Here is a 112,787-nt window from a genome sequence, read left to right as displayed (position 1 = left end):
AGGGGTTGCAGCGGCAGGACACAAGGAAGAGCCAGGAGGCCTTGATAGGGAAGATGTGTGATAATGTCTTTACAAACAAGTCGATGGGTGAGGGCACGGGTGCTAACGTCTTTGAAGGGGGTCTTAATGTCTCTACTGACTTCAAGCAGCAGGTTTGTTACAGAGCCCAGGGAGCTCGGCTCCTGAAACAGACGAGTGGGTCTGCACAGGCCTGAACTTCTGAACTTCGGGATAAAATGCCAGCTTCAAGGGGGACTGTGGTGGGCGGTTCGGGAAGGCTGCACCTTCCTGGTACCTCAGCCAACGGGGAAAGGAAGAGGGCAACCTGCGGCCGGGAGTGCAGGATAAAAGGAGGCTGCGCCCTCCGAGACCTGGAGAGAGAAAACCCCGCGGGCGTGTGCCCCAGTGCACTCTCTCCCTTTATTCGAATAAAGTTGCAGGACTCCTCTGTCTCTTTTATGGACACTGGCTTTTCAGTGCGTGATTTTCAGTACAGCCTGAAGTCAATCTTGCAATGCTGAGGGGGGCAGAGTCTGCCCTGGGGATAATGTGGACTACCGCTGATAATCTGCTGTTTCGTGAGAACAACGAACCGTTTTCAAACGAAAGGCTGTGTCCTCTGAAACCTCCAGAGAGACCTCATGGGGATGTGCCCCAGTGGATTCTCTCCCTTTATTCGAATAAAGTTGCAGGACTCCTCTGTCTCCTTTTTGGACACTGGCTTCTCTTAGCATGATTTTACACACAATTGCTTCTTTGCCAATTTGGAGGAACCAGTTTCCACAGACCTGATTGTAGGTGAAAGCCATTGAGGCAATCTGCCACATTACTCTGCACTTTTCATAGCCTGCCTTCGCTATTACAGACATATCGTTTGCAGCCTTCCTATCTCCATCAGGATCTCACTATTAGCAAGGAATGGATGGCTCAGTCATTTCAGCAGTTTTGTAATTCTGTTTTAGGCCAGTGAGGTACAAGGCAGTCAGCAATGCTGCTCTGCAGAGAAGAACAATACCTGAGGAAGGTCCACCACTGCCTTGCATCTTACACACCTAATTTTTACTTGAAATATTTCCTTTCTGGCTCTAGAGACAAACAAGTATCGGCAGCATGGGCCAGCTGTCATAAACATGCTTGTGGCTCTGATATGCTTGCAACCGCATCAGCAGAATGGCAACAATAATCTGAATAATCTTTGTAGAAGATGCTCACTTCTACTGCTTTAAAACAAGAAAAGTTTGACTACTGGAGACTGATACTGGATTTGTACAGTGTTGCTGTGAAAGTGTGTGTAAGGTTGTTTTGCAAAGCTGAGGAAGGAGACTGATAGTACATTTTGAGTGCGTTTACATCAAGCTTTAAAAGTCCTGAAAGCTTTTTTTATTAAAAAGAAGCAGCAAAATGTGTTCCCTTTGAGTTTTGTTTACATCAAAATTCATGTTTTCATATTTCAGCAAACTTTTCGTTGTACAGAGACAGTTGCCTCCTCTGCATAAATCTCACATCTAAAAACTTCTGTTGTCCACCCTAGCACTTTCTCATTTCTAGTTTGCACCTGAGCACTTAGCTTGGAAAAGGGTGACTCGTCTTCGTTTAATCTGAGACGGCACCCAGCAAACGAGATGCAGAAGGAAACAGACAATCATTCATGTCCAGCATGGGAAGTGACAGCCCCGTCCATGTGTGGCAGTGGGAGCAAGGAGTGCTGCTGCTACGGGCACTGATGTGCAAAGCATGCAACAATATGGGTATTTGTGATATCTACTGAACTGCCGAGATCAGGGTACTTTTGCTGGAGAATCAGTCTTTGTGGTTACAACCACTCCCCCCAGCTCTTAGTCCCAGACAGGAATGCAAAAAGCTATGCTGTCTAACCCTGCAGCTCCTCCCCTAGGGAAGCCTATTCCATCTTTTAGAGCCTTTTGGAAGCTTCAGTGGAGCTAAGGGGCTCTTTGGTGCTAAGGGGATTCTCTGCAATGACCCCTCTGCTTACAGAGGCAGACCCCTCTTCAAGGGTAAGTTGCAGGGAATTGTCCAGTTCAGCTCCCTGTAATGCGCCGGTTTCTGGCAGAGGTGGCAAATGCAGTGTTGCTGGTTTCTTAAGTTTTCACTGCCTGGTACAGGAGCACAGGGTATAAATTGGCCAGGAATATTTGGTGCCATCTGCCCTGGGTAGTGCAAGGTGCCTGCATTATTCCATGTGGCGTGTTGCTGCTATGCCTCTGCTTGGCCCCAGAGTAAAGTTTTAGGGGCAGGGAGCTGGAGCTGGTCCCAACTTGTCAGTGAGGCTGGTGTTGTTGCTTGTCTGTGTCAGTGCAGGAATTTCATTACTGACCATATTCCTTTGCTGTACAGCTCTGATAGGCTGATATTCCCCCATTGCATCTCCAGCATGACATCTCTTGGACAGTGCCTCCTATAATCTTCCTGAAGGTGAGATGTGCTGGTGTAAGTGGTGGCAGGAACAGTGTCAAGGTAGACTTCTGAAAAGTTATCTGGGCTCTCTGCACTTGCCTTCTCCAGTGGCCATAAAGAACACTGATTTGAGAAATGAGGGCAGGCATGCTGCCATCCTGGTACCTTGGGATCTTCCCCCACACCCTGACCTCAGCATTTTCAGCACTCTGACCCTTCATGCTCCCTGGTGTGAGAGCATGTGCCTAGCCTGTCCACTTTGGATGAGCAGAAAGTTGCTGCGTCCATGCCTAATGTCCCTCAGAGGCTAAGCTCACCATGGTGTTAACCAGGGAGGAGTGTGTTTGTATTCATACTGGAAAATTAGAAACATGTGGGAAGCCTGTGCTGAATTGCAGCTACTCAGGGACGGTCCTGAAAGGGGTCATGGTTGCTCAAGTTCATGGCTAACAGGTCTAGTGCCCTGGTTGACAAAGGTGTAGTGCCCTGCTTAGCATGGCCAGAGGACCAAACACTGTGCCTGAGATAGAGCCATAGCTGAATATGCAGATCCCCATCCTTAGCCAGATGCCTTCAGCTGTGTGCCTCATGCTCTGCTTGCTACAGATGTTTCTCTGACATCTCAAGTCTAGGAAGGTGCCATTTAGAATAAAAGATGGAATTCAATACCCAGTGATTTCCCAAGAAAATATTCTAACTGCCTAATCACAAACTTGTCGTGGCAAAAGTCATGCTGGATAACCCCAAGTAGTAACAGCCTTTGGGACAGACACTGATTATGAGGCACATGAGAACCAACACCTAAAACTTATTTCCTCCTTAATATGCACCACAGTTTTAAATGTCCACAGTCTGTAATTCCAGTTTTCCAAATTGTTGTTGATGGTATTTTTCAAGTACTAGATTGAAGCTAAGACAGGCTTCAACTGCTTTTGTTATGTTCCAGGCTGCTGAAGGATCTTTAAAAACGTAATTAAGGTAAAGATTGAAGATACCCAAGGTACTGATTGTTTGCAGGTGTATCAGCAAACCTGTCTGTTTAATCATTTTCCTGTGAGTCATTCTCCTGCTGTACAACCTGCGCAGACCTGAACCCCCATGCACGACCTTGCCTCAGACTCCACTGGCCATCAGACTTCCTGCCTCTCCCAAGCTGCTGAACCTCCAGGTGAAGGTTGGGGGACCGTGTTCCTCCCACCGTCAGCAAAGAACAGGTCCAAGACCACCTGATGGAACTGAATAGGCATAAATCTGTGGAGCCTGATTAGATGCATCCCAGGGTCCTGAGGGTTGATGTAGTTGCCAAGCCATTCTCCTTCCTATTTGAAAAGCCATGGTGGTCAGGTGAAGTCCCAGTGATTGGAAAAAGGAAAACATCAATCATACTTTTAAACAGGTGTCATGCTTTTAAGCCCAGCTTGAAATTCAGCCTTAGGCAGCTGCTACCCCTCCCATAAGAGAGAAACAAAAGTCAGAGATAAGAGCAATTTACTGGAAACAGTAATGCAGTAAGAAAACCAACAGTAACAATTTTAATAACAGAAGTATACAAAAAGAGGGTGATTTACATTCAAAAAAGTGCTCACTGACTGACCAACCAACCAACCAACCTGGCAGGTGCTGCATGGTTCTGAGACAATGAAGAAAATGGCCCTTGGGCCCCCCATGTGAACCTTTTTCCCCCTTGCTTCTCAGAAATGAGAATCCCTCATTTCCACCCCACCTCCCCTGATGTGATGTCGATGGTATAGAATAACAACCTGGGAACACCCACAGAGCTCCAGGTTCTGCCCCCTCATGGCTACTGCAAGAACATTAACTCTGTCTTGGCCCGTGGAGCTACATACCAGTGACTGTCACCTCTGCGCCTGGGAAGATGTTACAGGTTCAGGAGGATGCCCGTGCACAAAAAACTCAAGATGCGCTTAGAATTGCAAAGCAAATTAATTTTATTAGTCGCATTAGCCATTAATACATACTGACCCCTGGATTCTAGAGAAGCTGCCGATCCGGAGAAGGAGATGGAGCCTGGCTTCTGAGCTGGAGGCGTAGGAAGGCAGCACACCTTCAGGGTGTCCCCTGGATGAAAACAGCATGCATCCTTTCTTCCTCTCCCCTCCACCCCAGGGCCACACCTTACATCTCCTCCTCAGGAGTAGCCAGTTTCAACATCATCTCATGTGGAGCCAGTGTGTGAGATGAGGTCATAACAGCCCATGATAACAATGGCTTTATTGTGTATTATTTCCCTTTCACAGGTTGAATCCTACCAGGTGACCAATACATAGTTTCATTTCTGAAGGTTAAAGTCCTACCAACTAACAATAAGGTCTTCTTCTACATTATCTTGTTGATGTGCACAACAGCGGACCAAATATGGCCTTAGACATGTCTTTGGTCCCTGACACAGAAAGTGCTGGAGCAAATTTTCATGGAAGCAATGTTAAGGCACATACAAGACAAGGAGTTGACCCGAGACAGCCAGCACAGCTTCACCAAGGGCAAGTCGTGCCTGACCACTTTGGTGGCCTTCTGTGATGGAGTTACTGCAACGATTGACAAGGGAAGATGACCAATTTTATCTACCTAGACTTCTGTAAAGCCTGTGACATGGTCCCATGTGTCATCCTGTTGGGGTTTTAGGAGTTCTCCTTCCGCTTTCTTTTTCTCTTAAAGAATTTTCCCCATACATGTTGCCAGGGGGACAAATTACTGGGTACTTAAGAGAGACAAAAGACCTGGCCATAGGGGGAGGGGTCCATCTGGCTACTCTCTTTCACCTGGTGTTTTCTTGTGTAGGGCAGGGGATGCCTCCAGATTTGAACTGGGAAAAAGGGGTTGGGTACAGCCCCTAGCTTCTCTTGTTCTCCTGGCATTCAGAGGGAGAGGAGGGCTGCCATCGTTGTGGAGAGAGTTCATAGCTGCTGCAAGTTTCTGCTTTCTGTTGCCTTCCTTCTACCGTGAGTGGAGCTTGCTCACTGGAGCAGCCGTTGCACTGGGACCCTAACAGCCCACCTTACTAAAAGAGGGACCTTTTCACCATCTGCTCGGGTGCCTCAGGGAAAACCCTGGGATCCCAGGCCGTTCCCTGCCCTGCTGGGAGCCAGGCCGCAGCCCCCCTGTCCCCGCCATTCCTTTGCCGTTGCTTTGAGTCTTCGCTGCACTGTAGCCCCGCATGCCCTGTCTGCCGAGACCTCCTGGGGTTCCCGCTGCCACTCCGGAGTTTGATACATCTTGTCTGCCACCTGGGATTTGTGCTTGTCCCTGCTGTTCCAGCCTGCTGTTCCCGAGGGTCCAGCCAGGCACCAGGATTGGCTGCCTGATGCCATGATGATTTTTTGCCTTTTCTTTTATACCCCTGCTATACCTTTTTACAACTTATGGATTCTTTAGTGCTTTTGCCTACATTCTTGGACCCATTTGTTCAGCTAAGAGACTGAACATTTTAGAAGCTTCGTAGCTAGGGATCAGTGTGCCCCCGACCCCAAGGTCCTCTCCAGAGCACATTCTGCAAACTAAGATAGAACCATCCCTCTCCTTGGAGAGGGGGGCTCATTCAAGCCTCCCATTGGGAAACTTTTAATAGATATGCTAATTAGTAAAACCTATAATGTTACACCAGATCTTTTTGGGGGTGTGCATTTTGGTGTGCATTTCGGTGCATTCAACCTGGACGTAGTGCACCTAAGGATCCTTAAAATCCTAAAAAAATTTTACCAAGGTAAAATACGTTTTTCCCTTCTAGCCGTGTTTGACTCTTGAGTTTAAGACCAGGAAAAGGCATCATGCCCAGGGGTTTGTGGAGCCTTTGTTCCATCCCTTCCCGGGATCCCGGGGCACCGGTGCCGCGTGCTCCCCGAGCTCGCTCCGGAGCGCCCCCTGCAGCCGCGGGGGAACCATCGCACCTGCCCTGCTCACCGGGAGCCGCCAGCGCCCCTGCCGGCTGCGAGCGGAACTGCACCCGAGGGGAAAGGGCCCGGCAGCCGAGAAGGCTGGCACTGGGTTTGTGTTTGCTGTTACTGCCATAGTTATTGCTGTTTGTTTGACTGGTTATACACATATCGATATATGATAGTAAAGAACCGTTATTCCTGTTCCTCATATCTTTGCCTGAAAGCCCCTTAATTTCAAAATTATAATAATTCGGAGGGAAGTGGCTTACATTTTCCATTTCAAGGGAGACTTTTGTCTTCCTTGGCAGACACCTGTCTTTCAAACCAAGACACATCCTTATCTCCAAACTGGGGAGACATGGATTTGAAGAGTGGACTATTTGGTGGTGTTGTGATTTTAGAATGGTATTCTCCAGTTTAGTACTCCCACTAACACCATGAGCTGCTTCTCCTCCAACTGGAGGCTCAAAAGGCAAAGATCATGGGTTGACATAAGAACAATTTACTGGAAACAGCAATGAGATAAGAAAACTAACATTAACAGCAACAATATTAATAACAAAAGGTACAAGAAAAATAAATTATTTTCATGGAAAGCCCCCCAAAATAAAAAATACCAGACCATTCTGTCCATGTTTTCTCAACTAGACGGAACCACTTCTTCCTGGACAAGACAGAGAGGGAGTCCCTGTTATGTCAAATAACATCTGGGCCTTAGCCCACACCCCCTCTTGGCTAATGCAAAAAATTAACCCTGTGCTGCCTGAAACCAGGATAGGTGGCTAAGAAATTGGCTGGATGCCACAGCCAGAGATACATGGTCTGTTGAGGATTAAAATAAGTTTACTTATAGAATATTGGAAATTATTTGTGTAGGTTGAAGTTTAATTGTAACTTGCTTACAGTTTAACATGACTGGGCCCTGCTCAAAGCTTGGCTTTGAGGTGAGCTGTAAATGAATTCTGTGAACATGAACGGCTGAGCAGGGGAGGAGACAGCAATCTGGAGAATGGAGATCTTCAGATAAGCTGAAACCCTGGAGGGCCCCAAGGTTGCCCCAAGCTGGAAGAGAAGAGCAATTAATGATCTGCCCACATGGACATGGAGAAAGAATCCAATGAGGTTTTAGAAAACCCCAGATCATAAATTGCCATTGGACCAAGAGGCATCTGCAGAGCGTGTGAAGAGCATGTGAAGGTCAGGTGCACAGACTGTGAGCAGATAAAGGCCCAGGGGTTACGCTGTTCAGGGTTGTTCTTTGGAGGCACCAGCTCAAGCTCAAATAAACTGGCTGCCTCATAACCTTGTCAGAAGAGAAGGCTCTGGGGTGACCCCAACTGCAGCCTTTCAGTGCTTAAAGGGAGCTTATAAGAAGAGGGAGAGCGACTTTTTACACAGGCAGATAGTGATAGGACAAGGGGGAATGGTTTTAAACTAAAAGAGGAAAGATTTAGATAATGCTGAGTTATGAGGAGGAAATTCTTCCATGTGAGGGTGATGAGGCCCTGGCACAGGTTGCCCAGGGAATCTGTGGCTGCCCAACTCTGGAAGTGTTCAAGTCCAGGTGGCACATGGCTTGGAGCAACCTGGTCTGATGGAAGCTCTCCCTGCCTGTGGCATGGGATGGAATGAGATGGCCTTTAAAGTCCCTACTAACTCAAACCTGTCTGTGAATCTATAACTATACACCTCCAGATTTAGAGCCTTTCTTTTGTGGTCTTGTGCAGAGCCTTCTTTAAATTTGGATAGGCTGAAATCCTGAGGTTGGATGCTACAACACAAGGTACTAAAGCAGGTACACATTCAGAGATGGTAAACAGAGAGGCAAGAATTGTATAAACATAGCCAAAACCACGGAAGTACAATTTTCAGTAAGAAATTGTGAAAAATCAAGTGCTTGCTTCCCCATCTAGTGGTTATATTTAGAAGGAAGAATGTTCCAGTAAATATAAGCTGCTAGTCTCTGAAGGCTGGGGCTATGTGCATGCACTAAGGTCAAGCACCACAAATGTGGTCTTACATGTTTTTGCACATTGATCCTATTTAGATGGACAAAGAGTTGCAGCTATAACTGTTCACATCCTCTTCCCCTTCTACCTGCACAGCTCATTTCAGAGAGTCTTTTAAGAATGAAAGAAATCAAATATATCACAAAATCATAAAAAGGTATAGGTAGGGCAAGACATTTTGTACTTTAAGTTGCTGCTTGAAACAAAGCTGTCTTCAGAGTTAGATGAGGTTATTCAGTTGAATTTGATCCAGCTAAATTTGAAACTCTCCAAGGATGGTGATTCATCACCTCAGTGAATATACCATCTCAGTCCATATACCAGTACTGTTCCACCAGCTTGGGAAAGCACTTGAAGAAAACAAAGCCCTAGCAAAAAAAAGCTCCCAAGTCCTGCCAGAGAATGAGCATGCAGGTCCCCTTTTTCTTGCACACTGTGATGTCTGCAGAGGAAGATGCTGTTTGCATTACAGCTCTTAAGTTGTGCCAAGAACAGGCTCGAACTGCCAGGGTCTCCCAGCAATGCAGGGTGGTGAGTGAGATTTCTAAGCCTTTTAGTTTAGCCCCTGAATAGCCCTAATTACTGACAGCTTTGCTCATGCTTTCAGGGTCTAGAGTCCTGGGCCAGTGTGCCTGGAGAGTCACAGCTCAGGAGCAGCACTGACATTGCAAGTGAATTAGAGATGTGAACCTCAGACTATGAATGCTTCTAAGGCATTTCTTTGTATTTGTGAGTGGACTTAGTTGCCCTTGCACAGATGCACTTTGCTAGAAGCAAGTCACAACTTGTAACAACCCAGCTTGCTTCCTCTGAGAGAAAATATCAGGAAGGTAGCTTTAATGACCCTCCCATAGTGTTTTTAGCTCCTTGCCCCCAGGTCTAGTGTTTTGACAAATCCCTTCAGTCCCTCAAGGCAAACAATCCCTGCTCCTTTGCTCTCGGGGCCTCATAAGCCTCCTTCTTGTTATCCCAGACCACCATCTAGTGGGTGCTGGAGATCCCTCCACAGCCAGGGAGGAGGCTATGCCATGGCCTTAGGACACCAGGCTGCTCTTTTGAGCAGCCCTTAAGTGATGCCTGGATGAGCAAAGCTGTGTGCCAGCGGGACATCATTGGAATTTTGGAGTTTCACTCAGCTGTGCTGTTGGTTATCTGCAAAGCATTTAACAGAAAAAACCTTTCCCTTTGTGCCAGGAGTGCCTTGGCCCATGCTGTTATAAGATCTGCAGTTGAAATTGCATACAATTCCTGGAAACGCTGAGTAAGCCCCCAGATAGCCCCTTATTTTTATAAAGCCAGATTCAGTTCTGGAATGTGTTAAGCATGTGAGTAGCTTCACTCATGAATCAATTCACTGATAGGACATATTGGTCATTCCACTTTAGCAAGTATTTTACCCTGTAGATATTCCCACTGAAATAATTGTAAATCCTTGCAGACAAGGATACTAAAAGGAACTGAATTTAATAACAACCGGAAAACCTTCTGAAACTACACCAGATGCCAGAGAAAAGACAAGGTGTAGGCTGTGTAGCTGGTTGGTTCCTCAAAACTGACACGAGATGACCTCTTTCCTTACAGTTGGAGAAAGATTGATGGCTCTCTTTCCTTGGGGAAAAATTTATGATTCAGTCCTCACAAAGGGGGAAACAAATGCTTCATAAGAAATCCCCTGCTGAGTTAGAACCTCTGAAGACATTAATGGTGGTAACCAACGTCACTTTCATGTTACTAAAGACCCTCAGATGCAGGCGTGGCCAGCCCCACCCCGACACCCCCCATTACTTTAAGGTTAGGGTTACATGCAGTTTTCAGCGATGAACCACTACCTTCACATTGCATGTTGCCTGAAATCAGGTTAACAGATATATTTTCTTTATTGTTGTAATTTCCAGCAAACAAGTGCTTGAAAATACTTGGCTTCGCCACTGCTCAGTTACCCAGTGTTATTAATATAGCAGCTTCTGGCTCAGGGTCGTGATGCCACAGGAGGTGTGAGCTGCCACAGGAGGGATCAGGACTTTAACAAAATATTCTGAAGTGCATCTATAAGACCCACAGAAATGGTCTGGCAGCTGGGAAAGCATGTGACATTGGTCAGTTGAGTGTGGCATAAACCCATGATGCTGTTGAAAAAGGAAGCCCTTTTCCTCTTAAGGTTGCTTGTCTTTGCCAGCTCTCCCATGCCGTAAGGAATGAGTTATCTGAGAAGTTACTTCATTAGCTCAGAAACAAGTTAAAAAAATAGGTTTCAGCTGAATCAACACCAGCAGAACCTAACTTACACAGAGTCTTGGATATATTTCCCGATTAATAATAATTTCTGAAAATCATAGAGGTGTGGGCAGAATGGACCTCTGGAGGCCTCAGGTACAACTTTCTGCTCGATCCAGGTTTGCCAGCAGAAGCAGACAAGGTAGTGTATTGACTGACCCACATGGTGTGAGCATCTAGCGACTGCCTTCTTGTCCAGGCCACTGGCAGAGCGATAGAGCCAGAAATGAGATAGTGGTTCTGTCTTCACTCTAGAGCTGCTGGTTCTTTTCTTGCTGATGAATGCTTATGACTATGGATCAAAATGTCACTGTCATGCTATGGAACAACTTTGAGTGCTCCAGGGTCTGAGTCCATCCAAATGACAGTTTCAGAAGTAGAAAGTCTTCAAACAGGGTGGGTTGGTTTTGGCTGGGGTTTTCTTTGTGAGGTGGTGGCTTTTTGGCTTTTTGCCTTTGTGGGGTTTTTGTTTGTTTGTTTGTTTTTTGTTTGTTTTGTTTTTTGTGTGTGGTTTTTTGGTGGGTTTTTGGTTTTTTTGGTTTTTTTTGTTGGGTTGGTTTTTGATTTTTGGGGGTGGTTTTGGTGGTGTGGTTTTTTCTTTTTTGGTGTTTTTTGGGTTTTTTTTGAGAGCTCGGCTATGGAAAAATATTTAATTTGTCAAAGTCATAGTGACTTTTAGGCCATGTCCCTTTAGAAATACTGACCTAACAATAGTACTAATCAGAAAGTATGGCATTTATAGTATCTTAATGGCATGCACCCAAAATAGATTCTAGTTATATCAGCAAGTTGACAAGCTCATATGGTACAGATAACTCTTGTAATTAATTTCTAAAAGTCACAAGAACTGTAAAGTTGGTGTGGGTGGCGTTTACTTTTTATTGAAATAATAAATTGCTAGAATCACATTTATCTGGGTATTACTACAGATTTACTTGAAGGTAAATTAAATCACAATCAGAAACCTCCCAACACTGTTAGGATAAAACTGTTAATTTTCCTCGTTTATGTTAATGATTCTGAGAAGTATGGGCTCTAATTAGAACATGAATAGAGAACACACTGTGACCTGCTGGTTCTTAAGGTCTAGTAAGTGTAACTTTCTGAGGTACATTCTTTCCAAAGCACTCCCCTTAAATAGGTCACATCACTCACTATGCTGGTACCACACATTCATTAGAGAAGCACAGGACAGTAATTCCTATAATTAAAGTTGCCCAACATTTTCATGATAAAAGCATGTTCAGAGTTTCTTATAGGTTTAACAGGTTTTAATGCTCTAAAGTGAAATTTTCTGTAATGGATAGCTGTATCAGAATAAGTACTTAAACTAAAAATGTAATTATTGTTTTTTAGACACATAATAAGTAATTACTCTCCCTCTCACTTTTCAGTACTAGTGTTTGGCTCAGTTTGTAGGACATGTGTGCTTTGGGAAAGGAACTTAATTCCATAAAGACTGGAGCTAAATCAGCCATGTTGTATATCCCTGAAAATTACAGTTCTTGTATAAGTAGAAACAAGCTAATTCTTTTGGCTAAATTCTCTGCAAATTGTCTGCACCAAATGTTCTCCAGGAAAAAGGCACAGACAAGGTCTAGAACCACACACAGACTCAGGCTGCCATGTGGACATCATGCAGCTGCCTGCACTAATGTCCAGCCCTGTAAGCTCCCAGTGGACATGCACAAAATGAAAAAAAATCTTACAAAGCTATTCAAAGTGTCAGGTCATGATCAGAGGATATGCTAAAATCAGCTCTAAGTCAGTTGGGCTCAAATAAAAAATGTTGCAGCCCCAGGTATCTATGGGTACCATGGCTGGAGCTCTACCCTCAGGGAAGATGGGGATGACTTGTTCAGGACCATGTAGCTTATTGACTAGTGGCAAGTTCATTTGAGCCAGGGAAGCATGACAGGACCTGTCTCAGGTGAAAAGTAACACTTCTAATGGTATTTTTCTTCTGCCTTGGTAGATGGAGAGTGAGAGGTTAAACAGAGCCTCTTGCTGCTTAAAGTGCCCCCTGGAATGCAGACTCGGTCTTCACTGATCTCCAGGATCCTTTAAAGCTGGTGGAATGTGTCTGTTCAGTAACATCAGCCAGCTTTCAGCCCCCTCCCACATGCCCACTGGATCCCATGGACTCATGTGGGCTGAGAGTTCTCAAGAGATTTTTCACTTGATCTTGTTTCTGAATCCTGTCTCAAAGCTCAGAGACCTGGGGGACTTCCTTGGTGGAGAGTAAGACCAGGAAAGCATTTGATGTCGCTTGGCAGTTTCAGCTCTAGTTGACCTCTGGCTTTCCTAATACCATCTCTGCATGCTGAAGAAGTATTCCTATTCCACTTCAGTAGTCTGTCCTTGCTTCCATCTCGTGTATACTTTTTTTGTGTTCATTCACAAGTTCTATGTTTACCAAGTTTGTCTCCCAACACATTTACTTATTCCTCTGATTGCTGGGACAGACTGTTCTTGTGCTTGGAGGAAGTCCTTAAAAAGCTGCCAGCTCTTTTGTCCTTCAGAGCTAACTCTCAGAATCTCACTTCACTTGAATAACCCAAAGTCATTCTCTTGAAGGGGCTGCAGTCTGCCATTTGTCTTTGTCACTCCCCTCAGAACCTTGAACACCACAATTTCATGGTTGCTATACCCAATATGACCACTGATTACCATGTCCCCAAACATTCCTCTCTTGGTTATGAGTATCAGATACAGTTGGGTGTCCAGCTGAACTAGACGGCCTGTCTAGCAAGTGTGGTAAGAATTTGTCCCTAACACGCTTTAGAAAACACATGGATTTCTTGTGCCCATTGTCTTGCTAATTCAACTGATAATGCAGCTTGCACCAGCAATCATAAAACTCCAAATAGTATTGTCTGATCTACAGAAGTATTCCACTATGTGATGAAGACGAACATTTATTTAAAGATAGGTATTCTGTATGTAAAGGTAGGTATCCTGTGTAGTGTGGTCAACATGTTGGAGGGAAGGGAACTTGTTGACTTCGGCGGGGGAAGACATGCAGACAATCAATGTGATTGACAAAGCAAGCTTCGTTTATTGGCAATACAGAGGCACTTATATAGTGTAAGTATACATGCTTATCACTTCTTAATTGGTTTAAACTTACGAAAGCGCATTCTTGTTTCTACATAATTGGGTTAGATAAAAGACTACATTGGCAAGCTTCTACTATTTATGTTTTAATAGTTCTCAAATCAAAGTTCTTCCTCCCTTCTCATGGTCAGTACATCTTATCAGCACAGCACTGTACCTCCTTAAAACTCCCTTTTGGTTCTCAGGCCTGTTTCTCACGCAGGCATTTTCTCATGCAGGCCTTTGCTTGTACAGCTCTTTTATTGATCTGTACCCTTCAGCTTTATCAATGAATGATCCATGTCCCTGATCCTCTAACCATTCTTCAACAAAGGGATGCCATCCAGAAGGACCTGGACAGGGTGGAGAGGTGGGACTTGGAACTTCTGCAAAGCTCAGCATGCCCCAGCCACGGGCACTGGCACACAGAAACCCCCCCTGTGCTGGGCTGAGCCCCAGCGTGGGCAGCAGGGGAGGGGGGATTCTGCCCCTCTGCCCCGCTCAGCTGAGACCCCACCTGCAGAGCTGCCCCAGCCCTGGGGAACAACATCAGGAGCACGGGGAGCTGCTGGAGCCACTCCAGAGGAGGCCACGGAGATGCCCCAAGGGCTGGAGCCCCTCTGCTCTGGAGCCAGGCTGGGAGAGCTGGGGGTGCTCACCTGGAGAGGAGAAGGCTCTGGGGAGACCTTAGAGCCCCTTCCAGTGCCTAAAGGGGCTCCACAAGAGAGGAGTCTGGAATGACAGGACAAGGGGGAATGACTTCCCACTGCCAGAGGGTAGGGTTAGGTGGGATATTGGGAATAAATTCTTGGCTGTGAGAATGGTGAAGCCCTGGTACAGGCTGCCCAGAGATGTGGCTGCCCCATCCCTGGGTGTTCAAGGCCAGGTTGGATGAGGCTTGGAGCAACCTGGTCTAGAGGAAGGTGTCCCTGCCTATGGCAAGGGGTGGAATGAGATGGGCTTTAATGTTCCTTGGAACCCAACCCATTCTGTGATGTTTGTTTTTCCTAAATTAGTGCCATTCATTTATTTTTATCAAGTTTTGTCAGTTCTGCTGTTATATTCCTGATGGAAAATTCTCCCAGCAGGCAAACCAGATGGTTTCAATGTAATGTGTGGTACTTGCAAAAGGAATTAGGAGCCTGGCCCTTGGGTTCTGCCTTGTGCTAGTGTGATCGCTTGTGAGGGATGTAGTCAAAATGATGGGCTCCATGCATGCTCTTGTTAAATGAGCCTTGAAGCTACCATTAGGGGTAAGATGAGATTCATGGATTGCTTGGTTTCTACCCCCTATGCCAGCTGCTGTTGACTAATGCATAGAGACTGAGACCATGCAGTCAGGGGAGCTCTGGCGCATCAAACAAAGCAGCCAACAAAATATGGGGCACCATCAAGAGAACGAGAGCACTAGCATGGTTATATACTGTACTGTTTGGACTGACACTCTTCTGACCATATAACCCTGCTGCACCTACATTTTGAGCAGCGTGGACTGCTGTAGAGCTAGATGTCACACAGAACAGCAAACACATGTGTGGGATGGAGCAGAATCCTCCCAAAAACAGAGAGTTTCAGTCTTAAGTCTGGAGAAAAGGCTCAGAAAGGTACGACCCACGACCAAAGTGAATGATGTGAAGCTGTGTCATGGGAGGTTTGCGTTGGATAGTAGGCAAAGGTTCTCCCAGAGGGTGGTCAGGCACTGAACAGGCTCCCCAGGGCAGTGGGCACAGACCCAAGGCTGCCAGAGCTGAAGGAGTGTTTGGACAATGCTCTCAGGACCAGGGTGGGATTGTTGGGGTGTCCTCTGCAGGGCCAGGAGTCGGACTCGATGATTTCGCTCGGATATTCGACGAGTCAATGTTCAGGCTGGCAGCATCCCAGAGGAGTCCTGCCCCAGAGCAGGCGCTGCACGGGGATTGCTGCCCGCGACCGGCCCGGGCAGCGGCGCCGCGAGCACAGGATGTGGCACCAGGAGCAGCACATGGCCTGCCCGCCTGGGCTCCGCAGCCGCGGGAGGAGCTGCGGAGGGCAAGGCCGCGCACGGAACGGAGACTCGCAACTGGCCCCGCTCCGACGGCCGCGGCCGCCACGGTACACACGGTGCGGCGGGGCCGCAGGGAGCGATCGGGCCAACGGGGGCCCCGTAACGAGCCGGCCCACGGGGGCCCCGTAACGAGCCGCCCACAGAGACGCTGCCCAGACCGCCCGCCCGAGCGGCGGGAACCGATCGGGAACCGATCGAGCACCGATCGGGAACCGCGCGGGGCCCGCGAGCCCGCCAGGGACGGCCCCGGCCCCGCCCCGCCCCGCCGCGCACGCGCGGTGCCGCCCGGAGCGGCCGTAAATCGGGGCGTGCGCGGCGCGCGGGGCTCGCGCTGAGCGGTGTCGCCCGGCCGCGCGATGCATTGTGGGTGCGGCTGAGGAAGTAAAATGGCGGATCTGGCGAACGAAGGTAGGCGGGAGCTGCAGCCGTCGCTACCCTGGCCCACACCGGCCCTGCGCCGCCGCGGGCCCGGCCCGGCCCGGCCAGGCCAGGCCAGGCTAGTCTAGTATAGTCTAGTCTATCCTATGCTATCCTAGGCTATCCGTGTTTAGGGGCGCGTCCGGGAGCGCCACCTCCCCGCGGCCGTCCCGGCCACTGTGGGGCGAGCGGCCGGACAAAGGAAGCGCCTTGGCCGGGCCACCGCGCTGTCCGCGAGGCGGGGGCGGCCGGGGTTAGGCTGGGGTTGCGCCCTCAGGTGCCTCCCGCGGGTCGGTGTTCCCTGGACGCGGGCAGCGGGCTCGGTGCTGGGCACGGGCCCTGGAGCGCGGGAGCGAGCGCTGCGTCTCGGCCCCGGCTCTGAGCCGCTTTGTGCCCCGCCTTGTCCAGTTGCTCTTTGAAGTTACTGTCCACAACTTTCGCACCACTGTCAATCTTTTGCTTACACTCATGTTAATCCTTTCTTTAGTTAAAGGATTAATGGAAGGGCTATGTAAAACAAGATGGGGTATCATAGTAGATGTATTCTATTTTTTTGAGCTGAAAACATCACAGGTCCACTAGTAAAGTGGCTTCATTTTTTCTTCTGAAGAGCATTAGGAGAACCTGGGCAGCAATACTCCAGTATTTGGGTATTCTGCCCCAGTGGTGTTTTAAGTGGCAGTGGGTATTTATATTTTGCCTTTGGGAATGACAAATGTCTCTCAGTGTTTTGACAAAAGCCAGTTTGCCCTGCTGTCTCTGTTGTTTCTCATCATTCTTCTCAGGTAATGTCAGAGGGAAAGAAATGCCTAGAGGGAGGTGAATGGAAGTGTGTGTGAGGCCCCTTCTTTGAGGACTGTTTCTTACTTTTGAACTCTCTGTCAGTGGCAATTACTGTTCCGATATTAACGTTAAACAACAGGAAGCAAATAAATGTTGTAGGTGCAGCCTTTGAATATGAAGCCTACAAGCAGCTAACAATACAATTACACTTAACAAATCCTGTGATGCAGCATGTCTTGGGCTGTTGGCTTCCAGACTCAAGATGAGTTGTCAGTGCCTGAGGAGGCATGATAAGTGGTCTCAAGAATAGTAGTAGCCAAATCTGTAATGACTATTTGTGAGGAACTTAATGTCAGTATTTGCTTAGTATAACTGCCATTATAATGATCTTATAATAAGTTTTAATGGGTTCTTTTGTTCTTTTAGAACCAGAAGCTTGGCAGTAGTTGTCTTGTCATGCAATCCCCTCACTTTACCTCCCCTTTCTGCTGGAGAACATTAAGCTCAACAGTTTACCAATATTTATTATGTCTTTTGATGATGACTTGTTTTGTGATTCTATCTCTACTTCTGTTTTTCTGCAGGGTCTTATAGACTGTCTGGGATGGCAGGGGGAGTGTGATCCCATCCCTAAGACCCTTTTCTGCCTCCAGAGACTTGCCTCACCTGCAAACCTCTTTAGTTCATATTCGGGTGTCTTTCCAGAATTGTCACCTTCATCTGTTGCTGTTGTTTTTTCTTGCAGTAAGCATGTGATACAATCTTTCCTCAGATGAAGCAAGATTAGCTTGCTTTGGAACTGTTATCTCCTGCTCGTTCTAATACCATTGACTGTTGCTAGTTTTGTTCCCTTCTGTTGCTAGTTTTGTTCCCTTCAGTTCCATTTTTGAGGTCTATGTTCTTCGTGTAATAGTGGAAATACATGCACTTTCCAGAATTTGCATCTTTGTGCTGAAACTTGGAGAATTCCGTGGTCTTTCTACTTGCCTTATTTGCAGTCTATCATGGCTAGGAGGATCTTCTCAGGTGATTGTTTTCTCCTCATTCTTAAACACATCAATTAGTTTTATTTTTCCATTGTTTAGGTGAACGCTTTACTTCCTTGTGCTCAGGTATTTTCACTTGAATATTTGAAGTAACTATTTTGGTACTGATAATTCTTCGACCTTCTGCATCGTATTGGTCTTCTATTATTTATAGTATTTGATAGCTCAATGTTCATGTTCACAAAGAAGTGTGATTACAGCAAAGTTCTTAATGTTCCTTAATCCTGATTGATCTGTACGACAGTGCTGTCTCAATTATACCTCACTGTGAGGTGTGAAGCTAATTATTCTTTGACGCATAGTGGACACAAGTACCTAGAATGCGGTTTCAGTCATTCTTCCAGACTGTTTTTGTTTGGCGTGTTTAAACAGTAGCTTTTATTGTCTGTTCATGCAGGTGAAACTCAAGATTCTTACCTGTTTGATTACTGCAATAAACCTTTTTCTGGCCTTGAAAAGTGCTGAGTTTCATGCTGCCTGTGTCTTCTCATCTTACTAATGCAAAGCTCTTAACATTTACCATGACAGCCATCTTTCAATTCATTGATTGGTGTTTCTGTTTCCAACAGTATATTAGTTATCTTTACCTTCTAGGTTCTGATGTCCCTCTTAGACTACTGAATGTCTTAAATCACCACTGAGCTGTCAGTACTGCCTCCAAGTAACCATTCTACCAACATCCTTGGCAACTTCAAACTATTTTAATGGATGATCTTTCTGTGATGCATTTCTTCAAAGCTACAAGCATTTCCTCTAATAATTACTTAACTTTTTTCATTCTTATTGTTCCTCAAATCTTTTTCATTCACTTGTCTTTCCTTTGCTTCTATTGAGTAGGTGAAACGGTTGGCCATCATTCTTTATATTGGAGTGATGGCCAACTATATCTTGACGGAAGAAGGTTGTTGGTTTAAGGACGTCCTCTACTGCATAGAGGGGGGATGAATGATAAGGAAGTCCTAGTGCCACTTTCCAAAGAAGTTTGTACTATGAAGTTTCCTAGGAACAGATCCTGATCTTGGCATTGCCTGTCATGGTGAGAGATGAGCTGGTAAGTGTGGAGCTAATGAAGAGGAGGAGAGAGTGACTTCTCCCTAGCTGTATGAAGTTTGATTGACTTTGCTGCAAAGATTTAGTGACATTGTGGTAAAGGTTTTGGGGACTGTTATTGTGAGGGTGATTATTGAAAACCAGGGTTTTAGAATGGTAGGTGTAGTTGGTATTGGTACTAATGTATAAAGTAGTTACTAAATGTTCTTAGAAACTTTCTTTGGAGTCTTTGGTACTTCACTGCTGCATGTGTGAAGTGACAGTTTTAAGACAAGCCAGCTAGAGTACCAAAGAGAACTAGCAACTTCCCGTCAGTCCCATATATTCATGGGAACCTGAATGCTTCTCATTAACTTGCAGCTAATACACAGCTAGTAATTTGCTTGTCTATAAATTACTACTGAAGCTGCACTTTCAAGACAACAGGATCCCTTTGTGTGGGGAATGAATTACTTTATATTTTCAATGGCTGAAAGGTGATAAAAATTTTTCTAAGGGCTAAAATTTGATGGATGTATTCACATTTCCCTTCAGGAGGTATCTGCAACTTACTTGGCTTTATGAAATTGCTGAGCATACAGTTCACAATTATAACAAGTTTACTGTGTGTAACTGCCTTAAATTAATTAGAGGCTAGAGAGCAGTGCTGCAGGAAGGGACCTGGGGGTCTTGGTCAACGGCAACTTGGATCTGAGTCAGCAGTGCCCTGGAGCAGGAGGGCCAGCTGTGTCCTGGGGGACATCAGGCACAACCAGGCGAGGGAGGGGATTGTGTCTCTCTGCTCTGCGCTGGGGCAGCCTCACCCTGAGTTCTGGGGGCAGTTTTGAGCACCACAGTATAATCAAAGACATTAAGCTTCTAGAGAGTGTCCGAAGAAGGGCCAGAAGGAATGGGAAGGGTCTAGAGGGGGAAGCCGTATGAGGAGCTGCTGAGGGCACTTGGTTTGTTCTGCCTGGAGAAGGGGAGACTGAGGGGACACCTCAATGTGATCTTCAACCTCTTCATGAGGGGGGAAAAAAAGCTGAGGGGCAGGTACCAAACTCTACACTCTCATGACCAGTGACAGAGCTTGAGGAAACAGCATGAAGCTGAGTCAGGGGAGGTTTAGGTTGGATACCAGGAAAAGGTTTTCCACCGAGAGGGAGGTTGAGTACATAAGGCTTCTCAGGGCAGTGGTCACAGCACCAAGCCTGAGTTCAAGGAGCATTTGGACAGTGCTCTGTCACATGGTGGCCTTTCTGGGGTGTCCTGTGCAGAGCCAGGAGCTGGACTCGATGTTCCTGATGGGTCCGTTCCAACTCAGCATATTTTATGAAATGCACAGAAGGTGAGCAAACTGAAGTAGTTCCTTTCAAACTAATCAATATCATTTCCTTGCCAGACTTGTAGGATGCTGACATTGCTTCTGTGCTGTTTTGGGGCGGGGTTTGCCCTGTTTATTCTACTTGTCTCATGGTAGCTTTTGGACAGAGGAAGGTCTGCTGTTACTTTGAGGGGAAAATGTGGCACTCACCACTGACTCTGTTTGCAGACTCTAGCAACAAGATCTTTTTTTTTTCCCCCCCACGGTGACTTCAGATGTATTAGTGGGTGCAAAGTTGGACTGAGTGACAAGTCCTAGTAATTCACACCCAGACACCTTAAAGATCTAGGTAGTTGACAAGATAGAGCTATCTAAATGCTTTAATATTTAAAGACTTTTTGGAATTCTTTATAAATATTTTATCTACATTGCGAAGTAGTTGGCCTGCCTCATGGCTTTCTTTTTCCTCTTATATGAAAATAAGCTACTCTATTCTTTTCTGACTTGTAACATTTGCAGGAGTATCTCTTTTTCCCCATGTCAGTTCTATTCATCGTGACATCATTTGTGAAGTTTGGCCATAAATGATCCATTAGTGTTTCTCGTTCTTTCTGACATGAAGTATGTCTCTAGATTTTGCTTGTGGAGGTCTTTCTGCAGATCAGCTCTTGGTGTGGCAGCTTGCTCTTTGCTTTGAGTCTATTTTTAGCTATTGAAAGAGAATCTTGTGTTGTTAGCAACACCTTTAGAATTTCATAGTGCTGCAAATTGTCTGGATCTCTTAATACACGTTACATTTAGCGCGATTATTCTGCTCTTCGTAAAGTAAATGGTGAAAAAATCCCCAAGAACTTTTTTTGTGGCCTGCAATGTTCCAATAAGCATAATTAAACCTAACTTTGAACTTTTATTTTCTTGGCTCTCAGATAAGTGTTTCACAAGTGATAAATTACTGCTCTGAGTATTTTCAGTCAGCTAACAGCCTAATTGCTGTTCTTTTTAACACTCATTCATTGTTCACAGGTCTGGTACACCTTTTCTCTCAGGTGATATATTACATGAGTTACAGTTGGAGTTGCTATTTTCAACTTCTATGCTTCTGGTGTCGAAGAGTGCTTCTTGAAATCCAAGCAAGGACTCACTTGCCAAGAAGTTGCAGTGCAGTTTTGGTTTTTTCTCCCCTGCCTCATGTAGTTTTCCATGTAATCAGGAGCTGTTGCATTTCTAAATGTAATTTGGATCAAATTTAAAAAGAAAAAGTGTTTGAAACATTGTAGTTCTTAGCTTTAAAAATAAATTCTCCTCTTAACAACATGGCTACAGCAGATCTGGTGAGGTCTTGAAAGTTGTTTTCATGACATGGTTCCTTCTAAAATTTAAAGATTAGTGTGAATCACCAAGGTATTTGGTGATCTGGGTTGCATGTCCTGTGAGGAGACTGGATGTGTTCAGCCTAGAGGAAAGAAGTCTTCAGAGAGGCACATTTGGAGCTTATCAGGGTGTGTGAGGAGGTTATTAGATAGACAGACCCAGGCCCATCAGAGTGGTGTATGTTGGAAGGACAAAAGACAAAAGGTGGAAGGTGGAATGAGATGTTCAGGCTGGAAATAGAGGAAAGGTTGGGTTTTTGAGGTGGTAGTGGTTTTTTTTCAGCATAAGGACAGTCAAGCAGTAGAAGAGATTACCCTGGGAGGCTGCTTAGCTTCCATCCTTGGATGTTAAGACCAGGCTGAATAACCTGATTAGCCTGGCCTAACAACATAACTGACCTTACTTGAAGCAGGAGATTGGACTAGAGACCTCGAACCTGAATTATGCTGTGCCCTTATGGTAGAGGCACAATGGGCTCAGCAGTGAAGAAGGTGACTGCTTTTTTGGTACTTGTCACTGCTGTGCCATGAGATATACTCTGTGAGCCTGAGAACTCTACAGAGATACACACTCGTGCAGGTGTTTCTATTTTCATAAGAACCGTAGAATGGTTTGGGTTAGAAGAGACCTTTGAAGACATCTACCACCTGCACACCACCCCCCCATCCCCCCAGTGTTCGGGGACACCATCCACTAGACCAGGTTGCTCCAAGCCCTGTCCAGTTTGGCCTTGAATGTTCGCAGGGATGGAGCACCCACAGGTCCATGAAGCAACCTGTGCCAGGGCCTCAGCGCCCTTGCAGGGAAGATTTTCTTCCTAATATCTAATCTAAATTTACCCTCTGTCAGTTTGAAGTCATTCCTCCTTGTCCAAAGTCCCTCTTCAGCTTTTTTGGAGCCCCTTTAGGCACTGGAAGGGGCTCTAAGGTCTCCCCAGAGCCTCCTCTTCTCAGGTGAACACCCCCAGCTCTCCCAGCCTGGCTCCAGAGCAGAGGGGCTCCAGCCCTGCAGCAGCTCCGTGGCCTCCTCTGGAGTGGCTCCAGCAGCTCCCCGTGCTCCTGATGTTGTTCCCCAGGGCTGGGGCAGCTCTGCAGGTGGGGTCTCAGCTGAGCGGGGCAGAGGGGCAGAATCCCCCCTCCCCTGCTGCCCACGCTGGGGCTCAGCCCAGCACAGGGGGGGTTTCTGTGTGCCAGTGCCCGTGGCTGGGGCATGCTGAGCTTCTTACCCACCTGTACCCACAAGTCCTTCTCCCCAGGCCTTTTCTCAATCCATTCTATCCTCAGCCTGTGTTTGGGATTGCCCTGACACATTTGCAGGAGTTGCACTTGGCCTTGTAGAAATTCATAAGGTTTGCACAGTCCCACCTCTCCAGCCTGTCCGGATGGCATCCATTCTCTCCAGCACATCAGCCACACCACACAGCTTAGTGTCATTGGCAGACTTGCTGTGGGTGCCCTCAATCCCACTGTTCATGTCACCAACAAAAGTATTAAACATTGCTGGTCTCAAACTTCATCTCCACTTGGACACTGAGCTATTGACTGCAACTCTGAGTGCAGCCACCAGCCAATTCCTTATCCAGAGAGTGGCCCATCTGTCCAATTTAGAGACAAGGATCACTGTGGGACAGTGTCAAATGTTTTGCACAAGTCCAGGTAGACTGTCAGTTGCTCTTCCCTTGTCCACCAACCCTGTAACACAATCATAGAACTCCACCAAATTTGTCAGGCATGGTTTGCTGTAAGTGAAGCTGTGTTTCCTCTCACCAGTCACTACCTTATTTTCCATGTGCCTTAGCACAGTTTCCAGGAGGTCTGCTCCACGATCTTGCCAGGTGCAGAGGTGAGGCTGGCCAGCTTGTAATGCCCCAAGTCTGCGTTTTCTCCCTTTATGTAAATGGGGGCTATGTTTCCCATTTTCCAGTCACTGGGAACTTCTCAGATGGCCACGACTTCTCAATGAATGGAGAGTGGCTTAGCCGCTTCCTCTGACAGTTCCCTTAGGACTCATGAATGCATTTCATCAGTTCCCATGGACTTGTGCACCTTCAGCTTCCTTAGATGGTCTCAAGCCTGTTGTCCTATAGCAGGTGGTCCTTCATTGTGCTAGTCCCTGCTGCTTTTGCCTTTTATAACTTGGGTGGAGTGTTTGGAGCACTTCCTGGTGAAGACAGTGTCAAAAATTGAGTACCTCAGCCTTCTCCATATCCACGGTAACCAGGTCTCCTATTTCCTGCTGGAGAAGGGTCATGTTTTCCCCAGCCTTTCTCTTATCACTAATGTACCTGCAGAAGCTTTTCTTATTGCCCTTAACCCCTTGGATTTTTTTCAGTAATGAGTCATTTCATGCTGCAATAAAGGTCTGACACCTTGTGGCTGCTGGAGGTGCACCAGCTGCCGTGGTTGTGTTAGTGTGAACACATGTTTTGTCTAGCTGTGAGAAAGGTGGTTGACATGGGAGAGTTTGCTACAGCTACTAGTGGTCACGTATCTAGGTTAAAAATCTCATATTAAATGGTATATACGACTTGAAGATTATATCTCTGCATGAGCTATTGAGGTAGTATTTTCTGTTTCTGCATTCTGATTTCCAGCTTGTGAAGGAAGCTCAGCAGATTTATTAGTACATGTTTTTCTGACAGCACATAGGGATTTATCGATAGCTAATGACTTGATGGCAAAATATGTTAAAGAAATTTAGCCTGTGAAAGCCAGCTCTTGAGGTTTTTGTAGTTATTCATGCAGGTTGAAATACCTGTAATGTGAATAAACTGCAGGAAGGAGTTCTGTGGATTCAGTTGGTTTTCAGTTGTGGATTCAATTTGATTTGATAGCCTTAAACCATTCAGGTTTGTATGAGTTCCAGATCTTGAGACTGGAGAGGTACTGTCTCTGATGCTAATTACTGAAGTTTTGCTTTCCTTCTTACATGCTTGGGCTTTATCTGAGCACCTTCATCAAGACTGACTTGGTTAGAAAATTGACATTTGTTTTCTCCAGCTCTTTGTTTTGCCATGTTTCTGTCTGCTTCTCTTGTTACAGTGGTGGCACTTTAACACGATGTATCAAACAAGGAGGCCTGTGGAAAAGAAATGTATATGGACTGATTCCTGATAGATGTTTCAGAGATGTTTAATTTCCCAGCCGCATGGCCGGGGCTCTGCCGAGGAACTGCAGCAATCACGGGACCCGAGGGTCCCTGCCCATGCAGGGAAACACAAACCAACCAACGGGGAACGAGGCTGAGCAGGGCCAGGGACCCCGACATTTCACCCGTTTATTTTTAACAAAAAGAGATTTAAAACTTAACATTGAAAACAACAAGGACAAGTTCAAAACGAAACAAACCACCCTCCTGAGTCTTTGAATGTCCAAACAGATTCTCTGGAACATCTTAAGGCTGACAGAAGGGAGACGTGACTATCTGGGCATGCTTTGTGGGGAAACTGAGGTAGGAGAGAGTTTAATTTCTTCCCTCCCCCTTTTCATCCCCCACTCGGCACTGGAAAGGGATTTTTGGGGAAACAATTGGCAAAGGCATGGTTTTGTGAGGGAAACCATGGGTGGAAAAAAGGATTGGGAATACACTGGGGGTAATAGGACACAGGGTAAAAGGGAAAGGTGGGATTAGGAAAGGGAGACTGTAGGGGGGGCTTACAATGGAGATATTGTCTGACATGACTACGATTTTTAGCATATATACTGCCTTTTGCAGAAACACTATCAGGCCCAGTGACCTCTGATGCTTGTAACCCTCTTCTACCTTGCATTTTGAATTCCACCACCTCTCCATCTCCCAAGCTTGGGATGCGTTTTTCAGGGTTATTCTTTTTAATAGCAGTTCTATGAACGAATATGTCTTGCTGGTTGTCACATCTTGTTATAAAACCATAATTTTGTTTAACGTTATACCATTTTATTATGCCTAAAATCGTAGCTACGGTGATCTTTCCCTTTTTCCAAGTGGCTGCTGTTTTCTGTCTCACTGCGTTTTTGCTCTCTCTTTCGCTTTCGGTCGCTCCTGTGTTGGAATTGTCGGGGCTGCTCGTGCTGCCAGGGCCGCCAGAGCCGCTCGTGCCCGCGCGCTCTTCCCGGGGTCGCATTCTGGCTGTGCGGGCCGGGCCCCGCCGCTCAGTTCTCCGTGCGTCGCCGCTTCTGCTCTCAGCTGAACTGCCGCTGCCGGGCGCTGCACCCACGTCTCGGCCGGGCCCCTGAGCGATGACCCCCCCGCGCTCCGCTCCAGCGCACGTTTCGGCTGGGCGCAGCTCCGCTCTAACCGCCATCGCCGCCCGCCGCCGCCCGCGCGCCGCCCCTCTCGGCCGGGCGTTCACGGGGCTCGCTCCACCACGCGCTGCGCAGGGCCGGGCGGGCACCGCCGGGTCCCGCCGCTCCCCGCTCCGCCACCGACACTGCGGCTCGGGTGGCTCCGCCCGCGCGCGGGAACTGCCTCGCTGCTGCTCGCAGAGCGCTCGGTGCACGTGGCCTGGGCCGCACGGTCCCTGCGCCAGGCTTCCCTTCGCCAGGACACAGCTGACATTGCTCAACAGTCTCGGTAATTAAATAATATTCACGAAAATACTCTTCCATCGGCATGTATTTTGACTCAAAAATTAACTGTGTCCAAACGGTATTCCAAAAGGCTTTGGTAAGAATTAAATCCCAAGAAACATAGAAAAAGTTCTTAAACAACCATGCCAGGAAATGTTTCAGTTCTTTTTGAGCTTGAATTAAGCTAAAATTTACAAATCGTTGTTCAAGAATCTTTTCAAGTTTAAGATAAATGTCCATATGTGCCTCTGAGAGCCAAGAGTCTTTCCACGGTTCCTCCATAGTTTAGATATGGAATAGCAAAACAAAACCAAGAAGAGGAATCCACAGTTTCTAGAATTTAATTACAAATCAGTCGCTGTCCTTAGGGATCGGGGATCGTTCTGCTCGCAATTCTCCACCATTTGTTACAGTGGGGATTCTGCAACACGATGTATCAAACAAGGAGGCCTGTAGAAAGAAATATATATGGACAGATTCTTGATAGCTGTTTCAGAGATGTTTATTTCCCCAGCCGCATGGCCGGGATCTGCCGAGGAACTCCCACAATCTGGGACCCGAGGGTCCCTGCCCGTGCAGGGAAACACAGAACAACCAATGGGAACGGGGCTGAGCAGGGCCAGGGAAGCCCTGTGTTTGTCCCCTCAGGGCCCCTCTCCCAGGGCTACACGGCGGGGGAAGGGACCCTGACATTCCCTGAACAAAAAAACAAGTTGTCTATTCCTCAGTTTTTAAGAACTATGTGCTCTGACTGCTCCTCTCTTGGTGAAGGAGATCTCATGTTCTCTTACATGCATTCTCCCTGAAGTTTGAAGGTTGTGGGGTTTTCCTTCATCTATCATGCTTTATTTTCTTTTTAAGTTGCTGACAGTTTTGTGGACCTGGCAGATCCATTTTATCGTAGGTCATCCTTCAGACAGCCTGGTGGAACAAAAGCATGCTTGAGAACGTGACCGTGTGGCCCAGAGTTTGGCTAGTACAAATAACAGTGTAATTCTTGTTTTGGAGCAGCACTTGACTGGAAAAACTGAAGAACTACCTAACATCTACATTTTTGATCTTCAAAAATAAAACCTGGTATGAGGGTTCTTCATTTGATAAGGAAATATGGTATGTGCAAGTGTACGAAAAACATTAAGTGCTAGTGAGCTCTACATAAATGCATTTAAAAACATCACTAGAAATGGGAACCAAAAGCTGGACATTTGAATGGGAAACTTGACACTAGAATTTTTTACCAAGTGTGGAAATGGATGATTGAAGGCAGTAATACTTTGCTTTTGATGTCTTCAATGAAAACATTTACCCAAAATTTAAATAAGGCTTAGAAAAATATGCAGTATTTAATGAAGGTGGTCAGATTAGGCAGTCCAGTGATCCCTTCTTGCCTCGGGCTAGAATTAGGGAGGTGTTTCCAGCATTGTGGTCTTGTTGCAGACTTCAGAAAGGACACAGTGAACAAGTGTTCCCTGGGTCTGTTCCTGAGTAAGCTCTGGCACAGTTGTAGCTGTGAGTGCCTGTTGTCTCATTGTCATTCCTGGCCCTGTCAGTTGGTCTTACAGTCAACAAGAGCAGTAGTGAGATTCTTGGACCTTGAATACTGGAGGACTGTGTTCCTTCGGTGGACAAAGGCTATCAAATGTTGCGCAAGTGTTCCCTTTTTCAGGTTGACTAACAGGCCTGGCCATAATTTGCTTTATTAGATCCTTTTGCCATTTTCATTTGTCATATCTGGACACAATCTCAAATAGTTGGGGTTTTTTCACTTTCTTTTGTTCCTTGTTCTTTCATCTAATTTATTTTTTTCCTGGGGGCTTTCTGCTGTTCCCGGCAGCTGTCCTCTTTTTTCCTGAGTGCTTAGTTTTCAATCACTGGACTCCATCTCCTATTTTGTTGTGTTACTTTGCATCACCTTCTCTGGCTACCCATTCCATCTTTCCTTCAGCTGTCCCATGCTTTCTCTGCACTCTGCATTGTTGTTGGATCTGTTTTTCTTTGCTTTCTTCTCTCTCAGTACTTCAGTCCTTTATTATGGAGTAGACAGACAAGTAGGTTTTTTTTGTTCAGTTCTCCTTGGTGTTTGTGGAATTTGGTGCAGGAGTCTTGTAAGGTGTGTGTGACACAATCAAGTCCCACATTCTGGTAGATCTCCATATTGACTGGTTTGGCAGAGAGCATGCTACTTGCTGCTGTAGCTGTAGCACTAATGAGCATTAAAGTATACATGGTATTAAGAAATAACTGTCACCTTGAAGTCAAGGGTTAAAAGCTCTGCCATTGCTTAAGTGAAGCCTCCCACAGGCAGGTTGTACTGAGGCCAAGGGAATGAAAAGGGATCCCTGGCTTGTTTCAACACACTCTGTTTTTTGGGACAGGTATCACATTTAAGGGTCTGTATTGTTTTCACTTTTGAAATGGATTGTCTGCATTGCTCTTATTAATAAGCATTTTTAAGATTCAGATTTGATGGATAGATAAACTTAAAAAATAAAGGGGGAAAAAAGAGCAGGCAAAATGATGTCATAAGTAGCTTAATTTCTTGATTAATTTTACCTTTCGTAGAACAAATTATGCCGGTCTTGCAAGATCAGTCTTGCAGTGTTTTTTGGTTTTGCTGGGTTATCCCTTTGAGTTAAATCCTCAGAAAAGTAGAAGAAGGCTCTTCCACCCTCACAATTAATTGCACAGTTCTTGTAATAATTTTCATAATTTTGTGTATGTCAACTAAAGTTTCACTTTTTCAGCCAAACTGATCTAACACTAGCAGGTCCCAAATGGACAGTTAATCCCTTTTTCCTTATATGGTGATCCAAGTACTTTACTGATGCTGCAACTGATTTATGGAGGATTTTGTGATACTATTCTTTTTTTAGGTGCAAGGTAATTCTTCCTGATGGCTTTATTTTTTTTTTTTAATGGTAGCCTCTCAAGTTGTGAAAGCTTTAAATTTTTTAATTTTCTTAAATGTCTAGACTTGTTTATAAGACTGGATAATTGCAAAGGTGGAACTTTTTGGCTAATTTCTTTGCAAATCTAGCTCTCCCTAAATCCCATTTTCCAGACTGAAAGACAGACTGAAATACCGTACTCATCTTTAGCCCTACAAAGATACAGGAGGGCTTCCGACTGCATAGTGTGCATGCAGCTTCTCTTCAAATATAACTCACAGACAAGGTGCGTCAGTTTGTTGAACTCTCAGGAATTCTCACCTCTGCTTTATCACACACACTCCCCCTGTGTGTGTATACTTTTGTTATTCAGGACACTGAGGTAGTTGTGAAATCTCGAAGGACAATGGAAACATACATTAATTCTAGACATTAACTCTGTTCTTGTAGACTAGATGCTGATGTGCTTATTTAGAAAATAGCATCCTGCTAATAGTTGATTCAGAGCTTTAAGATGAAAGCACATGTGCTCTTAAATTATGCAGAGAAGACTGGTTCTTCTGTAATATGTGTGAAATATGCGGTTTGAATTTTAGACCTGCAAATAATGATTTAGGACCTTCCTAAAATTTTCAATGATAATGAAATACAAGCGTAATCAAATGTCAGTATTAGGTGACCTTTAAGTAAGGGGTATGTGGGAGTGTAGAGCAAACTCCCTTTTTATTAATGCATGACAATGGGGAAGGAAAAGCATCTGTTCAGCTAGTGAACTGCTGCAGCAAAGGGTCTTTTCTGTCTGATGTACCAAAGTATGGTACTAGCTTGAAAGTGATCTGGAGGAGAAACACAAATAGCTTTCAGATACTAGTTGTGTTATTCACCTTAAAACACTCGTTTTTACTTTTGGAGATCAAGTCCTTAGAAACATGTGTTACCAGGAACTGGTAGAAACAATATGCGTAACTGAGATTTAACCAGCTTAGGGATTCATTGTTGGTAAAAGCATCATAGAAGATAACATTTTCATAATAGTCAGTATGAATGTGGTTGGAAAAAACCCCAATGATTTCTCTTTTTACAGAAAAACCTGCCATTGCTCCACCTGTCTTTGTATTTCAGAAGGATAAAGCACAGAAGGTAAGGAGATATTGATACTTTTTGTTTTGTTTTGTTCTTAGCCATGACTCCTTCCTTCCATGGTGATCAGCCCTTTGTCTGTATTGTCTTGAAGATGGCTAATAGAGCATTAACATCATTAATGGGCATAAAGCAACCAGGTACTGAAGGGCTAAAAGTGGGAAGATGTATGATAGTTTCACAATACAGGTAGCTCTTCAGACAGAAGATGGACCAATATGGGAGAAAAAGTGTTGTGAAGGTGTACCTTGAACGTGTGGCAGAGGAGTGCTGGCACTTGAGTTGCATGACAAAGCTACAAAATTTCTTTTTCTGATAATAGGGTTAAGATAAAGCAAAGAAAACTGGTCTAGATTATTGCTTTTCACCTCAGTGTATTTAAATGTCTCTCATATCTTTGGTTAGTAAGTGTCTAGTTTCCTTGGGAAATAGTAATTCTGTTCCCTCATCTCAATATACTATGGTATTTAATTCTGTCTGGTTAATAGTAAAAGCTGTTAAGATTTATGGGGAAATAGAATCAAGGGTATTCTTGTTTCTGTTGAAGATGGTGGGAACTAAGAAGTGTATGATAACACTTTCTGTTGGATCACTGGATTGTTTTGTTACCTGTGGGGTCAGAAATGTTTGAATTGAAATACTGAACCACTTTTCAGTTGATAGCTTTTCTCTGGTTTGGAACAAGTTCCAGATTCAAGTTTTCTCACAGGTTCAGTAGGCATATTTCTCAGCAGGAGCTTAAAATCTTTTCTCAGCTTGGAAAGGCTTTAAGTCTGCTGTCCTCCTAATATTAGCTAATCAAATTAAATCTGCTGGAGAGTAAGTACTTTCAAGACATTCTTTAAATTACATTTTTTGCAGTGGCTGTTTACATATACCTTGGAATGAAGGGAGTGGTAGTGCTTGCACTACCAATTACGATCACGTTGCCTTTTAGGAAACAGCTCCCAGTCACCCACTGTTGCTTAGACTGTTCTGAAGTCCTTTCTGAATTGCATCATGGTGAGTGTTCTCCACAGGTGTCCTTTAGCCTGGCTGTGGTGATCATAGCAGTGTGCAATCCCGGCAGAGTGACATGGTCCCGTGTCCTTTTTTGGTGGCCTGATCCTTACATGCCAAGATAGCAGTTCTTGTGCTCTCAAGTTCCTTCATGTTGTACCTTTGCTTCTGCACCCCTCCAGCAGCCTGCACACTCCATGTCTTCAGCATTAGGCTGTGCAAGCTCCTGCATAGGGCTGTGAGACAGATCTGTTGCGCTGATAGGTCTCAACAAAATATTTTTTAAAATATGTTAATTAAAGGCATAATGTATTTTGGGGCTGGTAGAGAGGATCCAGGGAGGGAGATCTGTGATTTAGTCTTCCCAGCTGCCTCTGAGGATGCTGAGGTGGTGCTGAACAGGGAGCTGTATTCCAGACAGCCTCTGCCTGGGCACAGACAGAAAGTCTGGCTTTGTTGGGTGGAGGGTCAGTGGGTTCCCGAGCATCTTGAAGGCCACAGGAGTTAGAGATAAGTTATAAATTGATCTAAATGCCAAGTGGTGGTGGTGCTGTCGAGGGGGCTAGCCACTGTTGCTTTGGGCTTGAAATAAGTCTGGCTTGGCTGGGGAATAGGGCTTGTTCCTTGAAACAGATCAGAGAGCCTGATAGTAGCATCTGTCAGTTAGTTGCCAATTTTCAAAGTAGTAACAGACATAAATGCTTATGCTAAACTATGTATTACGTGTATTAGGATTTTTTTAAAGGGGAAGGGGGAGTGATTAGTAATTTTAGTAGCTTTTATTGTGCTGTATTTGACACTGCAGAGAAGGACTTGTAGAAGCATCAGTGCTGTGCTTCTTGCAGTTTGATTAAATAAGGAGCTCGTTGCTCATGCCAGTAGGTGTTTTTTGTAGTATAGATACAATAGTAGTATAGTCAGAACATGGTGCTGTGAGCCAAAAGTAACAGCCACTTAATCTACACTGTATATATCAGAACCTAGCATTCAGGCCAGCTTTAATAAACTTAATTAAGGAAAAGTGCCTCAGATCTTCTACTGTATTTTCCGAAAGACTTAATAGCTAAATATTCCCGATAAGGGTTAACCCTGTTACTGTTTCTGTAAAAGGTGCCTGGTTAAGTGCATTGCCAACCACAAAAGGCTATCCTTATTAAAGTTAGCAAGGAAATCCTGTAAACAGAGGAGTTTTTCCTAGAGCAGTGTTTTGAAGAAAATGCAAAAGTAACTTCAAAATAGTTGTTAAACAACACACTACTTGAATACGTAATTTCTCTATGTCAATTACAATTTTAATTTAGCAAAATGTCTAGTCAAGTCACTTTTTTCTGCAAGCAAAAGTGTTAGTGGAGGCTTTTAAGTGCTGACACAGCAGTCTGACAGTAAGCTGAGGGGGAGAAAATGCATTGCATTGTGTATTCAGTTAACTGTCTGTGATGGTTGTTTATATGTGTGCCTAGTGTTTTTCCACATGAACCTGGACATCCTGACCAGAATTATTTCACTGCAGCATCTACAGATCATCTCAGTATTACAACTGGGTTGATTACAATTCAGCGGTCTTACTGACTTCTCTGCAGCTACCAGTGTCTACTATTAAGTTAAACAATATTCTTTTTCCAGAAATCTTGACTTAAGTTTGTGCTTGGAAGGTGTCAGACGTGGGTCATACCAACACCATGAAACACTTGAGGCTTGGGGCAGAGTGGCTGGAAAGCTGCCTGGTGGAGGAGGACCTGGTGGTGCTGATCAACAGCAGCTGAACATGAGCCCAGGTGGCCAAAAAGGCCAATGGCACCTGGCCTGTACCAGCCATAGTGTGGCCAGCAGGACCAGGGCAGTGACTGTCCCCCTGTGCTGGGCACTGGTGAGGCATTTCACATCCTGGGTTCAATTTTAGGCCCCTCATGATAAGTAAGTCATTGAAGGGCTGTAGCATGTCCAGTGAAAGGAACAGAGCTGGGGAAGGGTCTGGAGCACAAATCTGATGAGGAGCAGCTGAGGGAGCTGGCGGGGCTCAGCCTGGAGAAAAGGAGGCACAGAGGAGACCTTCTCACTCTCTACAACTCCCTGACAGGAAAGTGGAGCCAGGTGGGGGTCAGGCTCTGCTACCAGGAGACAAGGGATAGGAGGAGAGGAAATGACCTCAAATTGTGCTGGGGTGGTTTAGGTTGGATACTGGGAATTTCTTCGCAGTCTCTGAAAGGACTGTCTAGCCCTGGCACAGCTGTCCAGGACAGTGGTGGAGTCCCCATCCCTGCAGGGATTTAAAAGCTTGGGTGGATGTGGCACTTTGGGGACATGGGTTAGTGGTGGACTTGGCAGTGCTGGGGGAATGGCTGGACTCTGATCTTGGAGGAGTTTTCCAACCTGAACAATTCTATGGTTCTATGATCTTTTTCTCCACTAGAAATTGGAAAATATTCAGCATGTTCCAGGACAAAGTTCATACTAGTCTGGAAACTAATTTTTTTAACTGCATCTTCCAGCTAAGGATGTATATACACGTGAATAAAACATCAGAACTTGCAGTTTGACATGTTTATTTAGAGGGGACAAAAAGTGCATGGTGTTCATAATGCTGCCTCTTAATTTTACTTTCAGTAAGGAGGTTTGAGTTGTTTTGTTTTGCAGTTAAAGACAGGATTAGTCTGTCCTTGTTTTCAATTTAGATGTCAATTAATAGTGGATGTCAAGTTGGCCGTTACTAAATTTGAGCGAGTCTGCATTTTCATGATTTTCATGTCTCCTTAACTCTTTGAGAACTGTTTTTACAATGTGTGAAATATAGTCTTGCAAATACCTGAATAGTAGTGCTGCTGTTCATTTTTCTAACAAGCAGAGTTTCTAGTGCTAACACCAGTTGGAAAATTGCATCAGCTTAAGGCTCAAACTGATGAGATCTGAAAGTAATACAAAGTCTGAACCTTGCTATGTTAGGCATAGAGTATTTCTGTTACTCCATTATCTATCCAAATAACTTATTTATGAGCTAAGCTGTGCTTTTCATAGCACTTTTAAAATTAAATATTTAAATTGATGGATACAACTTATATATGTGCTTAATATTAGACACTTGTTTGACTTGTGTTTCTGCTCTGAAACTGACTTTAGCTTCTGCCGTAAAAAACCATTTCGTGGCAAGTTTCTGGACACAGGTTACTTGTAATTTTCTGATGTTAACTTTCAACATACATTTCTGAGGTGAAAGTATTGTCGTTTTTGGATTGACGCATTTTTAAGCAGGTGTATTACCTCAAAAAAATTTAATCAGTAGCAGTGTAAAGAAACACTTTGTCCAAAAATATTTTTTAAGTAGTGTCATTTGTTCTGCAAGTGTGAACTTTGATAATCTGGTTGTTACTGATTGTCATCATGTAGGATCACTATGACTTCCCTAGTAACAGGTATAGGAAAAGGTAGATTCTCCACTCGGATTTAAAAATTTTTGCACTTGAAAACGCCACTGTTTATGATGTAGCTTGCACCTTGTCCTCTTCCTTCCACCAGCCTGGATTGGGGTATTGGTAGACTATAGAAAAGAACACTTTATTTCTAGTTTGTTGTATAACTAGTTTTGATCAGTGTACTGCTTTCCATATGTGAATTGTTAGTGGTGATCTTTTAAGAATGACTCTGAAAGAAGGTAAGTTATGTGATACTTGGGTCATGTTCCATACTGAAGTGGTACAAAAAGTTTAAGGGGTAACTGGGTTCTAAATGCAAAGGTTCTGGAGTGAATAAGGGGTTATGCTGTTAAATTGTTCTAGCTGTCATCATGGTCTTAACTATGGAGTTATAAAAATAGGTATGGAGTTGTAAAAGTGATGTAGGTGATCAGAAGATGGCATTCCCAGGTAACCTGGAGAGCAAAATCATGAGTTTAAAAAAATTTTTTTTAGATGATATGTAAAGTAGGGGTTAGTTGAAGTCCTGCTTTGATGCAGTGTTATTTGGAAATTCTTGGGTTTCGGTGGTTTGGGGTGGCGGATGACTAGAAAAGGTTCTTCATGCTGTGGCCACGACTTACAGGTTTAGGATGGTGGCAGAGAGAGAACTGTGAATGAAGTAATTTGTGTATGGAGAGGCAAACCATTCCCTTTCCCAGTCTGGCTCAGCATTGTTAGCATGGCTGCCAAGAGGCTTTGTTAGGATACCCAGTTGAACTGTGTTGTAAGTCCATAGTATACTTAAAAAGTTAAAATTTATGCTTAAGAGTTCATAAATGTGAATGTATTGCTGTACTTAAAAGAACAGTCCTGAAGGTATTTGGAGAGACAGTTGTGCAAGACAAGGCTTGGAGGAATGTAGAGAGGCTGATAAAGTCAAAGGCTGTTAGGCATACAAGCAAGAGTTGTCCTTGGCTCTAAGCAGGTAAAAAACGTGAAAAGATACACTGAGAGTAGTCTTTTTAGGCCATTGGATAGGGGTGCTAGGGTGAGGAAAATGAGGAAAGGAGTTGCAAATAGCTCAACTTAGAATTGGGAGGAAAAGCTGGTCCAAGAGTGCTTGTGCCAGTCTTTATTATTATTTCCTTGCCTATATTTGGTGATTGTAGTATCATGTGAGTCTTAGCTTTTAAGTATTCCTTCATGTCTCTCCTTATTTTCTGCACTGCTGAAGAAGCCAAATCTCCAAATAGACTTAGATGTATTTAGTCTGAGTGTGTTATTTTTAGTTTTAATAAAATAGATGTCGTTTGATCTGGCTGAGCAAGGTGAATTAGTGTAGGTGGCTTCCTAACATTATTCATCTCTCCCTTGATCTTTGCCATAGTGTTTGAGAGACAGGAACAGGTTTCTGTCAAGTTCTCCCTGGAACTGTATTTTATAAGGAATGTTTTATGTAGAGACAAGGAGGCTCAAGGATGGACACATTTCTCAGACAAAACATTCCAGCAAAAAGAGAGTGAACTGTTTACCAGCTCCAAAGAACTTCCAAAAAGAGCTTAGATCAGAATTAATGAAGCTAAGAGACTAGGAAACACTTTCAATAGTATGCATGACTAAGGATTAAAATTAATTTTAAGAGCTCACAGTTTCCTTTGGATATGCTTTTTTGAGAATAGCTGTACAAACTTCTGCCTGGAGCAGTTCTGGTTTGCTAAATCCTTGAGTCCTTTGTTGGTCTTGTCTTCCATGACTTAAACCACATACTATTCACAAAATTCTGAAACTTGCAGTAGTTTTTGATTTAAGATATTTTTTCTAATATAATTTTATATTTTTAATGTATTTATATATTGGCCATGAAATTCTTATCTTGGATTCAGATTTTTCTTCATGGAAGTGGTGATTTGCAATAATTATTTTTTGTTTGTTTCTTTTGTGGGTCTTAAAGCAGATATTCCAGTCTTGCTTAGGATAGAAATCAGATTTATGCTTATTTCCACTTTTTGAAATGCTTGACACCAAGTATTTCAAGTATTACAGGAGTTATTAAAATCTGTTGGATGTTTACTTAGCCTACTTTAATATGTTCTAAACTGTGTCGATATAAATTACTTGCAAAATATGTTGTCATTTCCACTTGTGTTTAGTACAAGTGTGTATTGAGTATTCTTGCCTCCTCTTCATTATTAGCAACTTTTTGAACTGTACCTAGAAGTCAGTGTAAATTTCTGGTAAGGCTCTTTTTCTTTTTTTACATATATTGTAAGTGCTACGGCCAGCTCCAGGTAGCCTTTTCCTTCTGTTCTCCCCAGACGAAAAGGTAAGGATAGGTTGCTAGACTGCTAGATTTTATTAAATGTTTGGTGACAAAATGTTTCTATAACTCTTCTCATTCTGTGGGATTTTAAGTTAGTGCTTGGGTCTGTTATTAACAACTAAATATTAAAACCAGATAACTTTGACAGTACAGAAACCCAGCATCCTGAACTTTTACCTGACATCCATCGTGTTATCCCCAGTAAATATATTTTGACTATTTTGAGCTTTAATTATAGTAATTTTTTGCATGATAAAATTTCATGTATTGCTGGCTTTTAATAATTGTTTCTGTTATGAGGACAGGACAACTCTTACATGAAGAACTTGGGGCTCTTAAGATGTTAAGTGCTGCTGTTTATTTTTGAGGCTTTTGCTTACTTTCTTGCGTGGACCTGGGCAATGATGAGCATTTTTAGTCTCTCTTTTTTTTTCTACCAAGTGTTTTCTGGGAGCAAGCCAAGGTTGTGTGCTTTTGAGTGCCATCTTCTCCTTACTGCTTGATTCTTCAGATACTTCAGCATAAGATGCAGGGAAGCTCAGCCCACCGATTGCAAGTGAGAGCACGTCCTTGGCCTGCATGTTATCCATGGACTATAACGTAGTCCTTAATCACAATACAGTTGTTGGTGCTCAAAGCCTTTTTAACTTTTTCATTCTTTAGACATGTGCAGAATATGATAAATGCTTAACTTTTGTTGTACAAGCAGGGATGTGCAGCATTAAATGATGTGAAGGAATGAAAACTCTATGGCAAAAGTTCAGCAAATACCAAATCCCATTAGGGTGCACTAGTTATCCTGTTACCTCCCTCCTTGAAATAGATTGAAACTTGTTAATTTATGAAAAAAAAGCATTGGTGTTTTTTCTCAGGTAATTCACCATCACGTGAATATGAAAGGATCCTGTGTCCTGTGTGAATGTTAAAATAATTAATTTCTGTGAGAATTTTATAACCAATCACACCTCCCTCAAATGTGGGCTGAAGAGGCAGTGAAGGACACTTATTTACAGTAATTGTCTAATTTATATGTCTGAATCTGCGGGTAAAAGCTGTCAGCTGTCCTTCAGTCCTTGAGAGGGGAGAGGTTAAACCCCACCAAGCCTGTAGCTGGCAAAATCCTCTTTGCTGGGGACACAGATGATTTTGGTAACTTTCGAAAGAGTGCATTTGCTCCAGCTGAGGCTTTTTGCAGGGAGGGGAAGCTGATTCTGTCAGCAGGTTCTGTTACACAGTTTCTATGTATTTTAATTGGTTTCTCAGTGACAAGCAGCTCCTTCTGCCATACAGTGAAAACAGTGAAATTTAAAAATGGATTAGCAGATCCTCTCACTAGGACGACCAATCTCTCATGTTGCAGCCTTGCATTGAAGGGACGTTGTCTTTTCTGCTCACAGTCCCCTGCAGAGCAAAAAGCTTTGTCGGATTCAGGCGAGGACCCCCAGGGAGAGGTTGAGCCCCCCTACCATGGTCTGGGTCACACAGAACCAGCTGGTGAGTGCGACTCTGAGTACCCTGCTCCTGCTGTGGCCTCAGTCAGTGCTACCCTGAGTCCTGCTTCTGAAGCCCAGCTTGCTCCTATTCAACAGGAACTGGCAGGGGTAAGTGTCAACCTACCACGTACTTCTGCTGCTGAGGGGATTAGAGGAAAAAGTCCCTTCCACTAGGTAGAATCCATTCTATTCACTGTAGGAAGTGCAAATCACAGTCTCTCTGGTTCTTTGATCTCAAGTGGAACCCTCGTTCCAATTAGAAGAAATGAAATTTGTGAGTCTCCCTAGTATAGCATAACTGTAGAAGACACCTCAACTATTTTAAAATTTAGGGTGTAAACTGTGTGTATGCTAAGGGTAAGAGCACTTCTAAATGAGTGAGAAAGCGGGTCTATATTTGAGGCATTTGCTTCAAGCAGTTAGAGGAGAGCTCTTTGTTCCCTGTCTGGGTTATAATGCTGCAGCTTGACAAAGTGAGCAGCTAATACTGTTTCCACTGGATACGTCATGCCAACCTGTAAGGTATTTAACAGCTTAAAGGCACCAAGCGTCAGAGCAGAGTTTTGAATTTGGGTGTTTTGAGTGGGGAGGAAATCAGTACCTTGTGGAAAAGCTGTCAGTGCTCATAATTTGATTTTTCTACTGGTGATGTAGCAAAATCTTTTCTGAAAGATTGGATGACTAAATGCTACCATACAGTCTTTCAGAGCAATTTTAAGTGTTCCTAGTCTTTCTGGTTGGTGACCGTGTTTTCTTGGTGCAGGTGAGTGTCACTGTTCACTCTGTCATCACACCCTAGGCAAGTGCTCTTTGCTAGATCTTTGTCTGTTAAGGCTCCTTCACCCAATACCTGCACCCTTTTCGTGCACTGGTTGGTTTGGGTTTTTTTTGTCCAAGATTGTCATGACAAGGTGCAAACAGCTGTAGGTTAAGTACCTCTCAGAGTTCAGACTGTTGCGTGGTTACCTGCAGAAACCTTTCTGTTTCAGTTTCTTTTCTGAAGGTTAAAATTTTCAAAGGTTAGTATTTTAAAATATAGCTAGTAAACATGTGTGGAAAATCACGCACTGAAAAGCCAGTGTCCATAAAAGAGACAGAGGAGTCCTGCAACTTTATTCGAATAAAGGGAGAGAGTGCACTGGGGCACACGCCCGCGGGGTTTTCTCTCTCCAGGTCTCGGAGGGCGCAGCCTCCTTTTATCCTGCACTCCCGGCCGCAGGTTGCCCTCTTCCTTTCCCCGTTGGCTGAGGTACCAGGAAGGTGCAGCCTTCCCGAACCGCCCACCACAGTCCCCCTTGAAGCTGGCATTTTATCCCGAAGTTCAGAAGTTCAGGCCTGTGCAGACCCACTCGTCTGTTTCAGGAGCCGAGCTCCCTGGGCTCTGTAATGTGAAAAACGAGGTTCACTCTTAGTAAAATTTTAAGGAAAGCTTAATAAAAGGGACAATTAGGAGACAGCAGCAAAAAGAGTATTACGGCCGGGTGCTTTGGCAGAGATCCAAAGGCACACCTCTACATCCAAAAGATCGTCTTTAAAAAGTGCATCTCTTACTGCATATTCATCACCATCATGCATAATTCATTCATTCTTTGGAGTTGCTAAGTATCATCCCATCAGCCTTATCTTTCTCCTTGGCTCCATTCCGTCTGGTTTTGGGTTTTTCTTCTGATAAGATTCTCCAGGAGTGTGAAGATCCCCCCTCATCCTTCCCAAACTGACCACACAAACAACAGACATTCTACACCATTACATTACAGAACCTAGGGAAAGCCCCCCCAACAATAAGTAACATGCAAAAACCAACATCACAATACATTCATAACAATTATGTAATATGCAAAAAGCCAATACCACAGTACATTCATAACAGTAACAAACCTGCTGCTTGAAGTCAGTAGAGACATTAAGACCCCCTTCAAAGATGTTAGCATCTGTGCCCTCACCCATCGAATTGTTTGTAAAGACATTATCACACATCTTTCCTATCGAACATAATCACAGACTTTATCTCAGTTTTCTTTCATTTGAAATTGCGGTGTTACTAGAACTGTCCTAGAGAACTGTATTAACCAGACTTTCAGGAACACTGCAGCAAGTGGTTATCTTCATCTTGTTCTTAGAGAGCAGAAAATCTTACCCCAGTTAACCCAGTTCTGAAAGAAACTTATAAACCACAAATGCTGTTGGGGATCATATGCAGAAATTAGTGGCTGTACAGAACAGCTGTTTCAGCATTCTTCTTGACTCTGAATTGTACAGTACTCAGTATGGGCATTCTGGTAGATCTCCATAGTGTAACTGGCATGCGCTGGCAAGCACTCTTCAAATTATCCCAGTGTCTTACAGTAAAACCATCCCTTACCTTGAAATCTAGAGAAGGTTGATGCATCTTAACAGTGCTTGTACTGGTTTGCTGGAGTGGCAGTTTTCATGCAGTCTTCCCAGGGTCTGGGGAGACAGAGGAATTAAGACAGAAGAAAAGACACTGCATATTTCTTGTTTACTTGTTTGTACACAAAGAGGCAGATATTTTTGATACTATGTTAATTTAGTGTGGCCATAGGTACAGCCCCTTGCAGAGCTGATGGTCATGTCCTCTTTGCTAGCCCACACCTGTCTCCCACAGCATGTGGCCATTCCAGCAAGACTGCTGGTTAAGAGGTTCTGGAACAGCTTTTTAACAAATCATGGCAGTTCTATGATGCCTGTGAATGTGCTGAGTGTCTGGACTGCGGACTTGCATTACTGTGCTCTGGAGTCCTTTATATATGACTTTTTGCATCTTAAAATGCATTTTCAACAATGAACACTAGAAGTGTACTCTTAGAGCTTTCCCTGAATTACACTGACCTTTTCTGCTTTACCCAAATTCTCCCTTCCTGTCCCTGTTTCTGCTCACTAGTGTGAATAAGCAAAAACTGACAAATTTGTTGAAGTTTTGAAGTTCTTCTCTTAGCTTGGTGTAACAGCTGTGTGAGGAAATAGTGTTTGTATTTAGTTAATTACTGTGAGTTACACTTTTAAGAAGCAGTTGGTAGCCTTTATGAAGGTAATTTCCTTAACTAGAAATGTGCCATAATTGTAGGAGCCTCTATTTATGCATAATTGTAACTTTTCTCTAGCTGGATTTCTGAAAGCCGGGGGCAGAGGGAATAAGTGAAAAGTGGCTTCTGCTCTTAAATGGGAAAATTCTAGGTTGGATTTTGCTGTTACTAGTTTGTGGCTCGTCGGCATCTAAGTCCAAGGAACTGAATGGACATAAACTGAATCACCTTGGTGGTTTCTTACAGGATGAGATGGTCCTGCCTTTTGTTTCCATTGTGTGGGATACTTGTGTAAAGCACAAGTGGTGTTGTGTTGCTGTGAAGTACAGACTGAGTAGGCCGAGAAGAGAAGCGTAAAATGGAGAGGCTGGACTGCTGTTCATTGTCACTAAATGTAATTTGCTGTTTGTTGTGCATATATTCCCCTGTTTTTTGTCTAGTCTATCCGGCTTCCTCCGAAGCAGCACTGCTAAGCAATTCTGGCTGCAGTGGTAACTTACATTATCTGTGGCTTCATAGAAAAGTGAAACTTATGCTAATACAGTACATCTGTGTACCCCCACCCCCACGGAATCTACCCTGGCACCTATTTGTCCAAAGGTGCATAGCTTTAATCTCCCAAAACTCTTGGACTAGGAAGCATGGAAATAACTTGGAGCAGATTCTCTGTTCTGCTTTGCCCTTAGTAGGGTACAGAGTTGGTTTTGGATATTGATTCCTGTTGCCCACTAAACATGGTGATGGTACATTAGTTGTACTTGTCAGTTATGAAATTACAATGATATGATGATTTGAGGCTTGTGCTGTATAGGTTTGACTTTTTTTTTTGTCTGTGTTACTTGAGCATTGAGAATGAAGCATATGTTAGTAACATCTTAAGGTTTTGACATTCAGGTGGAAATCACTTGTTTATTTTTGAGGATTTTTGCATACAGAGATCTGCAGTTCCACTCATGCAAATTTTTTTACCAAGTATTTTCTTTTTGCTTTCAGGATTTTTGATAAAAGCTGAAACAAATTGCTTGCATATGTGACAACACTTTATGTGCAAAATGGAATATTTTCTGAGTTCAGATGCTGGTTGCTGAAATACGTGATATCATGGTTTTCCATTTTAGCCTCATCTTTTGGGAAACTAGTGTATGTTGGCAAGGGCAGTGACTAGTAAGACCACCTTCCGGTAGTACCATGGACTACTTGACTAATTATGTAGGAAGAGCCATGGATCATCAAATGCAGTATTAACGTGGCTGGGCTGATAGGTGTGTGTGAAAACAGGTGGTTGCGTTCCAGAACTGTCAGTAGCTTCTTATTCCCAATGCTAAAGGTTTCAAAAGTACTCAACTAGGATGCTAGTGAGGTAGCTATACTTTTCTAGGAACGTAAAGCAAAACAGAAAAGCCCTTAAAAGTAATTAAATAGGTAAAGTGCAGTGTAAGTGGGGTTTTATTAGCATTTAGTGGAGTACTGATAGTACAGTATTATCTGGGTTCTAAATGTATTGCAGTGCTAAATAGAAAGTTTTGCACTTTCTGGTATCCTTACACCCAAGGTATGCCTCAGATGTCAGTCCTGTGCAGACTTAGGCAGTCCTTTTGTGTGTCTGCCTGCTCCCAGTGCCCAAGTGGGCCAAATCATGGTGGGGAAGGAGCTTTGGGGCTTCGGTGGACTCTGCCCATGAGCTGCCATTCCTCCATTTATCAGCCAAGCTCTGAAGTGAGACTGAGTGAAGGGGAGGTGTCTGTCTGCATGTCCTGGGACAGGAGTGGGATGAAAGGGTGGTGCTGGACTAGGTTGATGTCGGAGCTACCTGAAAGGATGGTGTAGCCAAGATGGGAGTCTGTCTATTCTTCCAGGTAACAAGTGATAGGACAAGAGGAAATGGTTGAACATTTAGATTGGATATTAGGAAAAGCATGTTCCACAAAAGGGTTGTGGAGCCCTGGAACAGGGTGCCCATGGCAGTGGTGGAGCCATCATCCCTGCAGGGATTTGTAAGATGTGTGGATGTTCTAGCATTGGGCATGGCAGTTCTGAGGGATCTCTTAGCCTTGGCAATCTTAAAGGTCTTTGCTAGCCTAAGCAATTTGATGATTCTAAGATGTTTTGTAATGAGATGAAGATGCTGATGCTGCCCTGATCGCCTTCTGTAGTGAAAGGATTCTGTCATGGGGTTATTTTTTGAAGGAGCAAGAGAGATTATATTAGTTGAGGAACTGGCAGAGCAGTAGGAGGAAAGAGCCATAGAAATTGTCAGAAAATATGTCAAACTTTTGTTCAAAGACTTTTTGAATATTTGTGATAGTTGGTAGCCTGTGATGCTTCCTTTTTTGTTCCTGATACTGTGGAAGATGTTAGGGAACTATCCATTGCTAATTCAAATAAAAATACTATTGTACTGGTTTATAGAGCATACTTTGAAAAACATTCCTCCAATGCTATCATTTTGTTGAAGGAACTAGCATCACTTAGAGTAATTAGGTAAGGTGCTTTGGAATGAACTCCCAAACAATGAGTATGTTTATGTTGAGCTTGAAACTTTATGATATTTTTAAAATCAAACCAGTTTTGAAAACTGTCATTTTCAAATTTTCAGTATATAGAAAATGTAACTGTAGTAATTGTTACACAGTCCCTAAAGATATTAGTGCTTGGGATATGAATTTTCAGGAATTCTATTTGTAAATGAAATATTTTGAATTAATTGTATTTGATAGTATCTGTGAAACTCTGTATGCTTACGTGTAAGTCACAGAAGATTATTGCATTGAGTGTGTATCATTGACAGTAAAGAAAAAAAAATCTCCTAACTGATGCTTAAAACATTTGGATCAATCTGAAGAGACTGAAATGTTCAGTATGTGATCTTTGTTTGATCGGTGTAATCTGATTTCAGAGATCTGCAGATGGATCAAGTCCAGAAGATGGAGATGGTAAGAGATTTTATTGTAAAATTAAAAGCCACGAGCATGTGTCTTGCTGGGATGTTTTGCATTTTCCTAATAGTTTTTTTCCTACAGAATCTGATCGAGAGGATGGAAGCTACTGTCCACCTGTAAAACGTGAGAGAACTTCATCTTTAACTCAGTTCCCTCCTTCTCAGTCAGGTAAATGTTGCTACAGTATTATATATGAGGGATGGTTTTCCTTCCTGGGCGTTCTTTTTCCAGTCATGTAAGCAATCTTATTACAGTGTTTTGTGCTTTGGATTAAGACCACAGCAACCATGTACTCATGTTAACAAATTTGGTGAAGCCCAAAGGAGTTGGTAGATAGTTTTTTAAAATGTTTTCTATCTGTAAGTTTATGTATATTTGTAGTTTCAGCTTTCACTGTTGTGCTGTTAAATTGCAGAATTAACCAGAAATCTTCTTGATTTGTTGTGATCAGGTTGCTTCTTTCCAAATTTATATAAGTGCTACCTTTTTCTTAGTTACTCGGCTGCCAGGGAAAATTTTCAAGTCTCAGCTCATGTTTTAGTCCTTTTCTCTTCTCCCATTTCTTTTAAAATGGAGAGGATTCAGTGCATTCCTGAAACACTTGACAAATGCACACAGCCTCTGTGTGTGCACAGTCAGGGCAGTGAGATCACTAGGGTAAATTCATGCAGTTCACTTGCACAGGAACGGTCATGTTTAATATTTGTTCACCCACAGGAACAGTCTTGATTTGTGCCTTCTTTCCTCACAGATCATATGAAGGTTTTAGCTTCAGTCAATGGTTATTTTAGTTGAGATATGTCAGTGTTTGAGGCAGATTTGGAGACTGCTACTTTATTTCTACCATCTTAGTTGAAATAAAGGAGGTGAAAAACCTTGAAGGAGAGAACAGTAAAAAAAAAAATTCCTCTCATATGCAGCACATTCTAGAGATGTGACTAAATGATGAAAGCCTGGTTATTTTGATTTTAAAGAAATAAGTGACTATGAAGTCCAAAATGTAGTTGCTGATACTTTATAGGCACAGTATTCTAAATTCATGCACCAGTGCTAGTCAGGGGAAGAAGCCCTTCTCTTTCAGATCCCAGTTTTCTGGTGTGCAGCTCAGTGGGTCTCCAGATGCCATCCTGTGAATTGAGTGACCAGCATTGCTGCTGTCTGCTTGCCAGCCACTCTTAGTAAAGGAATGCACAAAAATGACCAATACAGGGTTTTGGTCTGTAGATTTTCTGTTAGAATAATAGCATGTGTATACCCAGGTTCCCTATAATTTTTAACACTTCCATTCTGCAATGTCTTTGTCTTAGAAGATTAGAATCTCTATGCTAACATCTGTTAAGAAGTGGAGGAAAACAATTTACTCAACTCTTTCATGGTTAAATACTGGATGTTCCAGGAGACCAGTATCTTTTCTCAAGCCTCTGCTTAGCTAATGTATTTTGACAGGATATGGTGACTTAGTCCCTGATGCCTTTGTTCTCTTCTGATGTGTGGTGTTGTCAAGCAGTGACAACTTTGATTTGAATTGCAACTTCCATGAGAGCCTCTTTGAATATTGTTGACATCATTCAATGGCTTTGGTTTCCAGAAAAATCTTTTACTTTTCCACCTTTTTTTTTTTTTTTTTTTTTTTTTTTGGTGGGGTTACGTTTCTCTCAAGAATAGGGAAATTTTACTTATATGAAAACTGTGTCATGTTTAAGCTTAAGGCAGACAATAATAAAAAGAGAGAAGGTGGAATTAAAGGGAATATGAAAAATTACTTAAGACAATTATAAAAGGCAAATGCTACATCTTTTAGTACAGTGGTGTTCAGAGATGAGCTTCATTTCTCTTTTCAACATACTTAAGCTTTTTCTACAGCCTTATAAAAGCTAAAAGAGCTAATAAATACTGTTATGCTTTTCCTTGTGCAAAATGATCTATTGGAGAAATCGGTCTCCTTCTCTGATTGTCCTATTTCATAAACTGGATTGTGATTTTTGTATAACACCAAAAGTACTAGAACTGCTGGACAGCACCTCAACCAAGCTCCCTATTGCTTGCTTCTTTAGGTCCCAGCAAAGGGTGGGAAAGAATCACTGTCCTTTGCCTGGTTTTTCAAACATATTTTCCCTTTTGTTGACTGTTATGCTGCTGAGGTGACATCTGACAGTACTCTGATGTGCTCTCCTCTGTTTCTATAGGAGTTTTGTCTTTGCAGGGCAGTTGAAACCTAAGTTGCCTCTTGGTGCAGACAGTGCTGTCCATCACAGCGCACTCCTACTCTTTAGCAGACATTACACACCTTTCTGCTCTCTCTCTGCAGAGGCCTTTTGAAATGGTATTATACATTTTGGAACGCTCTTATATAGTCTAATACCACTTCTAATTCCTAATTCAGATACAATTCATATTGGGAACCCTGTATTTATATATTCCCTTCAGAAAAAATGAAATTGTTCTTCTTTTTCAGGAGGCACTGAGGGGATTTTCTTTCTGTTTCAGGATGCACTGAGGGGATTTTATGGACAATGACTTGTTTGCTACTTTGGCTGTAATATTGTTTTAGTTTAGAAGAAATAAAACCAAAATAAAACTAATTACTAGAAAGTAATTTTCAGTTTGAAGTCTGGGAACAGGTTTATAATAAAGAAAAACGTACACAACTTCCCTTTTTAAAAATTTTTCCTTGACTGCAGTAACAAAGAACAATGTCTTTATGCCATCAAGCTTCTGTGAACCCTCTACAGGCAATTCTGACTCAGAACCAGGTGAGCTTCCTGATTTTTCTGCTTTTTTCTTGAACTGGTGTTAATTTGTCATGATCAAAAGTACCTGATACTTCAGAAGTAATACCCTATCTGTGAGAATGGAAGTGATGATGGTTCTGATCTTAGAACTGTTCTCTTGCTCACTTCATTGTTTGACTTCACCTTGCTGGAGGTAATTAAAATACTACCAAAATTGTTAAATGTATTGGGAGTAATGGTAGAATACTGCAGTATGACCCTTTCCTGCTAGTCCCACAATAAAACCTATGGGAAATTTTCATTTGTCTACTTTGGAAAACTGTTCTTCTGTACTGGAAAGCAAAACAACCATAATGTATGGTCATGATTGTGTTCAGCTATGACCTGTGAGCCTTGTATTGACAGAACTGCTCATTTTGTTAGTCCCCATAGTTCTGGTTCCATTTGTATTGGTATCAGTGTAGTGCACGTCAGTATCCTATGCTTATAACCAAGCACAGTGAGACTGTAAGATGCTGAGTTGTGTCATTCTGAATACAGATCTTAAGCCCCTAAAAGGAAAAAAGTATAATTATTCTTTGTAAGTTCTTAGGAACTCGATTTTTAATAGCTCTAGATTTTTTTTTTTTTTTTTTTTTTGAGATTTTGGTACTTTATTTAAAAGCCATAACTCTAGTGAATGCAAGCAAAGGAGTTTATTTTATCTTCATACTACAAAAGCATTAGTGAAAGCTAATGGTATTACAAGAAATTAACATTAGGCAATTAAGTTTAACTTAATTTATGATAATTAGCAGTTAGATAATCATGTCAGGGTTTGACACTGGCTAAAAGCTAGGCACCCATGAAAACTATTCACTCGTTTTCCTCTGCTGTAGCTGAGCAGAGGAGGGGAAAACAAAATGAAGGCTTCATGAGTTGAGATAAGGATTAGGGGAAAAACACTCTAAGGCAAAACAGGTTTAAAACTTAAACAGTATAAAGAAAATTTGTTACCAACAGAATTAAAAGTAAAAAGGGTAATGAGAACGAAAATAAACCTTTGAACACCTTTTCTTCCCAGTCCTTTTCTCTTTCCCACCGACAGCGCAGAGAGACAAAGCATGGGGTCTTTAGTCAGTTTGTCCCTTCTAAAAATCTTTCTTCAGTTCACTTAGGGAAAGGAGTTTTTTTTTTTTTCTGCTGTGTCGTCGGGCCCTTCCTATGGGAGACAGTTCTCTGTGAACTTTTCCAGCCTGTTTTTAACTTTCATGAGTAGCAGTCCCACCTGACCTGCTGCAATGTGAGCCTCTCCCACAGGCAAACAGTCTTCCCACAACTGTTTTGTGTGGTTCATTAGTTCATGGGGTGTAGTTTTTTAAGGATGAGCTGTTTTAGTTTGGAGGCAAGGGTCCTCTTTCTCTATCTACTTCTCTCTCTGTTCGAGTTCCTCACTGGATTACAGCTTTTCAGCATCTGTTCGCTCCAGCATGAGTACTTGTTCTCACGGGCTGCAGGTGGATCTCTGCATCCCCCCATGCACTTCATGAATTACAGGGAAACAGTTTGTTGTGTTATAGTCCTCACCACAGCTTTGTAGAAGAATCTCAGCTCTGATGCCCAGAGCACCTCCTCCCTCTCCCTCACACGGATCTTAGTGTTGCCATGTAGTTCTCCTCACATCTTCATCTTTTCCTTTTCTTTGACTCAGGAGAAAATTGTTGTCAGTGGGTTCATTTGTTCTTCAAGTTCTATCAATTGGAAGGTTCTTAAAGGGTTTTGCAGTGCTGAAGAGTAGTTTTCGTCTGGGGTCCATATTGGGGAATTGTTCGCCATGCCCTTTGCTGTCGGCCACATGGTCCGTGCTGGCACTGCATGGGCAGTGCTGGCTGCCGCAGCGCCGGCTCTATTCAGCGCCTCTCTTCATGCGGGGTGCCAAAACCAGAGAAGCTGTTGCCATTGCTTCTGTCTTCCTGCTCACAACGCTGGCTAAAAGTGGTTAAACAAGCAAAGTTCATTGTGAGCCGTGCCTAGATAGCGGCCGCCATGTGGCCACACCAGGATCACCCCCGGCTGCTGCCTCACCACCCCTCAGGAGAAGAAAGAAAATGCCTGCGTTTTTTTCCCTTCTTAAATATGTCATCACAGAGGCATTACCAACTTCTCTAACTGGGCTGGTAACCTGCCTGTTGTCAGAGCCTTCAGCAATTGGCTCTGTGCCAGACATAGTAGACACCTCGAGCAGCTTCTCCTGCCCACCAAAAAACTAGACTGTTTTTAAACTAACAGAACTTGTTAGCAGCTGTCATGTTCAGTCATACTTTTGATTGCTCTTTCTTCAGTTTGATTCTCACTTAAAACTTTATTATCTATATTAAGTCCTTCACAGAAGGAGCCCCGTTTCTCTGGTGAACAGTCTTTTTCCTGTTTCTCCTGATAAAAATTTTGAATTTTTTGCTTAGTGACGTGTGTTTATCTGTGATGTATATTTGCTGTGATGATCACTGGAAATTCAGGCTTCTTTCTTTCAGAAGAGAATTTGTTCTTTGGAAGTCTCTTAATAACTTTGCATATTTATAGAACTTATGGGTTGTTACCGTGGGGAAAACATGAGGAATTGTATGACTGAATGAATATTAGAAATATGTTACAGCTTTGTCCTTGTGATTTTGTATTTCACTTCCAGAGGAAAAGAGCAGTGGATTCCGGCTGAAGCCACCAATACTTATCCATGGTCAGGCACCTAGTGCAGGTGAGTTCACTGTTTACTGCAACAGTACAAAGAAACCAGCTCAAGCATTTTATTTAGTTAGTAGTTTCATCAACCTGCTATTGTAAATAGATAGTGGCAATACCTATGTGTCTGCAGAAAAAAATCTTGGCTTCTCTAGGGTGGTTGTGCCCATATCCACTGTGTAACGTGTATGGATGCATCCATGTTTTGCTTGGATCACCTGTGCCTGTCTGAAGTGCATCTCCCAGTTGTCACTGCTTAGCAAACTTCTGTTTGTGCTTGGAGTAATCCTGCAGTCAGTGAACTCGATTCCTTTGGTAGCAAACTGGAAGAAAAAGGGTGTTCCAGGAGTGCCTTGAGCAAGTTCCAGCCATTACTGAAAGTTCAGTCTGGAACCAGGCCAGGGCAGTCGGAAGTGTCAGAGAGTGCCCACTTCTGCTCTCCCTGGCGTTTGGCAGCAGTGTGGGTGGCAGGTCCTTGATCATGCCTGTTCTGCACTACAGGTTGGCTATGACTGAGTTCCCTGTTCACTGATGTAGACCCAGCCACTATCAGAAAGACATTAGTATTACAGCTCCTTAGGAATTTGAGGGGGAAAAAAACAAACCCAAAACTATTTAGGTAATGAAAGCTATTGCTTCATAACTATATGGAAACTTCATTTCACTTGCAGAAAGAGTGGTAAATTTAAGAAAGGAACAAGCTTTTTTGAGCTTATGAACATTTGAACTTAAGATAGCTTTATATTCTGATGTCATGCCCTTTGAATATGGGTGGCCTGAAATAGAACTAATTGCTATGAGTGAGTTCTGTTGCAGTATTTTATTGGATCAAGAGTTCATCTTGACTTTTTTCAGTGAAGAAAACTGAACCTTCTGGGCTTGCCATAACCTTCTAGAGCTGATGTTACAATGTTTGGGGTTTTTTTTAATTAGGTTGTTTAAGGTCAATTAGCTTTTTGAATCATAGCAGAATTAGAGTTATAGTGCTGTGCATCTTACTATAACAAACCGGAGAGGCCAGGTTAATTCAAAAAGCTAAAAGGTTGTTAAATGACACAACACAACTATTGCAGTACCAATATGTTTGATTGTATGAATAAAAAAAAAAAAATCTTTTACCCATATCTGAAAATGACTTCATTGGAAGGAGAAAAGAAGACTTGAAAGTGTCTTTATTTGAATAAAATGTCAGTGTATAAATAGCTGTACTGGTCATTTCTCTTACATATTGGCTTTTATTTCTGGATCAGTAGTAAACTTTCGTTCTGTGGATTAGGTAGACAATATATTTTAAAATGTCTTTTAAGGCTAGGAAATAGTCGTCCCTATTTGGGACTAACTCTTTTGAGGCTGAGTGAAGGATGGATAAGAAGGGAGTAGAAGCTTTTCTAGTGTCTGTTTTTTCATTGTGTGTTCTGTTGGAAGCAGTTAGAGATTAGATGAAGCTGAATTTTCCAACTTTAAAGCCTTATAGTTCTTGAAAAAACTTTGGACTTGCAGGTCTCCCTAGCCAGAAACCGAAGGAACAGCAGCGAAGTGTGCTCCGTCCAGCAGTATTACAGGCACCACAGCCGAAAGTTTTCTCACAGATGGGTAAATAATGCTTTTGCATTCTAAATACAGTGGAGAGAGAACAAAAGTATTGAATTTGTTTGGTGTAGTAGTTTGGTTTTACTCAACACCTACGTTGGTTTTTCTAGTTTTCTCCTTTCAGAGGAGAAACATCTTAAATGGTAAGTGTATCTGTATTATGTGAGGGATAACATAGTGGAATCTTCAGGTCTTGTGTAGGATGACTGTGATGTTGCCAGACTTCTAACTTTGCTGTAGTCTAAGCTTGAGTTTTGGAATAAAAAGACTTCTAAGGATGTGATATAGCAATCTCAAATGACAGCATTGACCATGGTGTAATAAGCTGTTACTGGTAATTGATCAACAGTAAAGTACCTAAATCAATGAGAGGTGGCTCTGGGCTTGGGGACCATTTTGGAGTTGGGACTTTGACGTACAATTTTAATTCTGAATATAGAATTTTAGTTCTTAAGTTTGGTCATTCATATAATGCTTGTTGTATTATGGTATTTGATATAGCTGATGGAAATAGGTATGATTAAAGTCTGGAAGTTAAAGGAAAAAAAACTGTTTAAAGTGTCCATGTCTCCTAAACCCCATGTTCCCCCAGCCTGATGCCATTTGTTATGTGGAAGTTCAGTTGAACAGAAACAGGAGTAACTTCAGTTAATACTGAATCTGGGATAGAACCAAACATTTCTAGGTTGATTTCTTGAAGTGCCTCCTGACACAGATTGGATTCTCCAGAGAACTTAGTATTGGGGTACACATTTTCAGTGGGAGTTCAGTATGTGAGCAGGTAGATCAGTCTGAAGACAAGCCCTGCTGGCTGTGAACTGTATTAGATTGGAGCAGGATGGTTGCTTGAAGTTGTATCTGTTGAAGTCCTTACAACATTTGTATAGATTAATTTGCTGACTTGGTTTTCTGCATTTGGAATTTTGATTCTGCTAAGAATTGCTGAATTATGGTCTTCATGTCTCTTGCAAAATACTATGGGAACTTTTAGTTTACGTAGCAATGTTTAATGGACTTAAACAGAAGACTGCATGTAATTTGTGTAAGAAAACTTTTATGACAGTCTAAATATCTAGAGAGTTTATGTAATTTCTTTCTTTCCATGTTGCAGTTCTCAGCAGTGGCACCAATGGTGTAAATATCCCTCCAGATTCTGCAGCCACATCAGAATCACCAAGTGATGCAACGCTGAAAAGTTCAGACTCTGAAGACAAGGTGAGTTGGAGAAGGAGACTCAAGGTGCCACATAAATATTCTCTGAACAGAGTAAAAAGCCAGTGGCAGCACATGAATTCCCTACAGGAAGTGGACAGTGCCGGTAATGAGGGGCTGAAAAGCTTCACCTAGAGCAAAAGACATCTAAGTGCATTGGAAGTTGTTTATTGGCTGTCATGAAAGAAAGATAATGAAATATTCACTTCCAGTTCTGTGTAGTGTGTCCAGTCCTTTCCTTCCTTGCAGGTTTTGAGCTAACCATTAGCATTTGAAGGTCTTGATTGATAGCATGAGGAGGATGTTTGGGGATTTTGAGTGTGGGTGGATTTTTTGGTAGCTTCATTAGGCAGTTGTTCGCTTTTTGTCCCCATATTGAGCATAGAAATAATGTTGCTAATACAAGAGTATGGAACAGTTTACTTGAAATTCAAGTGTTAATCCTGAGTATGCAAGCAGAAACACTTGCAGTGTGAATAGCTTTTAAAGGTTTAGTGATAGGCTACTGCCACAACTAAGTAGCAATAAATAAATAGAATGCACCCAGGGTTCCAACATGTACCAGTATGAAAACTGTGGGACATGCTTGTAACCCAGCTGTGTATGTCATTAGGGACACCCTTTATCTGCTTTTAACATCCAAAAGTCCTCTTAAGTTTTTTAATCAACTGACCTTGGAGAAAGTTTTCTGGTAGAAAAAAGCTCTTAAATCTGGTTGCTATGTATAAATGGTATAAAGCTTCATAACTGAACATTTGCAATTTTACCAAGGATTGTGGTGAAATATTCTATTGTTTTGGGATTTGTAGTCAATTTCGTCTTCCTGAAGCTTTCTAGCAGAGCTAGAAGTCATTTGAGTTCATGGAGTAGTTGTGTTAAGTGCTGGAGTCTCTGCAGAATATTAGATGGCTTGATGAGAGTGAAAGGTTACTTCTGGAATTGTTTTATATTGGTAATTGTATATGCAAATCTGTGGCATAGATTTGGTGTACCACAGAGAGCGAGCTTCCTTGTGAGGGCAGGTATATGGTATTTGCAGTGTTACATGAGCACGATCTACCTTTGTTAGAGCAGATGTGAGTCATGGTCTTATTTTACTGGCAGAAAAGATTTTTCTTTGATGTCTCTGTCTTGTGCTTATACAAGGTAGCAGAGTGGGAATGTTCTTAGTCTGGTGGTTGTCATACCCTGAGCAGCTCTGTGGCAACTTCTACTTACCTGGTCTCTGACTCGAAAATCCCTAGGAGGCTATAGGAGGCCTAAGCAACATTGTCCTCAGATGGGTACAAGCTACAGCCTTTGAGCCACCGTTTCTTGACTGGTAGGAGAGTCTGGTAGCTGAAAGTTGTCAGATGTGCAAGGACACTTGATAGCCCTCAGCCTTTTTTGGTAGCAGGGAGATGCTGATCCTTATCCAGAAGGAAGAGGACGTGTTGAGGAAATCCTAGGCTAATGATTTTTCCTTGTGTTCAACAGAATGCTCCTTTATGCTGTGTATCATTCAGTGGTGAAGGACTACTCCCAGTGATCAACACTGGCCCATTTCTAATTGCAAGCAGAAAAAGGATGTATTTGAAATGCCAAAATTAGAATCTGAAGGCAAATGATACAGCTAGGTTATGCAAAGGTTGTCCCTTAAACATAAAATGGGATTTGTGAAACTCTTGGACCTAATGTTTTGTTGTTTTCCTACTGCTTTTCTTGACCTATGTGATATGTGCAGGAGGCACCATAGCTGGCACGTGGAGGCAATAACACTCTACTTGAGAAACTAACAGAAGGAATCGGAGATCTGTGTTCAGTGATGGTTCTGTAACCTCACTGGGATCATGGATACAGGAGGTTCACTTGGACAACTGGAGTACTGCATTAGATACATAAGAGCTTTTTAGGAAATAAAGCAGGAAAGAGACCAGAATGGGTTCCAGTATGCTAAAAGAAGGTGTTTGAATGCAGAGGCTTTGTTTTGGGAAGGCACTGAATTGGTCAAGGCTTTATAGATTAAGATTAGAGGGGAAGCCAACAAGAGGGAGATTAAAGTGAATCTTCACCAGATTTAGACTGATCAAGTAGAGAAAGTAACTGAAGCCCTTGAAGAACTAGAAGCTTCACAATTACAGGTCTTGGTTCTAAAGGAGAACTTAAGTACTTGGACACCTGATAAAATGGCAACGTGTCCTGGTAGAAATACTCCAGAATACTCCTGGAGATTTTAGGAATAAGTTGATGAGAGTATTTGCATATGCTGGGTGAGTTGACATGGGAGGTATTTAGCTGTACCTTGGTATTCACAGCAAAGAACTGGCTAGAAATACGAAGGTTGAGAGTAGCTGTCATTGCGGCATCAATGAGATGGAGTTTGAGATCCTGGGGGATCTGGGGAAGATAAGTAGCAGAATAAAGATCCAGACTTCAGGAGAGAGGAGTTCAGCTTATTCATCAAGCTGGTTGGTAGGATTCTGAAGGACAGCAGGGCTCATGAGAGCTTGTTACCTCCATGGACAACAACCTTAGAGAATGAATAGTTTATCCCAAAGTGCATGAAATTGTGCAAGTTTGGCAGGAGGCCAGCGTGTATGGGCTGGGAGCTCCTTAAACCCAGAAGGAGAATGTGCATATAACTCATGAAAGCAGTCAAGACACCTGAGAAGTATACAGAAGGATTGCCTGGGTGTGTGGGAGAGCTGGGAAAGTCTAAACTTAGCTGGAGTTGGAAATGACAGGGAATGAAAGGGCTGCAAGCAAGGCTTCTACTGGTGTTGGCAGCAAAGGTAAAATGAAGGAAAATTGTAGGCCTTCTGCAAAATGTTGAAGGGAATCTAGTGAGGAAGGACATGAAAAAAATCTCAGGTACTCAATGCCTTTGTCTTGTTTTCTACTGAAGAGATCTGCTGTCAGGTCTACCAAGTCCCTTTCTTTAGGTGAAGTTTGAGGGAGTGAATTCTTACAATAAATTTGCTGAAGGACTGTTTTAGTTTGACATATACAAGTCCATGGGACCAGATAGGATGTATCCATGGGTGTGGAGGGAGAGCCGTGATTTAACCCCAGCTGGCAGCTAAGTACCATGGAGCCTCTTGCTCACTCCCTCCACTCAGGTGGGATGGGGAGAGGAATCAGGAAAAAAGTAAGGCTAGTGGATTGAGATAAGAACAGTTATTTAACTGTTGAAACAGAGTAAAGTATAATAACAATTGCAATGAAAAAGGGAGAGAGAGATAAATAATACACAAAGAAAACAGGTGATGACCAGTACAGGTGCTCAGCACCTTCTGATCTGTGCCCAGCCTGTCTCTCAGCAGCAGTCGGCCCCAGGCAGCTCCCCCAGCTTACACACCGGGCAGGATGTTCTGTGGCATGGAATATCCCCCTGGCCACTTTGGGTCAGCTGTCCTGGCTGTGCTCCCCCCAGGCTTCTTGTGCAGCTCCTCGCTGGCAGAGCATGAGACTGAAAAGTCCTTGACTTGGGGTGAGCCCAGCTGAGCCACAACCAAAATATCAGTGTGTGATCAAGATTATTCTCATCCTGCATCCAAAATACAGTGTTGTACCAGTGTTGTACTGGGAAGAAAATGAGCTCAGGACAGGGAGCTGGGGGTTGCTAGTGTGAGACTCTAGAGAGTTGTGGTACTGTGGAGGGTCCCCGTTACTGGGGAAGAAGAGAACGTGGCACATCTTTCCAAGAACAGCAAGAAAGAAGTTCCAGGAAAGTAGAAATTGCTCGGCTCCTTCCTCTCCCTTTGTGGTGAAGGAGTCGTAGAATATGAGGCACCTTAAAGGGATTGAGAAGAACCAGCCTAGCTAAAACAGAGACCAACCTGACGGGTTTTTTACCCTTTGAGATTATTTGCTTTGCAGAGAGCCCTACTTGTTGATTTTGCCTTTAAACAAGATCTTTGTATGGTCTGAAGTATCATTGTCATAGCCAAAATGGAGAGAGGTGTACTGGTTGGGTGGAATTTAAAGTGGGTGAAAAACTGGCTAAAGCAAAAAGGTGAGCTTTGAGGGTAGCAGCCAGTGGTTGGAAGTGTGACAAGTGTCAGTCCCTGAAGGCATTCTTTAAGAGTATTCTGTTCAACATTTGCACAAACAACCTGACAAGGTGGAATAAATCTTAAGTTTGTGGATACCAGTACACTGTGGGAAGGGGGAATGGCCAATATGTTGGAAGGTAGGGGCTGTTCAGCAGGATCTCAGCAGGTTAGAAAAACAAGCTGAGAAAAACTAGCTGATGGTCAGCAAATGCAAAATTCTGTACCGAGGGTGAGAGAACCCATGTGTCACAAGGACTGCAGAAGGACTGGCTAGAAAGCAGCTGTGCAGGCAAGTCTTGGGGATCCTGATACTGCATGGAAAGTGTTGAGACAAGTTCTCACATGCAGAATTTATTCGCAGATCTATAGCTGATAATATTGCTTCTAAGGGCGACAGTTATTTTTATGTTGGAGGAAGGGAAATCAAAAAGGGAAAGAAAAGGGAAAACTTCACATTGGCCAGCCATAAAGACTAGTAATGGGTTCCCTAGACAGGCATCTTCCCCCTGAGTGTCCTCTCCAGTGGAGCAGGTGGTACCCCCGATGTTCTTCCCATAGTAACTATATAGTTTTCTTCAGAGTATGCTCAGACTTCCTGTGGTTTTGGGGTTCTTTTCTGCTTATGGTGCTGTTGATGCTGATGGGAGTGTGCTTTGCTGAGGGGCAACTTCTGTATATGGATCACTTGTGAGGCTTTGTGTGTGTGTGTAGTGTTGGGTCTTCCCATCAGTGTCAAAAGCTATGGGGTAGGAAGTTAGGACAGAAGCGGAAGGGAGTGATTCCCCTGCAGGTTGCAATTGCTTTCCAACACTACTTGAAGGGTTTGTAAGTGCAGGGCTCTGAGTACAGTGGAACAAGAACTACAGTGTGGGAATATTCAGGAAAAGTGCCACCACAGCAGGTGCAGGAAGAGGTCACAAAGCCACTTGTGGAAGGCAGGTGGCAGAGGTGCAGAATAGAAAGTCCATAGCAGAACAAAAGGTTTAGGAGCCTTCAGATGCTGTGCAGCAGTGATGAACAATAGGTCTAACATGAATAAGTAGCATATCCTTTTATTGATTAAGGGAACTTATGGTCTGCTTTACTAAAACTGCAGCCATTAAGTTCAGGAAAGTGATCTTTCCCTTTTTGTGCCACTGGGGGATGGCATCAGGAATACCATATATAGTTTGGGGCTTGACAGTATATGAAAGACACTTAAAAATGACCGAGGGGACTAGAGGCTGGAGCTCAGGATGTGGGATGAAAGAATGAAAAAGCTGAGTATGTTCTTCTTGGACTAGGGCAGGGGAATTGGATTGTTTCCCTCAGCTCTCAAGTGGTAGGCGGCGGCAAGATAAGAATGAAATTAGGAAGTGTCTGTCAAACAGATGAGAAGCTGCAGGTGTGATGTGAAGGGGATTCCAGATGAGTTTTAGGACAAAGCTATCATACTTAGTGTAGTTGAACATTGAACCAGACTACCAAAATGTAAAACTGTCACATGTGGATTTTTTGAAACTTGATGTGAGATCTTGGGCAGTCGAATATATGTTTGAAGTTGATGCTGCTTTGAACACAGTTTGGACCAAATGGTTGTTAGAAATTCCCTTGAACCTTAACTATTCTGTGATTTGCTAAGAAAAACACTTAAACAACAACAGAGACATTATTTAAATGCAAAATGTGCCTTGTAGATCTGGAAGTGTTATTGGCTTGTCATTGTAAATTAGTGTGTGACTCACCTTGTTGTAAGGTGTTTTTATTTAGAGAAACTCAACTTCTTAGGCTACATTTTTTCCATTTCTTTAGGCAGCAGAATGTCAGAAAAAGGAGTCCAACAATACTTCAGATGATGACAGCTGTGAGAAGGCTGAACTAAATGCACAGCAAGCATTTGTGTTTGGGCAAAACTTAAGAGATAGAGTTAAGGTAAACACGTGTTTGTTCTCTTGACTAAGAGTTTATGAAGTACTGTGAAGCTACTATATGAAAAGGTTAAAACCTCCATGTATATATGTAAAATTAAAAGCTGTGAACACAGTGGAGTTGACTGTTCAATAAAATTAGTCTTCTGGACATTTAATAAATGAATTCTGTTAAGTAGCATAAGAAGCTTTTTCAAAAATAAATGCATCTACTGCAATCATAAGTAACAGCTAAAGCTCACTACAATGTAGTGTTTTCTCTTACCTTTTGGGTTAGAATTAAGTTGAAGTGTTGTCCTAAGATGCTTCCATGCAACCAAGACTTCACAGAAAAGATGGAAAAATGGGGCAGCCTGGGCTCAAACTTGTGCACAGAATAACTGAGTTGGATTGTTAGTACTCCTATTGAAGACAGGTTTGCTACAGGTTTCCTAGCATAATAAAAGAAAGTGTAACATTGGGACATAGACTTACCTTGTTTTATTGTAGAAGGTATTTGTGGATGGAACTTTGTCTTTGGAAAGAATGAGTTGAAAAGCTATTGATACATACTTGTTCTTTTTCTAGCTAGGAGATGAAAGTGATGAAACTGCTGACGTGCAGAATGCTGGCCTTCTGACATCAGATACACCTTCTGCAACAAACTATTTTCTACAGTACATCAGTTCCAGGTGAGACTGCAGGGAAACCAATAGAACAGTTCTCCTTACTCTTTATTGAAAATTCTTTATGATTCTGCTCTTTATTGGATGCAGGGCTTAGACTGAGTCAGTGAGCACCCAGGCTTCTGAAGAATGAGATGGCAGTCTTCAGATCTTGGGGAATCCTCAATCATCTGGTCAAGGGAGATGCATTTGATACTATTTATTTGACCACATCCTCACCAAAACCTCTTCAGAGAACCAACAAGCATGAGATGAGAAGTCTTCTCATGAATGATTAGAAACAGTGATGGACTAAATTTGAGCTACCAGTAGAATCCTGTGGAGATCTGCACTGTATTTGTGTTGTTCAGTATGTTTCATATATGATATGGATAAAAGGAAGAGTAGTTAAAATTTTTTCATGATAGTAAGCTTTTCAGAGTAATGTAGAGGGCCTGTATGAATAAGTAGGAGCCTAACTGTGGGAGTATTTTGAAAGAACTTCTGATGAGGCAATAACATCAGAAGAAATGTGATGTATAGGTAAAGAGAGGCAGCCAGGAGAAAACTGCTAATCCTGTCTTACGTAGTGATGAGCTCTGAGCTGACAGCCTTCACTTGAGGCTGAGGTAGGGATACAGCTCTGTGAAAATGCTAGCTTCGTAGTGGTCAAAAAAATGAAGTAGTGTACAGAATGAGTAGAAAACAGAAGATACAGAGCTGTGAATTCAGGTAATAACTGGAAAAGCGTGAGAGGAAATCCCACCAAGAGTGATGATGTAGAGCAACATCTCTGCTCCTGGAGTAAGCTGAAGTTCAGATTATTTGAGGCCATGAAATAGTTGTAGGAAAAGCACCAATACATTCTTGCTTTGTCCTTACATTTAGCATTTTTAAGATCCTGTTGTTTACCATGCAGTGGGCAGTTTTGCAGTCCGATGAACTTTTGATGCTGAACTTTTCAGATGATGCACTGGAGAGGTAGAGAACACCTTTGCCCTCTTGATGCCAGGTCAATGTCTTTACAAGAGAGAGTCAGATTTGTTCAATCAGATTTGGCAGACAATAACTACTAATATGTGACCTTCAAATGCTGAAATACTTTTTTCGTATTTTCCAACTCACATGACATCTCCTGTAATTTCATTTGAGTGTTTACTTTGGGAGGATTTATTCATGGTGAGTCAATTTCCAGAAACCTAGTTTTGGACTTGTCTTAAAAAAAGTAGTTTCTCTAAGGGGAGTTGGCTCTGATTTTCAGCTGAGATGGCAAAGCATTATGGTAATCAACTTGTAAAAGGAAACTCCTCCCTTCGTGTAACACTGTCAATTCTTTAAAAACTGTAAATGTGCTAGGTTGCATAGCAGATGCTGGTAGGCCACACTGGGTTCCCTGTCGGCATTTAGAGCTCAGAACTGTGGTATTTAATTCCCTTAGTAGGTAGAGCTGTCTTCCACTGAGGATCTCCTCTGTTCTAGGAATCCCCTTATTCAGAAGTAGCAACTCTACATGTACAGTTTAAAGGTTTGTTTGGTTTCACTTGAATCATGTTGATGTGAGTCCCCATTTTCCAAACTTGGTGAAATGCATGTAGGCTTGATTCAGAATGGTCTGCCTTTTGTATGTTCACTTCGTGAGCAAGCTGGTGTCTTAGAAAGGTGTGCCTGATGGAAAGGGACAGGAACAATAACTTGAGTCTGTAAAAGAATAAAACTGTTGTCCTTCCTAAATAGGATTTAAAATCTGTTAATAAAAATACTTAATGGGAGGAGGACGCTTATTCTATAAGGAAGAAGTAAAGGCTGATATTTGATTGTGAAACTTCGTGGAGAAGCTGTGGTATTGCAGCTAGTCTGATAAAAGGCATTACTTATCCCTGCTACCTTTGCTTCAGTTACGATATTGGAAGTGCTTTTGTTTCAGTTCTTTCCCTTTTTGAGAGAATTGGCCTAAAAATATGTAGTAGTTCAAGCTCTGTGCATGTAGAGTACTGTTTTAAAAAAAGCATGTTATATGATTAGACAATCAGCCCTCACTTAGCACTCAGCATTGCTTTGTATGTTATTAGTTATCTGAAGGGGAAGATTTTTACAGAGACAAAAGCATTTGTTGTCATTCTGAGAGAATTCTCGTTCTGTAGAACTAGAATGTGCTCTCGTGTTAAGTTGAATTAATTTTTACCTATGTTTGTGTCAATCAGTGCTTACTTCTTTAAAGCCAGTGACAATCACTCACTTTCTGAGGAATTTTATTAGTAGAAAATAAAAGAGGTATTATTTTCGGTCTTGTAAACCTGGTTTATTTCTTGGGTTTTTTTCAGTGTAGAGAACTCTACAAACAATGCAGATGCATCTAGCAACAAGTTTGTTTTTGGACAGAACATGAGTGAGCGAGTCCTAGTGAGTATCCACTATGTATATGTTGTAATTCTGCGAGCAGTTTGTTATGGATTCTCACTCAGGAATTTTGAGAGCCTTTAATTATACTTGTCACTTGAGTATGGGGGTTTTTTTCAGTGGTTCCCCTTGAAGGTAACTTACTTTGAGTGCAGCACAGGTAGTTCATTATGAGCTATTGTCTGCCCAGCAATACTCTCCAGGTTTTCTCTGCCAAACTCTGTCAATGTAAGGATATTCAGTGCCCTCTCTGTAGCACATGTGGTTCTTGTTCCCAAGCATTTTATGGCACAGCTTGTTGCTTTAAATGGCTATTGGAGTATAAATATTAGAGGGTATTTTATGCTTGTCCTCAAAATTGAGAGCAGTCCAGTTATGTGACTCCCCCCGCCCCCCCCGGATGGGGTTTCAAGCCCAGCAGTAAAGCAGCTGCCTTAGGACTGAGGTATGATTCCAGAAATGCTGTTTATGATGTACCAACCTAAGGAATAACTTCTAGTACCTCACTGTTTCCTGCTGTTTTTATTCCTGTGCTGGAACAAAATGGAAACATTCAATGCTGAGTGTTCAGACCTGTCTAACTACCAAGCAGGAGTTCAGTCAAACTGAACTCAGTTCAGTCAAAGTGAACAAAGCAAGTCAAAAAGCTTCAAAATAAGGATTGAAATTTGGTATGAGTTCAAGGGAAAATTATTTGAACTGGTTTTCAGGTCGCACTCCAATCAGTTCCTTGGCTGGCTAGTAGGATAGCTTTAACTGTGAAAGCATGTTGTCTGTGAGATTCTTTTTTTGCCATATGGTTTATAAATACTGGAGCTGCCCTCAGTACTTGGTCACTAGTCCTGTTCAGCAGAATTAGTGTTTGTTTTCTCTCTTCTGTTTACCTCCTCTTATTTCTGTGATAGAGTCCACCAAAATCAAGTGAAGGTAGTACAGAGAGTAATAAGGAGAATGCTGCTACAGAGTCTGGGTCTGAATCGTCTTCTCAGGAGGCCACGCCAGAGAAAGGTGAAAAACAAACTATTATATTAGGAATGGTAGTTAATCCTTTTTTAAATTACTGTATTTTTCAATATCCTGTTACTTTTCAAAAACATAAGATTTTTATGTTACCTTTACTGTCTCCTGTGACCAAAGATACAGGCTGGATGTGGAAGTTGCCGGATGCTGTAGATCCTCTAATATTGAACATGTACAGGCTGCACTGTCTTTTTCATTGTCATTCTGTGGTACTGGGAGTATCTTCAACAGAATAAAAGTAGAGGGAATTAACAGAACTGGTAGTAGGAGAAATGTAGCAAACTTTTTTTTTAACAATTCTATTTCAAGTGACTGAATTTCTGAGTCAAATGTGTATTGCATTGCGTGGGAGCAGCACATGTTGCTTGAACTCAGAACTGTTTGCTGGATTCTATGTCTTCAAATTGTCAAGATATTATGGAAATTCTGAGAAGTATGGGTTTCCTTCAGTAAACTGCTTGCAAGCCCAAATGAAAGTGGAAAATTAATTGTACTGTCCATGTGTAGGCACAGCTGTATGGCTGGCAGGAGTATCAGTACTGCTGGAGCATCTACACATAAGCAGGTGTCCCTGCAAAGGTTGTGAACTATTGTGTGTAGGGACAAAACTTAACCTTTTTTGTCTCTTGGGCTTGTAAAACAAGTATTAAAAGACAAGCTTTAACTTCTGCTTAAAATTTCAGTCATTTTTTTACATGTTCTATTAAGGTCTGTCTTCTATACTTTTCAAAAAATCTCAAAATTCTGGTGTACTTGTGTGAGACCTTTGTACATCTTATAAAATTATATGCTAATCATTCTCAGACTCTCAAAATGTTGTTCAGCTAATAATATTTCAGAATCACTGGCAGAGTCTGCAGCAGCCTATACTAAAGCAACAGCAAGGAAGTGTTTATTAGCGAAGGTAGAAGTGATTACTGGGGAGGAAGCTGAAAGTAACGTGTTACAGGTAAGAAATGGATAGAGTAGAGGAGCTTTGAGTTTGTGGGGATTCATATGGATGTCCAGTGGATGCACACCATCTGATTCCCTACAACTCAGCCTTCCTCTATATCTGTAATGTATTTTCTTGTGTTAAAATGCAAACTTTAGCTATTTATATCAGATCCTTATTTATTAACTTGTTATCCATTGTTTTTTAATTTCATCTCTCTGGAAAAGTTTTAGTGTATAAGCCATCCAGGTGTATCTTAAGCATACTTTTCTGAATCCACCACATAGAAGCTTCTGTTTTTTATGAGACAATTATTTGAAGAAAATTTAAATGAACTTAATATTTTTAAGTTCTTTAATTGCTGTACTACTGAAGATTTTCTAAAACTTGGAGTGGACTATTTATGCCAGCAGTCTGGTTTCTTGCAAAGCAGAAACCATATCACAAGCACTCAGGAATTTGGCTTGAGATACTTAAGTGAGTTAGTGATGTTGTAGAAGGATATTTGGTCATGACTTAGACTCCTGATCTTAATAATGGTATATTTAACATTGTAGTTATTCATTTACTTAAATATACTTACTCCAGTATATCCTTAAGAAAAATGTGCAGGGTTTTCATATAAAATGAAGTGGTATATATATTTTTTTCTTGTCTTTCTTTATCCTCCAATTATAGTTTGTTTTTTTCCTTGAGATATTTTGTTTCTCAGTATTTGAACTGTGTTCTTTTCAAGGATAGCTTTTTTATTCTTATAGACATGATGCTCTATTCTGACACCAAACAGTTGCACTGTCAGTATCTAATGCCTATGACTTACACTTGTATTACCTTACAAAATGATACTCTATAATGTTTATCTTCTTGGACTTCTTTTTACCAGACATAAATGGTCTTTAAATGGTTCTTCTGGTACTTCTCTGTTTCTATGTAATTCAGAAATGTCTGGATGCTTCACATAATTGAACAAGACGCTGAAGAGATAAAAATCCTGTTTCGCTTAGGAAAACCACAGCTTTTGGCAGTTCTATACTTAATAGAGGACTGACTTGCATGAATATGTTGTAACTTAACAGACCTCTTGCCTAACATTTATTCTTTTTTTCCTGTGAAATGTAGTGCATTAGAATTCCAAATGGGAGTTGTACAGACAGAACTATGTTAATGTTACAGAAACAGAGTATACAGAGCTAGATGTTTTGGGGTGAAGAAAATGAGAAATGGAGGGAAGGAAAATGGAAGTATTTTTTCCACCTAGTGCATGCTCATCTGTGGGGAACTTGAGGGTGATGGTTTGAGGTAACAGTAACAGTGAAGTTGGATTAGAGAGAGGGATATAGAGTAGAGATGTTTGGCATAGAAGAAAAAGGGAGCTTTTATGTCAAGAAGGGTCATTCCTGCTGTTGGAAAAAATACATACACCTTTTGAATTTTATAACTAATGAACCCTGCAGGGAGGCAGTGAAAATACTTCACTTACTAATGACTCTGTGTAGTTCAGGCTTTATTAATTGATAATGAACCAGCATGTTTGTTCATCCTTTGGTTCCTTAATACAGGAAGAATTTTGCTTTGCTTTCATTTTATTTGCTGGGTCTTCCCAGCAACAAATACCATCTTCAGTGGTGCAGTGTGTACCTAGGGCTTCTAAAAGAATTGGCTGATATAAGGCAGTCTCTTTTGACATTGTTTCCTCTGTGAGAGCTTATATCTTACCTGAAAATTGCTTGTTGTTTTGATCTTGAACCCTTTTATTCTTTAAGAATATATAGCTTCTGTTAATAAAACCTTATGAAAACAGACAGTGTATTTTGAGAAATTTATTGCAAAAGAGAGGATGACTGTTTTCGCTTCCACAGCTATAAACAATTAAAAATTCCAGTATGAAATCTGAATATTTTCTTAACCAGCAGTAGATGACTAAGAAATATATGATTACATCAATCAACCGCTATGCCATAGAGATATTTTCTGTTACAGATTCAGTGCAAGCTGTTTGTATTTGATAAAAGCTCTCAGTCTTGGGTGGAAAGAGGTCGAGGGCTCCTGAGACTCAATGATATGGCCTCAACAGATGATGGAACATTACAGTCTCGACTGGGTAAGAGGAACCAGGGGAAATGAGATACTGCATGACAGGCTGTTTTTGTAGGGTTCTTCCTTGACACACAGCAACTTTCACTTCAGTTTGTCATAGCTACAGCAACTCAGAAGCAGTTTGGACCTTTTCTTTTGCTTCAGTTAGTGAACATTTGCCCCCTTCTAGTGTGGCAAATGTTCCAGTTACTTTTTCTCCCCATAAAAGCAAGCCATGTTTAGTAACTAGAATATTTGACTAGAAATTTATGGTAACATCATTCAGATCTGGCTGTTTTGGATGGGTTGCTTGTGGTGGGGAAGTCTGTTTGAATAGTGCACGATTGTTCAGGCTGGCAGGAATGTGCATTAGCCTGAGATTATCAGCACAGACGCAGCCATGAACTTTGATGTATTAACATATAAGGCTTCAGACTAAGTACCTTTAAATATGACTCATAGTCTTTAATAGCCTTGTTGTAGTTTAAGCCCAGCCAGGAGCCAAGACCCTTGCAGCCGCTTGCTCACTCCCCTTCCAGAGGATCGGGGAAAAAATTGGAAGTGTATAAAAGTTAGAAAACTCATGGCTCAAGATAAAGACAGTTCAATAAAGAAAGCAAAAGCGGTGCATACAAACACATGCAAACAAGAAATTAATTCACTGCTTCCCATGGGCAAGCAGGTGCTCATCCAGCTCCAGGACAGCAGGGCCCCATCACATGGAATGGTGACTTGGGAGGACAAACACCATCACTCCAAACATCCTCCCTTCCTCTTCTTCCCCCTGCTTTATATCTGGAGCATGGTTTTATATGGTCTGGAATGTCCCTTTGGTCAGTTTGGGTCACCTGTCCTGGCTGTGTCTCCTCCCAGCCTCCCACTTCACTCCCAGCCTCCTCACCAATGTAGTGGTATGAAGAGCAGAAAAGGCCTTGGCTCTGTCCAAGCACTGCTCAGCAATAACAAAAACGTCTCCATATTATCAACTGTCTGTTCAGCACAAATCCAGAACACAGCCCCATACCAGTGACTGAGAAGAAAGTTAACTCTACCCTAGCCAAAACCAGCACAAGCCTCCATTCTTCTCACTTACAGTTGTGACAAAAGCCCAAAAGAGCTTACTTGTAAAAAAGACTGAAACATTTTTACAGTAAAAAGTGTCTTGACTGTTTTGAGCTTCCTGATGTGTCTTTTTCCACCTAACTGATCTTGTAACTTGGCTTTAGTGATGAGGACTCAGGGGAGTCTCAGGTTAATCTTAAATACCAAGCTCTGGGCTCAGATGCAGATCGATAAAGCCAGTGAGAAGAGTATCCGGATCACCGCCATGGATACAGAGGACCAGGGAGTTAAAGTTTTTCTTATATCTGTGAGTACTGGTTTTTGTTTATGTCTTAACCTTCCTACTAAAGTTGGTGCTTGCTTAAACTGCAGTTGAGGTAGCATTCCCATTTTTCTTTGCACCCTACACTGTCTTAACATCACCCCTGCCCCAAGGACAGGGCACTTGGCAGATTTGCTTGTCTAAAAAGTCTTGCTAGTTGTGAGCAAATGCCACATCAAAGGCTGTCCTAGGAAGCCAGGTTGTCCAAAGCATTGCCTGTGGAGTTATGTGTTCCACACATACTGAGACTCTATAGTGTTTAATGCAGAGTGTTTTCTGATGTTAAGAAAAGTAGGCATTATTTCAGAGATTTTATGCAATAGTTTAACCAAAATTAGATCTACAAGAAATTTCAGCACAGGAAAGCTATCGCTGTCTACAGTGCGGAAGGATGGATAGGTGCCCACTGAAAGGGAAACACTAAAACTCTGTCAAGAGCATTATATTAGTACTTAAAGGTTACACATTTTAACTTCCATTTTCTTTTGATACAGAGTATTCGAAGCAGTAACAGCATAGTGAAAGTGATTTCTGTGCTTGCTAAATGGGGAATGGCAATCCCAATCAGAATTACTAAAACACTTGGCATCTCATCACACAGTCAGCAAGGAAGAAAAGTCATTCCCTAATGTCTGCTAAAGCACTGACAGATTTGGAGAGGTCGGAACACATTCTTATGATTTACACTGATTCTACACAAGATGTTGCAAAAGAATTAGTGTTCCTAGGGATCAGAAACTGAGAGCATCAGCAAATGGTCAGCTTTCCCTGTGACGTTAGGTTTGTAGGGCTGGGATCTGGAGTCCCAGAATGGAACTTAAATGGAACTTAAATACCAATACCAAATACACATTGACGAAGAAAAAGAAGTTAAATTAATGGATAAGTTTTTCTCAGTATTTTTCTAGATTTGAAAGTTTTAGTTAGTCTGCCATCAGGTTATTCGCTCTTGATTTTTGTATTGATAAAAAGTATCCTGTTTGGAATTACTTTTTCATTTCAGCTCATTGCAGGGGAATTTTGCAGATACAGAGGTGACAGATTCAAGTGTCAGATGGGGCTGATGGAAACTATTTTTTTATGAAAGAATCTGAGAAGTGGGATTGCTACCTTACAGTTATCGTGGAATAAGGATAATAGTTGCTATGAGGACTTAACTGACATAGTGAAAACAAAGTTTTGTAGTATTTGAAGGGAGTTTTCTTTTAAATAATGTCCATTAAATATTTAGTTTGATAGGCCTAATAATTGGTTGGTTTGAAGGCATTAAGTGCCCATTAACCTTTGAGAGTTAAAAATATATATTCTTCAACAGGTTATCAGAAATGCTGCCCTCTGAAACAGTCTGTTCAAAAAAAATTGGAATAATTGCCTGCCTGACTGTCCATTCAGTTTTCTCATTATATCTCATATTGAAATTTTACGCCAATGCCTCATAAAACAATTGGCTTGATTATGATTAACTAATGTGTGAAGTTGAATGATTGACAGGCCAGCAAAAATCTGCAAGATTTTAATTGAAGGTCTTTTTAATATGAGCTTTTGGAAGGTGTCAGGAAAGCTCTGTGATTTCTGTGTGAAGAAGGCTATATGAAATCAGCTAGTACTGGCTATATTAGCCAGAGAAAGTTGGAGCTAAGCAGAGGAACACACTCTCACCACCAGAGTTCAGTGTATCTAGTGTCCTGCTGTGTGTACCACAGCCCGTTCTGACTGGTTTGAAAAATACTTAAAGAGAAAACTGAAAAGTATATTGTGAAATGTGGCATGACTGGTGTGTATTATGTCAGCAGTGTTTTATTGTGTTATAATTCTGTGCACCTTTTTCTTATTTCTGAATATTAAAAAATGCAGGCAAGCTCTAAAGACACAGGGCAGTTGTACGCTGCATTGCACCATCGGATCTTGGCCTTGCGGAGTAGAGTGGAACAAGAGCAAGAAGTCAAGAATGTAGCACCTGAGCCAGAGGTAACGCAGTCAAATGAGGAAGACAGCGATGATGATGTCATTGCACCTTCAGGATCAGTTGGAAGTGGTAAGTAAGAAAGACAGTGGTGTTCCCTGTTTTCCATATGTTTTTCTGTGTCATTTCTTAAGGCAGACTGTGCTCTTTGTATGTCAGTGGAGTAGGACTATTGCATGGATTGCCTTTTTAAATGCAACTACTTCCTGCTTCTTCTCCAAACTGGTAGAAGGCCCTTGTGCTGCCTCTTAGTTACATGCCACAGTTTAGCAGAGGTTTTCTGTGCTTTTTATAATTTACAGGATTTCTAAGGTTGGTTCTGAGTTTCATTTTTGCCTTCATCATGGCCAAGAGTTACACATAAAACCTGAGATGACTCAGTGTCCCAGTTTGAGATCAGGAGACAGCATCCAGACTGGTCTTTCAGTAGAGAGCTGTTTGGAAAGCAGATGGTTTACAAAGGGGCATGGAAGGAGTGTAATATTTTTTATTGCATGTGAGGCGACCATAATTTAAGAAAAATACTAGTCTTCAGTTTGAGGAAGGCTTCCTTTTGTGTTTTCAACTTGGAAGTCATTGTGTGCTTTGCTTTCTTGTGGCTGAAAACATCCAGCCTTTGACAGTCCTCCATCCAGATTGACAGAAGGGGAGGAAAAAAACCAGGAATGAATATGAACAAAAGCAGTGGGAAGATTGAAGAGGTTGGAAACTGAGCTTGTAGGCTTTGGGATGCTGCTGGGATCCCTGAATCAGATTAGTCAAGAACATAAAATTCTACAGTAGACAGAGCTTAGTCTGGAAAAGGAATATGTGAGGCAGGAGAGGAGGAATTCAACAGTTTTCATCTCTCATTAACACCTGAATCTGAGACTTCTGTAGGCTGCTTGGGATGGGTCTCTTACTGCAAGGCAAGAAACAAAAGATACTTCTTATGACCAAGAACTACTTTTATTGTTTCAGGTCCTAATGATGAAGGTGATGGGCAGAACGTTGGCAGCACATAGCAGATGTGAGCCGATCTGCTTGCAAGGCTGCTATGAACACCATCTTGCAGGCATCTCTGGATACCCCAGGCCAGCGATTATTTCAGGCGGTGTTGAAAGCTCCAGGACTTAAGAACTGTGCATCTCTGTTCTGTTTGTTTGGTTTTTTTGGTCTGGATCAGTAGATTCCACACAAAAAAAAAAGCAGACTTGGAAACTACCTGAATGTGGTTTGGGACGTTGAAAGCTCATCATATTGATGAGCAAAAAAAAAAAAAATCCAACCCCAAAACAAACAACAACAACAAAAACACAAAACGCAACTACCCCCAACCATTTCCCCTCTTCCTTGTAATTAAAATGGCACATTACAGCTTGTCACAGCTTTTCATTGGGACCTTTTGGCTGTTTCTTCAGTAGTTCATGTCTTGCAGGTCTCCGAGGTAGAACTTTTCAACGCAGTTCCAACTTGAATTCTGCTTTTGTAACCCCTACTCCCCTTTATGCAGGGAAACCCTGTCCTCACCAGTTCCTATGCTCACTGGCTGCTCTTTTGGGTTCCTTTTTTTTTTGGACTGCAGATGGGGCAGGTCATGTTTTTACCTTTTAATCCCAACATAGGTTGTGGATGTGGACACCATTGTTTGCTGTCTAGTGGGTTTGTAAACAAAGAAACAAAACATTGTGGTTCACCAGAAAAGCTTCTCTAATGCAGTAATAAGAGACTTTAAAGTCTGCAGGATGTTTTGCTAACTCCTTTTTTTTCTTCCCATTTCATTATTATTTTTTGGGGATTTATATTGTGGTGAGACTTTTTTATTTTAGTTTTTCAATAAGATGCTCTTGTGTGTTGAAAAAGTGAAACTATTGTTTTGTACTGTTCTTTTCTGTTACTATTTAAGGGAGAGCTAAGCCACTATATGTAATAGATGTTGCATACAATTTTTCTTAGAAAATGTTATGTTTCTGTGGCTACAGTAGAGTGTAGGAGGCATACAGGTTACATCTTCAGAAAAGTTAATAACAAAACAGCTGTTAGCCCTTGGAAGAATAAAATAGGCTCATGTAATGAGCTCTGCCAGCCATTAAACTAAATCTGTAAAATAAAGCAGCTCACATTTAATGGCTTGATTCAACAAGCCATTTTAAGCACTTGTCTGACTTAACTATATGTGAATAATCTTACTGAAGTCAATGCAACTCTTCATGCTTAAAGTTGAGGACATTTTTAAATATGTTGCTGAATTAATGGCCTTAAATAGAAAATTTAAATTCTAACCCTTCCTGTCCCCATTCCATTTCCTGAAGTCTTGCAGCATGAAGAAAAAGGTAACACTGCCAGACTTGAGTAGTTTGGGCTGAAGGTTATTGTATTCTGTTCCACCACAAATAAAAGCAAGAATGTTTTTCTGTGTGTAATTCTGAAGTACTCCTACTGTAACTATAACTCACCTTTTTTTGCTTTGGGTGTTTTTTAATCATTTGAGCCTTTTGTGTGAAAGTTGAGTTTTATTTTCTTACTGAAACATATGGTATGTTCTTGTCCGGCAGAGTTGGAATTTGGTAGTCACCAGGTCACTTTCACTATAAATTCCCCAAATTGTTCTATTTCCTTTATAAATAGTTTGCTTATAGATAATTTCTGACTTGCATGCTTGCTCTTCTATAGGTTAAGGATCTAAAATGCATCACCTGAAAAAATGAAAGGGGAAGAAGTATTTGGTGTAGCATGAATTGAAAACAGAAACCCAGGTTATAGTACAAAATCAACTTTGAAATTGAGTATTCAAATAGTGAAACAGTCCTTATTGCCTCTATTTTAATGAAACACACTTTTCACTGGCAGTCAAGAACAAGTCTTCCCCTGTTTCCTGTTGTTGACCATCACTGAAGACTGATGCTGTTGGGGTAGGGGTGCTTTTACTTTTCCTGGTAGCCAGTTGAAGGAATATCTGTTATTACTTTTCTGGGAATTGAATAGGGCTAATGATAAGCTGTGCCACTGCATCTTGATCTCTCTGGATTGTCTGCTCATGCCTTCTTGCATTTTGGTTTTCTTTTTTCCTCCCTAGAGTAGGGAGGTTTTACCAATGAACAGACCTGTTGCTGTACCCCTCTACTCATGCCATGCTTCAGCAGGAACATGGCAGGTTCTTTAGTACCCACCACACAATTTGTTTCTGCATTACAAGGTCTGGGGACTTTGAAGTAAGTGATCTGCATTTTGGATCTGGGATCTTTTTACATTGTTGAGATACTCAGATTTAAACTACTCTCTTCAAACACCCTTGCACCGTAAAGGTGTTTCTTGTCAGCAGCTTGTTCATAAGGAAAATTAATGAGGTGTCTTGGCCAGCACAGCCTACTTCTGGGAAAACAGGCATTATTTCCTGGTCCCAGACTCTATGGGGTCTATGCTGAGTCTCACTTTGAAGTGTTTTACCTAAAATGCAGTTGATGGTGCATGAAAATTCAGAAAAATGGAATAAGCATGCTTGCTTTGGGGTTTGGTGGTACACAATCACCTACAGCTTTTTAAAAATTTCAGCAACTGTTTACTGATGCAGATTTTATTTTTAGCTAGAAGCTTTGTATAAATGTTTATAGTGAAGGCAGAAATGCTGCTGTGCATCCTGACAGAATTGTGTTGCTGTGCATCCCAACAGAATTGGCAGTGGGTTGAGTTCAGGCCCTGCCCAGCAAGATATAGTTAGGCCAAAGCAAAACCCTGACTTAGCTCTGCTTTAAGCCTTAGTAAACCAGTGACAGGCAAAACCAGATAATGCCCATGTGTCTCAAAAGATCTGTGTAAGACTGTCATATCATAATGTGCATGGGAATTACATTAAAACCTGTGTCAGCAAGCAAACAAACGAAACACCCTGAGCCCTGCGTTGTGTTTCCTGTACCGGGCAGCGGCTGTTCGAGGGGAGGGTGATGGTGACCAGCTCTGCTGCCTTATAGCAGTCTTCCCCTTGATTGTGCTCCTGTTCCATCTTTCCCCTTAGGCCTTTTGTTAACGTGTATGGTGTTGACAATTCCTGTATAGCCTGTGTGGCTGCTGACCCACGCAGGCACAGCCTTTCAGGTTTTCCAGTGGAAAAACAATACTGAAGAGTGTAGTAAATTTGAGCATGCTTGATGATGACAACAGTGTACTCTGGCAACCAGGAGGGCCAGCCGTGTCCTGGGGGACATCAGGCACAACCAGGCGAGGGAGGGGATTGTGTCTCTCTGCTCTGCACTGGGGCAGCCTCACCCTGAGTTCTGGGGGCAGTTTTGAGCACCACAGTATAATCAAAGACATTAAGCTTCTAGAGAGTGTCCGAAGAAGGGCCAGAAGGAATGGGAAGGGTCTAGAGGGGAAGCCGTATGAGGAGCTGCTGAGGGCACTTGGTTTGTTCTGCCTGGAGAAGGGGAGACTGAGGGGACACCTCAATGTGATCTTCAACCTCTTCATGAGGGGGGAAAAAAAGCTGAGGGGCAGGTACCAAACTCTACACTCTCATGACCAGTGACAGAGCTTGAGGAAACAGCATGAAGCTGAGTCAGGGGAGGTTTAGGTTGGATACCAGGAAGTTTTTCACCCAGAGGGTGATTTTAGAACTGGAACAGGCTTCTCAGGGCAGTGGTCACAGCACCAAGCCTGAGCTTAAGAAGCATTTGGACAGTGCTCTCAGCCACAGGGTGGGATTGTTGGGGTGCCCTGTGCAGGGCCAGGAGCTGGGCTTGATGATCCTGATGGGTCCCTTGCAACTCAGCATGCTCTATGATTCTGTGAAAGTGTTGCTAGAATGGTGATGCTACTGAAACCAGAAGTAAGCCTCTTATCCATAAAATGAAAAGAAAAAGATTACACCTACAGGAAATACAAACATTAAGGTAAGAGAATGCTGTAATACAACATCCTTCTGTAGTCCAGTTCCCAGTGCATGATGCACGGTTTTAGAGAAGATAGGGCAGGAAATGATCGAAATAAATGAGTCCTCAGCCATCCTGCACTAGAACTAGGGTGGGAGGTGACCAGATTGTTAGAAGCCTGCAGGGATAAAAAAACCCCCTCCAACTTTGTAATGGCTCCTCTCTGTTCCCTGAAGCATCAATTGATGCCATTGCTTGGGTATTGCTGCCATTAAATGACTGTTCCTAACATGTCCCATTCTGCAGTTCAAGTGATCTCTTGTTCTCCCAGTGAGTGTAGGAAATGGTTTCTTTCCTTTCTAGAAACATGTTACATATTTGAAAATTTACCATGTTTCCCATAATCTCCTCTAGTTTTAGGATTTCCAGATATGATAATTGCCATAATTTGTCATACAAGATTTCATTAAACTGACTTTTCACTGTGTGCTTTTTCTCCCGGTGTTACTTGGTCTTTCTGTGCACTGGCTTGCTTAAATTGAACTCTAGTTCATTGTGTGGGTAGCAGATTTTCAGACAGGATATTATAAAGATGTTTTAATTTTTTTTTAAGTGTTTCTTTTTTTCCCTCCTGTGAAATCAGCACAGAGCAACACAGGTGCAAGAGAAAATTGCTAAATTAGACAAAGTCAGTCTTTATTCTTTTCTGCTAGTGAAAGTACAGGTGTCTCATTAAGAAATGCTTACAGATAATTTCTGTAAATAAAAGTCTCATTTGAAGATAGTATTTAGAGCTCCCTTTTAGCTACCTCCTTTCAAGGACCCCTTTCCAGAACTTTTCCTTTTGTAAAGATACAAAAGCTGAATTTGTCACTGAGAACACTGGTAATTCTGTTGCAGGGGTGGACAGTGAATGCTTTTTCCAAGGTTATCTGTGAATTTAATGTGCAGTTATTTTGTATTAACTACTCCTGATCGAATTCCTGTAGCTTACCTTCAGCTTGTAATGAAACTGGAAGAGGCAAGTGGTGATATTATGTTTGATGTCCTCCTCCTGTTCCAGAGATCAGGAGGTGTCACTGAGCCCCTGCTGCAGGATGTGTGCTGCTGGTAACATGTACCTGAGCATCCGTGTGCTGACTGTACACTGTCCTCTGAAAAGCAGCTTGCTGTCTGTACTCCATTTAGCAGACAAATTCCTGTTCTCTGGAGAATTCAGAGCACAACTGCTTCTGCAGACAGGAGATGTATTGGACAAGGCCCTACAAGAAGCTCCCGAGAGGGAAGGATGGGGAAATGTTTTGAATGCAATTTGCTGATGGATGGTTCTGCCATTTCTGAAAATAGAAGGAACCCCAGTTATTTGCAGCTTTGTAGTATGATGGCAAGCCCCTCCCCCTATTTAAGGGAGCTAATATTCTGCATCAGCAAGTTTGTTTATCAACAGTAAAAATATTTGGAACCAAGTTAATGTTTTAAGAGTAATGTTACATTAGTTATGTGTTGCTTTCCCTGGAACTTGCCTGTTTATAGTAAGGTAACTGTTCCCTCCTACTGTAACTGATGCCTTTTCTTGGTCTTAAAATCAAGAGTCATACACGGTTAGAAGGGGAAAAGGGATTTTACCTTGGTATTTATTTTAAGGATTCTTAGGTGCACACGTCCAGGTCATGTGCATCAAAATGCACTCCGCCAAATTCCACCCCCCCCCCCCCCCAAAGATTGGGTATAACATTATAGGTTTTACTAATAAGCAGATCTATCAAAGATTCCCCAATGAGAGGCTCAAGTGAGCCCCCCTTCCCAAGGAGCCTTCTCCTGGATGGTTCTATCTTAGTTTGCAGAATGTGTTCTGGAGAGGACCTTGGGGTCTGGGGAACACTGATCCCTAGCTACGAAGCTTCTAAAATGTTCAGTCTCTTAGCTGAACAAATGGGTCCAAGAATGTAGGCAAAAAGCACTAAGAATACAGAAGTTGTAAAAAAGGTATAACGGGTATAAAAGAAAAGGCCAAAAATCTTCATGGCATCGTAACAGCCCTCTGAAGTTGGCTGGGGAGGGTCTGCAGCCCAAGGATGGGTATCTGCAGAATAACCCCTACCAGCAGTGTGGCAAGGTTAGCTGCAGTCTATTCACGAGGTAAAGTAAAAAGCTGTACACACCAGGGTGCTGAGTCCTGCAGCTACAGGCATTGTACCTGCTGCAACGGAAAAGAGATGTGAATTCTCTGTCCCACCTCCCTTGTTGGTGGAAGAAGCAGTATGAATCTACCGCATGGGGTACAGCCTCAGAAGAGCTTTTAACAGCTGCTTGGAGCGCAGAAAGCGATTTGTTATTTAATGGTGTCGAGTCTTGCCCTGTGCAAGATTCAGTGGCTTCTGTATGTTTATATGGGGGAGAGAGCATTTGCAACGTGTGCCGCCCTGCAGGCGAGTGTTTTCTCCATTCTGCTGTCCAGAAGGGTCACACAGCCCTTCGTCCGATGTGCTTAGAAAGAGCTTTGGAAAAGGGGCAAAGCTGCTCTAAAAAATGCCTCCTTTATTAAAGCACTGGTGAGTGCCTGATGGTGGCATTGGTTCTGTGTGTAAGAACAGCAACCTCTCTGGCACGCAGAGGAAGCAGTGTCCAAGCCGAGGGACCGTGGAAGACCCTCTGCTGTGAATGCACTCCACACCAGTTCCTTCTGGCGCTGAGACAACTCTGGAACAGAGGTGATTTGCCTGCCGTGTTGAGCACACTCCAGCACATCTCCGGTGTCCCACAGCCCGGTGCAGCTGCCGAACCCTGGCCGTGCTTCTTCTCCTCTCCCGGCAGCCGGGGCTCATGAAGCTCCGACTTCACTGCCGGCCGGATACAGTGCTTCAAACAGTTCCTTTGGATAATGGAACAGTAGCATCCAACTCCAGCTGTTTTGAGCTCCTATCGCAGAGAAGAGATGCTGTGGGGGACCCAGCATACTGGAAAATGCAGAAATCAAGTATTGAATATGCTTTTCACATACAGGGAAAAGAGAGGTAGAAAGGTGAGAAAGCTTGAGCTAAGAACGATAGTTGTAGATTTCTTCACTCAGATCTTGGAGCTATTTCAAGAGTCGGGAAAACAGCTGAAAGAGCTTTGCTTGAAGGGATGTCACTGATAGGGAAGATGTGTGATAATGTCTTTACAAACAAGTCGATGGGTGAGGGCACGGGTGCTAACGTCTTTGAAGGGGGTCTTAATGTCTCTACTGACTTCAAGCAGCAGGTTTGTTACAGAGCCCAGGGAGCTCGGCTCCTGAAACAGACGAGTGGGTCTGCACAGGCCTGAACTTCTGAACTTCGGGATAAAATGCCAGCTTCAAGGGGGACTGTGGTGGGCGGTTCGGGAAGGCTGCACCTTCCTGGTACCTCAGCCAACGGGGAAAGGAAGAGGGCAACCTGCGGCCGGGAGTGCAGGATAAAAGGAGGCTGCGCCCTCCGAGACCTGGAGAGAGAAAACCCCGCGGGCGTGTGCCCCAGTGCACTCTCTCCCTTTATTCGAATAAAGTTGCAGGACTCCTCTGTCTCTTTTATGGACACTGGCTTTTCAGTGCGTGATTTTCCATACAAAATGGGGACTCGTCCCCAGGATTCTTCCAAAGTCTGGGGCCTGCACACGGCAAGAGGAGCTGGAGGCACACCTCACCCAGTTTTAGATGACCAGCTCCCTTCGGTGGTGACCAGCGCTGAGCGATTGATTGGGTACCCAAGACCCACAGACGAGTGATGGACCAGCGCGGTCCGTGAATAGTCCACAGGAAAGGACCACTGGAAATCTCACTGGTGAGTACTGTGGGAACTTCGGGGAATAAAGCATGGCAGGATGCCCAGAGGGAGCTGTAAAGGAAAGTCGAGAAGGGGTCTCGCCAACAGGGGATGGACGCCCAGAGCGGGCAGTAAGGGAAAGTCGAGAAAGGTGTTGGCAATCCACGCCCGGAGGGGACAATAAGGGGAGCCGAGAAAGGGTCTCGGCAATCCACGCCCACAATGGGAACTTCGGGGAGTAAAACATGGCAGAACGCTCGGGGGTGGGAGGGGGCAGTAAAGGAAAATCGAAAAAGGATCTCGGCTAATAGGGATGACAATCCCAGAATACCTCCGAAGGATCCTTTGGGAGAACGTTGAGATGATCTGCACATTCGCCCAGAGGTAGTTGAGGACATGGATGCCCAGAGGGGGCAGTAAGGGGAGTCGAGAAGGGGTCTTGGCAACGGAGGACGGATGGTGTTGGTTTGGGAAAGGATTGGTTGAAGGGGAGTGTGAAAGAATATGGTTAAGGAAAATAGCAACGGGAGATTATGTTATAAGGAAAGAAAAGAGAAACAGTGAGGACTGGGATGTTCTCTGCCTTATCTTCAAAATCTGCGGTCTAATACAGGGCCAGCTGCAAGTCTTTTGCATTCTTGGCTTCCAGGATAGGGAAAACAGGGAGGTGTTGTTTCTACACCCCCGGGTCATTATGGAGCCAGGTTGAAGGATTTGGGTTTGTCCGCCTGCTACTCAGGACTTAAGGGGGTTCCTCTATGGTGAGGAGTACCGAGGCCAGGTGTGGAAATGCGGGATCGGCGTCACGGGCTGGGGGCCTGTGGGGAGCTGCGGGCCCGGGCCGGGGCTGTGGGGCAGCCGGGGCTCAGCGCCGGGCGGTGCCCAGCGCCGCCGCCCCCGCGGGCAGGGGCTGCCGTGGCCCCCAGCCCCATGAGGCTGCGGGATGTCTTGTCTACCTGCCCGTCCCTGAGGCACCGTCGGATGTGCCCTCCCGCCAAGCTGTGCCGGCATCTGGTGCTTTACAGAGATTGTGGTGCGGGGAGAGCGGCCCGGGGGCCCGGACGGGTGTGCTGGCAGGGCGCGTCTGGACACTGCGGCTGGACGGGGAGCGGCTTTGGTATACGGCCTAAGAGACAATGTGTCACCGAAGGCTGGCCTGATATAAGAAGGGATTTTGTTTAGGTCACTGGGGAGGGGAGTGATTTTGCAGAGTTCGGCGGCTGTGGGAGGATGAGAGCCCACAGGCAGCTGGAGCAGGGACTGGAGAGGTGGCAGAGGGGGCCCTTGCAGGAGCTGGTTAGAAAGGCACATCAGGTATATGAAAGAAAGGATGGGGAAAAGGTAAAGGTACAGGCAAAGATAATGGCACAGTCCTTACAACCCCCGACAGGAAAAACAGTGTAGGGAGCCCCAGGATAGCGATTGGGAAGGAATCAATGTGCCATTTGTAAAAAACAAAAAGAGAACATTAGAAATGGATTGTTAAAGGTGTCAGGATCTCCTGTTGTACTGAGGCCTCACCACACTGGAGTCCTTGCTGGACTGAGAAGTGTGTTTCCTAGTAGACACGGGAGCCTCTCTGTCTGCTTTGAATTTTATGCCACAGGGGGACAATTGTCCAAGTCTTCTTCTGATGAGTGGGAAAGATGAGCAGGTGCGTTTTATTCAACCACTATTGGTGAATGTGGGAGATGGGTTGGAAATGCATGAGTTTCTGTTTGTTCCTAGTTGTCGTTGTGGTTTATTGGGAGGGAATTTGATGACTGAGTTGGGAATGCGAGTTAGTGTTTTGAGGGGTGATGGGGACGCTAGCACTGTTGCGACACTGTGTAAATTATCTGATAAAGCTTATGCTAAAGTGAACCCAGAAGTGTGGGCAGTCCCAGAGGAATATGGAAAAGTGGATATGGAGCCTCTCCAGATTACTCTGAGGCAATCAGGACAAGTGGTGTCTAAAAAGCAATACCCTCTTCCAAGGGAAGAAAGGAAGGAAGGGATTGCAGCTTGTTGCTGCGTCCCTGCTAAAGGCAGCTCTTTTGGAGCCATGTATGTCTCCATGTAACAGTCCTACCTTGCATTTATCGTGCAGGACCTAAGAATGAATAATGAAACCTAGGCACTCCATGGTCCCAGATCCTTATACCATCTTGAACCAGGTTCCCTCCTCATGCTGCTACTATTCAGGACTCGATTTAAAAGATGCTTTCTGGGGATGCCCACTTACAGAGCATAGTAAACAGTACTTGGCTTTGAGTGGGAACAAGAAGGAGAAGGGTTATTAACCAAATTTACTCCATCTCTAGGAATTAGGTTATTGCAGTATGTGAAGGACTTACTCCTATCGGGAGAATGGGAGGAGGTGGTGGGGGAAGCCACTGTAGTTTTCTGTCTGGAGGGAGGCTTGGAGTGCCTGAAGGGAAGGCACAGGTGATGGGCAGAAAGGTTGAATGGTTGGGGAATATTTTGACTGAAGGCCTGTGTTGGCCCAGAGGGGATCCAGGGAATCTTGGAGGTGCCGTTGCCCAGGGCTGAAGGGGAGCTGTGAAAAATTTTAGGATTAATAGAGTAATGCAAGACCTGGACTATTCTGTGACTTTTTAAACCCAGATAGCCCCAATGTTGTGGTATGGACACCAGAACGACAGCAAAACTTTAGCCAGACTTAGAAAAGGCATTTGAATTGTATGTGGATGTTAAACAGCGCTGTGCCAAAGGAATTCTAGTGCTAAAATGTTTGACTCGTTGGCAAGGGGGTGGCCCCATTGTTTGTTCTAATGGTAACTGTGTGCAGGATTGTGCAGCCACCGGCTTTGATGGTAACTGATGTCAGGACTGTTAAAGTCTGGCGTCAAGTTCTAAATGGGTGACCAGCACTAAACAGCTACAGTATGAAACCTCTTCAATGGAACAGGAGGATTTAGAATTGAGAAGCGGGGAAGGGTTTAACCCAGCCTCCTGTTCAACTGGTCCCAAGGAGGCTCATGACTGTATCCAGATAACAGATTTACAGGATACCCCTTGGCCAAATGACGGACAGGTGACAGATCTTCAAGAGTAATAGGAGGAAAACAAGTCACTGGATATGGTACAGTAAAAGGAAGGGAATTGCAACAGAAGCTACCATGCACATGGTCAGCACAGACCACAGAATTGTATGCCTTAATAAAAGCCTGCAAATTCTGTCAAGGAAAGGTGGTGAATATATTTACAGATTCAAAGTACACATGTGGCGTGGTACATGTGTTTGAAAAGCTGAGAGGAAAGAGGTTTATTAACCTGCAGGGAAAAATGTTTGCTTACGAGAGCTCAGTTACTCACCCGTTGGAGGTGATGAATTTACCAAAAGAGGTAGAAATAATACATGTTAGGGGACATCAGGCAGGGTACTCAGAAGAGACAACAGGTAATCAACTGGCCAATGGAGATGTTCAGAAAGCAGCACTTTTGCCAAAGGTCTCCGGGATCCTCCCTTTTGCTCCCTGTGGCTCAACTGTTCCCACAGTGGGGAGGGGGGAGTGGTGCTGTCTTTTCCACCAGAGGAGCTGGAGATAATTAAAGGCGGTGGGACAGAAGAACGAGGGAAGAATTGATTTAGGAAGGACAGTAAACAGTGGATGCCAGGAGCTTTGCCCCTGCAAATATTAACTCCGTGGGGGGAATCATTGTGGCTCTCAAGGGTTGGCAGAAGCTTTCCTCAAGATGTACCGCCTTGGGTCTTTTTGTTTTAGCAAAACGAGCTACTGAGGGGTGCCTGGCTAAAGTTAATAGCCAGACTACAGAGGAGACTGCAAGGCAGGAGGGTGACCTCGGGCCATACGTCCTTTCCAAGGAATAATGGGTGTATGTTGCGGAGGTGCCCTGGTCGAGAGGGCTTAAATAACCTCTGGTAGTGGTATGCCGGCTGGCAGGGTGGCCAGAGGCGTTCCTGGTCACATCAGCAACTATTGCATCAGTTATTAAAGTATTTCTGGAACAAATAATTCCAGGATAGTGATTGTGAAGGCAGTGGACTCGGATGGAGGGACTCATTTTACAGGGGGATCCTTCAAGGGATTATGGCTGCTTTGAGAATTCAGTGGGACCTCCATACCCCCTGGCACCCTCAGAATTCAGGTCAAGTAAAAGAATGAATGGACAAATAAAGAAACACCTTTGAAGCTGGTGACAGAAACTAAGATGCCAAGGGTACGGCTTTTGCCATTAGCTTTGGCAAGAATAAGAGCCAAATCCCGAGGAAATCATTACCCTTTGAATGAATTTTCAATGTGGCCGGGAGGTGAAGATGTATATTTAAAGCATTATGTGGCCAGGATACTGTGTCTCCTGTAATCTCTTTGACAGGAAGCCCAGTTAGTACAGATGCTGCCTTTGGACTCTGCTGCTCAGAACATCCAACCAGGACCGCAAGAACAGCAGTCAGGAGAGCTGAACGTAGGTGGACCCATCATACTCGGGTCAAGGTCCCCTAAACCCCAGAGGATTTGGACTTCTCAGCAGGAGGAAAAGGAAGGGAGACCTTGGCATTCAGTAGCCATGGATCATCTACAAGGACCTCGAGTGATTAATGGGCTAATATGAACTGTCATTGTCTACTTTATTCTATTTACCATATTCTCTGTTTCTCTGTATTTGCTTGCCACATCTGGTGCAGGGGCCAGATGTGGAAAAGCTGGGAGGGAGTGTTTCAAATGTTAATCTTTACACCATGCCAGGTTGTTAAAAAAGGTTAATAATAATTAGGGTTTGTGAAGTCAAATTGAGAAATAAGAAGAGGAGGAATTGATAGGGAAGATGTGTGATAATGTCTTTACAAACAAGTCGATGGGTGAGGGCACAGATGCTAACGTCTTTGAAGGGGGTCTTAATGTCTCTACTGACTTCAAGCAGCAGGTTTGTTACAGAGCCCAGGGAGCTCGGCTCCTGAAACAGACGAGTGGGTCTGCACAGGCCTGAACTTCTGAACTTCGGGATAAAATGCCAGCTTCAAGGGGGACTGTGGTGGGCGGTTCGGGAAGGCTGCACCTTCCTGGTACCTCAGCCAACGGGGAAAGGAAGAGGGCAACCTGCGGCCGGGAGTGCAGGATAAAAGGAGGCTGCGCCCTCCGAGACCTGGAGAGAGAAAACCCCGCGGGCGTGTGCCCCAGTGCACTCTCTCCCTTTATTCGAATAAAGTTGCAGGACTCCTCTGTCTCTTTTATGGACACTGGCTTTTCAGTGCGTGATTATCTGTACATCACCGGGAAGGCACAGTAGAGAGCTGTGCTTTTTTTAGCATAGTATGAAGAGCTGGAAAAATAAATGTATACAACGTCCCTATAGCCTACGTCAAAGCATGTTTATTATTTCAGAGGGAAACAGGGCCATACAGCAGTATAGATACAGACAGAGAATTAAAACAGAATCCTTGAAAATTCATTAAAAATACTTAAAGCGCTTTTAAGTAAGAGTTGTAAACTCTACCAAAAAAACCCCGCCAAATAAATAAAAAACTCCGCCCCCACAAAAATGCAAAACATCCACAACGAAGCAAAGCCACACCAACCTCCCCGTCCCGCAAGCAGCCAGCAAAGACAAACGGCAGCGTCAGAGTCTGGGGTGCAGGCTAAGAGCCCGAGAGCTGCGGCTGCGGCAGCTGGGAACAGGAGGTGGGAGTCCTTTAGGAAAGCGATGGCACGGGTGCGCTCGGGCGGGGCCGGCCGCGGCTCGCGGCCCGTGCGGGCTCCTCGCGGGGGGGGCGGGGCCTCCGCGCTCGCCACGCGCGTGCCCGCGGGACGATCCCCGGCCTGGCCCCCTCACGGGGCGGGGCCGCGCAGCCTCTCGCGACAGCTCGGCCGTGCCCTTGTCGCCATGGCGGGGTACTGGGAGGGCCCCGAGGGCGAGCAGTGCCCGCAGCGCACCTGGCTCGCCACGCGCGTGGGCGCGGCCGCGGGTGGGCATCGGGGAGAACGGGGCACACGGGGGGGCGGCCGAGCGGGGCCCGGGCGCGGGCAATGACGCGCGGTGCTGTGTTGCAGGCCTGGTCGGGGCGGCGTATCGCATCATCCTGCTGCGGCCCGGCTCGGCTCTGGCCGCGTTGCAGACGGCGGCGGCGGACAGTGTCACGATGGGTAAGGGCCGGCACTCTGGCGGTGTAACTGTAGGGTGGGACTCCCGCGCACCGCAGGGGCGCCGGCCTCGCCTCTGCCCGGTCTGGCTGCGCCCTCGCACCTGCCCTTGCCTCTGCCCCTGCACGGTTTCGGCGTCTCTGTCCTCCATCGGCCCTGGGTCGTTGTTTGGCCAACAGCCAGAACACTGACTACTGACATGGAAAGACATGTTCTTGATTTGCAGGTCATTTTTTTTTTTTGCAATCTAGAGTAAAGGTACTTTTTTATTTATTTTTTTTTTTAAATCTCCAGACTACCCAGTTTGTGGGCAACAACATAGTGCAAGCAAATTATTTTTTTTTGCTTAATGTATTTAGGCATTGTATTTAATAAACTGCATCTGCTGAAGAACAATGCAATGGTTTTGGTGGCAAAAGGAAAATAAACGTGGGGGTTTTCCCATTACGTGTTATAGACAAACAGAAACCATGCAGTTGTCTTGAATTGTCTTAGGAAGAGAAAGTGAATGCTGAAGAGAGGAGCAGGGAGCTGAGGGGGCTGCGTGGTTGAAGCTCCCTCAGCCCCTTGTCAGGTGCAGTTTTCCTCTTAGCAGACTCTTGCTTTTCAGTCTAATTCAATGCCTTGTGCCACCTCTGCTGCTCCCCAAGTGCTGGTGCTCTGAGTTGGGGCACAGTCAGTCCAAGTCTGTGTTTTTGAGTCGTTTGACTCTAAACCAGGGTCTGGCATCTCCTCTAATGAGCTGAGGTCGTTATGAAAGGACTGAATCATGTAATCAACTATGATTTCAATAAATCCCTTAATCCTAAACAGGCATATTGGGCCCTCTTACCAGTTTCACACCCGAGGAAGGGTTTATCCTGTCCTCTGTTCTGGGATCACACCTCATGGCCTCAAGCTGTGTGTTTTGCCTACAGATGCCTTTGTCCAAAGCAGGGAGAGCGGGAAAGCTGAAATGCAGCTCTAGGTCTGGGGGTTTTGTTTCTGCAGTGCTCTTTTCAGCTGATTTTGGGATCAGCGTATTTCATTTTCTGCTGAAATCTGCCCAGGTTTGTAACAGGAGCTGCTGGTTTTATATAGGGATTGAAAATTTTTGTCCTGGACATTTTTATTGGTCCCAAGAAAGATGAATTGAAACCTGCAGATGGTGCCTGGTAGACAGCTTCACATTTCATGATCAAGAGTCTGTATTAGATGAGGTGTGTAACTCAGTGGACAGGATGCTTCTACTTTGCAGTTTCTTAGTTCAATTCAAAATTCTTAATTCAATTTCAAAGTCAGTTTACAACAAGAATAATTTACAAACCCAGTTAATTTTTCTACTATCCAGAAACCATTGTGAGCCTGAGGCAGGCAGAGGAGGAAAGTGTCAGGACTAGCAGTCTGCAGGGAGAGCAGAGCCCTTGGGGTTGCTCTGCCCAGTGCTGTGAGGTGGGCTCACAGGGACTTGATGGCTGAGTTACAGTGCAGAGTCCAGGCAAAGCTGGGGAGGTGGCTGCACAGACAGCACTGCTCCCCTGCAGTACCCCCGGCTGTCAGGGGCTATCCCATCACCTTGTTGGGAAGGGTGTAAGGCCTGTGCCGATACCCCGGCAGGATGCGGTGCTGTTTGGCGGCAGTGGGTGTGGGGCGCTCTGAGGGTGCAGCTCACAGCTGAGCGGGATCCATGTGGTGCAGGGGGAGAAACCCAGGGAAGCTGGGTGGGACTGGGTGATGCTGACCCTCACTGTAGCAGCTGGGATAGGATGTCCCTGGTTTTCCATTGTAGCCACTGTGAATATCGAAATCATGCTCGGTGTGAATTCTCTGGTCCTTGAGGATTTTGGTTTTGTTTTTTTACTTCTTGTTTACAGCTACACTAGGAGCTGTGTTTGGCTTAAGTACCTGCCTCAGTGCCCAAGTCCGGGAAGAACCAGAGGATCCTTTGAACTATTTCATAGGTGGTTGCACAGCAGGAGCTGTCTTGGGAGCAAGAGGTAACTGTGAACACTGAAATGTGCCTGAATTGAAATGTGCTGGTTTTAGAAACTTTTCTGTTGGGGAAAAATGTTAAAGAATGTTGATGCCAGGCTTCTTTGGTAAAGATTCATCTCAGCCTGTATTCATGCCAGTTTCATTGGCATTGTATGGACCTGCTAAAATAAATATGGCTACAGGAGGGGAGGGCACCAAAGGGAGCATGAAGTGATACACAGAATGAAAGGAGAGGTGACTCAGTGCTGCCAGTAAGAGCTACCAGTTATACCTTAAAATTGCAGGATAGGAAAAATATAGTTGTGGAAATCCATGTTTTCTTGGCAAGAAGTGTGTTTTATTTTAGACAGGAAGTACAATCTAATATCTGCCGTGTGAATTCTTTACATAGTCTGAGGGACAAGCTGTGTCCTGCTGCTGTTGCTCCTATAGCCCCTTGTAAGGTTTAAGCAGCTCCTGCAGATACTGACACAGCTCTGTTTTCTGTAGACATTCATCCTTGAACCTAAAGAAGTGAGGGATTTATTTAAGTTGTAATTGTGGTGAAATAGAATTAATCTTTATTTGTCCTAGTTGCTGAGCTGATGAGAGTTCAAAGCAGTGATTGTTTTTTTGGTCACAATATTTGTTATATTTTGTCACTTAAATGAGCCATTTAAGATTGCCGACTTAAAGGGATGGGGCAGTGGATTATTGAAATTGATATTTCAAATTGCAAGCTAAAAGCATGAGAACTCAATTTTATAAAAAGGCCACTTTTCCAATTCCTCTGGCCAGACAATGTTGCTGATGGTCAAGGGACTTACGAAAAACGGCAGTCTATCGAGATCTGCTGCACAGGACTTAATGTGCCTTAATGGGTGTTTTCTGCTTTGATGTGTTTTCTTCAGCTCACAGTTACCTCACTGGCACCACGGCATGTCTGGGGTTTGGAATCACTGCGGCTCTCATGAAGATTGGTAACCAGGAGGGCTGGAGGCTGACAGGACCTCCCAAGCTGTAAACGTCACCTTTCACCCCTGTGAGCTGGCTTCCAAATGCTGTATGTACTTAGGACATTGTGTAATAAAGATTCGGTCCAGTCAGCAGTTGTCACAACATTGTGGTGTTGTGCGGCTGTTTCCCGGCGTTTGGGCTGAGGTGCAGAAAGCTGGAGCTGCTGAAGGGGAAGCGGCATCTTCTGGTCTGGCTGCGATTTCTGTGTTCACTTTGCCTCCATGTCTCGGCATTGTGTGCGCAAGTGTGAGCACTACGCTGTAGCTTCAGTGAGGTCCTTGCAGTTGAGTGGGCCCTGTGGGGCTTCTTGACAAGGATTGGGATTACGCTGCACTGAGCCCATCAGTGAGGGTCTGGAGCCAAAGCTTCTGAAGGAGTGCTTGGCTCTGCGCTGAAGATGGGGAAGGTGGGGTAGGGAAGAAGTTGTGGGTTGCCCACGAGAAGGTGTTTGGGAGCCTGAAGTCTTTCTCCAAAAAGCATTTCAGGAAGTCTAGAGCTAAATGCTTCATGGTTGAAATTGAGGAATATCTGGGGCTGGAAGGGACCGCTGAATGCCAGCTGAGAGCTGGAGCAGGTTGCTTATAGCTGTGTCTGGTTGAATTTTCTATGAACAAACTGAAGTGTGTCCTGCGAACCCACTAAGGTGGAGAGCATGGAGCCACAAGATGCACAAAGAGAGGCAAGAACTGGATCATTTTGCCTGGAGAAAATGTCAAGATTTGATCTAATAGCACTTTTTCACAACTTAGTGGCTACAGAAAATGCAGGCTCAGGTGTGCAGTGAAGGGTGGGAAATAACAAGATAGGGAAATTCTAACTAGATAGAAAAAAATAATCTCACAAGCAGGTTAAGTGCTGAAAAATAGACTTGTAGGGGATGTGAAAAGATCTTTGGGAACACAGAATTAACTGGACATGTGGGAACACTGTGGGGCAGAGATGGGACATTAGGGGATGGGTGCATGTGTTACAGGACAAGGAATGTGGGTATGGGGGATGCAGGTGCATGGGAGAGGGGAACATGGGGTGTGAGGGGAGGGGACAAGGCAAGGAGATTGGAGCACCAGAGGACAACAGAGGGAGGGACAGTGATACAAGGACACAGTCAGCTGTGGCAGGTTGTGTTGCTCTGGTTTGTGCTCTGTGGGCCAATGGGGTCCTGGGTGTGTGTGGGGTGGTCCTGGGGGCACTTGAGGCTGGGTTGAGGAGCTGGTGTCCCTGTGTGCTCCTGGGGCTGAGACCTCCAGCTCTTTGGGCTGGGCTGCAGCTCAGAAGCACAGCAGGTGATGGTAGACCTGTGTAGTGGTTTGGTTCAAGATACCCATTACTTACTTACTTTCCTTCTGTGAGATAAGAATTAGGAGAAAGCAAAGCAGGCACAAAACTTAAAAGAATAAAAGAAGTTTATTAACAGACCTAAAAGAAAGAAAAGAAAGTCAGACTAAACCTTCAGAACACTTCTCTTCCCCTCACCTTTCTCCCTTCTCCCACTGACAACATAAAAAGACAACCCTTTAGATTTTCAATCAGTTTACCACCTCTATAATAATCTTTTTCAGTTCGCTTAGGGTGAGGAGTCTCTCTTGCTCATGCTATGGAGACATCTCCACAAGAAACAGTTCTCTCGTGGCTCCAATGTCACAGCAAGACAGCCGCCCGGGTTGGTTCTCTACTCGCATGTGAGAGTCCCTTCCCCTGACTTACAGCTTTCCCCACAACTGCTTTCGAGGGTCCAGTCCTGAGCTACTGGGGTACCATTTTAAGGATGAGCTGTTCAGAAACAAAGGTTCCCTTCACCTATCTCTGCGAGCATCTTCATCTCTAGGAACAGAGGTCTTCTCCTTCCCTGGGAGCAAGGGTCTTCATCACTTTCATCTCTGTTCAAGCTTCTCATCAAATTACAGCTACTTCAACATTTGCTCTTTTCAGCACAAGTACTTCTGCTCACAATTGCAATTTGAACACTCTACCCCCCCTAAGCTTCATGAAATTACAGCGGGTACTCTGATGCATCATAGTCCATCACCATAGCTTTACAACAGAATTTCAGCTTCTAGGTTTGAAGCATCTCCTCTTTCTCCTCCCTCAGGGTTTCAGCTCTTCCTTCTTCACTGACTTTGGTGTCTTTATGGTGTTTTCTTCTCATGCCTTCACCTTCTTTCTCTGACTCGGGAGAGGATTGATGTCTGCAGGTTTCATCTGTATTGGAGGAAACTTACAGCACTAAAAGGGTTAATCTCACCCGGGCCTCGCAGCTGGAATTTGCTTATCGGTGTTGGTCCCATGATCTTTGCCGGGCAGCGGCCTCAGATGAATTTCGGCCGCACTGGGTGAGGGCCGGCCTGGCCGAGCCGCGCCGCGGAGCCGCCCACAGGAGCAGGGCTGCGGGGCTCCGGGGTGGCTGTGTCCCGGCCGGCCGGGCCCACACTGAGGGGCTGCGCCGGGTGTCCAGCGAGCAGAAGCGACTGAGATCTCAGCCAAGATGTGCCGAGCAGGGCCTGGCCCGGCCCTGCTGGGCCGTGCCGCGGGCCCCCAGTTACCTACCCAAAAGCTGGAAGCAAGAGAAGCTTTCCCGGGCTTTGTTCGTTCTTAAATGTGGATTACAGAGGTGTGTCAAGCTTCTTAAGTGGCTTAAGAAAGTTGCCAATATTCAAACTAGCCAGTTGATTGGTTCTATTGGGTCTGGAGGAAGTTGTAAGCGCCTCTTTGCAAAGAATTACTTCCGTGACCGATGGAGCCCTCTTTAACTAAGAACCCAAACTATGCTAAACCATGATATTCTGTCACCCCCTCATGGGGGTGGGGGGACAGGGGATTTTCTCCTACCTGAGGACTTGGGAGGGGGCTCTGCTTCACCCTGGGATCTGGAGAAGAGCAGTGTTTAGAGAGGGGCCCAAGGGGCCAGGGATCCCCAGCAGAACCTGCCCATGGTAGCACAGTGTTTACAGAAGCTGCTGTCAGCTTCAGCTGGCCCTGCTGCCTGTCCTCAGAGAATTCAGTGACCCCACCGCCCCAGCCTTGGGACTCTGGGGCCTTGGACCTCCCTCTGCCTGAGCCTCTCCCAGCTCCTGGCTGGGGCCACGTGTCCTGTCTGGTCTATAATTACCCAGGCACATTCCTAGAGGGTCACAGGAGTTCTGTGGAGCAGCAGCAGGCGGTAAGGGGGACAAGCGCATGGCACAGCATAACAAACCATGCAGTAATGCAGGACACGGCATACAGCAAGCGCTTCACTGGGCTGCAAAGCGCATGGCCTTTGGTGAGCGAGGACACGCGACACAGCACAAACAGCGAGCAACACGGCGGGGGCAAGGGGTGGCAACAATGTCATGAGGGTCAGCACATCTCGACAGTCTGTGGTGCAGGGGAGCATGACATGCAACATTGCAGACAACTAGGGGGATAATGCATCACAATGTGTGACAGGCAGCATGACACACAACAGGCAGTGCACAGCAGGCACTGCCATGCACCGAGCAGGTGTGACGGGCGCTTTGCTGGGGGCCAGTGTCTTGGTTGCTGTTGGACCATCAGTAGTTTCAGCTAATGGGGCAATGGCTGAGGAAGGGCTTGGTTGTGCGTGCTATAGGACTGAAGGTGATGACAGTGGCCTGAGCTACGGGGTTGTGGGGCAGCAGTGTTGGCTCTGGGTCAGTAGCTTCATGCTAAGGCTTCAGAGATGAGGCAGGTGAGGGGATCAGGCTCAGTGGGGCAGTGAAATGGGCTGTTGTTCTCACCTATGGAGCTGCGGTTTTGCCAAGAGGCATCAAATTTAGTAATGGAGCAGTAGCAGAGCCTGGTGTCGCTGGCTGTGGGGTAAAGGCTTTGGTGGTGGATCCAGTGCTATGTGGCAGTGCCAGCAGCAAGATCCCATATCCCCAGCCAGTACTCCAGCCATGGGCCAGAAGCTCCAGCTGTGGAGACAGCACCCTGACACCCTGCTCCATGTGTTCCCACAGGCAAGATGTGGGTTGCAGAGGGGCCAGCCCCAGACCAGTGGAGCCTGCAGGATCGGGCTCACGCTGGACACTTCCTGGCCATGGCTGACCACCTCCGCACCACAGGACAGCTGGTGGATGTGGCTGTGGGCCCAGAGAGTGACATGGCCCATGCTGTGGTCCTGGCCTCCATCAGCTCCTTCTTCCACCGCTTCCTGGAGAGCAGGACCAGACAACTCCGCCAAGATCCCCCACCCCATGTCCCCTTGCCACCTGGGGCCACACTGTGGGGCTGGCGGGCTGTGCTCACCTTTGCCTATGGGGGAATTGTGCCCCATGGCCGGGCGAAAGAGGTGGAGGAGGCTGCCTGGGCCCTGGGTGCACCCCGGCTGGTGGCCGCCTGTGCCCTGCGTCTGGAGATTGACCACCAGGAAGAAGGTCCTGAGCCCCTGGAGGAGCAGTGGGAGACGCTAAGAGCCATGGAGCAGCTCCATGCCAATGGTGTGGGCTGTGACCTCCAGCTCCAGGCAGGGAACGAGGTCATCCCAGGTGAGCAGGGGGTGGGGGTCCTCCATGAGGGGCTGAGGAGTGGGACAGAGCGCTCTGGGACAGCCAAGTCCTCTGGTGGGGATGATAAGGCTGCAGCTCCAGGTGCATGTCACGCTCTAGAGGTGCCCTCAGGGCTGCTCCCCTTGGCAGAGCTGGGGCTTTGATGGGCATGGGGCCAGGACACGTGAGTTCTGGGGGCTGCACAGTGCAGAGGGTTCCCTGCTGCCTCCCACCATTATTCCTCCTTCCTCCTAGTTCAGCGACTGGCCCTGAGCTGCTCCTGTGACTTCTTCCGGGCCCTTTTCACCTGCCCCATGCGGGAGGCCACCCACAACCCTGCCGACCCGCTGGTCACGGGGCTGTCCCCAGCCGAGCTGCGTCTCCTCCTCTCCTTTGCCTACACAGGAGCTGTAGCAGGGCCATGGCCCATGGTCTTGGAGGCAGCTGAGACCTCCCTGCGCTACCAGGCCTGGGGGCTCCTCACTCTCTGCCTGGATGTTTTCACCCATGGCCTGACCCCAGAAACTGGCCCTGATGTGCTGGCCTTTGCTGTGGCCTATGGGCTGGATGAGGTGGTCCATGTAGCAGAGAACTACATCTTGGCCACCTTCCCCTGTGTGGTGATTACACCGGCCTTTTTGGATCTTCCTGCACACCTTCTCATCCGCCTCCTCCGCTCTGATGGTCTCAATGTCCTCCATGAACTGGAAGCCTTGGAAGCAGCATCTCGGTGGCTTATGGCCAATGGAGATGGCCAGGAGGATCTAGCCAAAGAGATCCTGTCATCTGTTCGCTTTGCCCTCATGTCCAGCCTGGAGCTGAAGAAGGTCCCATCTGTGACTGCAGGGGTAGCTGACCCAAAGGTCCTCCATGAGCTCATGGTAGCAAGTTTCGCCCCCATGGCCCAGCTGCCATGCCGGGTACGTTCCTTGCAAGAGGTGTTGGTGGTTTGTGGTGGAGACAAAGTAAAGGGCAACCTGACTGCCCGGAAGCCCAGCAGACACCTCTGGTTTGCAGACCGCTACCTCAGTGCTGTGGGGCTGGTGAAGCAGGTTGAGTGGAGGGAACTGGGACACTTTCCTGATGGCCCACGCTTCCGTCATGCTGTAACTGTGGTGGACAACAACCTCTACGTCCTGGGTGGAAAGCACTACTACGGGGTCCATGACACCCTAGCCAGTGTCTACAGGTGAGAGCTACAGAGGACTTAGAGTTCCCATGTGGCACCAGGACATTGTGGGATCAGAGGAGGTGTTGGTAGAGCTAGAGCTGCCCCATGGATCCAAGACATTGTGGCATTGAAGCTGGTCAAGTGGCCCTAAGACATTTTGGGATGGGTTAGGTGTAGGACTCAGAGGTGCCCTCTTACTCTGGGGTGTTACAGGGTTTTTGGGAGTAGGAGTGGGAGGCTTCTATCTGGAGATGCCGCAGGTCATTATGGGTTTGGTATTGTCCAGAAGGAGAGGATATTCCCATGCAAGGTGACCATGTGACCCTAAGGCATTCTGGGACTGGCAGGTTGTAGGTGGGTTGTTGCCCTCAGCAGTGCCAACATCAGCTCATGGTGTTGTAGTTAACAGGTAGTCTCTTGCCCCTTTGCCTCTCAAATCCAGGTACCAGCCTATGAATGATTCCTGGGAGCGTCTGGCCAGTATGACGTGTGGACGGAGCTACTTTGCTGCTGTGGCACTTGGGAATTTCATCTATGCCCTGGGGGGCACCTCAGGGGAGCTCTACTGCACAGATACTGTGGAGTGCTACGACCTGGCCAATGACACCTGGAGGTGAGGCTGCTCCAGCAGATGCCTAGTTTCCCTTTTCTCTAAGAGCCCCTTGCCTTGACCAAGGTGCCCACTGAGTGCTTTGGGTCACTAAGCCTCCAGTGGAGGATGGACTTGCAGTGGTATTTGGGAGAGGTCTACTGGTTGTTGAACAACCATGTCCCTTGTGGACTGCGTGATGGCCAGTGTTTCCTAGCAGGTGGCAAGTGAGTTTTTGGCCAGTAGTGTGTTCATTGCAAGTCTTGTTGGCCATCTGCCAATGAGACAAATAGTTTGATTCCTCTCATTGGCAGAATGTTCATAGGGTGATGGCCAATGTTGTCCATTGAGGGAGCCCACTGTGGTTGACCAATGGTGCGGCGACTACAAAGTGTTGAATAGTGATGCCCCTGGGGTATCTATTCTGTGTCAGGTGATGTTGTCCACTGGGGCTCGTTGGGTGTTGGCAAGTGTTGCCTGCTGAGTGGTTAATGAAGCAGCCAATGGCACCCCAGGGAACCCCTGGGTAGACAGTCACTGCAGGATAGCCCTGGTTAACCTGTCCTTCACCCCTCCCTCTCTCCTTGCCTAGGAGGTGCCAGCCCCTGCCAATGGCTCTGTGTGGGCACGCGGCATGTGCCCTGGATGGTGAGCTCTACGTGTCGGGTGGGTGTGATGAAGCATACCAGTGTCAGGCATCCTTGCTCCGCTATGTCCCAGGTGCACCTGTTACACTCCTGGCACCCATGAATGGCCAGCGAGCTGGCCACGTCATGGAGGAGGCGGGTGGGCAGCTCTACGTGGCCGGGGGCCTGTGTCAGCGGGCTGGGCAGACTGGCTACAGGGACCAGCTGACTTTTGAGGTCTACAGCCCCAAGCAGAACATCTGGGTCCTCCTCAGCCCCCTGCCCCGTGCACATGTAGTTGGGGGTGCAGCTGTACTGGGAGGGGAACTGCTTGTACTGGGAGGGTACAGTCATGAGACCTACCAGGACACGCACTTGATCCATGCCTACCAGCCGGGTACCCGGCGCTGGATCACCCGGGGCACCTTGCCCCATGCCTATACTGACCTACAAGCCTGTGTTCTCACTTTACCCCCTGCCTTGCGTGGCCCCAGCTGCCTTAAGGACCCCTTGAGATCAACTGAAACTCCCAATAATACCTAAGGTATATTTAGCTTAAAAACTCTGCACCCCATACTGGGATACCCAGGTAGCATCCATGGGTACCTCTATGGGACAAAAGTGTCCAGACCCCTCTCCCAGAGTGGGTTCCTCCTGTGGTTTCCAGCAACCCTTCACCCTTAAGGTACATGACCTAGACTGTAGTGAACCTGTGGAACATAGAGATTTCCCACACTGTAGCACTGTGCCTCCAGGAATACTCAGTCTTCTTTGTCTGAGCCCTTCACTGGGAGCTGGGAATCCCCCAATTTCCCCCCCCACCTGGTTTGAATAAAAATGCTTCCTGAATTGTCTGTCTGGGTCTTGTTGTTTCTGGTGGGAAACCCAGACATCCAGGTGCTTCTCACAAGGAACAGGAGGAGAGCAGGAGGGCAGTGATCTGGGTGTCCTGGGTGGGTGGTGCTGGGCACTGGGGCTCTGTGTGCCTGTGTTCACTGGGCACGAGGGTGTATGTGTTTGTCTCAGGACTGAGAGGGATCTTGGGGTGCATAGGAGATCCTGAGGGAATAGAGTCCTGCGAGTGCCAGGATTTGGGCGGGTTGATGGTGGGGTTGATAGAGTACAATAGGGGGTCCTGGGGGGGTACTAGTTTGAAAACAAACCAGTGGGAGGCACCAAGTCAGAATAACAATTTAATGGAAATTAAAGAAAAGGAGTGAAAAAAAGGTAAAAGAAAACACTGTCAAACTGACAGAGTCAAGGTACAACCTGACACCCTGTTAGGCAGGGTGGTGGTAGCAATCTGGTAGAATGGTGGCTGCAGTCCTCTGAAACAGTGATCCTGTAGTAAAACAGTCTGCTCTTCCTCAGAAAGTCCAATGGTGGCTGTGTAGCTCCTGTCCTCTGGAAATCCAGTGGGAAGCCGGTGTCTCTGGTGTTCAGCCTCAGATTATATCCACGATGGGATGCTTGGTTCCTCCCTCTGGGTGGAGCATCTCACAATGGGGTAACGAGTCATGAGGCAAAGTGTTGATTAGGCTCATTAACAGAAGATAGTCCGGAGGGAGTTATCTCTGAGTCAGGCGGCAGGACAATGATGGGCAATTAACAGCAAGATAGTCTGGGGGGAGGAGGCAAGGAAACACTGCCCCACCTGATTTCAACAGTTGATGGGAATGGTAATAGAATACACTGCAACCCAGGACAGGGGGCTTTGGTGTTCCTAGGTGGTTTTGAGAGGTCTTGGATTCCTGGAGTGACCTGGAGAGCTTGTTCTGTGGAGAGATGGGAGAATTCCAGGGAGGAGTTGAAAGGAGAGGCAAGGGTAACGGGATTCTGAGAAATACTGGGGTACCAGTAGTTCCTGTAGGGAGGGAACTGGGTGGCTTCAGATGTGTAGAGGAAGGTGAAAAACTGTAGTCTAATGAGTTCTGAAGAGAAGGGGATAATCACTTCCCTTGGCCTGCTGGCCCTGTCTCTGTTAACCCAGTCCAGGTTTTGTTGCCCTCCCTTTGCTGCCAGGTGCACTGCTGGACCTTGTTCACCTTTCTGTCCATCAAGATACACAGATCTTCTTCCACAGCTCTGCTCCCCAGATGTCTGCCCCCCACTGTTGGGGCCTTCAGACTGTGCCAGCACTGGAGCTGCTTGCCTCATCGTTGTCCCAGGAAACAGGGATAGAAAGGATGGTGTGGTAAGAGGACAGCACCAACAGATGGACAAGTGCCCACTTACAAACGCAGTATGTCCATGTCCATGGACACACTTACACACCAGACCTTCACCAGCAGACACACTCATGCTGGCCAAGCACAGGCATACGTTCCCACCTGTGAACCCAGTAGTTAACCTGGCAGAAGGCCATGCTGACTCAGCAGTTTGACAATACACTTGGGGCAATTAGAACTGGAACTGCGTTTCAGGCTGGAAAAGTGATTCATAGGATCCTTGAATGGTGCATTTGTGCACCATTGCTGGGGCGAGCCATTCAACCCCCCACCAATGGTGACTGTTGTCTGCTTCTTACACCTCCCAAAATGTTTGAGTGACATCTAGACAAGTAGTCGCAAAGTTTGGCCATCTCCTGAGTGCTTTGTCCCAGTGTAATCCCTTACAAGTCACATCCGTTGCCCTTCAAAGCCTCCCACCCTACTCCCCAGTACCCAGCCATCCCATAATTGGTCATGCAGAGGCATCAACACTTGCACTTTCCTTATTACCTGCCAGTGGGATGCTTTTCCCATGTGATTCCATACCACAGGGAAGAAGCGCACATTTGGGGCAAAAGTCAGGAATAGGAGTATAAGTGTGCAGTTTTGGATGCCAAAATACAAGAAGGACCCAAAGCTATTAAAGAGTAACGCAGTTCTGTGGTCGCTGCATGAGCTCTGGCGTGCCCTCGGTCAGAGAGAGTCCAGCTGCGTTACTTCTGTGTGTCGCAGAAGCGACTTCGGCATCAGGAAAAGTGCTGCTGGCTGAGCTCACTGGCTTCTTTGCAGAGGAGACACGGCAGGAGCTGATGATACCGGCTCATGTAAGTTCGGAGACAAAGGAAGAGAGAGGCTGTTCGGGTCTGGCTTCTAACAGGTTTATTGTTAGAAGTTTCACAACCCGAACAAGCTCGGAAGGGATGGAATACGATGAGATTCCCCTCCTCCCTCCCCGAGGCTTGTCCTCAGTTTTATAGGGAGTTTGAAAACCGCGGGGAAAGGGGAAAACAACCAATGAGTTACAAGCCAGGGGGAGGATGCAATTGAACAAGAACCACTGTGGTAAACCGAGAGGCGAGAGTTATAACAGAACCAATGATCGACCGAGTAACCGAGAATTTTCCCGAACCGGGGGAGGTGGCTTGGACCCGGGCACCGCCCAGGGGGTGCAGCTTAGGCTTCTGAGCCGCCCCTCGACCCCTCTCAGTCTGCCTCTTGGGGAAACTCGATCCAGGGGAGGGGCTGGGATTGGTTGGCATTACACAGCCCCAGCCCCGCAGTGGGCTGGGTCGTAGCAACAAAGGAGTATCCAAAAGAGGCTGCAGAGATGGGGAAGGGTCTAAAGCGGAAGGGTTTGAGTAGCAGTTGACGGCACTTGACTTATTTAGCCTAGAGTACATTGAGGGAGACAATTCAGCCTAGAGTACTCATCAGGGAGACCTCCCCTGAAGGGAGGCAGAGGGGCAGCTCTGATCTCTGCTCTCTGGGACCAGAGACAGGACCCCAGGGACGGCTGGAGCTGTGTTATGGGGGCATCCCAACAGATGAATATTAGGAAAAAGTTCTTCCCCCAGAGGGTGGTCAGGAAATGAACAGTCTCCTCAGGGAATGGCACAGCTCCAATGCTGCCAGAGCTCCATGAGCATTTAGACAATGCTCTCAGGCACAGAGTGGGATTGCTGGGGTGTCTGTGCAGGGCCAGGAGTTGGACTTGATCCTCAAGGGTCCCTGCCAACTCAGGATATTCTAGGATTCTGGGATTCCATGGACTTTTCTCCTCTGTCTTCACTACTCCATATACTGAAGACAAATTTCTCATTCACTGTGCCCTGCCAGGACTGTGGCAGGTCCAATGAAATTAAACCATCACCCCTTTGAAATTCAGGCATAGAATATTTATTATGTGATTAAGAACCTGGCACTGAGTGGAAAGTGTATTGCATCTTTGTGTGCATCGTTTGAACAGAAGCAGTTGCGACAGAGCACAACGTAAGTTCCGCTTGCCCTCACTCACTCCAAAACCAGGCAGTGGCAGCCCCAGACTATCACTGACCAGTTTAGGACATTATCTTCCTCTGCCAAATACCCAAGTAATTATTTTAGCTCTGGAAACCTCAGGAGGTTGGAGAATACTAGAGCAAGGAGCTGGATGGCTTCCCCTAGGCAAGTAGATCTTTCCCTTGTAAAATAAGGCATGTGAAGCAGAGCCATGACTCTCGATCTCTTTCTCTGAGTGTACAGAAACATTTACATGGTGTTACCCGCATATTTCACTCTGACATCACCGATGGCTTCAACACCCCTGTCCAGGCTGTAAGCAGATGGGGTCCTCTGGAATCCAAGGTCTGTGACCATCAGCTTCCTGGAGGAAGGCTTGACTGATGTGTGCAGAGGACTGTGGTGAACCCACAACTCCTTTGTGGTGCAAAAGGAGTAACTTGCAGGAGGACTGTGTTGTATCCCCAGATCTTTAACTGTGCAGTAGGTAACCTCAGGACACAATTCCACTTCCTTGATTGTACAGAATGTGGGGCGCTGGAGGGGGATTTTGAAGCTGCTGAGATGGATCATAGGGCTTCCTGTTGACTCCCTCCATTCCAGCAGTGGACACTGCACCTCTTGGGTCTGCAGGGACTGGTGCCAAGAGGGTTGTCCCAGCAGACACATCCATGCCAGCCAACCTGCTAGAGCCAGCATGGTCAGGACCAGCAGAGCCAAGGAAGCCAGGTAGAGCACCCAGTGCAACAGGCAGCAGTGCCTCAGCACCCACTGCCCCCACTGTGGACCCTCCCCACCTGCCTGCAAACGCAGCACGGGTACAGCCCGTCCTGGGATGGAGCATGGGCAGAAAGGAGGAGGAGAAGATAGGGGGGAACATGCAGGATGGGTGAAGGGTGTGGTGTCCAGGGGAGGTGGTAGTGTTGGGACATGAGTGGAAAGCATGGTGTTGGCCGACATCAGAGGAGGAGATGGAGGTCTGGCAATGGAAGAGGCCTCTAGCATGGCAGTAGAAGGCACTGCTGTGGAAGTGGTGGGAAATGTGCCGGTGGACCCCATGAGACTGGCATAGGTTGTGCTGGTAGCAAGGGTGGTTTGGGGATGGCCATTGGTGCTAGCACGGCTGCTGCTCATAGTGGTTGGCAGTGAGGTGGCAGAGTCAAGGGTGGCAGATCTCTGCAGGGTGATGGTGGTAGTATTAGAGAAAATGGTGGCAGTGCTGGGGGTCTGTGTGGGTGTCATGGTGGGACTGGCTGGTACAGGAGTGGTGGTGCTGGGAGCTCTGATGCTTGTCAGCACCGCAAGCAAAGTGCTTGGGCAAAGGGTGGAGGTACAAGGGGTGCTGAAGGAAGGTCTGGTGAGGGGAGGTGTTTTGGTAGTGAGGGTAGGGAGGTAAGGTGAGGTAACAGCATAGGGCATGGTAGTGTGCTCTTTGGAGATGAATGGATGTGGGGGGAAGGTGGTCATGGTAGCTTTCTCTGTTGTTTCTTCCCCATAATTATATTCATCCCCTCCTTCCTCATCCACATCCCCCACAATGCTGCAGTTGAGCTTGAAGTGAATGATTGGCTTCTGCCTATGCTCAGCAGGGCTGTGGCACAGTACCTTCTCGGGTGCGACCTCCACCTTTGTTTCCTCCAGGCCCCGCTCTGGCTGATAAACGACGTCAGCATTCTGCCGGATCCAGGTCTGGAGGTAGTGCAGGTCACAGTCACAATGCCAGGGGTTCTCAGTGAGGAAAACATACATGAAGAGGCGCCCCTTTGGGAAGAAGTCAGTGGGCAGGGTCTGCAGCTGGTTGCCTGAGAGCCAGAGGGTCTCCAACATCTGCAGGTCCTGCAGCAATTCCTTGGGTAGCTCCTTCAGGAGGTTGTCTGAGAGGTCCAACTCCTTGAGTGCCCTCAGTCCTGCAAAGGCCTCCTGGGGAAGCTGCTGCATCTTGTTCCCTCGCAAGTCCAGGTCCTGCAGCTGTGGCACTGTGTGGAAAGCCCTCGGGGCCAGCGTCTCCAGGCTGTTGTGGGCCACAGCCAGGTGGGTAAGCGCAGGCAGGCCCTCCAGGACAGGAAGGACCCCCAGTGCGTTGTGGGAGAGGATCAGCTCCTTCAGGGATGGCAGCAGGGCCCCAGTGTGCAGAGCCACCAGCCCATTTTTGGCCAGGTCGACGTCCTGAAGCCGGGTGAGGGGCAGGAAGGCGGCGGTGGAGAGGGACTCCAGGCAATTGTCGCTGAGCAGCAGGATGCCTGTGTCCGCAGGCAGGTCTGGGGGCACTGCGCGGAGAGCTTGCCCTGTGCAGTTCACCTCCAGGAGGTCCTTGACCTTGTTCATCTCTGAGGGGCAGGGCTGGGCTGGGGGCAGCAGGGCCAGGAGAGTGACCAGGGTCAGGGCAGGAACCTGCATGGCCTGGAGGGGGGAGAACCGAGGGGTGTGGGTGCAAGCAGGCATGCACCTACACATTGCCTTTTTCCTGCGCAAGCACCATTTGCAGCAGAACTGGCATCCCCTGCCAGACCCTCTGGCACCCTCTGAGCTCTGCAGCTCCTCCCTGGGATGGGGGAAGAGAGGGATGAATCCCACACCTACTGCAATCTTGGCCCTTTTTCTCACCTTGTTCTCTTCCATAGTGGGGAGAACCTGACTCATGGGCCCCTTCACAGCAACGCCTTCTCCCCTGGAGCAGCATTGCTGCCCTTGCCACTGTAAAAGCCATCCCTCTGCAGTGTTTGTGTCCCAGTGTACCCACACCCAGCTCAACCCAGACAAATTGTGTGCTGGAAGAATCTCCCTGAATATGCTCTTACCCAGCACCAGCCGAGCCCTCTGCTAGATTTGGAGGGCAGGAGCATGAATCATGTGAAAGGAACTTCCCGTGCACAGATGTGACTTCCATGAACATCCAGGCCCCTGTGAACACTGTGACTCACCTGTGAAACTTCCAGCGTTTGCTCTCCTGCTGCTCTGCCTCCTCCTGCTCACGGCCCAGGCAGTGCTTTGGGACAATGCTAGCGGGGAGCTGCTCAGCCCTCTATCAGCACCCGCAGCTGTGGGAAGGGAGCTGTGGTTTCCTGAGCAGCCAAGCCTATCTCCTGTCCTTTCGCACAGCCCTCGCTTTGGCTGCACCGTCACATCACTATCTCTCTTTGCAAAATGTCAACAAGGATCAGCAAGCATTGCCCCAGAAGCAAATGGTTGAGGCCCACTGCAGCCTGCACTGGATCCTGCTTGTTCTGCTGCTCAAGCCAGTTTTCCCCTTAGGATTTGCAGGAGCGCTTGCAGAAAATAATTCCTTTGGCTTCTGGAGAGGAAATGGGCAGGAACATTGGCCACAGCTTCTGAGAAGGGGCTGAGGTGGTAGTAAAATGACTCTATGCCCATGATGCTGGCGAAGCCCTTGCATCTGGATGCAGTCCCATCTGGACCAGGATGCCTTGAGGCTCACGACATCTCTTGCTGTCTGTGATAGGAGTGGGATGGACTGAGGCTCTCCTCCCCCAGCAATTGTAGTTTAAGGCCCTCTTTTCCAGCTTGACAAGCCTGTGAGTGAAGATGCTTGTTGACTTTTCTGACAGATGGACTCCATCTGCCCCCAATAGACCAGGTTGTTCAAAGCAAGTCCATGGGTCTAAGTAGCCAAACCCCTGGCTGTGGCACCAGTCCTGTAACCATTTGTTGAGTCCCCAGATTCTACTGGCTCTTTCAAACCCCTTCCCTTTTACCAGGAAGACTGATGAAAAACTACCGGTGCTCCAAAGTCAGCAGCTACTGCTGCTCCCAGGGCTCTGCAATCCTTCCTGATGCTGCTCAGACTGCTCTTGACTCTGCCACTGGCACCCACATGAAACAATAGCAGCAGGTAATGGTGGACGGACAAGGCATGGTAGTCTCTTAGTGACATCTCTGATACGAGTCCATGGTAAGCAGCATAATCCACAGAATGCAACAGGCCAGTAAATAGCGCCTCCATACCTCTCTGAAGAGTTTCCTCCTACTATTACCCTCTTCTTAGTTGTGCAGATTGTTATATGGGGAGCAGTTTATGCTGCCTTACTGGTTGTTATATGGAGAGTAGATGGGGCTGCCTTACTCACCTCCAGTGCCTCTTCTGCTGGGTCTTTCCTGCAGACCACTGAAAGGTTCTGCAAGGGCACCTCTGTCTTCTGGAAAGGTTCTGCAAGACCACCTCTGGCTTTGGGGGAAGTCCTTGCTGTTCCAAGTCTCCATTCTTCCACATTGGCCCTCCTCCCTTCTGTGTGTGTTCTCTTGGTCCTCTTCCCTTCTATGTGTGTCACTGGGGGAGTCTCTTGCTGTTTGGCTTTGGGCTGTGGGTCTACTGCAAACTGTGCTTGGAACAAGCAGACTTTCTCCTTCCTGGGAAAGAACTCCTTCTCAGACTCCCTGAAACTATACAGCCGTCTCACTGCCTCTTGCCTTTCTCAGCTGCTTGTCACAGGTGGTCCTCCACCTGGGCACACCTTTTGCAGGTAGGTCTGCTGCCTGTCCCTGCCCTAGAGAAAGATTCAGTCACTTCCTGCAGTGAGAGATCTGCACTGCAGCCTCTCGATTTGGCAGCTCTATCTGGATGGAGGCATTGGCAGTAGCCAGGGCAGATGGCGCAGATGTCCACGTTGGAGTTGCAGGCTTTGCTCTCAAAGTAGTGCCCACCATTCTGCCTTGGGAGTCAGGTAGGAGGAATGTCTTCAACCTGTGCGGATGGTCACACAACATGCCTGGTTGCTGGAAGACAGAGCTTTGATGCAAGTTATGAATGGTATGTGCAATGATAACTGCATTGGGGTACTCATCTGCAGAGGCATTTCCCTCTGCCATGGAATCTTAATCTATAATGGTACCTGCAGAAGAAATGGAGTCTGAAATGATACCTGCATTTACAACAGTAATTGCAATGGCATCTGTGTTTGCCTACAAGACATGAGTTACTTAATCTTGGAATATAAATGGTTCTTAATAATATTCTTGCCCTCTTTTAATTTTATTTTTCTTTTTTTCATTCTCCCTTGTCCAAACAAAGAAAACATGGACAGGGTCTTCGTGGATTGAGACAGGAGGTGTCATTTTAACTTGAACTGCTGATTCCCCAGGCTTTTTTGCTTCTTTTTACTTTTAATTTCTACAGCCAGATACACCTGTGTGCTCTGGCTGCTCCCTTTCCTAGACCCAATTGCTGGAAATTATGTAACTTTTCTAATTTTAAAATTAATGGTTTTAATTAACTTCTAATTATTAAAAAAATTAATCATAACCAGTATGTAATTTATAAGTAGTGTGTTAGTCTTAAATCACTTTTAGCCAGCGCTCAGCAAAGTTGTCATATGCTCCTTTTATGGGAACACAGCTTGGGAAAATAACTGAAATTTTACGTTTTGCTAAACTAACTCTGATACGCTTCAATGAAAAAAGCCTGGGAGAGAGAGATGTATTGTTGAAGCTGGACATCTAGAAAGCTGTCTTGGGGTGACAAAAAAATCCACAACAAATGCAGAATGTACAGACAACAAGGACCTTTTGCAGAAACCAGAAGATAAAGAGGAGACTAACAAAGACTCATATGTGTTGGAAAGTCCCTACTGGAGGAAAAAGATACTAAAAAGACTAAAAATATGGACTAATTAGCATAAGAAGCAAGAAATCAACAGCCAATAGAAGATAGAATACTAATTAATGAGTTATGTAATTTAGAACCAATGAACATTAATTTGTTTGTTAACAAGGTATAAATAAGTGAAAAAGTTTTGTATCTATGTCTGTATGAAGGCTGGAATTTTGTTGGCCATACACACACCTCCAGACCAAGGATAAAGCAATGCCTTACTTGTTAACACTGAAAAGACTAAACACTAAAAAAACGTGTTAGAGGGGTTTATTTATCCTGACCATGCTGGGGGATTTAGTAACACAAGGATAGCAGAGCGTGCTGACAAGTCACATTGGCTTGCCCGTTTTTTCTATTGCCTGGCTCACATGTGTTTGCCCACTGCTGTAGCAGTGGTGTCACTGCCAAAAGCAAGTGCAGAGTGTGTTCTCCGATGGGGTCTAGAGATACAAACGCTGGCTCCACTGCAGTTTGTTGGTGGCTCCTTATCCTCTTTTGCAAGAGAGTAGAGGAAGGCTGTAGCCAGGTCCATGTTGAAGCTGCTTGAGTGTCAGAGGCAATTAATGGATTTCTTTTGGGCCTGTTCAACAAATGCAGTATGCGCTGTGTATTCTAGTGATCATTTCAGCTGCAGCTGCTGCTAGGCCAGCCGCAGGCTGGAAGGGCATTGCTGGGTCTCTCCTCTCCACTGTGGTCTATGGTGTCTCCTCCTGCCATCTACCAGGAAAAAGAGCCTGTCTGAAGTCCCACACAGTCCTGGTGGGCTGTGTCAAGCCCTGGAGCCTTCTGCCCAGGCTGAGCTGCTGAGATGCCCTTAGCATCTCCCTGGGCAGTGAATGCTTGTGCACCCTTCCCCTGCAGCAGCGTCCCTCCTGGTTGATGTCTCTCCTGTACTACAGAGGAGGGGAATGTGGTTATGGAGGGAGGCAAACACCATCCATACATGGTGTGGTATTGTGTATATTTGGCCTGAGCAGTGCTGAGTCCTGGTGTGCTGTATGTGTACATCTGTAAAAATGTTGCTGGCTCCACAGAATTGTGCAATGCTATCGACACATGCGACAGGATCTGCAATGCTGTCTGCATATGGAATGCTATACGTAGCACTTCTTGTGTCCAACGCTCCAGTGCAGATAACATTGCAGATGTAGGTAGTATTGAAGGTTAAGTTATCGTAGCAGACTCTATTGCAGAGGAGGATACCCACTGCAGAGGTATCATTGCAGATAAAGATACCATTACAGACCCCACTGAAAATGCAGATGCTATGTCAGATGCCATGTCAGATGCCAGTGTAGATGCAGAGCTGGCAGGGAAGACACCGGCCTGACTGAATAGAGAAATTTGGCTGGAACTCAGGGAGAAAAAGAGAGTTTATCACCTCTGAAAGAAAGGGCAGAGAACTCAGTAGGGCTACGAGGATGTTGTGAAGTTATGCAAAAAAGAAAGTTAGAAAGGTGAAAGCCCAGCTAGAAATTAATCTGGCCACTGCTGTAAGAGATAACAAAAAGTGTCTACAGATACATCCCCCTAATTAGTTGAGGCCCTTCAAGTGATCTTTCAAATGATCCTGACCTTCAAATGTCAGCAATCTGGGCACACAGATGGGTCAGCACATTTGTTTTAGCACTCTTGTAAAGCCCTTGGCATGTTTTATCCCTAAATGATTTTTCTCTTTCCTTCACATTCCTTCCCTAAAAGAGGAAAATAAACCCAATGAGTAAAATCAGGGCATCTTGAGGTAGAGGGATTGTCCAGAAAAGGCATTTGCCTCCAGCAGCATGCAGGGAAACAGGAACCCCAACAGAGTGATAACCAGTCCCCATGGTAACCTCTTGCTCCTTTTATCCTGCCAGATGACACTGGCCAAGCCCCAGGCACCGGCAGGTATTTGCTGTGCACAGCTCCTCCAATGCTGAAACATGTTTAAAAAAACAGTATACCCCCAGAGATTTTGTCTGCTCACCTTGAGCTGCGGGTAAGGATGATCTGATTTCCCCATTTCATTTCTATGTCTCAACAAAAAATGTTGCAAGATTCAGACTAGGGGAGAGCCCTGAAATCAAAGGGAGTTTTCAACTGCGCATTTTTGCACAATTGCCTTAAACAAAACAGAGTTTGAATCTTGTTATTCCTTTCTGCCTGGAATAGTCCCATTCCTCGTCTGAAAGATACTGTAAGTCTGGCTGAGGACAGCCCAATTTTGAGCTTTCCTTGGAACAGTACCCCAAAAACTCACCAGCCCAGTATCAGATGTGTACTGAGGGAGCACAAAAGAAGGATGAGAGTGCACCCACATGCAGAAAGGATAATGCATACTTGTCCAGCACCTTCATGGAGACCACTGCCATGGCCTCCACAGAAGGGCACTGTCCATTCCAGTTTCCACCCACCACTGAGCTCTCTTGTGTTTGCACTATACTTTTAAAAGACATTTTAAGTTTTGTGTCTAATGGGAACCCCCTGGATAATTCTGGGTGCTGTCAGGAAACACCCCAGAACTTATTCCAGGTTGTCAGCACATCTGCAGTCAAGAGATGGAGCACCAGCCAGATCCACTGCCTCTGGGAATTCACAAAGTTGGTGTTCTACTGGTTTTGCAGCCTAATAGAATCAAAAGCAACTTAAGCCTGTCAGGAAAATTAAGCCACAAATACCAGAGCTTTATGTCCAAAAAGGAGGCAGAGGGGTCCTGTAACTTTATTCGAATAAAGGGAGAGCCCATGGGCATTTCTCATGGGGTCTCTCAAATTGTTAGAGGATGCAGCCTCCTTTTTATCCTAATTTCCCAACCGCATTTCCCCCTCTCTTTCCCCATTGGCTGAGGTACTTGAGAGGTACAGACTCCCCAAATCGCCTAATACAGACCCTATTCTAATGTATACCCCCCCTTTTCTTTTCCTTGTGTCTCTGTTCTTTTTCTCTAAATCCAGGGATTTAGCATGGTCTTGAGTAACAGTCTGTGTCAATTAATGGAATTCCTATGGAATTTATGGTTTCTCCCATTGCTTCTTTCACCTATCAATATCTGGCTTTATCTACCATCAGGCCCACAGTTTGTAAAGACACCTCCATCTCATTCCTTTCAAGCCAAGGTGGTGACTCTCCTTTACTGACTTTTGAGAAAAAAGCTCATGTCTTCACAAACAATTTGGTGCTAACGTCTTTGAAGGGGGTCTTAATGTCTCTACTGACTTCAAGCAGCAGGTTTGTTACAGAGCCCAGGGAGCTCGGCTCCTGAAACAGACGAGTGGGTCTGCACAGGCCTGAACTTCTGAACTTCGGGATAAAATGCCAGCTTCAAGGGGGACTGTGGTGGGCGGTTCGGGAAGGCTGCACCTTCCTGGTACCTCAGCCAACGGGGAAAGGAAGAGGGCAACCTGCGGCCGGGAGTGCAGGATAAAAGGAGGCTGCGCCCTCCGAGACCTGGAGAGAGAAAACCCCGCGGGCGTGTGCCCCAGTGCACTCTCTCCCTTTATTCGAATAAAGTTGCAGGACTCCTGTCTCCTTTTTGGACATAAACCTCTGGCGTTTGTGGATTTTCCTGACACTTTTGACAGCATTTTCCTCTTGGCATTCAAACCATTTTTAAAGAAAGATGCGAGAAGTACATTTTATAATGTTGGCTTTTGCAGATGTGTTGTGCATTGTAATGTTGGGTCTGTGAGAGTGGTTTTGTTGTTATGAGGGAAGGGGACCAAGTGTTGACTTTCACTGGGGCTTAGATCTATTTTTAACACGAACTTTGTATTGAGATAGGGGGGATTACTGTAATTGGATAACCTAACCAGTGAGGGAATCGAAACCTATTGAATGTATCGAAATGTAACAACTGCCCTCAATGAAGACAACTGCACATGCTCTAAAAAGGTGGGACAGGGGAGGACTTATGTTAACTAGTTCAAAAAGGATTTTAATATGAAAAATGGTTTATAAATATGTAATTAGCTGATGCAATACCCAGGGGTATATAAGGGGGGTTTGCCACTGTGAATCAGGGGGATGGGAAGCAGGAGAATTAGTTTGTTAGGAACAATGCATCCAGCTTGGTCAGCATACCAGGGCAGGAAGAAAAGATAAGAGACCACTGATAAGGGCAGAGGGAGTCTCAGACAGACATCCTGCCTCATCCCAAAACTAGCTCAAACCAGTCTCGAAGCTTAAACCCAGGCCAGGGGTACAAAAGAGCATGCGTAGGGAAGAAAGGTGAAAAGTTCAGGATGATGAAGATTCCTGACTTCATCAAAAAGACCCTCGGAAGACCCCTACCAAAGCCACCAAACCACACTACGCAAGCGCAACGCGGATGTAAATGACTTTTGGGTTCATTATAATACGAAGCGAGGCTGGGCGGGGCTAGGTGATGAATATGTATAGGCGTGTTGCGAAACTTAATGAATATGGAACTTGTAACCCGATAAATACCGAGCTGAATGCAGCTATCGACACATGACATGGCTTTGGAGGAGCGATCCCCCGTGCGTCCCAGCTGGAAATAAACGTACCTACTTTACTACTTCTTTAGTAGTGGAGTTCTGTCCGCTCTTCAACTGTTGACTGTGTGCCTCTGGCTGTAGCTATGCACCCAGCGCTGTTACCTTTGGCCTTGTTGACTTTGTCCCTTATTAAATCTTTCAAATTTTGATAAAGAGTGAGTTCTATTTCTCATGAAGATAAATATTTTGCTGCTTGTATTTGTTTATCAAACCTGAAGATTTATTGAAAAGTGGTGCTGAATCGCCCCAAAGCAGGCCAGGAGACACTTCAGAGACAGTCAGAGAAGCGGGTATTTGCTTTATTCGGCGCTGGGTGTGTGGGGGATCACTCCTCCTAACGCACACACACGGCACTTCCTACAACACAATATTATGTGTAAAATTCATGAATAGTCATCACATTCCTTGGGATAGGAGTGGTTATACAAATGACTTCTCGAAAGTCATTAATATCATTAGCAGACGTGCCACGCATGCGCTGTGTACCCAGGTGGTCGCACTGAGGAAGGCTCTTCTTCTTCCTCGGGGGTCTTTCTGATGAAAATCAGTAGTCTTTGTCACAATGCACTTTTTACCTTTCTTTCTGGAGCATGCGCAGTTCTTCGCTGGATGATTCAGCGATCTCTGTGCTGGTTTTCAAAAGATCCTGTTCCTCTTATCTTGACAAGATTAAGGCAAATCCTGCTGCTTAGGTTTTGTGATTAACATTTGCTGTCTCTTAATAGTTTATTCGTGCTTACATGAGTTAACTATGGATCATCCCTCTTCTCCACCCCCCCTTTTCCTTGATCATTTGTAATTCTTTACAAACCTTTCATGTCTTGAAAGTAAGTACCCCTCTCTATCTTGTTTCTAAGTTTGTGCTTTTGCCATTGAGCATAAGCATTGCGATTTCAAGTACATAAAATCGTACAACAATAACTACTAATGCAAACAGTAAATAACAATGCAATTATACAAATAACTATTATGAACAATTGTTTAAGCCAGGATAAGTTGGGCAACCATGCTGTAAGTTTGTCCTATACCTCTTTAAACCCCCAAGAAGTGTCGTCTAAGGTGATCTGATGCAATGTTTGTGTTTTGTCCAGAATTGTCTGCAAATCTGTTCCTATGCATTTATTTAAATCAACATAACTGCAACAGCTTGTATTTATAACTGTACATACTCCTCTCTCTTTGGCATACAGCAAATCTAATGCAAGTCTATTCTATACAGCCAATTGTGAGATGCTCTTAATCTCAATTTGTTGTGCTCTTATGGCATCTGCACTGGCATTCATTATGGTTTCTACGGTAGTGGGAAGATTCACTATTGATTTCTCTAGCTCACTTGCTCCAAGGCTGGGTACAAACCATCTGGCAAAGCTCTGAAATCTAGTGGGCCTATCTTTCAAGTGTGGGAGACAGAGGAGTAGAAACTCCTGCAATTAAAGGGGGCTTTGATTTACAACCCTGGAAGAGACTAGGTCTGGCTTAATTGACAGAGATTTGTGGACTTTAAGCAAAAGGATTACAAACTTGTATTCCTATCATTATAAGTAAAATTGTACACTGGGTGTTTTGGTGAAGGGTTTTAAAATATAATAGTGTGGTTTTATATAGTTTAAGTTAAGAATGTAGATGGCATAAGAGAGACATCTGTGTGTACGTGACATGAGAAGTTATTGGTCAAGACATAGCTGCATTGCAGTGAGAAGTGCCACAGGTGATAGGTCATTAATCTAAAACAAAGTGTCATTTTAACTATCTATTGGATTAGAAAATTATAAATTACAATGTAACCCTAGATCTTGTGACTAGTCGCCATTACTCGGAGGTGTTGTAAAATCTCACGCCTCGACTGATGCGTTTGTTATCTAAAACAATAAATTTGTGTAGTTGCATAGTCCCATCCCTTAAAGTTATTTTCCTCCGACACGTGAAAGCGCGAGAAATGGACAATCAAGGGGTTCAATGTCCTCTTGGTCCTGCATACAAAAGTTTGGAGCAAGCCTTGTAGTTGAGAGACAACTTTAATGTGGGGAAATACTGGTCCTATGGCACAGCAGCCTTGCCATGCTAAGGGTAAAACTTTATAGGCGCTGTGACCACATATCCAGTACCAACCCCACCCTGGGGGCACTGGCCAACCCTTGGGCTTTGGTCCTTGTCTTGTTTGATTCTTATTCTACATGTTAGTCCCCCCATAGGTCTAAAAATCTGAGCAGTTGGGGTAGCTGCCTATAAATGTTAAGTTCCCGCATTTGGAGTCTGTCTTATTTCCTCCGGAGTTTTTGGTTATAGATTCCTCCCAGCACTGCAGCACGCAGGGTACCAGTGAGGAGTCATTTATTGGCTCCTCAAGCTCTAATTTCCACTGAAGTTGATCTAGGGATATGTTGACATAATGTGAAAGCCTGTTAGTACTAAGTGCAGCATGGATTTCTGTTGTATTAGGGAATGCTGCCCCAACCAGAGGAAAGCCTCTAGCAGAATTTTCAGGCAGCTGGGAACATATCCAGCAATCAGATTAAAGTTCTCAACAACACCTTTGAGCAATTGAAGGTATGTATTCTGGTCCCATGCACCTGCCCCAGTTACCAACATTACCAGTATGGTCCAAATCATGTTGTGTTGATTTTTCGTAGTTGAAGGCGCAGAGGTCCTGTTCTTCGTGCTTCCCACTCTGGTTTTGGTGCAGGTTTGGTCCTGATATAAAGGATCCAGGTCGGTTTTCCTTGTACTTTAATTGCTGTATGAGTGGTCAGCAGTGTCTGATAAGGTCCATCCCATTTTTCCTGAAGTGGATCCCCTGAAAGAGACTTAACAGAAACCCAATCCCCTGGTTTCACATTACGAAAGGCTTTATCAGGTGGTGGCGGTTGACAATTAACAACTGTAGTCCATATTGATTGTAATTTTTGACCTAAATGCTTTACATAATCTATTAGGTAGCTTTGCCCTACCAGAGCCACACTGCCATTGTGAATCACGTTTGTTCCATAGGGCCTTCCATACAGAATTTCAAAGGGACTTAGTTTTTCCTTAAGCTGTGGTTTTAGCCTAATTCTTAGCAAAGCCATGGGCAGAGCCTGATACCAATAGAAATTAGTTTCCTGGCAAATTTTGGCTAATTGTTGTTTTATTAAGTGATTCATCTTTTCTACTTGTCCACTTGCCTGAAGCCTGTATGCTGTATGTAACTGCCAATGTATACCCAGTAGATGACTCACTCATTGCACTACCTGGGCTACAAAGTGTGATCTCCTATCAGAATTTATTTCTCTGGATACCCCAAATCGTGGAATAATTTCTTGTACTAAAGCTTTAACAATTTCTCTAGCCTTGTTTTTTCTACAAGGGAAAGCTTCTGGCCAACCTGAAAAAGTATTTGTGACAACTAAAAGATACCTGTATCCCCATTTTCTAGGTAATTCAGAAAAGTCAATTTGCCACACATCCCCTGGTAAGGCTCTTTTAGGGATAGTCCCTGTGTTTAACCTAACAGTGGTATTAGGGTTGTTTTTAAGACAGATTTCACAAGTGGAAGTTATGTCCTCAATTGTCTCTTTTAATTTTGGTGCTATCACTTTGTCCTTTAAGTGGTTATGCAGAGCATCAACTCCCCAGTGTGTCTTAGAATGTTCGCTCTGGATAAATAATTTTAACAGTTTTCTGGGTATGACTATGAGACCCTTTATTCTAGCCCACCCATCTGTTCTTGTCCCTTTTCTTCTTGTATCCAATTTAAATCATCAGTGTTGTATGGTGGGGGTTTTTCACCCATAAGGATGCTAGAAGGGATTAGAGCTAGGGGTTGGAGCTGAACCCCACTGGCCACTGCCTTTGCTGTTTTGTCTGCCATAGCATTTCCCAGTTCAGGGATGGTGTTACCTTGTGAGTGTCTTTTACAGTGCGTTATAGCCACTTTTGAAGGTTTTGACACTGCTTCCAGCAAGTGTAAAATTTCAGTAGCATGCTTGATTTCTTTCTTCTGTGAGGTCAATAAACTTCTTTCTTTCCAAATAGCCCTGGGAGTGTGTACCACCCCAAAAGCATACCTTGAATCAGTCCAAATGTTGATAAGTTTTCCTTCAGCTAATACCAAGGCTCGAGTCAGAGCTATTACCTCAGCTTTTTGAGCTGATGTCCCCACAGGTGACAGATTTGCTTCAAGGACAGCGTCTGTGCTTGTAATTGCATAGCCAGCAAACTGCTTACCATTCTTGACATAGGTGCTTTCATCAGTGAACCAGTTGTCTGCATTTTCTAGTGGAGAGTCCTTCAAGTCTGGGTGGCTAGAGTAAACCGCCTCCATGGTTTCAATGCAGTCATGCTGTACAGGCTCCTCAGCGGCCTTGCCCTGGAAGTAAGCTGCTGGATTGAAGATGTCAGTTACTTGGATAGTCACGTCCTCCGATTCTGTTAGGACAGCTTGGTGTTTGAGAAAGCGAGATGGGCTTAACCAGTGATTTCCTTTCTGCGTGAGCCCTGCTGACACTGTATGTGAGACAAAAATGGTTATCTGCTGGCCCATTGTGAACTTGAGGGCTTCCTCTATGTTCAGGGTCCCAGCTGCCACTGCACAGGCAGGCGGGCTATCTTTGGCTGACCACGTCCAGCTGCTTGGAGAAATAAGCCACTGGCCTTTTGTACAGTCCTAGCTTCTGTGCCAAAAGTTCCAGCACCAGTCCTTGCCTTTCATGTGAAAACAACAGAAAAAGTTTAGTGACAGCTGGTATGCCCAATGCTGGAGCTTGCATTAACTCATTTTTCAGAGTTATCAATGCATTATTAGTCTCTGGTGTCCAGCATAGGTGAGTTTCCCCAGTCTCTTTTAGGAGTTGGTATA

At 44.8% G+C, this 112,787-nt stretch overlaps 4 protein-coding genes across 9 annotated transcripts; 3 read left to right on the top strand and 1 right to left on the bottom strand.

Moving 5' to 3' along the window:
* The first annotated feature begins 16,044 nt into the window (after positions 1-16,044).
* Positions 16,045-71,470, top strand: RANBP3 (RAN binding protein 3). 5 transcript variants are annotated; one of them, XM_039566068.1, is made up of 18 exons: positions 16,045-16,139; positions 30,221-30,276; positions 38,382-38,585; positions 44,418-44,454; positions 44,542-44,583; positions 47,142-47,213; positions 49,858-49,923; positions 51,408-51,500; positions 52,609-52,712; positions 58,535-58,654; positions 59,218-59,321; positions 61,616-61,694; positions 62,597-62,699; positions 63,536-63,660; positions 65,626-65,746; positions 66,948-67,090; positions 68,960-69,140; positions 70,029-71,470. In XM_039566068.1, exons 1-18 carry the CDS (start codon positions 16,118-16,120, stop codon positions 70,070-70,072), a joined length of 1,716 nt encoding a protein of 571 aa, XP_039422002.1. In that variant the 5' UTR covers positions 16,045-16,117; the 3' UTR covers positions 70,073-71,470. The 5 variants fall into 5 exon arrangements, with proteins under 5 accessions (XP_039422002.1, XP_039422001.1, XP_039422003.1 ...); XM_039566067.1 differs by having other exon boundaries at positions 44,542-44,628; XM_039566069.1 differs by lacking the exon at positions 47,142-47,213 and having other exon boundaries at positions 44,542-44,628.
* Positions 71,471-83,509: 12,039 nt separating this feature from the next.
* On the top strand, positions 83,510-86,870 carry NDUFA11 (NADH:ubiquinone oxidoreductase subunit A11). The gene is made up of 4 exons (XM_039566413.1): positions 83,510-83,623; positions 83,709-83,801; positions 85,652-85,774; positions 86,663-86,870. The coding sequence occupies exons 1-4, from the start codon at positions 83,542-83,544 to the stop codon at positions 86,773-86,775; spliced, it is 411 nt and encodes a 136-aa protein (XP_039422347.1). The 5' UTR covers positions 83,510-83,541; the 3' UTR covers positions 86,776-86,870.
* Positions 86,871-88,960: 2,090 nt separating this feature from the next.
* Positions 88,961-94,495, top strand: KLHL33 (kelch like family member 33). 2 transcript variants are annotated; one of them, XM_019293064.2, is made up of 5 exons: positions 88,961-89,376; positions 90,728-91,255; positions 91,511-92,444; positions 92,869-93,039; positions 93,608-94,495. In XM_019293064.2, exons 2-5 carry the CDS (start codon positions 90,733-90,735, stop codon positions 94,182-94,184), a joined length of 2,205 nt encoding a protein of 734 aa, XP_019148609.1. In that variant the 5' UTR covers positions 88,961-89,376; positions 90,728-90,732; the 3' UTR covers positions 94,185-94,495. The 2 variants fall into 2 exon arrangements, with proteins under 2 accessions (XP_019148609.1, XP_010409768.2); XM_010411466.3 differs by lacking the exon at positions 88,961-89,376 and adding an exon at positions 89,741-89,925.
* Positions 94,496-95,657: 1,162 nt separating this feature from the next.
* Positions 95,658-100,314, bottom strand: LOC104696936 (platelet glycoprotein Ib alpha chain). Its single transcript, XM_010411467.3, has one exon. The coding sequence runs from the start codon at positions 100,301-100,303 to the stop codon at positions 98,099-98,101; it is 2,205 nt and encodes a 734-aa protein (XP_010409769.2). The 5' UTR covers positions 100,304-100,314; the 3' UTR covers positions 95,658-98,098.
* Positions 100,315-112,787: the final 12,473 nt, after the last annotated feature.

The sequence above is a fragment of the Corvus cornix genome, chromosome 28 (assembly GCF_000738735.6).
Source record: "Corvus cornix cornix isolate S_Up_H32 chromosome 28, ASM73873v5, whole genome shotgun sequence".
In the NCBI taxonomy this organism is placed as follows: Eukaryota; Metazoa; Chordata; class Aves; order Passeriformes; family Corvidae; genus Corvus; species Corvus cornix.
The sequence above is the reverse complement of the archived record's forward strand: the minus strand, read 5'-3'. Positions and strand labels throughout refer to the sequence as shown.

Coding starts and splice junctions, on each gene's coding strand:
- RANBP3 (XM_039566067.1), top strand. CDS start 16,118: ATGGCGGATCTGGCGAACGAAG. Junction 63,661..65,625: donor CTGAAAGTAACGTGTTACAG/GTAAGAAATGGA, acceptor TTTCTGTTACAG/ATTCAGTGCAAGCTGTTTGT. Junction 67,091..68,959: donor TTAAAGTTTTTCTTATATCT/GTGAGTACTGGT, acceptor TAAAAAATGCAG/GCAAGCTCTAAAGACACAGG.
- NDUFA11 (XM_039566413.1), top strand. CDS start 83,542: ATGGCGGGGTACTGGGAGGGCCCCGAGGGCGAGCAGTGCCCGCAGCGC. Junction 83,802..85,651: donor GGCGGACAGTGTCACGATGG/GTAAGGGCCGGC, acceptor TCTTGTTTACAG/CTACACTAGGAGCTGTGTTT. Junction 85,775..86,662: donor AGCTGTCTTGGGAGCAAGAG/GTAACTGTGAAC, acceptor TGTTTTCTTCAG/CTCACAGTTACCTCACTGGC.
- KLHL33 (XM_019293064.2), top strand. CDS start 90,733: ATGTGGGTTGCAGAGGGGCCAGCCCCAGACCAGTGGAGCCTGCAGGAT. Junction 91,256..91,510: donor AGGGAACGAGGTCATCCCAG/GTGAGCAGGGGG, acceptor CCTTCCTCCTAG/TTCAGCGACTGGCCCTGAGC. Junction 93,040..93,607: donor CTGGCCAATGACACCTGGAG/GTGAGGCTGCTC, acceptor CTCCTTGCCTAG/GAGGTGCCAGCCCCTGCCAA.
- LOC104696936 (XM_010411467.3), bottom strand. CDS start 100,303: ATGTGTAGGTGCATGCCTGCTTGCACCCACACCCCTCGGTTCTCCCCC.